General features: G+C 43.9%; 2 protein-coding genes across 8 annotated transcripts; one reads left to right on the top strand and one right to left on the bottom strand.

Annotated features, from left to right (window-relative positions):
- The first annotated feature begins 31,520 nt into the window (after positions 1–31,520).
- LOC110509488 (protein SET) lies at positions 31,521–35,351 on the top strand. The gene is made up of 8 exons (XM_021590381.2): positions 31,521–31,807; positions 32,735–32,792; positions 32,886–33,028; positions 33,223–33,326; positions 33,415–33,528; positions 33,673–33,843; positions 34,149–34,274; positions 34,439–35,351. The coding sequence occupies exons 1-8, from the start codon at positions 31,738–31,740 to the stop codon at positions 34,457–34,459; spliced, it is 807 nt and encodes a 268-aa protein (XP_021446056.1). The 5' UTR covers positions 31,521–31,737; the 3' UTR covers positions 34,460–35,351.
- An 18,536-nt stretch (positions 35,352–53,887) lies between these two features.
- On the bottom strand, positions 53,888–121,636 carry LOC110509489 (spectrin alpha chain, non-erythrocytic 1). 7 transcript variants are annotated; one of them, XM_036967741.1, is made up of 49 exons: positions 121,525–121,636; positions 89,706–89,945; positions 89,258–89,383; positions 88,456–88,596; positions 87,930–88,210; positions 87,493–87,792; positions 86,784–86,919; positions 86,551–86,652; positions 86,293–86,430; positions 86,057–86,167; positions 85,889–85,966; positions 85,577–85,732; positions 85,159–85,363; positions 83,850–84,031; positions 82,472–82,838; positions 76,938–77,248; positions 76,536–76,670; positions 76,075–76,223; positions 75,578–75,634; positions 75,179–75,377; positions 73,026–73,130; positions 72,793–72,825; positions 72,644–72,679; positions 70,990–71,037; positions 69,967–70,058; positions 69,590–69,734; positions 69,089–69,370; positions 68,727–68,924; positions 67,919–68,169; positions 67,521–67,683; positions 65,712–65,726; positions 62,285–62,416; positions 61,885–62,022; positions 61,314–61,418; positions 60,730–60,938; positions 60,346–60,588; positions 59,863–60,094; positions 59,524–59,683; positions 59,293–59,369; positions 58,950–59,159; positions 58,557–58,853; positions 58,248–58,360; positions 57,582–57,599; positions 55,669–55,723; positions 55,380–55,576; positions 55,170–55,223; positions 54,867–55,013; positions 54,484–54,631; positions 53,888–54,262 (listed from the first exon to the last, which is right to left on the bottom strand). In XM_036967741.1, the coding sequence occupies exons 2-49, from the start codon at positions 89,940–89,942 to the stop codon at positions 54,137–54,139; spliced, it is 7,440 nt and encodes a 2,479-aa protein (XP_036823636.1). In that variant the 5' UTR covers positions 89,943–89,945; positions 121,525–121,636; the 3' UTR covers positions 53,888–54,136. The 7 variants fall into 7 exon arrangements, with proteins under 7 accessions (XP_036823636.1, XP_036823632.1, XP_036823634.1 ...); XM_036967737.1 differs by lacking the exon at positions 121,525–121,636 and adding an exon at positions 113,951–114,172; XM_036967739.1 differs by lacking the exons at positions 57,582–57,599; positions 121,525–121,636 and adding an exon at positions 113,951–114,173.
- Positions 121,637–138,221: the final 16,585 nt, after the last annotated feature.

Below are 138,221 nucleotides of genomic sequence, written 5' to 3' on the forward strand. Positions count from 1 at the left end.
GTCAGAAAGATATCAGTTTGTCTCTGTGGATAGTTTGTCCTCTGACAAATCATTTGTACATTTCATCATTCCTCAAGGTTCCATTTTAGGACCACCTATTGTTTTCACTATATATTTTACCTCTCGGGGATGTCATTTGAAAACATAATGTTAACTTTCACTGCTATGCGGATGACACACAGCTGTACATTTCGATGAAACATGGTGAAGCCCCAAAATTGCGTACCCTGGAAGCCTGTGTTTCAGACATAAGGAAGTGGATGGCGGTTAAATGTTTTTCTTTTATACTTGGACAAAACAGAGATGCTAGTTCTAGGTCCCAAGAAACAAAGATCTGCTGTTGGATCTGACAATTCATCTTAACAGTTGTACAGTCATCTCAAATAAAACGGTGAAGGGCCCTGATATCTCTTTTGACAAACATATCAAGAATATCTTAAGGACAGCTTTTTTCCATCGTCATAAAACATTACAAAAATCTGAAACTTTTTGTCAATAAATGATCCAAAAAGCAAATTCATGCTTTAGTCACTTCTAGATTAGACTACTGCAGCGCTCTACTCTCCAACTATCCGGACAAAGCAGTAAATTAACTTAGAAGCTTAACACAGTTGCTAGAATCATGACTAGAACCAAAAAAATATATAATATTACTCCAGTGCTAGCCTCTCTACATTGGCTTCCTGTTAAGGCTAGGGCTGATTTCAAGGTTTTACTGCTAACCTACAAAGCATCACATTGGCTTGCTCCTACCCATCTCTCTGATTTGGTCCTGCCGTACATACCTATACATATGCTACGGTCACAAGACGCAGGCCTCCTAATTGTCCCTAGAATTTCTAAGCAAACAGCTAGAGGCAGGGCTTTCTCCTATAGAGCTCCATTTTTATGGAATGAGCTGCCTATCCATGTGTGAGACGCAAACTTGGTCTCGACCGTTAAGTCCTTACTGAAGACTCATCTCTTCAGTAGGTCCTATGATTAAGTGTAGTCTGGCCCAGGGGTGTGAATGTGAACGGCAAGTCACTGGAGCGACAAACCATCCTTGCTGCCTGGCTCCCCTCTCTCCACTGGGATGCTCTGCCTCTGACCCCTCTGACCCTGAGTCGCTGGCTTACTGGTGCTCTTCCATGCCGTCCCTAGGAGGGATGCGTCACTTGAGTGGGTTGAGTCACAGACGTGATCTGCCTGTCCGGTTTTGTGCCCTTTCGGTCTTGTGCGGTGGAGGAGATCTTCATGGGTTATACTCAACCTTGTCTCAGGGTAGTAAGTTGGTGGTCTGTTGATATCAAATCAAATTGTATTTGTCACATGCGCAGAATACAACAGGTTTTGACCTTACAGTGGAATGCTTACTTACAAGCCCTTAACCAACAATGCAGTTAAGAAAAATAAGTGCTCAGTTTTTAAATAATAATAATTAAAGAGCAGCAGTATGTCACGCCCTGACCTTAGTATTCTTTGTTTTCTTTATTATTTTGGTTAGGTCAGGGTGTGACATGGGTGATGTATGCGTTTTTGTACTGTCTATGGGTTTTGTATGTTTATGGGGGTGTATACTATCTAGGTGTTTATGTATGTCTATGGTTGCCTAGATTGGTTCTCAATTAGAGGCAGCTGTTTGTCGTTGTCTCTGATTGGGAACCATATTTAGGCACCTGTCCCTGGGATTGGGCTGGCCAACACAATTCGTTTTGCATGGAAGGAAAAGGAGATGGAGCCTTTAGGACGGGAAACATTTGGAAGGACCATCTTGATGGGGATCCTAAAGCTGATGGTGAAGGACATGTTTTGCTTCCAAGGCAACTCATTGGAGGGAGCATACGACGTGGCACTACACACAGAGGAGAAACACGATGAGATCCTGAGAAGGGCAAGAGCAGTGGGAGGTGAGAGGCCGATGTGTCACTATGAAGTAACCAGCTTGGCGAGGAACAACTTTAGGGTTGTGACTGTAAACATTTACAACCCATACGTTAAGGACGAGGAGGTGAGGTCCTTTCTGAGGAGATACATGGATAACATCTCCTCAGCAAGGCACCTCAAAGACTCCCTTGGGTTTTGGAATGGGAGGAGAGGCTTCCAGGCCCTCCTCAGGGAGGACCCAAAGGGACATGGTGGCTACCTCCATCCTCCTGCTATGTTCTCCCTGGGGGCTGACAGGGGGATTTTTTTTTTTGCAAGTCAGCTCCCATTTTGCAGGCGCTGTATGCCACATCCTCGCCTCGTGCAGCACAGGAAAGTGCAGATTTTGTGGATCAGGGGAGCACGAGGCGAAGGATTGTGACGAGCCTAAGGCGTGCCACGGGTGTGGCTTGTCAGCACACCTGTGGCGCAATATGCATCAGTCGAAGCTGGTGACTTGAACAATTTAGGAGGATGGGAGAACCACGGTACAGGCACGGAACAAGCAGACCACAAAGTGTGTTTCAAAAAGAATGAGGGCTACTTACAGTGTTGGAAATCACAGCAGTGATTGAATGAGGCATGAGTTGGTGTTCAGAGGCTTGACCAGTGCAGGACATGATTTTACTGGGAAGACAAAAAAAACAAGACACTACACAGTTAGACAAAAGAGCTAAGAATGAGTTAGTCCAAGCAGGGAGTAAAATCTTTGATGTGTAATAATGTGATTGACTACGTACAGTAATTATAGAAAATTGATAGGGGTACTCACAGTACTTGGAAGGGAAACATTCAATGTGCCAGTGGATGAGCGGGCACATGAGACCTGGCTTCAGTTCATGTCAGGAGAAAGTTGACAATGGTAGTGGAGTAGTCATCACCTCTTAATCAGGGAACATGAGGGGACTTTGCTGTAAATACAAATAGCAGATACATTCCATTACAGCTGCACCATCGTAGGTTTGGACAATGAGTTTCTCTATGTCGTCAAACTCAGACATCTCAAAATTCATAAAGTCAAACACAAACTGCGCATCTTGCCAACTTGACACATAAAAGGTCCTGAATAAAGCGCTGATCATCCACATACCTGACGATAGCTGACAACTGCAAGCAGACAGGTAGCACCATAGGTCCCAGAGCGGTGGGGCAATTTTTACCCCCTGGGGCCTAGAGTTTTTCCTTATATGTTAACCTAACTAGGAAAACTCTGGACCTTATAAAGTATGACAGTGATTAATGAGTTGTAAGAAGGCTTTATATGGGCCATGATGGGACCAGTTTTTCATAATCAAGTCACATGGTTTTCACAAACCTCCTGAAAAAAACTCCTGGCACTGGGGGGGGGTGAACCTGTTCAAACTGCAGCTACCTTATATTTGTTAATATAAATTATATTTAGACTAGATTAGGAGGGGGATTTCCTCTACCCAGACACATAGACAACAACTGATAGACAATAGAACTCACAAGGCTGAGCTTGCTTTATGCATGTTTGCATCATGCAGGCCTATGCAACTGTCTCACATTTGCCATCACAATGACTCACATCTGCCATGTTGACTGATTCATTCCAGGTAATACATTTGGATTAAAAACGTATAGGCAGCCTAGCCATCCCAATGTTGAATATAATCCAAATTTGTTCTGAATTTTCTCCTGACACACAAATGGACTATAAATACATAACGTTACCAAATAGTTACCCTGACCAGATGGACAGGCAGCATGTCAGATTTCAGACTGAAAAATAGTCTTGTTTTCATCCCATGCAACATGTCAGATTTCTAATGTTTAGGTGTAGTCTAGGCTGCTGCAACATTTATGTCATGACTTTTTGTCTGTCCGGAGTGATTGTGTTATCTTTGCTAATTAAATACAGGAGGAAAGTGCAAAGCCTACTTGAGCGCACGTGAAAAAATGTGCTGCATCAACCTCTCTTTAACTTTTAATGGATGATGCAATGGAAGCTATCAATCATTTGGAATTGTTTTCGACATCCCAGAAAAGATGTTCAGCATGTAAAGAATCTTATAGGCGGCTTGATGATAAGCTCCCTGTTAACCAGCTATACATTTGATACCAGTTGAACGCCCTCACCTTATGATCCTTCTTCATGAAACTGATCTCAGGCAGATGTTGACCCTCGCTTTTAATTCACCCATTTTCCGTGTACCCTCCTAGCAGGATGGCGCCGACAGAGATGGTCGCCTCTCTTCGAGTTCTTTAGAAACTACACAGTATTTTTTTACATTTATTATTTCTTACATTGCCTAGAAAATCTTAAGTGTTATTAAATACAGCTGGGAAGAACTATTGGATATAAGAGCGACATCAACTTACCAACATTACGACCAGGAATACGACTTTCCCGAAGCAGATCCTTTGTTCGGACCACCACCCAGAACATTGGATCTAATCCCAGAGGCCGACCCAAAACAACAAGGTTGGCAAAATTAGGGCAAGGGTTGCCTTCAAGAGAGACATTGTAACATTCTCTGTTTCAAGGAAACATGGCTCTCTTGGGATATGTTGTTGGAATTAGTATAGCCACCGGGTTTCTTCATGTGTCGCGCTGACAGAAATAATCATCTCTTTGGGAAGAAGAAGGGTGGGGGTGTATGCTTCATGATTAATGACTCATGGTGTAATCATAACATACAGGAACTCAAATCCTTTTGTTCACCTGACCTAGAATTCCTTACAATCAAATGCCAACCATATTATAGCCCCCCTCAAGCAGATACCACGACGGCCCTCAAGGGACTTTACTGGACTCTATGTAAACTGGAAAACATTTGACACAACATGTCTAAATACATGTATCATTACAGTTTTATGACCATATTATGAAAGGTTATGACAAGTTATGTCAGCTGTTATGACATTGTGACAGAATTCTGACGATGTTATGACCATCCTAAATTACCTAAAACAGGGAATTTTTACTCGGATTAAATGTCAGGAATTGTGAAAAACTGAGTTTAAATGTCTTTGGCTAAGGTGTATGTAAACATCCGACTTCAACTGTACATACCACAACCAGGAGCCATGGGTTACAGGCAACATTCGCACTGAGCTAAAGGGTAGAGCTGCCGCTTTCAAGGAGCAGAACTCTAACCCGGAAGCTTTTCAGAAATCCCACTATGCCCTCCGACAAACCATCAAACAGTCAAAGCGTCAATAGAGGACTAAGATCAAATCGTACTACACCGGCTCTGATGCTTGTAGGATGTGTCAGGGCTTGCAAGTTATTAGAGACTACAAAGGGAAGCCCAGCCGAAAGCTGCCAAGTGACACGAGCCTACCAGACGAGATAAAAAACTTCTATGCTCGCTTCGAGGCATGTAACAGAGAAAAATGCATGAGAGCATCAGCTATTCCGGACGACTGTGTGAACACGCTCTCCACAGCCGTTGTGAGTAAGACCTTTAACCTCTAGCATCGAGCAATCCCGTATCTGGGAGCGTAATCATAGCCTCAAGCTCATTATCATAACGCAACGTTTCCTATTCATGAAAATCGCAAATGAAATGAAATAAATATATTGAAACACAAGCTTAGCCTTTTGTTAACAACACTGTCATCTCAGAATTTCAAAATATGCTTTTCAACCAAAGCTACACAAGCATTTGTGTAAGAGTATTGATAGCCTAGCATAGCATTAAGCCTAGCATTCAGCAGGCAACATTTTCACAAAAAACAAGAAAAGCATTCAAATAAAATAATTTATCTTTGAAGAACTTTGGATGTTTTCAATGACGAGACTCTTAGTTAGCAAATGTTCATTTTTTTCCAAAAAGATTATTTGTGTAGATGAAATAGCTCCGTTTTGTTCATCACGTTTGGCTAAGAAAAACACCGGAAAATGCAGTCACTTACAACGCCAAACTTTTTTCCAAATTGGCTCCATAATATCGACAGAAACATGGCAAACGTTGTTTAGAATCAATCCTCAAGGTGTTTTTCACATATCTATTCGATAATCTATCTGTGGTGGCAGTTGCCTTCTCATCAGAAGAAAACGGAAAAATACTGCAGCTGGAGATTACGCAATAATTGCGACGGAGGACACCAAGCGTTCACCTGGTAGATGTAGTCTCTTATGGTCAATTTTCCAATGATATGCCTACAAATACGTCACAATGCTACAGACACCTTGGGGAAAACGTGGAAAACATAAGCTGACATAAGGAGTCATTGCCATGAGTCGGTTTCAAAAAATGCGGCACTTCCTGATTGGATTTTTATCTGGGTTTTTTCTGTAACATCAGTTCTGTGGCACTCACAGACTATCTTTGCAGTTTTGGAAACGTCAGTGTTTTCTTTCCAAAGCTGTCAATTATATGCATAGTCGAGCATCTTTTTGTGACAAAATATCTTGTTTAAAACGGGAACGTTTTTCATCCAAAAATTTAAATAGCGCCACCTATATCCAAGAAGTTAAACAGGTCAACATTCACATGGCGGCAGGGCCAGACGGATTACCAGGACGTGTACTCCGAGCATGCACTTACCAACTGGCAAGTGTCTTCAATGTCATTTTTAACCTCTCCCTGTCTGAGTCTGTAACACCAACATGTTTCAAGCAGACCACCATAGTCCGTGTGCCCAAGAACACTAAGGTAACCTGCCTAAATGACTGCCGACCCGTAGTACTCACATCTGTAGCCAAGAAATGCTTTGAAAGGCTGGTAAGGGCTCACATCAACACCATTATCCCATAAACCCTCGACCCACTCCGATTTGCATACCGCCCCAACAGATCCACAGATGATGCAATCTCTATTGCACTCCACACACTGCCCTTTTCCACCTGGACAATAGGAACACTTATGTGAGAATGCTATTCATTGACTACAGCTCAGCGTTTAACACCATAGCGCCCTCAATCACTAAGCTCAGGATCCTGGGACTAAACACCTCCCTCTGCAACTGGATCCTGGACTTCCTGACAGGCCGCCCCCAGGTGGTAAGGGTAGATAACAACACATCCGCCATGCTGATCCTCAACACGGGGGCCCCTCAGGGGTGTGTGCTCAGCCCCCTCCTGTACTCCCTGTTCACTCATGACTGCACGGCCAGGCACAACTCCAACACCATCATTAAGTTTGCCGATGACACAACAGTGGTAGGCATGATCACCGACAACAATGAGACATCCTATTGGGAGGAGGTCAGAGACCTGACCGTGTAGTGCAAGGACAACAACCTCTCCCTAAATGTGATCAAGACAAAGTAGATGATTGTGGACTACAGGAAAAGGAGGACCGAGTATGCCCACATTCTCATCGACAGGGCTGTAGTGGAGCAGGTTGAGAGCTTCAAGTTCCTTAGCATCCACATCACCAACAAATGAACATGGTCCAAGCACACCAAGACAGTCGTGAAGAGGGCACGACAAAACCTATTCCCCCTCAGGAGACTGAAAATATTTTTCATGGGTCCTCAGATCCTCAAAAGGTTTTTCAGCTGCACCATCGACAGCATCCTGATGGCTTGCATCACTGCCTGTTATGGCAACTGCTCGGCCTCCAACACCGAGGCACTACAGAGTGTAGTGAGAATGGTCCAGTACAACACCGGGGCCAAGCTTTCTGCCATCGAGGACCTCTATACCGGGCGGTGTCCGAGGAAGGCCCTAAAAATTGTAAAAAGACTCCAGCCACCCTAGTCATAGACTGTTCTCTCTGCTACCGCACGGCAAGCGGTACCAGAGTGCCAAAAGTCTTGGTTCAAGAGGCTTCTAAACAGCTTTTACCCCCAAGCCATAAGACTCCTGAACATCTAATCAAATGGCTACCCAAACTTGTTGCATCCCCCCCCCCCCCCCCTATCTACGCTGCTGCTACTCTCTGTTATTATCTACGCATTGTCACTTTAATAACTCTACCCACATGTACATATTACCTCAATTTACTTGACACCAGTGCCCCCGCACATTGACTCTGTACCGGTACTCCCTGTATATAGCCCCGCTATTGTTATTTTACTGCTGCTCTTTAATTATTTGTTATTTTTTATCTCTTACTTGTTTTAGGTGTTTTCGTAAAACTGCATTTTTGGTGTATCCCTCTGGTGCTATGTTTGGACGTTAGCCAACAGCCAGTGAAATTGCAGGGCACCAAATTCAAAACAGAAATCTCATAATTAAAGTTCCTCAAACATACAAGTATTATACACCATTTTAAAGATACACTTCTCGTTAATCCAGCCACAGTGTCTGATTTCAAAAAGGCTTCACGGAGAAAGCACATCTTGTATGTTAGGTCAGCGCCTAGTCACAGAAAAACATACAGCCATATTCCAAAGAAGGAAAGGTGTCACAAAACTCAGAAATAGCGTTATAAATATTCACTTACCTTTGATGATCTTCATCGGAATGCACTCCCACAATAAATGTTTGTTTTGTTCGATAAAGTCCATAATTTATGTCCAAATACCTCCTTTTTGTTTGCGCGTTTAGCCCAGTAATCCAAATGCACAATGTGCGAGCAATTAGTTCAGACTAAAAGTAAAAAAAAGTTACATTACAATTCGTAGAAACATGTCAAACAATGTATAGAATCAATCTTTAGGATGTTTTTATCATACATTTTCAATATTGTTTCAACCGGACAATTCCTTTGTCTTTAGAAATTAAAAGGAATGCAGCTCGCTCTCACAGCCGCGCTTAGTCAAACAGCTCTTATTTGCTCCCCCTTCACAGTCGAAGCCTGAAACAAGGTTCTAAAGACTGTTGACATTTAGTGGAAGCCTCTGGAAGTGCAATATGACCCCTTAGACACTGTATCTTGGATAGGCAAAGACTTGAAAACCAACAAACCTCAGATTTCCCACTTCCTGGTTGGACTTCTTCTCAGGTTTTCACCTGCCATATGAGTTCTGTTATACTCAGACATCATTCAAACAGTTTTAGAAACTAGAGTGTTTTCTATCCAATACTACTAATAACATGCATATTTTAGCATCTGGTGCAGAGTAGCAGGCAGTTTACTCTGGGCACCTTATTCATCCAAGTTACTCAATACTGCCCCCCAGTCCCAGAGAAGGGTTTTTAAGTAAGCATTCACTGTAAGGTTGTATTGTATTCGGCGCATGTGGCAAATACAATTTTATTTGATTTTATATCTAGGAAAACCAACTTTCCAAAGAATGGACCTAAAATAGTGTATAAGCAATCATACAAGAGGTATTGCAATGATTCTGATGTTGAAGATGTGAAAAATATTTGTTGGTCTGATGTGTGTAATGAGGAACATTCTGACGCTGCACTGAAAACATTTATGAAATTGCTACTTCTGGTTACTGACAGGCATGTACCCATAAAGAAACTGACTGTTAAGACTGCTATCCCTGTGGATAGAAGATTCATTGAAAAACTGTATGGCTGAGAAGGACGATGTTAAGGGAATGGCAAACAAGTCTGGTAACACAGCAGATTGGCAAACATCTACTCAAATTCAGCCACACAAATCAATGCCGATAATCTCTTTCTGTTTTAACGTTCGACAGTCCTCCATTCACAGCAATGTCTGAATAGTGGAAGGGATTCCATCAACAGCTTGTCATTTCCGGTCACAACTTGTAGACTTGTTTACGTGCTGCTGTGTGTTTTGTTGCTAACCGTACTTTGCTACCTGCCAACTTTATGGTTTTTACTTTTTAATTACTGTTTATATTTTTAGTTTTTCCCTCGCTCTACTTTTTTCATTAAACTTTTTCACTCCGGACGCTTTATCTGGACGTGGTTTGTCAGGACCTCCACCGGCCGAAGCTTAGTAGTAACATTAACATGATGCCTTCTAATTGCAGTCGTTGTACTCATTATATACAGGAGAATGATCACCTTACGGCAAGGGTAGCTGTGCTGCAAGCCCAGCTTCAGACGCAATCATTAGGCAAGGGTAATTTAAGTGTAGGAAAGGATGAAACAGCATCTGTGCCACCAGTAAGTACAGATAGTAGTATAAATCCCCTTGCACAGTCCCCGCAGCCGGACAACTTTCTCAAATTTCTCATGGCTTCTGTCGCTCATTCAGCCGACCAGAAACTTTAAACCGGTACTCCCCATTAAGCAGCGAGTTGGAGTCAGAGGCAAAGCCTTCTATGGTCTCTACATCTCCTGTTACGGGATCTGAAACGCTGAAGTCTCCCACCATTAGCTCTGACAAATTGAAAACCATAGTCATTGGCAACTCCATTACGCGCAGTATTGGACTTAAAACGAATCATTCAGCAATCATACACTGTTTACCAGGGGGCAGGGCTACCGACGTAAAGATCAAACTGGTGAGTGTAGAGAGTATAGGGATATTGTTATCCACGTCGGCACCAACAATGTTAGGATGAAACAGTGAGAGGTCACCAAGCGCAACATAGCTTCAGCGTGTAAACCAACTAGAAAGATGTGTCGGCATCGAGTAATTGTCTCTGGCCCCCTCCCAGGTAGGGGGAGTGATGAGCTCTACAGCAGTCTCACAACTCAATAGCTGGTTGAAAACTGTTTTCTGCCCCTCCCAAAAGAATTTGTAGATAATTGGCCCTCTTTCTGGGACTCACCCACAAACAGGACCAAGCCTGGCCTGTTGCGGAGTGACGGACTCCATCCTAGCTGGAGGGGTGCTCTCATCTTATCTACGAACATAGACAGTGCTCTAACTCCCCTAGCTCCACAAAGAGATAGGGTGCAGGCCAGGCAGCAGACCGTTAGCCAGCCTGCCAGTTTAGTGGAGTCTGCCACTAGCACAGTCAATGTAGTCAGCTCAGCTATCCCCATTGAGACCGTGTCTGTGCCTTGACCTAGGTTGGGCAAAACTAAACATGGCGGTGTTCACCTTAGCAATCTCACTGGAATAAAGACCTCCTCCATTCCTGCCATTATTGAAAGAGATTGTGATACCTCATATCTCATAATAGGGCTACGTAATGTTAGATCCCTCACTTCCAAGGCAGTTATAGTCAATGAACTAATCACTGATCATAATCTTGATGTGATTGGCCTGACTGAAACATGGCTTAAGCCTGATGAATTTACTGTGTTAAATGAGGCCTCACCTCCTGGTTACACTAGTGACCATATTCCCTGCGCATCCCGCAAAGGCGGAAGTGTTGCTAACATTTATGGGGGAAAAAAACAAAGTTTTCGTCTTTTGAGGTTTTAGTTATGAAATCTATGCAGCCCACTCAATCACTTTTAACAGCTACTGTTTACAGGCCTGGGCCATTTACAGCGTTCCCTGAATTCCTATCGGACCTTGTAGTCATGGCAGATGATATTCAAATTTTTGGTGACTTTAATATTCACATGGAAAAGTCCACAGACCTACTCCAAAAGGCTTTTGGAGCCTAATCCTGGACTATCGGACCACCATTTTATTACGTTTGCAATCGCAACAAATAATCTGCTGACCCCAACCAAGGATCATCAAAAGTCGTGCTATAAATTCTCAGACAACCCAAAGGTTCCTTGATGCCCTTCCAGACTCCCTCTGCCTACCCAAGGAAGTCAGACGACAAAAATCAGTTTACCACCTAACTGAGGAACTCAATTTAACCTTGCACAATACCCTAGATGCAGTCGCACCCCTAAAAACAAAAAAACATTTGTCATAAGAAACTAACTCCCTGGTATACAGAAAATACCCGAGCTCTGAAGCAAGCTTCCAGAAAATTGGAACGGAAATGGCGCCACACCAAACAGGAAGTCTTCCGACTAGCTTGGAAAGACAGTACCATGCAGTATCGAAGAGCCCTCACTGCTGCTCGATCATCCTATTTTTTCCAACTTAATTGAGGAAAACAATCCAAAATGTATTTTTGATACTCTCGCAAAGCTAACTAAAAAGCAGCATTCCCCACGAGAGGATGGCTTTCACTTCAGCAGTGATAAATTCATGAACTTCTTTGAGGAAAAGATCATTTTCAGAAGAAAGGAAGTTACGGACTCCTCTTTAAATCTGCATATTCCTCCAAAGCTCAGTTGTCCTGAGTCTGCACAACTCTGCCAGGACATAGAATCAAGGGAGGCACTCAAGTTTTTAGTACTAAATCTCTTGACACATTGATGAAAATAATCATGGCCTCTAAACCTTCAAGCTGCATACTGGACCCTATTCCAACTGAACTACTGAAAGAGCTGCTTCCTGTGCTTGGCCCTCCTATGTTGAACATAATAAACGGCTCTCTATCCACCGGATGTGTACCAAACTCACTAAAAGTGACAGTAATAAAGCCTCTCTTGAAAAAGCCAAACCTTGACCCGGAAAATATAAAAAACTATCGGCCTACATCGAATCTCCCATTCCTCTCAAAAATGTTGGAGAGATTGGGAACCCAAATTGGTCTACGCGGACAAGTTCTGGCCTCGTATAGATCTTATCTGTTGGAAAGATTATCAGTTTGTCTCTGTGGATGGTTTGTCCTCTGACAAATCAACTGTACATTTCGGTGTTCCTCAAGGTTCCGTTTCAGGACCACTATTGTTTTCACTATATATTTTACCTCTTGGGGATGTCATTCGGAAACATAATGTTAACTTTCACTGCTATGCGGATGACACACAGCTGTACATTTCGATGAAACATGGTGAAGCCCCAACATTGCCCTTCCTGGAAGCCTGTGTTTCAGACATAAGGAAGTGGATGGCTGCAAATGTTCTACTTTTAAACTCAGACAAAACAGAGATGCTTGTTCTAGGTCCCAAGAAACAAAGATATCTTCTGTTGAATCTGACAATTAATCTTGATAGTTGAACAGTCGTCTCAAATAAAACTGTGAAGGACATCGGCTTTACTCTGTACCCTGATCTCTCTTTTGACGAACATATCAAGACTTTCAAGGACAGCTTTTTTCCATCTACGTAACATTGCAAAAATCAGAAATTTCTGTTCAAAAATGATGCAAAAAAATGTTTCCATGCTTTTGTTATTTCTAGGTTAGACGACTGTAATGCTCTACTTTCCGGCAGGCCTCCTTACTTTCCCTAGAATTTCTAAGCATACAGCTGGAGGTAGGGCTTTCTCCTATAGAGCACCATTTTTATGGAATGGTCTGCCTACCCATGTGAGAGACGCAGACTCGGTCTCAACCAAGTCTTTATTGAAGACTCATCTCTTCAGTAGGTCCTATGATTGAGTGTAGCCCAGGAGTGTGAAGGTGAACAGAAAGGCACTGGAGTAACGAACCGCCCTTGCTGTCTCTGCCTGGCCGGTTTTCTTCTCTCCACTGGGATTCTCTGCCTCTAACCATATTACAGGGGCTGAGTCACTGGGCCTAGGAGGGGTGCATCACTTGAGTGGGTTGAGTCACTGATGTGTTCTTCCTGTCCGGGTTGGCGGCCCCCCTTGGGTTGTGCCGTGGCGGAGATCTTTGTGGGCTATACTCTGCCTCGTCTCAGGATGGTAAGTTGGTGGTTGAAGATATCCTTCTAGTGGTGTGGGGGCTGTGCTTTGGCAAAGTGGGTGGGGTTATATCCTGCCTGTTTGGCCCTGTCCGGGGGTATCGTCGGACAGGGCCACAGTGTCTCCCGACCCCTCCTGTCTCAGCCTCCAGCATTTATGCTGCAGTAGATTATGTGTTGGGGGGCTAGGGTCAGTCTGTTATATCTGGAGTATTTCTCCTGTCTTATCCAGTGTCCTGTGTGAATTTAAGTATGCTCGCTTTAATTCTCTCTTCCTTTCCTCCTTCTCTTTTCTTTCTTTCTCTCCCTCGGATAACCTGAGCCCTAGGACCATGCCTCAGGACTACCTGGCCTGATGACTCCTTGCTGTCCCCAGTCCACCTGGCTGTGCTGCTGCTCCAGTTTCAACTGTTCTGCCTGCGTCTATGGATCCCTGACCTGTTCACCGGACGTGCCACCTGTTCCAGGCCTGCTGTTTTCAACTCTCTAGAGACAACAGGAGCGGTAGAGATACTCTGAATGATCGGCTATGAAAAGCCAACTGACATTTACTCCTGAGGTGATGACCTGTTGTATCCTCGACAACCACTGTGATTATTATTAGTTGCTGACCCTGCTGGCCTTGCTGTTCATCTATGAACATTTGAACATCTTGGCCATGTTCTGTTATAATCTCCACCCAGCACAGCCAGAAGAGGATTGGCACCCCTCATAGCCTGGTTCCTCTCTAGGTTTTTTGTCAAGGATACCTGTTGTTAATGCACTAGCTGTGGGTCGCTCTGGATGGCTAAATTGTAATGTAAATGTAGTGTTATGTATTTTTATTGAACCTTCATTTAAAAGTCAGTTAAGAACAAATTCTTATTTACAATGACGGCCAAGCCCTAACCCGGACAGCGCTGGGCCAGTTGTGCGCAACCCTATGGGACTCCCAATCACGGCCGGTTGTGATACAGCCTGGAATCAAACCAGGGTCTGTAGTGATGCCTCTAGCACTGAGATGCAGTGCCTTAGACAGCTGCACCACCTGGGAGCCCGAGTGTATGTATGTGTATTTATGTATATTATGTATTTAATTTATTTGATTGTTTCCTGTTTGGACCCCAGGAGGAGTACCCGTTGCCTCTGCAGCAGCTGATTCGGGATCCTAATAAAAATGAAATATTAAATACGTCACGATGAACGTGGGTTTCAAAGTGCAAGGACTGTCTGGCATCCACGTGGTGGGTTTATACACGGAACAAAAATATGAATGCAACATGTAAAGTGTTGGTCCCATGTTTCATGAGCTGAAATAAAAGATCCCAGAAATGTTCCATACTCACAAAAACTTATTTCTCTATAATGTTCTGCTCAAATTTGTTTACATCCCTGTTAGTGAGAATTTCTCCTTTGTCAAGATCCTCCAGTCACCTGACAAGTGTGGCATATCAAGAAGCTGATTAAACAGCATGATCATTACACATGTGCACCTTGTGCTGGGGACAATAACAGGCCACTCTAAAATATGCAGTTTTGTCAGACAACACAACGCCACAGATGTCTCAAGTTTTGAGGGAGCATGCAATTGGCATGCCTTTTTTTAATAAGGTATATGTGACCAACAGATGCATATCTATATTCCCAGTCATGTGAAATGGATAGATTAGGGCCTAATTTATTTATTTCAAATTACTGATTTCCTTATGAACTGTAACTCAGTAAATTGAAATTTTTGCAAGATGCGTTTATATTTTTGATCACTATAGTTAGTTTACAACTGCACATTCATATTAGTACAGCATTTTGCTTTATTTGAACCAACAATAGATAGCTACCAAGCGGCTGGACCAGTTTTCCCCAAAGTGACTGATGTGTAACGTAAAGTTTTGCTTACTAGCCAGCAAATAACATCAATGCCTGTATCAGGCCAATACTACTAAGTTTACTTTAATGAAATATATGAAAATTATCATGACTAGATTTAATCTCATTTCCATGTCATTGGTTAGTCAGCATGCAAAATACCTGTATTGTCACCATAGAGAGGCTTTTATTCTCTATTTTGGTTAGGCCAGGGTGTGACTAGGGTGGGCATTCTAGTTTTTTTATTTCTATGTTTTGGCCGGGTACGGTTCTCAATCAGGGACAGCAGAAAGCACTGAGCTAGGCTGAAACACATTATGAGTTTAATACAACCTAGCTTATGAAAGAAAGTTTACAACGTAGGTGCACCGGCTGAGAGAAATTTGAGTAATCATGGTGACAGACATTGAAACATTCAATACCTTCTTGCACACTCTTACCTGCATCTAGTTGATCTAGGCTGTAATCATTAGTCCAACAGTTGCAAACGAGTTTCTATTGGACAAATTCAGGTATGTTTATCCCCATTTCATTCCGTTTGCTTCCATTTAAGAAAAGTTTTTCAACAGAATCGGCGGAATGAATACACCCCTGATCACAAGAAAACACAGTTCACTTTCATAACAGTCACATACTAACAACATGATCCCTTTGATCGTTGTATAATTACTTCTCGTATCTACACGCTCTCCTCCTTTTCCCTCCTTTTCCCTTAGCTTGTGGACTTCAGTGCACAACGCATCAGCTGTCTGTGACCAGGCAAAAAAAACTTTCCAAGCCAAACAATCATATCATAACCACTAACGGCTACACACAGCCTACATCGTTGCCACCATGTCAATGTCATAGTCAACATACTACTACAACTAACGCATTAGTAAACCCGCTACAATCATGCAGTACAGTGTACAGCAAGCAGTTTAGCAGTTACACTGGCGGGCACCAGTGGCAATAAATTAATAAAACCAAAAGCTTACCTTGACTAAGAAGAGTTCCCGTGTTGGCCATAGCCAGCTAGCTAACATAGAATCCCTCTCTGTTGAGCAGGGTATTTGAGTAGCTAAACTACCTGTCTGCATTCGCTAGCTAAGAATGTGAAAATGAAAAAAATACAGCTAAATATAAATAAAATTAAAGCTCTCGCTTGCTTCTCCTTCATTTTTTAAGAAATGTATTTGTTCAAAACTGTTCAACTATTGTCTTTCTCTCTTTGAGTTAGCTACTCTTTGAGTCAGCTACTACCTTTTACTACAGTGCTAGCTAGCTGTAGCTTATGCTTTCAGTACAAGATTCATTCTCTGATCCTTTGATTGGGTGGACAACATGTCAGTTCATGCTGCAAGAGCTCTGATAAGTTGGAGGACATCCTCCGGAAGTTGTCATAATTAATGTGTAAGTCTATGGAAGGGGGTGAGAACCGCGAGCCTCCTACGTTTTGTATTGAAGTCAAGGTACCCAGAGGAGGACGGAAACTAGCTGTCCTCCAGCTAAACCATGGTGCTACCTTACAAAGTGCTGTTGAGGATACTGTAGACCTTCATTGCAAAACACACCCATTGTCATTACTTTACGTGAATTGATATTACAGAATTTTTAAACAATGTAAAATTTGAATACAAAATCATTGGTTTAGCTTCTATCTATTCTGTGGCTGCATGAAATAGCAAACATAACGTGAATTCAGTGAAGACATCACCTCATCTTTGTGGCTCCCTGATGAAACGGTAACATCCATGACTGTAGTTAGGCCACAGATAGACAATGAATTAGTTAATGGGTTAGTTATAAAAAATATTGAGTAAGTGTTTGGCTCCTTCTCGACGCTGTGTGCACATACACACGCTGAAATCTGCGCCCATTGTGACGTATGGCACCGCCCGTGACAAGAGTATGTCCCTTGCCACTAGCCTAGCCGAGCAAGGAGTTTTTGTATGGAGGTCAATGAGAGAGTGTCGAATTGTATCAACAAAAAAATGGATGGCTTATCTGCTATGTGAGGTTTATTTGGTCGAATAGAAGTTTCGTAATGCTTAATTAAGTTGTTAGGAGTGCACTGATATAAGTAGGACATGTGACATCCTGGCAACTTTGAGAAAAATTGTTTATATCGGGGCCGCCTCAATATTCATGGCATGAGGCTAGTAGCATAGCATCTCTATCTATTGAATACAGGCGGTTGACGTCAACAACCCTCATCAAATATTCAAACAAATTATTACAATAATGAGATGTATCCACCAATCCAAAGAAAAGATAGGTGGGAGCAGCCCGCCGTGCCGCTTTGTGGACAACATATCCCATTGTTAGGGCGTAGAGACATGCATCCTGTCAGTATATACATAATACTTGGCCAAGAGGATAATAGGAATTTACTAAGTGGGAACCTGAGGTGGGAACTGTGGGAACCAACAAATCACAGCTTGTGAGATATTAACGTCATGGCAGCAACGTTACTGTCCTGGCAGAAACATCAAGACTTCCGGTTTTCAGATTTTACCATCAAAATAAAAGTCTGTGGTAAAACACTATGTGTATGATACGAAATCAATAATTTTTTCAGCTTTGTCCATAATGCATAATGTTAAAATAATGTTACAAAAAATCTAAACCAAAGATAATTACTACTTAATATAAGATAAATCATATTATAAGGTGGAGCACATTGATAAATGGTTGAATGTAAAGAACATAATACTCTACAGACCCTATTGACATAGCACTAGTGTCTACAGTGCCTTCGGAAAGTACTCAGAACCCTTCACTTTTTCCATATTTTGTTAGGTTACAGCCTTATTCTAAAATGGATTAAATCGTTTTGTTTTCACACAATACCTCATAATGACAAAGCAGAAACAGGTTTTTAGAAATCGTTGCTAATTTATAGTAAAAAAAATAACGCAAATATCACATTTATATAACTATTCAGCCCCTTTAATCAGTATTTCTTGAAGCACCTTTGGTAGCAATTACAACCTTGGGTATTCTTGGGTGTGATGCCACAAGCTTGGCACAACTGTATTTGCGGAGTTTCTCCCATTCTTCTCTGAAGATCCTCTCAAGCTCTGAAGGTTTGGATGGGGAGCATCGCTGCAAAGCTATTTTCAGGTCTCTCCAGAGATGTTCGATCGTGTTCTGTCTGCAGCATTGTCTGCAGCATTGAAGGTCAGGGAGGTGAGTTCCTCTGTGGAGATGGGAGAACCTTCCAAAAGTACAACCATTTCTGCAGCACTCTACCAATCAGGCCTTTATGGTAGAGTGGCCAGACGGAAGCCACTCCTCAGTAAAAGGCACATGACAGCATGCTTGGAGTTTGCCAAAAGGCACCTAAAGGACCCTCAGACCATGAGAAACAAGATTATTTGGTCTGATGAAAACAAGATTGAACTCTTTGGCCTGAATGCCAAGCGTTACTGGAGGAAACCTGGCACCATCCCTACGGTGAAGCATGGTGGTGGCAGCATCAGGCTGTGGGGATGTTTTTCAGCGGCATGGACTGGGAGACAGGATCGAGGGAGTGTTATAGTGTTATACCCAAGAAAACTTGAGGCTGTAATAGCTGCCAAAGGTGCTTCAACAAAGTACTGAGCAAAGGGTCTGAATAGTTATATAAATGTGATATTTGCATTTTTTTTATTTTAGTAAATTAAACTTATAAAAACCTGTTTTTGCTTCGTCGTTATGGGTATTGTGTGTAGATTGGTGAGGGGGAAAAATTATTGAATCCACTTAAGAATAAGGCTGTGACGTAACAAAATGTGGAAGAATTGAAGGGGTCTGAATACTTTCCGAATGCACTGTATCTCAACATGACTTTGTCAGATAAAGACCCTGCTTCAAAACTCAAAAGGAATAACAGTGTCTGCTCAGTTTTACCACGCTCGCCACCGGGTCTGTATATCACCAAACAGTGGGCGTCTTAGGGAATCTTTCATTTCCTTTGCGTCACCTCAACGCCCCCCCATTAATCACTCCTTTCGAAGGCGCCCTTCTCCGTAGAGCAAAGCATATCACAGGACTTGTCGTGACGAGCAACCCCCTCGCTTTAGGCAGAGGTAACACAGAAAATCTTCACAAGTCCATTTGAAGCTACCTTCACCTATTTAACAGTACCCGCATTTTTTTTGTTTTAGCATTATTTAACTAGGCAAGTCAGTTAAGAACAAATTCTTATTTACAATGACGACCTAGGAACAGTGGGTTAAATTACGAGCCTAGTTGGTTTAGCCACAGATTAGCCATGATTGGCTGAGACATGCCGAGAGATGAGTTTGGATTGGTGCCATATCGCATGCTTCTGTCTATTTGAGCTGGTCAGTATGTGTAGGTAATCCTGTCTAATGCAGCTTTAAAAATAAAAAAAATCGTAGTAAAACTGCAGAAGCGCTGCTCTCCACTTTCTGGAGTACTGAGTTTTGAAATCAGTAGAATTCGAGTGATAGCTAAGGAGATGGGAAAAAAAACCTGTCTCCAGATTAAGTCTTCAAACTAAGGGCAACCATGGCAGACGGATCCATCTATGATGTATACGGGTAAGATATTTTAAGATATTATGCGTTTCTAATTTTGAGTGTACTGTTAGCTAGCTAACGTTAGCGGGCTGGCTCGCTAGCTAATGTTACTTGTATGATCTTATTATTCGTATCTCAGAGCCATTTGCTTGGCTAGTTATAGCCTAATGTTAGCTCGCTAACATTGAATTTGGTTGGTTAGCTACCTGCAGATTCATGCAGGGTAGTAACGTCATGAGTTGGGATTATGGTTCATTATTTAGCTAGCTGCATGTAACTATGCAAGTAATAATCCGGGTGAGTTTGTCAATTAAGTCTGACCATCTACTCCGATTTCAGAGCACACTCGACCAAGTGTGCCAGAGCACAGAATAACTAACGAATTTACGGACGCTCAACAAACATTGAATATGGCCGGTGTCAGTAAACGTCAGCAAAAAAGTGTAAATAAATTGTTGCCAGCAGCACAGTTAGTAACCAACGCTCTGGATAACATGAAAACAGTCTAACCAGCTCTGCTAGTGCGAGTAGAGTGGTCAGAGTTTGGATGGGGGCTAAAGCTTAAGAGGGTGTGAACGATGATGAATGGGTGTAGAAGAAAAGCTCTCCAGTAGGTACCAACACATTCTAAGGCCATTTTCTCAAAAGTGAGGTTACAAGTTTATCAACTTTCAAAGTAGAATTACTTTTCCATTGTTCCTCAAATGCAGTGTATGATATACCACTTTGTAGCTCTGTGTTTCTGCTTTTATCCAATGTAAAAAACACAATTTCAAATGTTGCTACATAAGACTGAATCAAGGAGGTCAGTAGGTCACATATGCAATATAGCAGACACCTTTATCCAAACCGACTTAGTCATGCATGCGTACATTTTACGTTTGGGTGGTCCGGGAATCAAACTCACTACCCTTGCGTTACAAGTAGAGGTCGACCGATTAATCAGAATGGCCGAGTTAATTAGGTTTTCATAACAATCAGAAATCTGTATTTTTATTTTTTTTTACACCTGTTTTACACCTGTCCGGGGGTGTCCTCGGAAAGTGGGTGGTGTTATATCCTTCCTGTTTGGCCCTGTCCGGGGGTGTCCTCGGATAGGGCCACAGTGTCTCCTGACCCCTCCTGTCTCAGCCTCCAGTATTTATGCTGCAGTAGTTTATGTGTCGGGGGGCTAGGGTCAGTTTGTTATATCTGGAGTACTTCTCCTGTCCTATTCGGTGTCCTGTGTGAATCTAAGTGTGTGTTCTCTAATTCTCTCCTTCTCTCTTTCTCTCTCTCGGAGGACCTGAGCCCTAGGACCATGCCCCAGGACTACCTGACATGATGACTCCTTGCTGTCCCCAGTCCACCTGGCCGTGCTGCTGCTCCAGTTTCAACTGTTCTGTCTTATTATTATTCGACCATGCTGGTCATTTATGAACATTTGAACATCTTGGCCATGTTCTGTTATAATCTCCACCCGGCACAGCCAGAAGAGGACTGGCCATCCCACATATGCTCTCTCTAATTCTCTCTTTCTTTCTCTCTCTCGGAGGACCTGAGCCCTAGGACCATGCCCCAGGAATACCTGACATGATGACTCCTTGCTGTCCCCAGTCCACCTGACTGTGCTGCTGCTCCAGTTTCAACTGTTCTGCCTTATTATTATTCGACCAGGCTGGTCATTTATGAACATTTGAACATCTTGGCCATGTTCTGTTATAATCTCCACCCGGCACAGCCAGAAGAGGACTGGCCACCCCACATAGCCTGGTTCCTCTCTAGGTTTCTTCCTAGGTTTTGGCCTTTCTAGGGAGTTTTTCCTAGCCACCGTGCTTCTACACCTGCATTGCTTGCTGTTTGGGGTTTTAGGCTGGGTTTCTGTACAGCACTTTGAGATATCAACTGATGTACGAAGGGCTATATAAATACATTTGATTTGATTTACTTAACTAGGCAAATAAGAACACATTCTTATTTTCAATGACGGCCTAGGAACGGTGGGTTTACTGCCTTGTTCAGGGGCAGAACGACAGATTTTCACCTTGTCAGCTCGGGGGATCCAATCTTGCAACCTTACAGTTAACTAGTCCAACGCAATAACGTTCTGCCTGTCTCTCGTTGCACTCCACAAGGAGTGCAGTAAGCCAAGGTAAATTGCTAGCTAGCATTAAACTTATCTTACAAAAAACAATCAATCATAATCACTAGTTAACTACACATGGTTGATGATATTACTAGATATTATCTAGCGTGTCCTGCGTTGCATATAATCTGACTGAGCATACAAGCATACAAGTATCTAAGTATCTGACTGAGTGGTGGTAGGCAGACGCAAGCGCGTAAACATTCATTCAAACAGCACTTTCGTGCATTTTGCCAGTGGCTCTTCGGTGTGTGTCAAGCATTGCGCTGTTTATGACTTCAAGCCTATCAACTCCCGAGATGAGGCTGGTGTAACCGAAGTGAAATGGCTAGCTAGTTAGCGTGTGCTAATAGTGTTTCAAACATCACTCGCTCTGAGCCTTCAAGTAGTTGTTCCCCTGGCTCTGCATGGGTAACGCTGCTTCGATGGTGGCTGTTGCCATTGTGTTTCTGGTTCGAGCCTAGGGAGGAGCGAGGAGCGAGGAGAGGGACGGAAGCTATACTGTTACACTGGCAATACTAAAGTGCCTATAAGAACATCCAATAGTCAAAGGTTAATGAAATACAAATGGTATAGAGGGAAATAGTCCTATAATTCCTATAATAACTACAACCTAAAACTTCTTACCTGGGAATATTGAAGACTCATGTTAAAAGGAACCACCAGCTTTCATATGTTCTCATGTTCTGAGCAAGGAACTGAAACGTTAGCTTTCTTACATAGCACATATTGCACTTTTACTTTCTTCTCCAACACTTTGTTTTTGCATTATTTAAATCAAAATGAACATGTTTCATTATTTACTTGAGACTAAATTGATTTTATTGATGTATTATATTAAGTTAAAATAAGTGTTCATTCAGTATTGTTGTAATTGTCATTATTTCAAATACATTTTTAAAAATCGTCCGATTAACCTGTATCGGCTTTTTTGGTCCTCCAATAATCCGTATCGGTGTTGAAAAATCATAATCGGTCGACCTCTAGTTACAAGCATCATGCTCTACTAACTGAGCTACAAAGGACCTCAAAGGAGAGGGTGCCCAGTCTATGTGTATTCAGTGTTTAGCTGTGTTTATGTTTATGATGTAATTTCAAACCAAACGTAACAGAAAACTAGGAGGCACAACATCAATTTAGTTTCTTTGCCTTTGCCAATCTTTTGATTGACACGATGAACCCTGTGCCCTCAGGGTCATTTGGTCTCTTCCTTGTGTTTTGACTGCCTCGGCTCTTCCATTACAGTTAACTGCCTTGTTCAGGGGCAGAACGACAGATTTTTACCTTGTCAGCTCAGGGATTCCATCTAGCAACATTTCAGTTACTTGCCCAATGCTCTAACCACTAGGATACCTGTCAGCCAAAAGGCAGGGATACAATTTCTCCAAAAATGTCACTCCCACTGGTCCAGAATCATCCTTTGCATGACCAGGTAATTCGTCATCACTCTCGTCGGGTTCAATTTCTTAGCCATCAGAGACAGCAGAGTAAAGTTTATACTTGGTGCCATTTTTCCTCAGCACACATATTTCCTCTGCACTCTGCACTTCTTCTTCCACACTGTCCATAACCACATCTATCAGTTCACCATGCTATTGCCCCGCATTCTTCCGCTATATTGGTTGCAGAACACGCACTGATGGCCTTTCTCCAATACTGTTCCTTAGCCCAATTTACTGGTCTGGCTATCTCCTGCCTCTACATACTTGTAAAAAGTGGGATACTCTTTATCTGAGATCAGTGTCCTCATCTTGATATATCAAAGTTTGCTGACGTTTTTTGAAGAATCCCGCCATCTGAGATTTCTAAACAACACTTCCACTCTGGCCAGGTGTTAAGGGAATTTTTTATCAATAATGACTAATTATGTATACATTTCAATCAGGACTGACTAATCAGAATACTATTATGTTACTGTATATGTACTAATCAGAATACTATTACGTTACTGTATATGTATGAATTTTCTTTCTTAATCCTAGTACTGAATATAATGTGTGTAAATATAATCAAGAATTAGAACAATGACTGTCTGTTCCTTGGTAGAAATGAATGAACTATATCTTCAGATTGGCTAGAATGCTTATCGACACAAGAAGACCTTGTCTCGGGCATAAATTATATTAAATTGTTAGGGAGACGATGTGGGAAGGCTTGAGATACTGCCTTCTGTTCCAGGGTGGGAGAAGAGACGGGTTGGTACTGGAACTAATGACGTCATTTTCAGTTTATAACCTGTGGTAAACTGTATCGTGTTCAGTACTCTCGTGAATAAAAGCTGCTATTTGACTTTAAGACTGGGCTCTGTCCATTTTTATAAAATAAGGGTCATACAAATCCTTAGGAATTGACAGAGTGTTTAATTTTAATTGGGTGTTAAAACATAGAGGAATTAAATTCCTGTAACACCAGGTCCACAAGTTGAATTACAGCAGTGCAGACACCAAGTTGGACACCCAGCAACAAAGTAATGTAGCGATCCGCACAGACAGCTGTATGTTATGTGTTAGGCCATTCGTTGGTTGTGTTGTACTTACCAGTACCCAGTGTTCGCGGCGTCCGACATGCCAATCAACCTGCCGGGCATCCTGGTGGTTGGCGGAGTGGCGTGGAGGGGGGATGGGCAGGGGGATGGAGCATTGGAAGTTAAGACAAGGTTTAGCCATTGTTCTTTCTCTTACATCTGGGTTTCACAAGAGAAGGTCACAGGTTGGTTTGTAGGGTATCTTTCATTTATTTGGCGTTGTCTACGGCCAAACAGTAGCCTGTATAAAGTTGGGTTAATAAACCGTCAATTCATAAGCTCAATCCTCTGTCTGGACAATTGTTCCTTTATGATCTAGTAAGGTCATTACATTGGTGTCAGAAGTAAAAATGTTGATAAAAGTTAGCCAGCTAGCTAGCTGACTTCTGTGGCTAGCTACCGTAGGTCAGAACGGGGGTTGAAAATGCTTCGAGAGGAATCCAAAAGTGAAGGTGGAGGTAGGGGATGATTATGGCAAAGGAGGCTCGTGTGCATGGACGTCGGAGGATCTGGCTGAGGAGATCGTCAAGGCGTCGGAGCCCAGAGGTCGCTTGAGGGAGGACATTAGAGTGATGGCAGCTGAAGCAGGCATGAGTGCTTCTTCGACTGTGCTTCACGCGGATTCTGGTGGGCGGACCGAAGGGGTGATGTCGACACGGCGGGATGGGGAATCTGGGGCTCAGGATGTAAACAAACATGGCGGAGCCCAGTTCCCGGCTGCGTATTCCAGTGAGGCGGATTGGGAAGCTTTTCATGCTCAGTTTGAACTGTTAGCTCATTTTAGGGGGTGGTCGGATGAAGAAAGGGCACTGCAGTTGGCTTTATGCCTCACGGATGATGCTCTGGCCTGTTTGATATTGATTAGCCCCGAGGACAGACATGATTATGGTGCTTTAGTGGGAGCGCTGAGGAGGCGCTATGGACAGTGTGTACAGCCCGGGCTGCTGCACTCCGAACTAGGTAATAGACGCAGGCAGCCTCGAGAGCCTCTACGGGTGCTAGCTAATGACATTGAGAGCCTCTCTCGGCGGGCATATGCTCACAGGCCCCCCTCTGTGCAGAGTGAGCTAGCACGGGACCAGTTCATACAGGCTCTCTCTCCTACGGAGCTGCGCATACAGACCCAGCTGGCTCATCCTGAGTCATTACAGATAACCTTGGAGATGGCTTTGGAGAGGGAGCTGGTGTGGGCTTGGGCTTCAGCTGGGGATTTGGTGGGGGTGAAGGGAGACAGACCCTCTGTGTGGGCTGGGGGGCAGAGCAGCCGAGCCGGAAAAGCCTGCATGGGTGGATGAAATGACAGAATTAATTTGTGCTGTGTCGCTTCAGGCGGCACGAAACACACGCCCTGGTCCCAGGGTCTGCTGGGGTTGTGGCCAGCCAGGCCATCTGCGCCGGGATTGCCCCATGTCCCCCAGAGCTCAGGGAAACGGCTCAGGGTCCTCATAGACCGGGTAGTGCGGACCCCTGGCTTTCTTTCCCAACCACCATCATCTTCAGGAGGAGCCCACCGGCACAGATGGGGAAGCAAGGCTCCACTTCCCCCACAAGCTGATGGAGCCTTTTGTTGTGGTGGGCCGGACCTGTGTTGGGGACTTTTGTAATCTCCCTGTCACTGTGGAGGGGGTGCCCTGATCTGCCCTGGTGGACACTGGGTCCACAGTAACCCTGGTGAGGCCGGATATTGTGCCAGGTTGGACTGAAGTGCCAGGTGAGCTGGCACCCATGAAAGGGAAGGGAATAAGGACTCTGGCAGTAGGGGGCAGGTCTATGCGTCATCCTGTGTGGGTGGCGGCTGTGCAGGACCCTTGTATCCTGGGGTTGGACTTTCTTTTTTTCTTTTTTAAATTTTACCCCTTTTTCTCCCCAATTTCATGGTATCCAATTGTTTTAGTAGCTACTATCTTGTCTCATCACTACAACTCCCGTACGGGCTCGGGAGAGACGAAGGTTGAAAGTCATGCGTCCTCCGATACACAACCCAACCAAGCCGCACTGCTTCTTAACACAGCGTGCATCCAACCCGGAAGCCAGCCGCACCAATGTGTCGGAGGAAACACCGTGCACCTGGCAACCTTGGTTAGCGCGCACTGCGCCCGGCCCGCCACAGGAGTCGCTGGTGCGCGATGAGACTTGGATATCCCTACCGGCCCTAGGCCAATTGTGCGTCGCCCCACGGACCTCCCGGTCGCGGCCGGTTACGAAAGAGCCTGGGCACGAACCCAGAGTCTCTGGTGGCACAGCTGGCGCTGCAGTACAGCGCCCTTAACCACTGCGCCACCCGGGAGGCCCTAGGGTTGGACTTTCTTAGGAGCACAGGCTGCCAGTTAGACCTAAATGGGGGCACACTGAGCTTCCAGGGAGGGCCGGCAGTCACCATGGCCCCCCCTAATGTCACATTCACTCAACCCAACAAACCCTTCACTCCAACAGTTAAAGCAGCAGAGACTCATGGCTGCCCCCCCACCCCCCCTCCCCCACATCTGTCTGTGCCTTTTCCCCAGCCCCTCTGTCACCTAGGGCTGTGTGTTACATTCCCCCAGCTACCTCCACGACACAGCCCTCTGTGAGCCCGGGCCGCACCCCCCCAGCCCAGCTACCCCAGATGGGAGAGGACAGGACACTGTCTGCAGTGAGGGAGATATGGGGGAGGAACTGTGTTGGTCTTGACCCCGAGCAGCAGGAACGGTTGTGGCAGTTGCTGTTTGAATTCAGAGACAGCTTTGCGCTGAGTGAGGAAGAGGTGGGTCAGACTCATCTGGTGCAGCATGAGATCGACACAGGTGATGACCCATCAAGATGCGCCCCCGCCGTATCCCACTGGCACGCCAGGAGGCGGCAGACAAGGCTGTGTTGGAGATGCAGCGGGCAGAGTTCATCGAGCCCTCAGACAGTCCCTGGGCGGCACCAGTCGTCATGGTTCCTAAGAAGGGGGCAAGCTGAGGTTCTGTGTGGACTACAGGAGGCTGAATGAGGTAACCAGGAAGGACTCATACCCCATACTACGTATCGATGAGTCGCTGGACCTGGTTAGAGGGTCCTCCTGGTTCTCCTCACTAGACCTCCGCAGTGGCTACTGGCAGGTTCCCCTCTCCCCAGAGGCCAGAGCCAAAACTGCGTTCTCCACTAACAGAGGACACTGGCAGTTCAAGGTCCTGTGCTTCGGCCTGTGCAACACTCCAGCTACTTTTGAGCGTTTGATGGAGAGGGTGCTGGATGGCATCCCCCGACAGCAGTGTCTGGTATACCTCGATGACATCCTGGCCCATGGCAGTGTCGTGACGTTGTATTAGTTAATGTGACGACTGTTGTTCATTGAATAATCAAAAGTTTCCAATTGCATGATTAACTGAATCAAGCAATTATTAACTCATTAACCTGGGGCACCATGGGAAAACTAGTTTTTATTGAGTTTCTATTTCCCAAATTAACTCAAAGAATATCAGAATAGCGATTTTACAACAGCCGCTAATTAACCAGTTACCTCTACAATCTCGTTCTGAACGTCGTATAGCCCGTGAATCTGCACGGACCCGGGTCTCACCAATGAGTTCCTACCACACCAATCTTAGTTGAATATTTAAGGTGGTCTTCTCTATAAATTCTTTACTCACAGTTTTATACCCTTGGGTCAGAAGCGGGCGTAACCGCCTTTAGGGCAATTCTCTGGGCGTACCAAGGTAAGAGCAAGGTCTAGGTTTTTCTCAAATCCAATTTTAGACAACTAACTTCACATTTCATCTTTACCAAAACATTCCCTTTGATTTGGACATTTTCCACACAACGTACAATGTATAAACATCAAACATATACTAGGAAAACTGTTGATGTTACAATGTTTTCGTAATAACGTCATCTATTAACCTTTAATAACAAAACAAAAATGACATACATTTTCATATTCCATCTATCGTCATTGTTCCTTTTTTTCATGTTTAATTAATGTTCTGAGGCTGGTTCTCCATAGTAACAGGACAAAGGAATTTGTCTGTAGCCTGAGATTTACCAGGGGCATGAGGGGTTATAAAACCCCCACATCTTCAGACCCCTATTTCTTTCCTCCTCTGTTGGGTTTGAGAGATAATCTGTAGGGTTGTGGTCTCCTGTAACCTGACCTGATCAGGACAGTCATGACAGCAGCTCCTTCCAGTCAGCCCTGGTGGCGCTAGGACATGAGCTGGAGCGGGTGGCTGCTGCAGGTCTGAAGCTCCACCCCGAGTGCCACTTCATGAGGAGAGAGGTGTCCTTCTTGGGCCACCGAGTGGGGAAGGAGGGGATCACCCACACCGACCAGCGTCAGCTGAAGAGCTTCCTGGGCCTGGCCTCGTACTACAGGAGGTTTGTACGGGGCTTCTCAAGCGTCGCTGCTCTCCTGAACCGCCTGCTGCCAAAGGACAAGGCCTTCACTTGGACAGTGGAGTGTGACGAGGCCTTCAACACCCTCAAACGTGCACTGATCGAGGCCCCCGTGCTCGCCCCCCCTGACCTCACCTTGCCCTTTATCCTGGACACAGATGCGAGCAATGTGGCCATGGGTGGGGTTCAGGCCCAGATGGGGCCAGAGGGGGAGAGAGTGGTGGCGTGCTTCAGCAAAACATTTGACAAACATGAGCGCCACTACTTTGTCACCTGGCGGGAGCTCCTGGCTGTTGTGGCTTCCCTCAAACACTTCAAGTACTACCTGGGTGGCCTGCCCTTTACTGTACGGACTGACCACTATGCTTTCCAGTGGCTCATGTCTTTCAGAGAGCCAGAGGGGCAGGTGGCTCACTGGTTGGAGGAGCTTCAGCCGTAGGACTTCACAGTGGTGCACAGGGCAGGGGCACACCCCTCCAACGCCGACGCCATGTCTCGTCGGCCCTGTACTGCAGACGGCTGCCGCCACTGTGAGCGGAGAGAGGGACGGGAGAGAGCGCCGTGTGCAGAGGAGGGGGTCTGTGCCACAGTGTGTCGGGCCAGCAGGCCCGTCTGCTGTGAGCTGCAGACTGTCGACGTGGCTGAATGGGGGCAGCAGCAGGGACGGGACACAGACCTTACAGCCAGTGCTAGAGTGGGTAGAGGCGCAGGTGAGGCCATCATGGGAAGAGGTGACAGCGCTCTCACTTGCAACCAAAGTGTTGTGTTCAAAGTTTGAGAGACTGCGGCTGGCTGATGGCGTGCTACAGAGGGCATGGAAGGAGTCAGCTACGGGAGAGGAGATGTGGCAGGTGGTGGTCCCAAAAGCATTGCGGGAGGCTGTGCTCCAGAGTACTCATGGGGGGGTGGGGACTGGACACTTTGGGGTCACAAAAACACTCCGCCGCCTCCGCCAAGGCTTTTACTGGGGGCAGCACAAGAGGGATGTGGAGGACTTTTGCCGCCGCTGTGACAACTGCACAGTGAGAAAGGGCCCACCAGGCCGCTCTCATGCTCAGCTCCAACAGTTCCCAGTGGGGGCTCCCATGGAGAGGGTGGGAGTGGATGTAGTTGGGCCATTCCCCACCACAGACAGTGGAAACCGCTGGGTGCTCACGGCCATGGACTATTTCACAAAATGGCCCAAGGCCTATACTCTGCTTGACCAGGAGGCAGAGACCATTGTCGACACCCTGACAGCGGGGATGTTCAGCAGGTTTGGAGCTGCAGAGTCCATCCACAGCGACCAAGGCAGAAACTTTGAGTCCCGTGTGTTCGCCACCATGTGTGAGAGGCTGTGTATGCACAAGACCCGCACTACTCCTCTCCATCCTCAAAGTGATGGCCTTGTGGAGCTCTTCAACAAAACGCTTGGACAGCAGCTGGCCATCGTCTCTTCCAAACACCAGCGTGACTGGGACAAGCACCTGCCTATGGTCCTCATGGCATGCAGCTCCGCTGTCCAAGACTACACCTCCTGCACGCCTGCCCTCCTCATGCTGGGGAGAGAGATTCGCACCCCTGCAAAGATGGCGTTTGGTCGGCCCCTGGATAGCCCTCATGTTCCTCCAGGGCCGGACTATGCCCGGAGACTCCAGGACCGCCTGGAGAAAGCCCACAGCTGGTGAATGCAGGTGTGAGGCAGAAGAGGAACTATGACGTGCACACCCGGGGAAGGCACTTTGTGGCTGGGGAGCTGGTCAGGGTCTACAGCCAGCCCACAAAGGAAAAAAGGCAGATGCACCAACTTGGACAGTCACTGGGTGGGACCCTGCAGTGTCCTGGAGAGGGTAGGGGAGGTTGTTAACCGGGTGCAGCTTCCTCCCAGGGGGAGAAGGGTGGCACTGCACCGGGACAGGTTAGCCCCATACAGAGGGGCCTCTTCTCCCCAAACCCCAGGGACCCCCACAATTCCCCTCTCTGGCAATGACATTCTCTAGGCACCCACCCCCAGGTGCCGCAGACAAAGCTCCAGACAGCCCACTTCCCCTGTCTCCCTCCCTGTGTCACCGCATGGTTCCCCTGAGCCACAGACTGTATTCCCCGTTCCCGCTTCCTTGTCCCCCATATCCCTGACTTCATCCCCTGGGTCCCAGAGGGGCAGCCCCCTGCCACGGATGAAGCCCCCTGTTTCACATCTGGACACTGCGACCATCACGGCCATGCAGGCAAAGGAGACCTCTGGGTCGCTTCAGAGACTTTGTTTGTTCCCTTGGGGATGAGGGACTTTGTGGTGGGGGGGCTGTGTATGGACCCGCACAGACTGCTGTGTGTTATGTGTTAGGCTATTAGTTGGTTGTGTTGTACTTACCAGTACCCAGTGTTCAACATGCCAATCAACCTGCTATCTGCCAATCACGGGAATGCCTGGAATGTTCTGATGCCGGGCATCCTGGTGGTTGGCAGAGTGGTGTGGAGGGGGGTTGGGCAGGGGGATGGAGCGTTAGAAGTTAAGACCAGGTTTAGCCATTGTTCTTCCTCTTACGTCTGGGTTTCACAAGAGAAGGCCAGGGTTGGTTTGTGGGGTATCTTTAATTTATTTGGCGTGGGCTACAGCCAAACAGTAGCCTGTGTAAAGTTGGGTTAATAAACCGTCAATTCGTAAACTAAATTATTTGGACAATTGTTCCTTTGTGATCTAGTCCGGTCATTACAGTAATAAACCCAGTCTAACCTTAACCTCACTTCTAACCTTACACCTAACCCTACATTTTTGTTTTCATACATTTTATGATCTAGACCAATTTGGCTGTTGTAACTAGTGGAAACCGGTAAACACCTCCTCGAGTGGAAATTATGCGATTAGTTGTTCTGTCTGGGGCGGAGTTTTTTCCTACTTTTGGAAGGCGCGTTCTGGCGAGCGCGTTCTGGCGACCTTGTGTGTGCATGAGCAAAGCCTCTCTTGTTCACCACACGCGCGTTATTCGCACTCTCCACCGTTGAAGGTGGAACGTAACTTTTCTCTTCCCCGAGGAGACATCTGAACAACTGGGAATATATATTCTGTCTCAAACATCTAAGGTGTTCGAAAATCATGTCAGCCTCGGCGGCGAAAGTCGGTAGAAAGGAGAACTCGAATCATGATGGAGCGGACGAGACCTCCGGTAAGAAATGGCGGCCTCCTGTAATGTTACAACGCCATTTTCAGTTGTTTTTACCTGGCAATAGCCATGGCGTATTCATTTGTTTTTAGCTATCACCCGTTTAGTTAGCCTGCCACGAAATGCTTCTTGATGTAGGTTTTAGCCAAATAATTTGTATTGCTCGCACAGTGAGAATGGATCTGCGACCTAACGTTAGCTTACTGACTAGCACGCTATGCTAACGTTACAACGTTGGAGGCCATGTTGTGCTTTGCACAAGCTCATTGTGCCACGCATGTTTGGGAGGGATTCGCGTTTACTTACAAATGAAAGTAACTAACTTGTGCAATGTAGTTAACCTTAACAAGTTACATTGTTTTACACGTTTTTTGTTATCTAACGTTAGTTGTTTACGAACTAGCCAGTTAGTAAACTAACATGCGCTAACTAGATAACATTTGTTTTCGTGAGGCCCAACATTCATTGTTGCTCCGCCATTGCGATTTGCACACGAATGGAAATAACTCAAGAAATTGCAGTATTAGAACTAGCACGGAATGAAAGATAACAGCTAAATATTGCGTTCGTAAGATACTAGTATCATCCGCCAGAATGTAACAGGCATGTCGGTGAGGGGCGAAAACAGTCCCAAGCGTGCGGCCCCCCTTCATTCAAACCACGCGGCCTTGAAACTGCAGGAAGCTGCATCAGTGCTTTGGCTACCTTAGCTAGCGAGCTAACTTCTTGATAGCTCAAGATACTACGAAATATGTTGGAATGCATAGCTACTTATCCCATGGGTACCTCATGCTGAAGTGTTTATGTACCGGACAGAGAGCGTTTTTACACTGTTTATTTACAGCCAGCAATATTTTCTGCATAGAAATGCACATCCAATTTCGTCATTGTCTTTTAACAAAATTAAGACCGTGTTTAATCTCTCTTCAGAAAAAGAGCAACAGGAAGCTATTGAACACATTGACGAAGTACAGAATGAAATTGACAGGTGAGTTAATTATCCTCACACATTTTCAAGACTGCCCATGTACCTTATGACTATGATCTAATAATATTTTTTGCATGATTTTCTCCCCTTTAGATTGAACGAACAGGCCAGCGAGGAGATTTTAAAAGTAGAGCAGAAGTACAATAAATTACGCCAGCCATTCTTCCAGAAGCGGTCAGAACTCATAGCAAAAATCCCCAACTTCTGGGTCACAACATTTGTTAACCATCCACAAGGTAAATGCAGATATTATGCTCTTCTACTACTCTTCATGTTCTTGATGAATGAAGACTTATTGTACATGGTCGGATTCTGCACATATATTTTTGTATATATACCAACCACCATTATCACAGTCTGATGGTTAAGCTGTTGGTATACAAACTGCTGCTGTCCATTGACAAATCTATGGTTGTATTTGTGTTGTCAGTTTCAGCCCTTCTTGGTGAGGAGGATGAGGAGGCACTTCATTACCTTACCAGGGTGGAGGTGACTGAGTTTGAGGACATCAAGTCGGGTTACAGAATAGATTTTGTGAGTTTTTTAATCTTTGTAGGAATTGTGCACGTTATATAATCAGAAACAGTGCATTAGTTAACCAGATTCTTGCTTTATTTCTCAGTACTTCGATGAGAACCCGTACTTTGAGAACAAAATTCTCTCCAAAGAGTTTCACTTGAATGAAAGTGGGGACCCATCTTCAAAGTCAACTGAAATCAAATGGAAGGCTGGAAAGGTATGTTTACACATCTACAACTTAAAGTAAATGGTCTATAAAAAAAAATTGAATTTCAATTGCCGTCTGTCATGCTGCAGGAAATCAAAGCAAAATGTATGGTCTTACTGCTTGTGATTATTTTGTATTTTCCTTTGATCTCAGGACTTGACAAAGCGTGCCAGCCAAACGCCAAACAAAGCGGGTAAGAAGAGGCAACACGAAGAACCAGAGAGCTTCTTTACCTGGTTCACAGATCACTCCGACGCAGGGGCAGACGAACTAGGAGAGGTCGTCAAGGATGACATCTGGCCCAACCCGTTACAGTATTACCTGGTATGATTCCATGCTATTGTCTATAGTTTTTTGACTCCCATGGTGTCTTGCTCTGGTAGGCCAGGTAAAGTATTCGCTGTATTTCTTAGTTATCCAAAATCTATTTGCATTGGGGCCATGGCATTAGACCAAGGGGTCATCTGTAATAGGGTTCTAATGAACATGACTGACAACCATATCCAGCCACCTAGACAACTCAACTGGATGCCTCAATTTCAAACCGAAGATCAGCTCATGCCTACATCGTTGTGTTAGTTTGTGTTGTGTTTGGGACTCATTAATATATCATCTCTCAACTCTACCAGGTCCCTGACATGGACGATGAGGAAGGGGAAGGTGACGACGATGATGACGACGAAGAGGGCTTGGAAGACATCGATGAGGAAGGAGACGAGGATGAAGGCGAGGAAGATGACGAAGAGGATGGAGAGGTAACTCCCATTAAGCATTTTTTCCCACTATTGTAAAACTGTCCCTGCCTTTTTTATAAATGTTTATGTAGTGGAAGACTGTCACTTGTAATGTAAGGTGTCTGTCACTTGTCTGGAATGTTAGTCTTTATAGGCATGCGGGTAAATGTGTATCTCTTCTACAGGAGGACGGCGAGGATGATTAAGGTTGAAAGGAACATTCCAACCTACACCTTTCCCTGTTCTTTCCTTTCAATCATCCTTCAACCCTTGGGAGCAAGAATATTTGTTTTCATTTTATTTTTGTATTTTGTGCTCTCTCCTGTTCTACAAGTGTCCGCCTGTCCATACCATGTCTATAGATGCGTTAATTTCCAGGCCATGCCCATATCAGAAAGCTAGTGGCAATCTGTCATAAAACTACTACACGTGTCCCCGAAGACCAATAAAATTTAAGTACTGGCATTCTGCACGTCATCGTATAGACCAATAATTTTGAATAGCGATTTATATATGTATGATATATAAATAAGGTTTCTGTTAAAGTTGTGAGTTGAATAAAGAGGAGTCATGGTGCAGTGATAATAGCATCTCTAGACACCTTTAAAAAAAAATATATATATATATATACATTTTCTTTAACGCAGCGTTTGGGGGGGCCTCCTGGAGTTGACAGCTTTTTTTCTTCATGTGTTGTGCTAATGGAAAGCATCAGCTTCTTCCTGTCAACTGTTGTAAATGTTTTGGGGTCGATATCTTGGTATGACACAGTTATTGTAGACCGTTAAATGGGGTTTGGTGGGTCGAGTGGGCATTTGGTGCATTTGGGTTTGTTGATTGACTTTTCATTGTAATGTTTTACAGACACCCATGAGGTTTGAAAAATTAAATTTTTAATAAAAACAAAACAACATTTCCTCTTGTAATTTTGAGCTTGGCTAATTAACAGGTTATTTATAGAGAAAATAAAGACCATGTATAATCTCATATGGAATCTACACTGGTGTTCTTCTCCACCTTTTCTACTGGAAAACTGTTCCATGTTCACATTTAAGTGTACCAGTTGCTTTGTAACGATAAATAAATGTAATACATTCATGTGTAGGGTAGTGTCTGAGTGTATTGACAGTGTTGTGTTGTGTAGGAGTAAATATCCACTTTATGCTGATCGGGAAAGAATTGGGCGGTAGGTAGCCTAGCGGCTAAGAACGTTGGACCTGTGGTTTAAAGTTGACCGGTTTGAATCCCGGGCCAGGCGTAATTGATCTGGCAACTAGAGGGCTGCTAGGTTCACTTAGGACATTCACCTACCGTTTGGGCCCTTGAGCCAGGTCCTTAAATGGGAAGTTCACTATTACAGCCTGATGTTGGATGTTCCTCACCCAGTTTTCTTTAAAATGCCATTATAAACTCCATCTAACATTAGCTACCACTAGCAAAAAAATGTATGGAGGTGATGTGAGCATGTATAAAATAAAACGTTTAAATCAACTTCATATTTGGTTTGTTCATCTGGCCATTTTAACCAAAAATTATAAATATGCTCACATGCCCCCATCACTTCTAGCGGAGTTTGTAATGGCCGTTAAAATAACTACTATGGATTACAGTTTTTCATGGCTCAAGACTATTTTCAAGGTGAAGAACCATCTAATATCAAATTGTGACATGGTGAACTTTAATAACCCCACAACATATTCTCCATACAGGGGCAGCTTGTCTCAACAAATGTGTTGTATTATGTGACTGACTGTCTACCTTCTACTGATAATCATATATTTTCAAGATCATTCTAACCATGAAGATGCAATTTCAAGCATTATTATATAGTTAAAAGACAGCCAGTTTGTCCACTTTAAAGGGTACCTTTTAATACTGGGTTTGAATGGGGGATTCATTCATTTTCAATAGGATCTTTGTCTACTAAAAAATATTTACTGGGGGGGTCCAGAATAGAGGGTTGTCAAACTTATTTTATTTATTTTTTGCTTTGGGGGGACCCTTATTGCGTTTTTTCCCTGGTTTACATTTGTTCTTCTGCTCATATTTCCCCTATAAACAATGGCTTGACGTTTTATATTACCCTAATAAAGTTTAGAAAAGTTTGTGAGGTTATGGTGTGGCTATTATTAAGCTTTAGCTAATGCAGCCTATGATATGAAGGCATTGTGCCCCGGTGCTCCAACTGACTCCAACAGTTGAGTTTGAGGTGAGGAAGTCTGTTTCTAGCCTACCAGAGTTACTCCTATAATCTAATAATATTATGCTTATCTTTATCCAAAATATTCAGCTAGAAAATGTATGAATTTACCCTCCTGTACGTCTATATTTGTATAGCAGACGCAGTAGCCATCTGACAAAGAAATGCATGTTGGAGTCATAGCATGCCACTGGCATATATCTATCTCTGGGGTTAGGCCTAAGCTTCTCTCCCTGTAAATAGGCTATATGTACTGAACTAAAATGTAAACACAACATGCAACAATTATATTGAGTTACAGTTCATGAACAGTCAACTGTGTTTATTTACACTTAACGTGTAAATATTTGTATGAACATAAGATTCGACAACTGAGACAACCTGTACAAGTTCCACAGACGTGACCAACAGAAATGTAATAATGTGTCCCTGAACAAAGGGGGGGGGGGGGGGGGGGGGGGGGGGTCAAAATCAAAAGTATCATAAGTACTGCAGTGCATCTCCTCCTCATGGACTGCACCAGATTTGCCAGTTCTTGCTGTGAGTTGTTACCCCACTCTTCCACCAAGGCACCTGCAAGTTCCCTTTCATTTCTGGCCGATCCAACAGGTCCCAGACGTGCTCAATGGGATTGAGATCCGGGCTCTTCGCTGACCATGGCAGAACACTGACATTCCTGTCTTGCAGGAAATTACGCACAGAATGAGCAGTATGGCTAGTGGCATTGTCATGCTGGAGGGTCATGTCAGGATGAGCCTGCAGGAAGGGTACCACATGAGGGAGGAGGATATCTTCCCTGTAAAGCACAGCGTTGAGATTGCCTGCATAGACAACAAGCTCAGTCTGATGATACTGTGACACACCACCACAGACCATGACAGACCCTCCACCTCCAAATCGATCCCGTTTCAGAGTACAGGCCTCGGTGTAACGCTCATTCCTTTGACGATAAACGTGAATCCGTCCATCACCCCTGGTGAGACAAAACTGTGACTCGTCAGTGAAGAGCACTTTTTGCCAGTCCTGTCTGGTCCAGCGAAGGTGGGTTTGTGCCCATAGGCGACTTTGTTACCAGTAATTTTTGGTGAGGACCTGCATTACAACAGGCCTACAAGCCCTCAGTCCAGCCTCTCTCAGCCTATTGCGGACAGTCTGAGCACTGATGGAGGGATTGTGCGTTCCTGGTGTATCTCGGACAGTTGTTGTTGCCATCCTGTACCTGTCCCGCAGGGGTGATCATTAATTGTTTATGGTTCATTGAACAAGCATGGGAAACAGTGTTTTACCCCTTTACAAAGAAGATCTGTGAAGTTATTTAGATTTTTACGAATTGTCTTTGAAAGACAGGCTCCTGAAAAAGGGATGTTTTGCTGAGTTTATAAAGAAATCAGTCAATTGACATGAATTCATCAGGCCCCAATCTATGTATTTCACATGACTGGGCAGAGGCGCAGCCATATCAGAATGAGTTTTTCCCCACAAAGGGGCTTTATTACAGACAGAAATACTCCTCAGTTTCATCAGCTGGTCAGGTGAAGAAGCCTGATGTGGAGATCCTGGGCTGGAGTGGTTACACGTGGTCTGCGGTTGTGTACTGCCAAATTCTCTAAAACGCTGTTGGCCTCCAGCTTATGGTAGAGAAATGAACATGAAATTATCTAGCAACAGCTCTGGTGAACAGGAGAAATGCTCACTAATGGGGGTGTAAACAAATTTGTGCACAAAATGGAACATTTCTGGGATCTTTTCTTTCAGCTCAAGAATCGTGGTACCAACACTTTATATGTTGCGTTTATATTTTTGTTCAGTGTATATATATATATATATATATATATATATATATATATATATATATATATATATATATATATATATATATATATATATATATATATATATATATATATATATATATATATATATATATATATATATATATATATACACACTGAACAAAAATATAAACGCAACATATAAAGTGTTGGTACCACGATTCTTGATATATATACAGTGCCTTGCGAAAGTATTCGCCCCCCTTGAACTTTGTGACCTTTTGCCACATTTCAGGCTTCAAACATAAAGATATAAAACTGTATTTTTTTGTGAAGAATCAACAACAAGTGGGACACAATCATGAAGTGGAACGACATTTATTGGATATTTCAAACTTTTTTAACAAATCAAAAACTGAAAAATTAACATTGCCCGCGAAAGGAAGTTAGGCTAGCGAGCAAGCATTTTAGCCATGTAGCCTAGGGAAAGGTACGAAGACACGCGAGCACACACACACACACACAGATAAATCCAAACCATGGACAGCCACATCATATTTAGCTTACGTTGATTGGACTAAGTTGTTTTTGGTATCTTTTAGTTGCCACTGTATTAGACTAAGCCTAGGTGATTTGATGATGTTGAAATGTTGAAGTTGAAATAGTGCTGAAACAGTGGAGGCAGCAACAGGTTTTTTTTTGCGACTTGGGTTCCATGGTTTTAAAAGTTGTTTGGTAGTCCGAAATGTCGGAAACCTTAACTTGCTTGACCATGCTGTAGGTCATGTAACTGTTTGTTACATGCAATATGCTTTGTGGACTTCACCGGACAGAGGTTACTCTCTGGTTTTGTGAATAAACAAAGGTGTGGTTGAATTTATTCTGCCACTGTGTCTTCTTATTGTCTCGGCCTTAGGCCAATATATCACAGTCGCAAGGCATATGAACTAACAAGTTATAGAGCAAACAACACAATTATCACAACACATTGCTACTGTACATTTGGCAGAAGCAATCAGGCCTGGGTAGGGTAGGGCCTGAATGTCGCAGGCATATCAGCTAGCTTAGTAGCCCAATGACTGGCAGATGTCACTATTGAGTCGTTTCAATATCGCCATCTGTCGGCCTATGGGCTATTAGCTACGGTTTTAACTCCAGTGTCAATATTCATGTTTACATTTCATAAACATAACATGGACACTGGAGTTAAATGCTTAGCTTACAGATCAGCAAGGTATCACCCTATTGCTCTCACCAATACAACCAAATCCTATCAGTGATTACTTCAAGGAAGGGAAGAATGAAGGGTGCATTGTAAAAGTATTCGAACAGGGCCAACACGACAACTCTGGACCAATGAAAGGGTAATGCACATGGCGCTTAGAAGGGAACAGATTAATTTAATCAGTTTCAATTTAGGACTTTTATTTTGAAGGTTAACCGCTGATTCCACTATTGTTGCTCACACTACTGTTCACTACACATTGGTGCGATACCGTGATAAACGGAAGTCCACCTCTAAACATGGCTGTCTGTCAATACTTTGGGGGAAAATGGCGGAAGCAGGTGTTCTGTTTGAATCAGATGAAGTGTTGAGAGGAGATGAGAAGAATTGGATTACAGTGGCGAATGCAAAAGGAAATAAGAGAAGTAAAGTGGTAGTGGAAACTAGTAAATCCAAACCTAGTTCTGATTCTTTTTTGGTTGGAATATGGGTTTTGGATCGATTAGGTTACCTGGGAGATCAGTTTGAAATCTCTGTTGAAATTGCGGATGCATTTGGATGAGGTGGTGTCGATGAGAATAATGAGAAGTGGGCAAAACATTTTTTTTCTGTGTTTCTATGGAACAGAAGGAGTGTGCTCTGTGCCCCAAGAAGATCTTCGAAGCAGGGCGCCTATCAAGGTTGTTACCTCTGGGGTGGCGCTAGAAGTAAATGCAAAGGATATACGTGAAGAATTGGATGAAGCAGTTTGGATCAAACGATTGACCCGAATAGTAGGTGGAGTGCCGAAGCCCACTCCACCCATTCTATTGTTTTTTGATGAAGAGTCTCTCCCTATTTTGTATTTGGGCTATATGCGATTCCCTGTCAGAGCCTTCATGCCCAAACCCATGCAGTGTTATAAATGTACATTATTTGGTCATGTGTCAAGTGTATGTAGACAGGGAGTGTTATATGCCAGCTGAATCTAAATGCTGCAATTGCGGTGGTGAACGTGCACCCGAATTTCTAAAGTGTCCTGTTAGGGTGAAGAAGACGGAGGTGGTAAGAATAAGGGCTGTCCAGAACGTTTCCTATCTGGAGGCGTTGAGAAGAGTGGAAGAAAGGAGTGAAGTTAAAGAAGCAATGGCAGTAGTAGCGACACCAGAGAATATTCCTTTTCAATTGAGGGATCCTGATCCTGTTGCATGTCAAGAAGGTGGACTTTGTAGCGGTTATTACTTTGATTATCAACAGCACAGCGCAAACGGAGAAGAAATCTGACCAAATAGGCATCGTCGAGCGCCTGAGCGTTTTTTTGGACAAGGAGATTTTTCTACAGAGGCATTACAAGGAATCCTCTCGATGAATGCTCAGTCCTCATAAATCATTTTGTTTCAATAACCCATAAAGTAGGTGGCGCAAAACACACATAGGTGTAGTTTGCCATAACACTTTAACACTAAAGAAGAAGAAGAACATGGCTAACATACAATTAAGGTCATTGATATTTAGCTAATGTCGTAGCGGAGATTATTAGTGTGCTCCTATTTAGACAACTATGTCAATGTGTTACTGTAACTTAATTATTCCAATATGTTTTCATTAATTTAATTCCTTTAATCTATTTTATGAGAATTTGTAAGATTCTTGTTTGCATAAAATAGACGGAGACCAGCCATTTCAATAATAGATCAAATAATTTATTCTCGGAGCGTTACCATGAGCAACAGTTTATATACAATAACATGATGTCATTTCATTGCTTCTAAAATGAATCTCCTCCTCTCGACTGAGACAAAGGGAACTTTAAAAGTTCATTCAAAGTTCATTCTGACCCACTAGCACATACACAGGACACACAACACAACTAAATTAACTTTTGAACGCTCATCATTATCGATCACCACTTAGCTGACAGTTCTAATTAACAGAAAACCTAGGAATGCACTCACTGCCTTATCTAAAACACCCAGAGCTCAGTTTCGTCGGTTCAACAATAGGTTAACGACCCTATCTGCTTACTTAACCCACTCCTCTCCAGACTAGTTTTGGAATGGTGTTCGTTATATTTAATTACTCCTTGTCCGTGTCACACAATCCCTTCTGATGAACTCATATTGTTAACCTGTTCATTTTTTGGAAAAATAACGTTCCCAAAGTAAATGGGATATTTTGTCAGGACAAGATGCTAGAATATGCATATAATTGACAGCCTAGGATAGAAAACACTCTAAAGTTTCAAAACTGTAAAAACATTGTCTGTGAGTATAACAGAACTGATATTGCAGGTGAAAGTCTGAGAAAAATCCAATCCGGAAGTGACTCATGTTTTGAAAGCGCTGCATTCCAATGAGTCCCTATTGAGCAGTGAATGGGATATCAACCAGATTACTTTTTCTACGTATTCCCCAAGGTGTCTACAGCATTGTGAAGTAGTGTTACGCCTTTATGTTTAAGAATACCCGTAAGCGGTTACATTGTGTAAGTGGTCACCTGATGGCAGCCATTTTTCCTTTCGCTCCTACTGAAAAACCAATTGTCCCGGTGGATATATTATCGAATAGATATTTGAAAACCACCTTGAGGATTGATGATAAACAACTTTTGCTATGTTTCTGTCGATATTATGGAGCTAATTTGAAATATTTTTCGGCGTTTTCGTGACCGCAATTTCCGGTTGATTTCTCAGCCAAACGTGAAGAACAAACGGAGCTATTTCGCCTGCAAAAAGAATCTAACTGGGAGTCTCGTGAGTGAAAACATACGAAGCTTATCAAAGGAAAACAATTTAATTTAATTGCTTTTCTGATTTTCGTGACCAAGTTACCTGCTGCTAGCTGGACATAATGCTATGCTTGGCTATCGATAAACTTACACAAATGCTTGTCTTGCTTTGGCTGTAAAGCATATTTTGAAAATCCGAGAGGACAGGGTGATTAACAAAAGGCTAAGCTGTTTCAATATATTTCACTTGTGATTTTCATGAATAGGAATATTTTCTAGTAATATTTATGTCCGTTGCGTTATGCTAATTAGTGTCAGTCGATGATTACGCTCCCGGATCCGGGATGGGTAGTATCAAGAATTAACAACCTAGCTAGAGGTTTTGCTGTGGCTTCTTAGTAGATTGCACCCCTTGGCTGCAACCCTTCTAATTTAGTGTACTCTGCGCGCACAACCTATGTGGAATTCTGGATCTCTAGCAGCATTTGGAACTGCGGATCTGCGGTCAAGAATGTCAAGTTCATCTTCAGTCCCTTGACTTTTTTGCCCTGACGGTGACATGGATCACCCCAGAGAACACTGCTAATCCAGCTGCTCTTTCTTCATCTGACTACGTTTTATTTCATTGCCCAAGAGCATCTGGTCGTCACGGTGGTGGAAAACATCTACTCATTTGTCCTAAGTAGATATTTTCTAATTTCTCTCTCTCTCAGTTGTAAAATCTCCTCATTTGAATTCCATGCTGTCACTGTCACTTGCACACTCAAGCTTAACATTATTGTTATCTATCGCCCACCAGGTGCCCTCGGAGAGTTCCTCAGTGAGCTTGACACCTTAATAAGCTAATTTCCTGACGATGGCTCACTGCTCTTCGTATCTGGCAACTTCCACCTCCCAATGTCTGTCTTCGATTAATTTCTTTCCAACTCTCTCTTTCCCAGCCTTGCCTTTTTTGACCTCACCTTTTCCTAATCCCCTTCAACTCACAAGGCTGACAATTTGCTTGATCTCATCTTTACTACAGGCTCTTTGCCTACTAATCTCACTGCAACCACCCTCCGGGTCTCTGATCACTATTTTGTTTCCTTTTCTGTCTCCCTTTCCTCCAACCCTAACCACTCAGCCCCTATCCAGATGGTCATGCGTCGTCACAATCTTCGCTCTCTCTCTCCCAGTACTCTTTTCCTCTTCTATCCTATTATCTCCCCCGTTTGCTAAATCCTTCTCCCTCCTGTCTCCTGATTCTGCATCTTCAACCCTACTCTCCTCCCTTTCCGCGTCCAATGACTCGCACTGTGCCCTTTCCTAACGGCCGGCTCGGCCCTCCCCTCCTGCTCCATAGTTCAGTGACTCATTGCGAGCTTACAGAACAGGGCTGCGGGCAGCTGAGCAAAATGGAGGAAACTAAACTTCCAGAGGACCTATCATCCTTTCACTCCCTCCTCTCTACCTCCTCTTCACCTGTATCCGCTGCTAAAGCCACTTTCTACCACTCTAAATTTCAAGATTCTGCCTCTAACCCTAGGAAACTCTTTTCCACCTCCCCCCACCCTTAATCCTCCACCTCCTCCCCTCCCTCACTCCTGTCTGCGGACGACTTTGTCAGCCACTTTGAAAAGAAGGTTGACGACATCCACTAATCATTCACTCAGCCTATTGAGTCCACTGGTCTCACTCACATAGAACTATCCTACGCCTTGACCCCTTTCTTCCCTCTCTCTCCAGATGAAATCCTATGACTAGTGAGGTCTGGCCGCCCGACAACCTGCCCACTCGACCCCATCCCCTCACCCCGATCACTGGCTGCGTCCCTTCTGACTTCAAAATGGCCCTAGTCGCTCCCCTCCTCAAGAAACCAACACTTGACTCCTCTGACGTCAAAAACTATAGACCTGTATCCCTTCTTTCCAAAACACTTGAGTGTGCTGTCTGTGATCAACTTTCTTGTTATCTCTCTCAGAACGATCTTCTTGACTCTAACCATTTGGCTCCGTCATAACCTCATATGGTCTTTCCTATCATTGCTATGCGGATGACACTCAACTACTTTTCTCCTTCTGACACACAGCTGGCGACACGCAATTATGCGTGCCTGGCAGATATCTCAACTTCGATATCGGTCCCACCACCGCAAACTCAACCTTGACAAGACAGAGCTGCTCTTTCTCCCGGGGAAGGCCTGTCCACTCAAAGACCACTCCAACTCCACAGTGTCTCCATCCCAGAGTGCAAAAAAACCTTGTCTTGACCCTGGACAACAGCCTGTCATTTCAGCATTGATATGAAGCCCGACACATTTCAAAACATACTGAGACCCTTGGGTTAACTGTTGTCAAACATTTGTGCAATGGAAAATTCAGAGTATCATCTTGACTGACATTTTCAACCTGTCCGTGATTGAGTCTGTAATCCCTGTGCCCAAGGGCTTGTAAGTAAGCATTTCACTGTTTTATTCGGCACGTGACAAATACAATTTGATATGATTTGATTTGACTAGCTACAGATAATATGATATGATATGACATATCCAAAGATTTGTTTGTGTCCTTTACTGGGCTTTAGAGGAAGCCCCATACAAACCGCCACCATAGATTTTTCAACTAACCTGTTCTTGGGGATACTTTCTTTTCTCTCGATTTGGTGAAATAAGTAGAAATGTCAGTTTCCAGTTGCAGGAGGTTCTAAAAAAAACAAGAAAGATATTAAACCCATGTTTTATATTGAGTGAGATATGCCTCTTGCATGTGTGTAGATCTTTGATAGGTCACACACAGTAGGGTAGCCAAAGATTCGTTAGTGGGTGGGCCAGCAGAAATTTGGGTGGAAAAACTGCTAACTTCCTGCCAAGGTTGGCTAGGTTACTTTCTAAATGTAATCCATTACAGTTACTAGTTAACTGTACAAAATTGTAATCAGTAACGTAACTTTTGGTTACCCAAACTCAGTAACGTAATCTGATTACATTGTTACTTTTAGATTACTTTCCCCTTAAGAGACATTAGAAGAAGACAAAAATGTGATTTATCAAACATAGTTGTCTCTGACTTGTGGTCAGACTCGCTCAGGTGGAAAAAAATTATATGCTAATTTGAACGTGAAAAAATCACTTTCTGAATTTAAAAGTAATCCTCAAAGTAATCATCTAGTTTTTCAAAAGTATCTGTAATCTGATTACAGAAAAAGTTGCAGTTTCATAGCTGATAGCTGATGCTTTCGTACCTGATAAAACTGATGACCGGGAAGGCACTCGCCTGGGCTACTGCGGTGTGGGAGCAACAATCCACAGTTTGCCTCAGTCTGGTTCCTGACGTCTCTGCATTTGTCGCCGCCTGCACTGTGTGTACACAGAATAAGACTGGCCTCCTTCAACCACTCCCTGTTCCTCACCATCCCTGGTTTCATATATTCCTGGACTTTGTCACTGGTCTCCCTCCGTTAGATGGCAACACCGCTATCCTTACGGTGGTGGATAGGTTTTCTGCCAAGGAGACGGCCCATCTCATGGTGCAACACATCTTCCAGATCCATGGACTTCCGGTCAACATAGTCTCCGATCGCGGTCCTCAATTCTCGTCCCGGAAGGCGTTCTGCACCTTCATTGGGTCTGTTTCCAGGCCTGCCCTCGACATGCCTTTTGCCTGCCCCTTTGTTATATACAGTTGAAGTCAGAAATTTACATACACTTAGGTTGGAGTCATTAAAACTCATTTTTCAACCAGGCCACAAATTCCTTGTTAACAAACTATAGTTTTGGCAAGACGGTTAGAACATCTACTTCATGCATGACACAAGTAATTTTTCCAACACTTGTTTACAGATTCCTTCCATTTCAATATTATCGCTTGACAGTGCTCCTTGGGATGTTTAAAGCTTGGGAAATCTTTTTGTATCCAAATCCGGCTTTAAACTTCTTCACAACAGTATCTCGGACCTGCCTGGTGTGTTCCTTGTTCTTCATGATGCTCTCTGCGCTTTTAACGGACCTCTGAGACTATCACAGTGCAGGTGCATTTATACGGAGACTTGATTACACACAGGTGGATTGTATTTATCCTCATAAGTCATTTAGGTCAACATTGGATCATTCAGAGATCCTCACTGAACTTCTGGAGAGTTTGCTGCACTGAAAGTAAGGGGGCTGAATAATTTTGCACGCCCAATTTTTCAGTTTTTGATTTGTTAAATAAGTTTGAAATATCCAATAAATGTCGTTCCACTTCATGATTGTGTCCCACTTGTTGTTGATTCTTCACAAAAAAATACAGTTTTATATCTTTATGTTTGAAGCCTGAAATGTGGCAAAAGGTCGCAAAGTTCAAGGGGGCCGAATACTTTCGCAAGGCACTGTATACATATATATATATAATACATTTTTTTTGAATATACCTTCCTTTATATTTTGGTTTTTAGTCCTGGCCTTCCTATATTTCTGATGTCCATCCAGTTTGATATCTATTTGCCATACATTTGTAATTGAGCTATTTCACAAAAGTTCTGCACCTATATACATTTTACAGACCCTGTATGTTTTACATTAGTTATCTTGTTGTTATTAGTCCCACCCTTCAACTCCATTCAACCCCTCCCATCTATCTCTTAACAACCATCCATATTGGATTTCTATTTGCCATATATTTTTCAACTGCGCTGTGATGCTTCACAAAAGTACTGAACCTTTCTATTCTCATAGTTTCTACAGATTGTAAATGAAAGATAAACAGCTTTGCTAAAATAATTATATTATTGATCGATTGACTATATCTTTTCAAATCACCCAGTATTGCTATCTGCAGCGTTAGTTCTAGGTAAATGTTGCAATTCTTCAGCCATTCCTGGACCTGTGACCAAAAACGAGCTACATATGGACAGTAACAAAATAAATGATTTAATGACTCTGCCTCCTCACAGCAAAATCTGCAGAGCTGGGAAGAGTGTATATATATAACATTCTATTGGTTGCAAGAATTTTGTATAATTAAAATGTAAAAAAAGTTTTGAATCCGGCGTCGTTTTGCGTGTCAATTCTTAAATAAGAATTTAATAATTGGCTCCCTCTGCTGGGAATACGGGAGCTGGGCACCCTGCCACTAAGTGGAGGTAATTAGAGGAAAGGGCCAACCAGTGATGCCAATTTTGTTGCTAGATTTAGAAACTTTTTTCCCCAAACAGCACCTAGCAACAAATTTAGCTACTTAAAAAATGTATTTAGAACTTTCATCAACTTTTGAAAAGTGACTCAAATACTAAAATGCGTGCATTTTCCCTCTAAATGACACAAACACAATTTTCTCTGTCACACACTCAGTCACAACACACGTGTCTGGTTGCAATAATACATTGTGAGTGACGTCAGCAGCAGGCGCTCAGCTCGTGCACAGGCAGCAGAAGGCCTGTAGCAGAAGGCCAGCAGCAATTTCAGCAAATTATTGCTGGTTGACGGCAGCAGCAGTAGTAAGGGTTCGACTTGCCAAACCCAATGAATATAGTTGGTCACGAATGCTTGAACTTACAACATCAATCAACATGTTTCAATTAAAATTGTACAGCCAGAAGTACAGAAAATAATCAGAGTCTGTACCTGAACAAATGTCAAATCATATTTTTTGCCGAGATGGCCAGTCAATTTGAGTAACGTTATTGTGTATATCACGCAATGACATCACAACGTCATTTAGCAACTTTTAGCAACAAATCAACCTGCCTCTAGCAATTTACTCTGAAAATATGTTGGCAAAACTGGTGCCAACCACCCGTGGAGGCCAAATAAAATGAGCAAGGTGGCACACCGCAGGAGAGACCGACACCAAGCCACAGCAGAGAAGAAGGACGGAGCTAAACCTAAGTGATTTTCTTTGTCATGTTTATTTTCTGTCTTGGTAAAGTTGTTTTTGCGGACCAAAACCTCCCCGTCTCTGCACGCTCAACCCAACACCCCACGGTTTAAGGACGTCCCTGTTGTCGGATGCTACAGACCGCACCCGGGTTCGGGAGATGCACTTAACTCGCTGATGTCCTGCGCAAGCTAAATTACCTTCATTTAATTTGTTCAGGAGATTAGGAGTCAAATGGCATCTTAAATGCACTTGATTAAAAGCAGCATTGTGCTGCTCTATTTGTTGACCATGAATGGTTGCTAGCTAGACTTAGTAACATTGGTCTCAGTGAAGGGGCAGTAAATTGGTTTAGGAACTATCTTTCTGACAGAACACTGTGTATATGGCTGACAATCGTAAATCTAGCTTTCTTGAGATTAATAGAGGTGTGCCCCAGGGTTCCATTTTAGCTCCTGTGTTGTTCTCAATTTTTATTACGGAAATGGGATACAACCGTCAAAGTTGCATCTATATACAGATGGTATTCGTATTCTCCTTCTCTGGTTCAGGCTGCTGAAGAGCTCCAGACTGCTTTTCAGTCACTGCAGGCCTCTCTTTATGGTCTCAAACTGGTCTTAAATGTACAAAAAAACTAAAATTCATGACCTTTACCAGAGCTAGAACTCTGCCAGAGAAGGTTAGTATTGCCACATCTGGTGGCTTATCCATTGAAAAAATGTAATCCTATAAATACCTAGGTATATGGTTGGATGACAAGTTGTCCTTGAAAGTTCATATGGATAATCTTGTAAGGAAGCTTAAATTGAAATTGGGTTTTTATTTTTGTAATAAGGCTTGCTTCCCACTTATGACTAGGAAGCTTGTTCGGGCCACTTTTCTCTCTAATTGAATATGGTGATTTGTTGTATATGCAACCTCCTCCGTCTTACAGAGGCTGGACTGTTTATCATGCATCCTCCTCCGTCTTACAGAGGCTGGACTGTTTATCATGCATCCTCCTCCGTCTTACAGAGGCTGGACTGTTTATCATGCAACCTCCTCCGTCTTACAGAGGCTGGACTGTTTATCATGCATCCTCCTCCGTCTTACAGAGGCTGGACTGTTTATCATGCATCCTCCTCCGTCTTACAGAGGCTGGACTGTTTATCATGCATCCTCCTCCGTCTTACAGAGGCTGGACTGTTTATCATGCATCCTCCTCCGTCTTACAGAGGCTGGACTGTTTATCATGCATCCTCCTCCGTCTTACAGAGGCTGGACTGTTTATCATGCATCCTCCTCCGTCTTACAGAGGCTGGACTGTTTATCATGCAACCTCCTCCGTCTTACAGAGGCTGGACTGTTTATCATGCATCCTCCTCCGTCTTACAGAGGCTGGACTGTTTATCATGCATCCTCCTCCGTCTTACAGAGGCTGGACTGTTTATCATGCAACCTCCTCCGTCTTACAGAGGCTGGACTGTTTATCATGCATCCTCCTCCGTCTTACAGAGGCTGGACTGTTTATCATGCATCCTCCTCCGTCTTACAGAGGCTGGACTGTTTATCATGCATCCTCCTCCGTCTTACAGAGGCTGGACTGTTTATCATGCATCCTCCTCCGTCTTACAGAGGCTGGACTGTTTATCATGCATCCTCCTCCGTCTTACAGAGGCTGGACTGTTTATCATGCATCCTCCTCCGTCTTACAGAGGCTGGACTGTTTATCATGCAACCTCCTCCGTCTTACAGAGGCTGGACTGTTTATCATGCATCCTCCTCCGTCTTACAGAGGCTGGACTGTTTATCATGCATCCTCCTCCGTCTTACAGAGGCTGGACTGTTTATCATGCATCCTCCTCCGTCTTACAGAGGCTGGACTGTTTATCATGCATCCTCCTCCGTCTTACAGAGGCTGGACTGTTTATCATGCATCCTCCTCCGTCTTACAGAGGCTGGACTGTTTATCATGCATCCTCCTCCGTCTTACAGAGGCTGGACTGTTTATCATGCATCCTCCTCCGTCTTACAGAGGCTGGACTGTTTATCATGCATCCTCCTCCGTCTTACAGAGGCTGGACTGTTTATCATGCATCCTCCTCCGTCTTACAGAGGCTGGACTGTTTATCATGCATCCTCCTCCGTCTTACAGAGGCTGGACTGTTTATCATGCATCCTCCTCCGTCTTACAGAGGCTGGACTGTTTATCATGCATCCTCCTCCGTCTTACAGAGGCTGGACTGTTTATCATGCATCCTCCTCCGTCTTACAGAGGCTGGACTGTTTATCATGCATCCTCCTCCGTCTTACAGAGGCTGGACTGTTTATCATGCAACCTCCTCCGTCTTACAGAGTCTGGACTGTTTATCATGCATCCTCCTCCGTCTTACAGAGGCTGGACTGTTTATCATGCATCCTCCTCCGTCTTACAGAGGCTGGACTGTTTATCATGCATCCTCCTCCGTCTTACAGAGGCTGGACTGTTTATCATGCAACCTCCTCCGTCTTACAGAGGCTGGACTGTTTATCATGCATCCTCCTCCGTCTTACAGAGGCTGGACTGTTTATCATGCATCCTCCTCCGTCTTACAGAGGCTGGACTGTTTATCATGCATCCTCCTCCGTCTTACAGAGGCTGGACTGTTTATCATGCATCCTCCTCCGTCTTACAGAGGCTGGACTGTTTATCATGCATCCTCCTCCGTCTTACAGAGGCTGGACTGTTTATCATGCATCCTCCTCCGTCTTACAGAGGCTGGACTGTTTATCATGCAACCTCCTCCGTCTTACAGAGGCTGGACTGTTTATCATGCATCCTCCTCCGTCTTACAGAGGCTGGACTGTTTATCATGCATCCTCCTCCGTCTTACAGAGGCTGGACTGTTTATCATGCAACCTCCTCCGTCTTACAGAGGCTGGACTGTTTATCATGCATCCTCCTCCGTCTTACAGAGGCTGGACTGTTTATCATGCATCCTCCTCCGTCTTACAGAGGCTGGACTGTTTATCATGCATCCTCCTCCGTCTTACAGAGGCTGGACTGTTTATCATGCATCCTCCTCCGTCTTACAGAGGCTGGACTGTTTATCATGCATCCTCCTCCGTCTTACAGAGGCTGGACTGTTTATCATGCATCCTCCTCCGTCTTACAGAGGCTGGACTGTTTATCATGCAACCTCCTCCGTCTTACAGAGGCTGGACTGTTTATCATGCATCCTCCTCCGTCTTACAGAGGCTGGACTGTTTATCATGCATCCTCCTCCGTCTTACAGAGGCTGGACTGTTTATCATGCATCCTCCTCCGTCTTACAGAGGCTGGACTGTTTATCATGCATCCTCCTCCGTCTTACAGAGGCTGGACTGTTTATCATGCATCCTCCTCCGTCTTACAGAGGCTGGACTGTTTATCATGCATCCTCCTCCGTCTTACAGAGGCTGGACTGTTTATCATGCATCCTCCTCCGTCTTACAGAGGCTGGACTGTTTATCATGCATCCTCCTCCGTCTTACAGAGGCTGGACTGTTTATCATGCATCCTCCTCCGTCTTACAGAGGCTGGACTGTTTATCATGCATCCTCCTCCGTCTTACAGAGGCTGGACTGTTTATCATGCATCCTCCTCCGTCTTACAGAGGCTGGACTGTTTATCATGCATCCTCCTCCGTCTTACAGAGGCTGGACTGTTTATCATGCATCCTCCTCCGTCTTACAGAGGCTGGACTGTTTATCATGCATCCTCCTCCGTCTTACAGAGGCTGGACTGTTTATCATGCAACCTCCTCCGTCTTACAGAGTCTGGACTGTTTATCATGCATCCTCCTCCGTCTTACAGAGGCTGGACTGTTTATCATGCATCCTCCTCCGTCTTACAGAGGCTGGACTGTTTATCATGCATCCTCCTCCGTCTTACAGAGGCTGGACTGTTTATCATGCAACCTCCTCCGTCTTACAGAGGCTGGACTGTTTATCATGCATCCTCCTCCGTCTTACAGAGGCTGGACTGTTTATCATGCATCCTCCTCCGTCTTACAGAGGCTGGACTGTTTATCATGCATCCTCCTCCGTCTTACAGAGGCTGGACTGTTTATCATGCATCCTCCTCCGTCTTACAGAGGCTGGACTGTTTATCATGCATCCTCCTCCGTCTTACAGAGGCTGGACTGTTTATCATGCATCCTCCTCCGTCTTACAGAGGCTGGACTGTTTATCATGCATCCTCCTCCGTCTTACAGAGGCTGGACTGTTTATCATGCATCCTCCTCCGTCTTACAGAGGCTGGACTGTTTATCATGCATCCTCCTCCGTCTTACAGAGGCTGGACTGTTTATCATGCATCCTCCTCCGTCTTACAGAGGCTGGACTGTTTATCATGCATCCTCCTCCGTCTTACAGAGGCTGGACTGTTTATCATGCATCCTCCTCCGTCTTACAGAGGCTGGACTGTTTATCATGCATCCTCCTCCGTCTTACAGAGGCTGGACTGTTTATCATGCATCCTCCTCCGTCTTACAGAGGCTGGACTGTTTATCATGCATCCTCCTCCGTCTTACAGAGGCTGGACTGTTTATCATGCATCCTCCTCCGTCTTACAGAGGCTGGACTGTTTATCATGCATCCTCCTCCGTCTTACAGAGGCTGGACTGTTTATCATGCATCCTCCTCCGTCTTACAGAGGCTGGACTGTTTATCATGCATCCTCCTCCGTCTTACAGAGGCTGGACTGTTTATCATGCATCCTCCTCCGTCTTACAGAGGCTGGACTGTTTATCATGCATCCTCCTCCGTCTTACAGAGGCTGGACTGTTTATCATGCATCCTCCTCCGTCTTACAGAGGCTGGACTGTTTATCATGCATCCTCCTCCGTCTTACAGAGGCTGGACTGTTTATCATGCATCCTCCTCCGTCTTACAGAGGCTGGACTGTTTATCATGCAACCTCCTCCGTCTTACAGAGGCTGGACTGTTTATCATGCATCCTCCTCCGTCTTACAGAGGCTGGACTGTTTATCATGCATCCTCCTCCGTCTTACAGAGGCTGGACTGTTTATCATGCATCCTCCTCCGTCTTACAGAGGCTGGACTGTTTATCATGCATCCTCCTCCGTCTTACAGAGGCTGGACTGTTTATCATGCATCCTCCTCCGTCTTACAGAGGCTGGACTGTTTATCATTTATCCTCCTCCGTCTTACAGAGGCTGGACTGTTTATCATGCATCCTCCTCCGTCTTACAGAGGCTGGACTGTTTATCATGCATCCTCCTCCGTCTTACAGAGGCTGGACTGTTTATCATGCATCCTTGCGCTTTATTACAAATGCCAAGTCACTCACCCACAATTGCACTTTGTACAAAATGGTGGGTTGGACTTCACTTTTTATGCTCAGAAAGCTACATTTGTACATGTTCATCTACAAAACCCTTTTGGGTAAACTCTCTCGATGGTCTGGTGTCCACCACCAGCAGTTACCATACCTGGTCTGCTAGCTGGTTGCTTATATTCCCCAGGACATTTACAGTATTAGGCAAGACTGCATTCTCGTCTTGTGCACCAGAGGCATGGAATAGTCTACAACTAGATATGTTAGTGCCACTGAATGAATACATTTTTTTGATGGAAAGCTGTTAAGAGTGTAAATGTTTTTTTTTAGGCTGGATCATGTTTAATTGTTTTCTAATATATTGATTTTTTTCTGCCTTCTTGGCCAGGTCTCCCTTGAAAAAGAGACTGGGTCTCAATGGGCTTTTCCTGGTTAAATATATACGAGTTTAAATGCTTTTGAGATGTTGAAACAGCAAATGTTATTTATTTATTACTCCATAGGCACTGAGTGGTTATTCAGACCTCCATTGGTTGTTCCTTTTTATACTGAACTGAAACAAAGGTGGATTCATGTTGTAATAGAAATGGTACAGAGAAGACCTGTCCAGTTCTAACCAGTAGCGTTTATTAAGTGCACAACAGTCCTTATTGTGATGTTACAGCAGATCGTCTCTGGGTTCTTAAATCCAGCAAAAGCACAAACATTCAAATGCAGACAGATTCACTAGGCAGTGAAGCACAAAGAGTGAGAGATATAGGTACAGACAACTATGGAGTATTCTAGTTTCAGACATGTATTTGTGTGTGTGCGGCAAATGCATCCCGATTGGTTACTGGCAGGCAAGGGATCAGTTGACGAAAAGCGAGCGGGTGAATTCAACAAAGTCGAAGGCAGATGGCATTTCCCGGCCCTTGCTGTCTAGGTAGGGCTTCATGTGCGAGATGCAGTAGTCTGCCTGTTCCTTGCTCAGGTTCTAAAAAAGGGGGAGAAACAAGAAGAGATTGTAAGTTAGGAGATGGGCAGTTATTTCTTCAGAGGTTTTATGCAAGTTTTGATGTTATTTCAGAGCCATTTATAAAATGCACAACTTTTATGGCTGCAGCTCATATAATATTCTGGTCCTATTCATTAGCCACTGTGACTGAGAAACAGTCGAGTCAGAATGTGGTGTAAGGAAGGTCGGCGTATAAGTACCTGGTAGAGCTCCTCCTTGGTGACGTAGGGCTTGGCATCGACGCTGAGGGCTCGGAAGGCGCTCTCAATCTCCTCGCTGGACTTTACGTTCTCTGTTTCGCGGCTGATCATGAAAGCCATGTACTCCTGCAAGGACACGTTGCCATCCCTGGAACACACAAAACCAGTTAGCCATAAGAAAGCAGCTAAAGGAAGCCAAAGAATGAAAGAAATATAAACATCAAAATATGAGGCAAACCACTAACACACCCATTCTGAATATAATAAAGTAACATTCTTGGGAAGGTTTAATCGTTTTTCAAATACTATTCCAACAAGTGATTGGCCAGATGAAAACCCCCAAGTAAAGTTGACTGAATCTGAATAGAGCTCGGGTTCCTGACCTGTTGGGATCGACAGTGTCGAGGATGGACTCAAACTCGGGGTCTGGTTCTCCCTCCTCCACCATTGGCAGGTCGTAACCCAGCGAGCGCAGACACGACTTGAACTCCTGATGGTTTAAACGGCCAGACTTCTCTTTGTCAAAATGCCTGGGGAGTAAAGGGAAAATGGTTGAGGTTATTAAGTTCCTTCACCTAACTAAGCGCAAAGGGAGAGCTTCTTTGCATTTCGGCCTTGCAAGCTCGCTCGCTCCCTCCCTCCCTACCCCCCCATACTAAGGTACAGTGAAAATGGCCACCACTCACTTGAACATCATGCTGAACTCCTTCAGGGCATCCTCTGTCACTCCAGTGGTGTTCCTGCAGTGAACAGATATGACCAGATTAGGAGTGAAGGAACACTTTGACCAAAATAGGTTTACTGCTTGAATATCTATAAGGGCTATCAACATGGGAGTTTATAGTGTGTAAGAATGTTTGTGTGTGTGTGTGCGCACGCGTCTCCCTTTCTCTGACCTGGCCTGGATCTGCTGCTCCAGGTTGTGCTGCATCCTCATTCCTAGTTGGTCTAGCTGGTCCCACTGCTGGGCCAGGCCCACCGTGCTGTGTTCTGTGTACTTGTTGTCCAGGATCAGGGCTTCCTCCATGGCCGCTCCCAAGTCCTCTATCTTCTTCAGCTGGCTGCGCATGGCCCGGATCTCCTGGTGCTTACGCTACAGAGTGAGAGTGACACACAGGTAAGGCTATGCAATGAAATAGCCAAAATGGTTGTCTCCAGCATAAATGACAAGGGTTTCTTTCTTACCTTGGTTGCCTCAAGCTGTGATTCCAAGGTTCCGGACTCTTCTACCATACAGGACCTAGATGTATATACACAAGTGTCAGGGGAGAGGCGAATTCTAGGCTGATGAAATATTGGGATAAACAACATGCCATAGCCATCAAGATCAGGTGATCCAGTCAGTCACATACACACAGACAGACAAATGCACACGCACTAATTTGGTAGTAGGAACCAGTGGTGTAAAGTACTTGAGTAGTTATTTTGGGTATCTGTACTTTACTTTTTATATTTTTTTAAACTTTTACTTTACTACATTCCAAAATAAAAATAAATGTACATTTTCCCTGACACCCAAAAGTACTTTTTTTTTTTCCCACAGGAAAATGGTCCAATTCACAAGAGAACATCCCTGGTCATCCCTACTGCCGCTGATCTGGCAGACTCATTAAACAGAAATGCTTGGTTTGTAAATTATGTGTTGGAGTGTGCCCCTGGCTACTCGTCTTTTTTTTTGTTGTGTCATCTGGATTGCATAATATAAGGAATTTGAAATGGTTTATACTTTTGATACCTAAGTATATTTAGCAATTTAATTTTCTTCTGATACTTAAGTATATTCAACTTACTTGAGTCATTTTCTATAAAAAAAATATCTTTACTTTTACTCAAGTATGACAATTGAGTACTTTTTCCACCACTGGTAGGAACCCTTGTTTTCTTAACCACAGATCCAACTTCATTCCTACTCTATGATTCATTCTCATTTTGAATATACCAGTGGCGTTTCAAGAGATTCCAAACAAATCTTGCAATTTACTAATTGAAACAAATAATCAATGATTTTTGTAAAGAAGCAAAGTAAATGTTTTTATGAAACCTCAAAAATAGCAAACCATCTTCAAATTTCAGAGAACATAAAGCTGGAAACATTTGGTACATTTTAAAAAGTAGGGAAACAGAAGTACAAAACAGTAGTAAAAAGAATAACTGTTTCCTTACACTCAAAATGTTCAAAGCCATCCATTTCCCTAGAAATGGCACTGGACTTACCTCAAATGGTGGAAAAAATGACTCAAAGTACGAAGAAAAACTACAAGAAATCCAAAAATACACTGGCCTTTGCACAAAGCCAATCAATCCATGCCAAAGAAGCTAACTGATAGCTGTGGTAATCTATACCATGGTTAGGACTACAGTGCACAGCGTTGGAAACTACATTTTACTCTGAATCTGTTGCGAATGAATGAACAAATTCAGCTCTCCTTTAAAACAGTGCTCAATGTAGTCAGACTTGAAAAAAGTATGCAGACCAATCACGAGGTTGTTCTTAGTTTCTTAGTGCGCTACATTGCAGTAAAGTTAGTAGAGATGAAACTGAGCACACCGAGCCCAAATGGTTGGTTTTAAAAGAGCATGAAGACACGCAACCCAGAGGGTATGATGGAAGTAATGATAGGAGAAAAAGGAGAAAGGAAAAGACCTTCCGGAAAGATCATCACTGACTTCATACTGAAAGACACGGACAACCCTTCGATAAGCTATGCTATTCAGAGGAGGATATAAAAAGAGAGTAAATAAGAAAAGTAAAGGGAGCACCATTCACAAGGAAATTATACAAAGATGAAAACATTTGTCAAAAAAAAGGACAAGGCATACAGAAACACAAAATATAGATTCCCTAAAGTGAAAGTGGTCCAGTTTTACCTTCAATTTCTTCACGTGGAGACAGTTACCTGGTGGTTCTATGTAAACAACATGTATGATGCAACATTTTACCACAGACTTGATACCAAACCTGCAGTGGCTCAACAAAGCGCCATCACTCCAATCTACCCATCTTTCAGATCACAGACCTTGATTTCATCATCTTCGCATTATGTTGATTTGACCCCACTCACACACAAACACACAAGACAGTAAAATGTGATATTAACCCATCCAGAAGATATGTCCTGATAAGCAAAGTGATTCCCAAGCATCAGCGAGGTAGCAGCAAGAGAGGGAAAAAGTGGGAAAGGGGTGTGGGGGGGAGAGAAAGAGACAATGGTTAGAAACACTAGGCAGGGGCACAATGGTCATTGCGTGATTGCCCTCTGACAAACACAGAAATACAGTGTGAGCACAGGTACATCCGCAGTATGATCCGTTTTCAGTTTGAAACATTCACAGATCACTTGTGTGGTTGTGTAGAAGTTGTAACAGTGCTCCCCATCCACCCACAACCCTATTCAGTGAGGAAAAACATTCAGAGCATTGCAGACACAAGTGTGTTGTGTACAATTGACAAGAAAACGGTCTCTGGTGGAGTCGAGCATCATGTCAGTTTCATACAAATCTATCTGCAACTGTTCACTCGTTGCTCCGATGAATAGCACCATGTTTCCTTATGGCCAGAGAACAACAAAGTGGCAGAGAAAGACAGGACATATATTTCTGAGCAGCATGCATGTTCAGGTAGCTCCATTGATTTCTTATTGGGTAAGGTGATGCATGTACATTTATTTGGGTTTTAAAATGGAACGGTATTAACATTCTCCCATCCTATTCCTAGAATATACCTCCATATCAAATAGCAAGTGCACAGCAGGTCCAGACCCTACCTGGTCTCCTGCAGCCACTGGTGGAATGCGTTGGCATGCTGAGCAAACTCCTGCCGCAGCTTGTCGTTCTCCTCCTGCCTTCTCTGCTCCTTCTGCAACTCTAGCTCTCGTTCCTATATGGATGGATGGATGGATGAAGTGCTTTCCAGACAAAATGCAGATTCCCCCCTGTATTAAAATAAATGTTTCCCAAATGCTCTGTGTGATCACCCGCCAACGTGGCTACTGAAAATCTACCCACATTTGGCAAGTGTTAATTTCCCACCCTGTTGGAGATACAGCACAAACAGATCTCCCACCCCTCTTCACCTTGATGATCTTCTGCAGGTTACTCCAGGTCTCCTCCAGGGCCTCCATGGTGAACCAGGTGTAGGGGTTGGACACCACCTGGTAACTCTTAATCTGCCGGTCCAGCTCAGCTAGCTGGTTGAAGTCGGCCTGCGCCGAGCTCAGCGACGAGCGGAAGGCCTCGTGGGCATCGCGCAGAGCCCGGATCTCCTCCAGCGAGTTGCAGCGCACCGGGTCCGTCAGGTCCTCCTCTGCATTCTCAAACCAGCTATTGAAGGCCGATGCCTTCTTGGCAAAGGTCAGGAACAGGTCTTCCACCTGGGGGGGGGGGGCTCGATTCAGTGATGTTTGACAGACTATAATATGAACACCAATGATAATAATCTATGAATTGTAGTCATTAAGATATCCTACCTTCCTGAAGTGATCCTGGGCCTCCAGCAGCTTCTTCTTGCGAGCCTGTGAGTTGTCTAGCAGCTTGTTCCAGCGCTTCATGAGGGCGGCGTGGCGGGCCTCAATGGCCTTGGACTGGACGTGCTTTGCCGCCAGCAGCTGGTCCTTGAGGGCCGTGATGTTGGTTATGCCCTCCTGCTGGAAGGCCTGAAGACCAGCGTCAAACGTCTCCTGTAGACCCGCGGAGGGAAGAAGGAACATGAGGCATGGGAGAATGTGTCTAGCTGATGTGAGGTGAGATTTCTGGCAGAAAATGGCGGCAGTGGCATCCCTCATTTGGGAGATAGACATTGCTACAGCGTACCTGCTTAGTGAGCAACGTCTGCACAGAGGAGAGATCTCGTCCGTAGTCATCAGTCTTCAGGCTGTTCTCCTTCTCACCTGCACAAACAACCGGACAGATTGAATAATGCACTCAAATACACATCCTTTCATCTTTTGTGAAAACTTCAAGTTAGTTAACCCTCAAGAAAGTGAAGAGCTTAAAGACTGAACACAACAGTAACAGTATTATTGAGAAGCCCCTCTCGCATACCGATCCAGGACTCCACCACGTCGGCCTTCCAGTTGAACTGCAGGAAGGCAGAGTTCTCGTCCAGCTTGGCTTTCCTCATGGCAGCGGCCCTCTCCAGCTCAGACACCTTGCCCCGCAGGGACGTCATCTTGGCTGAGATGCTGTCCACGTGGTGGTTGTTCTAATTGAAGGACAGGGACACAGACACACAAAATATGCATTTAAAATCAGTCTGGGACTACAGCAAGTCTAGTGAAAGTCTAAATTGTAAAAAATAAAATAAGTCAACACGTTCAGTTGGTACCTGGTCTCTTAATCATAACATATAATTTGTGCGGTCAGTGTTTGGCTGAGACGTACCTTGTTGATGAGCTCGTCTCCGTTGGAACACACATCATTCACTCTGTCCCTGTGCACGGTGAAGTCAGTCTCAAAAGCCTCATGCTTCTTCAACAGGCCCTGCACGGCGGCCAGGGTATCCCCATAGTCTTCACTTCCCACCAGGTTCAGCTTCTCGTTAATCCAGGCTTCCTCCTCTTCAACATTCGCAACAAACTGCTGGTACTCCAGCGACTCCTCCAGCCTCTGTCCCCTGATCACACATACACAAAAAAATAACATTATCAATGAATGCCCAAGATAATGGGGTTCCACCGGTGTGTGGTGTGCATGTTCATTTGTTTTTGTATCAGATTGGGCTGGGACGATATCAGCATTGCGATAGTATCAGAATGTGTGTGTCAGAATGTGTGTGTCAGAATGTGTGCGTGTAAGTGTATGTGTATCAAAATGTACCTGTGTGTGTGTGTGTGTGTGTGTGTGTGTGTGTGTGTCCAGTCGCACCTTGCTGCAGCCAGGTCCTTCAGCTCCGTCCAGTGCTCCTCAAACTGGCCCAGCCTCTGCTCAATCTCCTCCTGGCCGATGGTGTTGTCATCAGACAGCTTCTTCCCAGTGTCCTGCACAGACTGGATGGCTGGCTCGTGGGCCCCCAGCTCAGCCTCCAGCCTCTTGTGTTTCTTCCTTAGATTCTGCACTCCTGTCAAATCACGTCCATAGTCTTCCGAACTCACCAGCAATTTCTTTTCTCTGAATGGAGATTAAAGAGACGGAGAGAAAGAAAAAAAGAGAGCGAGTGTGTTAGTAATTGACCTCAATGTCTCAACACCAACAACCCTCCAAGACAGTGTCTTGCATCCATTCCTCCACAACTCCAGGGGCCGCTCTTACTTTATCCAAGACTCCTCATCGTCCAGGTCCCTGAAGAACTGGTGCAGGCGGTGAGATTCGTTGAGCTTGGCGCGGCGGCCGGCAGCCATGCTCTTGATCTTGGCGAAGCGTCCGTTGACGGCGTTGCGCTTGTCCTTGACCTGGGTGGGGTCGAAGGCTGTGCTGGCCGTCAGGCTGTCGGCCTGGCCGTTCAGGTCCTTCAGGCGATCCTGTAGACACACGGAAAGACATTCAACGCAAAGCACAAACCTGTACTGGTGGATATCTTTAGTGATTTGTACAAAAAAACATTAAAAGACAGACGTTATGTAAGAATTATAAGTTCAACCAGCGGTTTCAATGTCGTACCAAACTGAGGCAGTGTCACCTTTCAGCCAGTTATCATTTAACACGGACATGTACAGATAACGGATTTCACATATAGCATTTCTCACATTAAGTACATCAAGGACCCCAGCTGAGGCCAGACTATCATTCAGCCATTTTCAGACGAGGTCTTCCCCTGATCCAACTGAAGAAGCTCAGTCCCATGATGGTGGTGGCTGTAGTTTAACAGTGGGATATGTGGACGTAGGATACATTACCTCATGAGCAGAGATGTCGGCTTCCAGAAGCTGGTGTTTCTTCAGCAGGTTGTTGACGGAGGCCAGGTCTTTGCCATAGTCCTCAGAGGCAAGAAGGGCCTCGACCTGCAGAGAAAAACAAGAGAGAAAACAAAAATTATTTTGTGAACGGTAGTTCCTCATTGTCTTTGTTTTCAGAGAGCATTTTCCCCAAAAGTATTTCTCAGCATCTTTTATTTTTTACTATAGCACAGGTAGGTGAACGAGTTAACGCGTCAAATCAAACTATTTTAAGCCCATTTAAAATCTGTCTAACATTAACTAAATTGCTGGAAACAAACTCAGAGGTGATGTCTTTTTGGCTGTCTGTTCAGCAAATCAAACCTCTCCTTTTCTAATCTTACTGACTGTCTGTGCAGGTCTCAGATAAATCATATTAAACATCAGGGTTTTCAGTACATGATTTCTCATGATAAACCTAATATCAGCATCTTTAACTTTGAGAATTGTGTGGTGGATGGGAACCTTTCACGAAAGTGATCTAATTTTTACATCTAGATTTTTTTAGTATTTTATTGTCATTTGTTTTTACCTCAGATAGCCAGAAGTCAAAGTCCTTGATGCCAGTGTTGAAGTTCTGCTGCTTGTTGGCTTCCTTGAGCTTCTGGCTCTTCTCTGCTGACTTGTTCACCAGGAACTGCCACTGCTCATCCAGGGCACCGAGACGCGACTAAAGAACACATGCACAGGTTAGATACCCAGTTTTGGACTACTGACAAAAACAGTAGATGTTGAACTAGGCAAGAATCCGTTCACGTTGCTTGAATTGCATAGAAAGAGAATGTATTTAACATTTGTTTGCAATGTGATCACCATGTTTTTCTCAAAGGCTTTTGTCATGAAGTGGATTTGTATGTAAATAACATTTTTATACTTACAATTATAAGGTGTGTGTATAGGACAAGTTAGATGTTTAAAAACTGTGTGTGTACCTGAACTGCGTCCTCACTGCCGGCGCAGGCCCCTCTCTGGATGAGGGCGTTTCCTGTGTCGATGACCCCACGGATGCGGTCTGCGTTGGCGTGCAGCTCCGCCTCGAAGGCCTGGTGCTTCTGGTGCTTACTCTGTGAGAGCAGGCAGGGGAAGGAGGGAAGAGACAGGGGAGAGAGAGGGAGTGAGAACCATGGAGTATAGAGAGCTAGTGGGTTGGTGCTGGATGGGTGACATCTTCCCTTGGATTGTGTGAAAACACAATCCGGTAGGCTACTTAGATACGTGTTGGTAAGGGTTGATGTACAATTGAAAAGGTTAGCAGATGCTCTTCTATAGAATAAGTGCATTCAAATAAGGAGGCAAAGTATACAGTGAATTTGGAAAGTATTCAGACACCTTGACTTTTTCCACTTTGTTACGTTACGGCCTTAATCTACAATGGATTCAATTGTTTTTTCCCCCTGCTCAATCTACACACAACACCCCATAATGACAAAGCAAAAATAGTTTAGACATTTTTATTTATATAAAAATAAACATTGACATAAGTATTCAGACCCTTTACTCAGTACTTTGATGAAGCACCTTTGGCAGCAATTACAACCTTGAGTCTTCTTGGGTATGACACCACAAGCTTGGCACACCTGTATTTGGGGATATTCTCCCATTCTTCTCTGCAGATCCTCTCAAGCTCTGTCAGGTTGGATGGGGAGCGTTACTGCACAGCTATTTTCAGGTCTCTCCAGAGATGTTTGATCGGGTTCAAGTCCAGGCTCTGGCTGGGCCACTCAAGGACATTGAGACTTGTCCCGAAGCCACTCCTGCATTGTCTTGGATGTGTGCTTAGGGTCGTTGTCCTGTTGGAAGGTGAACTTTCGCCCCAGTTTGAGGTCCTGAGCACTCTGGAGCAGGTTATCATCAAGGATCTCTCTGTACTTTGTTCCGTTCACCTTTGCCTCGATCCCGACTAGTCTCACAGTCCTTGCCGCTGAAAAACATCTCCACACCATGATGCTGCCACCATGCTTCGCCGTAGGGATGGGGCCAGGTTTCCTCCAAAAGTGACATTTGGCATTCAGGCTTGGTTTCATCAGACCAGAGAATCTTGTTTCTCATGGCCTGAGAGTCTTTAGGTGCCTTTTGGCAAACTCCAAGCAGGCTGTAAAGGGCCTTTTACTTAAGAGTGGCTTCTGTCTGGCTACTGTACCATAAAGGCCTGATTGGTGGAGTGCTGCAGAGATGGTTGTCCTTCTGGAAGTTTCTCCCATCGCCACAGAGGAACTCTAGACCTATGTAAGTGGCCATCGGGTTCCTGGTCACCTCCCTGACCAAGGCCCTTCTCCCCCGATTGCTCAGTTTGGCCGGGCAGCCAGCTCTAGGAAGAGTCTTGGTGGTTCCAAACTTCTTCCATTTAAGAATGATTAAGGCCACTGTGTTCTTGGGGACCTTCGATGCTGCAGAAATGCTTTGGTACCCTTCCCCAGATCTGTGCCTCGACACAATCCTGTCTCCGTGCTCTACGGACAATTCCTTTGAATTGGTTTTTGCTCTGACAACTGTGGGACCCTTATATAGACAGGTGTGTGCCTTTCCAAATCATGTCCAATCAATTTAATTTACCACAGGTGGACTCAAATCAAGTTGCAGAAACATCAAGGATACTTGCACCAGAGTTCAATTTTGAGTTTCATAGCCGAGGGTCTGAATACAGGGCCAGTTTTATTTTAGTTGCAAACATTTCTAAAAACATATTTCACTTCATCATTATGGGATATTGTGTGTAGATTGCTGAGGATTATTATTTTTTAAATCCATTTTATAATAAGGCTGTAAAGTAACAATGTGGAAAAAGTCAAGGGGTCTGAATACTTTCCGAAGGCACTGTATATATTAGAAAGGCACTTTTTACAATACGCTTCATAAGTGTCAGTCCTTTTTGACACGTTTATGTTTGTGGAGAGTGAATATCTCCTATTTGGGGCTCATGATTATGCAGGGCTTGACATTAATGCTTGTCCGCTTGCCTGGGGCAAGTAAAATAAAATGTTGGACTAGCAGATTATAGATTTCAGTTTGAACAAGTATAAAAATAAAATACAGAAAAAAAAGATTTAAAAAATTTTACAATATCAAACAATTAGGCTACTCCGATCATAACTGGATGCGATGTTTTGCTCACTGTCTTCCCAATCTCTGCAGATCGCATTGGAGTATATTTATTGTAGGCCTGCATTGACAGGCACGAGTAGTCTTTCAATCATGCATTCACGAGATATGTTTTGGAGATCAAAGCGAGCTTAGCTGCATTTGCACATTTGTTGATAATAATAGCTAGTGAGTTATTTGCCCAGTTATAGATCATTTTTGGTCAGCAATGAAAATCATGAAAAAGTAATGGTGTGTGCCAGTGGGCCGTTGCCACGGGAGAGAAAAAGCTCGCTAGAGAGTAAAACAGACTAACTAGATAACCAGCCAAAACTACACTGTTTTTTGAATTCTCTTTCGTTAGTTAACTATTAGCATGCATTAATGTCATTGTCATGTCTGAAGTCCTAAAGTAACTTTCCACTGGCAAATGGCCAAAACGCAGTTGATATGTGTATGCAGTTGATGAAACCAATGCTACATTTTCCAGTTGTAAAAGTCTCTCAAGGACTCAAAATTGGCTATGATTCTCCTCTATTCAATACTGGCCATGTAATTCTGACAAGGTAAAAAAAAAGTTCAAACACCACCACATGAGGACAGACGATGTGTTGAACTGACTTCTACAGGACAAGACACACCAAGGTGACAAACAAAATGGAGATGGAACGGACCCACAACGGGGCCGCGACAAAATATATTTTGGAAGATACCTACAAGATGAGAGGGTCTTTTAAAAACTGATTTCACACTTTGTTTTTACATAACCAGAGATTTGAGAGAGGTAGAGAGCAGACAAACACTTATTCGAGGTGTCGGCGCTATCCTTGATGTTACTGTGTTTGCGGCTAAAGTGTGGTTTTTGGTTACAACCATGAATGCAGCTCGCTTGCAAAAAGGCAAGGCACATCAATCTCATGTTTAAATACATTTGGCAAGATTTATAGGACTACTTTCTACAACAAAAAAAGCAACAATATGTGGAGCAAGTTTGAAGACTACCTAACTGCAGACAAACAAAAAATATATATATATAGAAGCCACAACCAGCAACAAAATGGAAACAACTGCAGTCATATACAAACATGTGCATTGATGGCACAAGACGGGGGGAAATTAACACATGTATGAAACTCATACAACAACAAAAAAAGCGGCCACTTGCGAGTGCAGATGAACACGTAAAATACGGGATGGCATTCTACACACGTGTCTACAACAGACAAGGCGACAGAAAACCTACGTTGGGTGTTAGTTTAGCAGACACACTACTCAACTTACCAGCAGCTTGGACAACTATAAACGAGATAAAAACAGAGGAGAGATTCAGTCCCATATAGACACACATGGGGGTTGGTTCAGTAGGTACAGGTAAGGGGGCATTGTAGTCATTAACAGGGAGCAACAATACATTTACACAGTATTAAACTGCAGTATTGAAACCACTGACAAGTTAGATGTAATTTAAATTAACAAAACACTCACCCACCCTCCCCCAAAATGGGTTTACCCTCTTTTGAAACCAAATTAAAATGCCTTGTAGGCCAGGTTGTGGAGGAATTAGTGGGGTTGCCAACATTTTTAACTTCTTCGAGATAGGGGGCGCTCTTTTAATTTTTGGATGAAAAACGTTCCCGTTTTAAACAAGATATTTTGTCACGAAAAGATGCTCGACTATACATGTAATTGACAGCTTTGGAAAGAAAAAAAACTCTTGACGTTTCCAAAACTGCAAAGATATTATCTGTGAGTGCCCCAGAACTAATGCTACAGGCGAAACCAAGATGAAGTTTCATACAGGAAATGCCCCAGATTCTGAAGGCGCTGTGTTCCAATGTCTCCTTATATGGCTGTGAATGCGCCAGGATTGAGCCTGCCCTTTCTGTCGTTTCTCCAAGGTGTCTGCAACATTGTGACGTATTTGTAGGCATATCATTGGAAGATTGACCATAAGAGACTACATTTACCAGGTGTCCGCCCGGTGACCTGTGTCAAAATTATTGCGTAATCTCTAGGTCCATGCGCGTTCCATTTCTTCAGAAGAGAAAGTCAACTGCCACGAAGGATTTATCATCGATAGATATGTGAAAAACACCTTGAGGAATGATTCTAAACATCGTTTGCCATGTTTCTGTCGATATTATGGAGGTAATTTGGAAAAAAGTTCGCGTTTTAATGACTTAATTTTTTCTCTTTTTTTCTTACCCAAACGTGATGAAGAAAACGGAGCGATTTGTCAACACAAATAATATTTTTGTAAAAACTGAACATTTGCTATCTAACTGAGAGTCTCCTCATTGAAAACATCTGAAGTTCTTCAAAGGTAAATGATTTTATTTGAATGCTTTTCTGGTTTTTGTGAAAATGTTGCCTGCTGAATGCTAACGCTAAATGCTACGCTAAATGCTTGTTTTGCTATGGTTGAGAAGCATATTTTGAAAATCTGAGATGACAGTGTTGTTAACAAAAGGCTAAGCTTGAGAGCTAGAATATTGATTTCATTTCATTTGCGATTTTCATGAATAGTTAACGTTGCGTTATGGTAATGAGCTTGAGGCTGTAGTCACGATCCCGGATCCGGGATGGCTCGACGCAAGAAGTTAAAGAAATACATGTCTAAAAAAAAAAATGACAGTACAGAATTAGGGCAACATACACATGTTTGAGACAGATCATTTGAAAAAAAAACATGTTAGAGTAAATGTATTTATTGGTTTTAATATGAATTGAAGGTTATTTGTTGATGTAAAAATCGACATTTATCAATTTTAAGGTTAAACCGTTAGATTTGGGGTGGGGTCACCAGAAATTCTGAAAAAAGGGTGTTTCAAGTCATTATTTGATCATGATCTTTTGATCAAGTCAAAGTATTTCAGATATTTGTCATCCTACTAATGGTTATGGGGTAAGGTAAACTGACCCTAGATCAGTGGTTAGGGGAAGCCCATAGAGATGCTGAAAGCCCTCTATGGCGCTACCGATTGCTATCAGTCTTTTGTGGCAAGTGTGCCCACAATCCATCTCTATGGTTCAGCCTTGAAACTCCAAGGATGGAACCTGTCATTGTGATATTCTTAGCCAATCCTGTACCTGGATGTTGGTGGGGTCCTTGTAGGACTCGTCGGTGGCCGTCTGCAGCTTCTCGCTGATCCAGGCCTCAATCTCATCCACATCACGGCTGAACTGCTGCAGGGTCTGGGACTCGCCCAGCTTGGAACGCTTCTCAATCATCTGGGCCTTCAGACGGCGCCACCTACAGACCGGGAGGACAAACGCAGGCAGGCACAGTTACACTATGGCAATTCCATGGTAATGGGATTACGCTGAGACTTTAAAAAGTATGCCAAACAAAAAACATTGATTTCAAAGTTTAACAAACCATATATTTTAAAGTCTCAGTGGCCAATTCCATGGTAACGGTATAATGCTAACAGATACGCACATGCAAAGTTGCACAGACGGTCATCTAAAGAGAAAGCTAGAGTGACCTGTCCAGGACTTCGTTGCGACGTTTGGAGATCTCAGGCTTGGCGTAGTGGTCAGCGCCGACCAGCTGGTCAGCAAAGGACTGCAGGGCAGCGATCTTCTCCTCCTGCACATTGATGGCCTTGTCAAAGTCCTCGTGTTTCTTGATGAGGGCCTCCACGCTGTCCAGGGAGTCGCCCTTGTCGTCGCTGGCCAGGAAGGCCTCGCGCGCTGCCATCCAGTTCTCAGCCTGCTCACAGTCACGGTTGAACAGCTGAGGGAGGAGTGGAGAGCGATTACTCACTAGGATAAGTTGTATACTGGCTAGGCTAGTAATTGACTTAGTCTGGAGGTTGTGTGTAGTATAATTATTACATTTGTTATTCCATGGGTTGGCAGCACACAAACTAGATTAGGCCTAGTTCATCAAAGGCACACTGTCAAGTCTGGAGCAAAGGAACCTAAACTAACATAGACACACCAACATGTCCTTAAGTTTAAATAACCAAAAGCCACTGAGACGAGGTGTTTGTTTTTGCAAGGCTTAAGGAATGATCTGCCACCCTTTCGTGCCCCAGAAGGTAAGCAACAGGGGGGTTTCTAAGACTGCATCATTTAAAAAATATATTTATGTTGTTTTATGCTGTGTAATTTCATTTACTTAAATTAAGTTATAGTTAAATTACGGTCAAACATTGCCAATTTGCGAGCTTGGTGTGTGTGCTGTGTCCCTGTATGGAGGCAAGCTCCGTTTCATAGTTTGTTCTACAGTGTTAATGATTGAATGAACGTGTCTGTCGGTGTCTGTGTGCGCGCATGCGTGTCTCCCACCTGGAGCTCCAGGCACTGGTCGAGCATCATGCGTCTCTGGACCCAGGCCTTCTCCAGGTCGGCCCTCTCGTGGTCCAGGGCCTCCAGCTTCTGCTGGATCTCCGGACTGGCATAGTGGCCGCGTGCCAACAGCTGCTGGCCAAACTGCTCAAAGGCCTGGAAGGTCCCCGCACGGGCGTCGATCTCAGTACGGTGCTCCTGGAAAGAGGGAGAGAGGATGGTAAGATTACAGGTGTATATTGGATGGACTAGATGTTTGTGTATGTCCATATGTGGAATCTGGTTCACCTGGTATGTCCACAAGATACAGGGGATGGATGGTACAAGTGCTTGTGTGTGCATCTATGTGTATATACCAGTACCTGGTGTCTCTCCAGCAGGGCCTCAGCCCCGGTCACATCTTTGGCCAGTTCCTCTGAGGAGACCAAGCTTCGGATGCCGTTAATCCAGGACATCAGGTCCTTGAAGTCGGAGAGGAAGCGCTGCAGGTCGTGGGAGTTGCCCAGCTTGTCCTTGCGCTGGTCGGCACGCGCCACTAGGCTGCTCCAGGCCGTGTTGAGCTCTGTGCACTTCTCCTGGATGTCGTCCACAGCCTCCGGGTGGGACTGGATCAGACGCTCCGCCGTCTCCCCCAGAGACTTCACCTGGAACAGGAAGGCAAAGATCCGCTAAGGATTATTACATTCTTCAACCTTTTTTTAGTCCCTGTGTGTTTGGCTGGTCCTGCTCTTACTGAGACGTAGTATCGACACAGTAGATAAATGCATGGGTTTCTGCTCACCTCATCTTCAAGACTTTGATCAATACTGACCATCCGCTGATCTAAATGGCAAGTGAAAGTGTGTGTGTGTGTTTCCGCTCACCTTGTCTCCCAAGGCGGCCAGGTCTCTCTCAAAGCCCTCATGTTTGCGCTGCAGAGCCTGAACGCTAGCCAGGTCGTGGCCGTAGTTGTCGGTGTTCAGGGCCTGGTTCTTCTCCTCGATCCACTCCTTGGTCTCATCCGCATCCCTGAGGAAAACAAGCAGCCATTTTGTTCAGTGTGTTAAAATATTAATGTCCACCAACTTTCTCCTTGAGGTGATCTTGGTCTTCATTAGGAACCTACATGGGCTAATACATGTGTCACCTTAAACACAGATGTCTGTGTGCAGACTTTAATATGCAGGTTTCTTCTGCATCTGTTTGAACATAGTGTGTATGTGCACTTCATATGCCTTCTGTGGATGTGTGCTGTGTGTACCTGTGGAACCTCTGCACCTCATGGGCACTCCCCAGCATGTTGCTCCTCTCCTCAGCCAGCTGCTGCAGGGACCTCCAGCGGTTGTTCAGCTCCTACAAACACACCCCCGGACACCGTTATCACCCAATCACAGAGCTAGAAAGAGCTTCTCCAGGATCCAATAACTCCCATGAGGCCTTTGCCAAGGTTTCTTGAACCCAGTGCTCCAATTTAGCCGATTTAAATTGAGTGAATGTTTTAATGAATTGATTAATGACTTATTTTCAGGATATTATTTGATATATAGACTCTTGGTTGCATATCCTTCCAGGTTGGGATAAATTCCATTTCAACTCAATGAATCAAAACAAAATGACTTAATTTTTTAGATGAACTTGAACACTTCTCTGAATTGACTGAGTTATAATGGAGTCCAGTGGAATGGAGCCCAATACTGGTAATCTTGAGCAATGAGGGTCTTAAACTGATATCAGTTGTGAATCAGTAAAGTGCTCATTGATTCAGGTTGTGCTCCATGTGTGTTTGACAGACAGACTGGTGGTAAAGGAGGCTGTTGGATAAAAGGGGTTGGTAACGAGGAACATGGAAAGTCAGACTGGGAGATGGATGAATGTCAATGACGATACACAGGATGGAGAAACAATGGAGAAAGAAATGACTAAACGCTAGGATAACAAAATATGGTGTTGAGGCATATTTCAATGCCTTTTGTACCAGCCATCCTTCATTTAGAAAACAAATAACAATGGTTAAAGGAGATGAGACAAATGAAAACAGGAATGAGGGACAAGGCCATTCAATGACATGATGAGAACAAAAATACAACGTAAGGACTGTAGACACGGACAGAGTCCAGACCGATGATGGACAAGACAATGGAACCACAGGATGGCCACGTTGATGGAGGGGTTAGTCTCCAGAACGAACAGGAGGCAGGTATGAGGCCAGCCAGGAGGACATAAATGCGAGGGAGGAGGGGGGCGGGATTTGGGGGGGGGGGGGGCTAGTCTTTAAAAACCTTACCTTGATAGTATTAAAGTTAGCCGTCGTTTGAACAGCCAAGCGTACATTCTACAATCAAAGGTGGAAAAAAATCAGAGCAGAAAGAAGGGAGGATAAGAAAGGGGGGGGGGGGGGGGGGGGGGTTGGGACAAAAACACCACACCAGTCAAAAGAGGAACCATATTAGCACCGCAGGGGGTAAAGACAGACCATGTCTTTACACTGTTGCCCAAAAGACAGCCAGCACCATCAACATGGCGATAGAAGACCAGCAGGCTCCAAACCACCACCATTACCATACATGCAGTGGAGACGGAGACTTAAGCGCTGACTAAGTTACTACAGCTCAAGGCAAAAGTTAATATTGGGTTTATGTGTAGGCTGCGTCAACAAAGATGCATATAATACCGTCTTCTAGCTAAATCCATCTATGGGTGTGTCAACATGTGTCTGCTATGTGTTTTCACCTGTTTTAGCTGTAATGAGAAAGTTTTTAAATAGGTCAAAATTACCATAACACATTTTTGTTTACCCAAAGAAATGAATACCTTATAAACAGGTAGCTAGTGTAAACAAGTAAACAGGTTCACTAGAGTAGCTAGTGAACAGCAGAGTACTTCTAAATATTAGAATAGAATAGAATAGAGAGTAGAATATATTGAATGGTGAGTGGTAAGTGCCAGGTCTACCATTTGTAACAGGGTTATATTGGTGATTCCCCTTGCCACTTTATTGTTAAGCCAATGGGTTTTTGGTTTGAGTTTGTTTTGCCTTCACCTACTCAACATGGCATCTTACTGGCTGGTTTGCGTAGCTTGCTTACGAGGGGGGATGTTCCAGTTAGAATCGTCCCAGTGAACAAGCACCAAACCAGCGGTAAGTTGTTGGTTGCAAAGCACTGTACATCAAAAGTGATTTTTATACTCTCAAGTGATGATTTAAATGTAAAATTTATATCAAATTGTTTGTAAATGTTATTCGAACATCACACATAAGATGCAGCGGTTTTTGGAGAATATTTGTTGTGCATTTTGTTGTAAAGAATTCCCGCCAGTACTAGCTAGCAACTTACTGTGTCTGGTGGGGGGGGGGGGTTCATATATTTTGTACAGTGCGTGAGTGCAGAGTTGGATGGTGAGACGTGCATTGCATGACGTGCAATTTTGTGCCGTTCCTAACAGGTACATTGTTAAATATTTTATATTGTATATTGTAATTGTATTATTTTGGTAACTAGCCCAGTGAACAAGCACCAAACCAGCGTGCGTGAGTGCAGAGTTGGATGGTGAGACGTGCATTGCATGACGTGCAATTTTGTGCCGTTCCTAACAGAATAAATCTACATGACTGGTGCTACATGTTGGAGTTCCGTGTCGATGACTGATTGTACACAACGCAAGACGAGTACTGTTACACATTCATTTCTTTATCTCTGGTTTGTTAACAAGTACTTCTTACATCAACTGATACAAGGTCCTATGTACAAGGCTGAATTACTGGGCATGAATCCAAGATTCAGGTTCATTTAAATACTTTTGACAGACAACATGCTGTCCAATCTTTTATGGAGGGGAAAAAAAAAAGACATGGTCACACTAAAAGGATATAGTTTGGGAGACAAAATGCTTTGTTTGGATATCCATGAGACTAAGTTGATTGGTCAAGACTTTCTTACCTTCCATGGTGAAGCATTTTTGGAATCGGTATCATCCTGTTAGAACAAAGAGGGGAATTTGAGTTACATATGTGACAGAAATAAACATTCTAGATACATTATACTGTTAATGAAATCAAAATGTATTGAAACTCAGGAGTCGTCTTTACCTTGCCAGGAACGGAACCCACCATTACTTGTTCCTGGAGTAGAAAAGAAAAGTAAAGTTAAGAATGTTTTACACTGGCATCCCTGGAAAGTGAATACCGGTAGAGAGTCAATGCTATATTTCAAACCATGTAAAATACTTCACACAAATACTCACGTAAAAACAATTGCTTCACAGGCTTTCATCTTTGACAAATGAAACATGACATAGCTCTGCATTAGCGGGCTACATTACCTGAGCTTGGACCATGTGTGCCTCCTCTGCCATTAGGCCCTCAGACTCCAGCTCAGATGCCACCTTGTTGATGTCCCTCAGACGAGACTCGTTGGCCTTCAGGTCCTGGTGGACACACAAGGAGAAGAAAGACCGTGACTACACAACTCACACACATTTTATTCACCAAGGTACTGGTCGAGATGGGTATGGTATAAACGAAGAAGGACTGCAGTGCACGTCACATTCCCACGTGTTCTAGCATGCACACATTATTAATGGCTCTGCAACCGGAATATGGAAGCTAATTGGAGTCAAATCAAATTGTATTTGTCACGTGGCCCGAATACAACAGGTAGACCTTACAGTGAAATGCTTACTGGCACGCCCTTAACACTTATTCTTCTTAAAACTGCATTGTTGGTTAAGAAAGTATTTACTCAAATAAACAAAATATTAAAGAGCAACAATAAAATAACAATAGCGAGGCTCAATACAGGGGGTACCGGTAGAGAGTCAATGTGCGGGGGCACAGGCTAGTCGAGGTAATTTAGGTAATATGTACACTACCGTTCAAAAGTTTGGGATCACTTAGAAATGTCCTTGTTTTTGAAAGAAAAGCAACTTTTTTGTCAATTAAAATAACATCAAATTGATCAGAAATACAATGTTCATTGTTAATGTTGTAAATGACTATTGTAGCTGGAAACAGCTAATCCAAGTTTATCATTTTAAAAAAGGCTAATTGATCATAAGAAAACACTTTTGCAATTATGTTAGCACAGCTGAAAACTGTTGTCATGATTAAAGAAGCAATAAAAACTGGCCTTCCTCAGACTATTTGAGTATCTGGAGCATCAGCATTTGTGGGTTTGATTACAGGCTCAAAATGGCCAGTAACAAAGACCTTTCTTCTGAAGCTCAGTCTATTCTTGTTCTGAGAAATGAAGGCTATTCCATGCGAGAAAATTCCAATAAACTGAAGATCCCGTACAACGCTGTGTACTACTCCCTTCACAGAACAGCGCAAACTGGCCCTAACCAGAATAGAAAGAGTGGAAGGCCTCGGGGCACAACTGAGCAAGAGGACAAGTACATTAGTGTCTAGTTTGAGAAACAGATGCCTCACAAATTCTGAACTGGCAGCTTCATTAAATAGTACCCGTGGAGTGAACTTCCGACCTCAACTTTAGGTACCGATACGTATTGTGATTCTGTATGTATCACGATTTATCACAATTCTATATTTATTGTGATTTCGATACTACTACAGAGGGAAAAGAGCCATGAGACAACGAGTTGATCAGTCATAATGAAAACATGTTGGCTCACCAAGATTGAGGCCAAGCCACAGAAATACCCGAGTTTTGACAGCCGACTAGCGCAAGCTGATATTACCTATCTAGCAGAGAATCGATACTTAGAATATATCGTCAAAAATATTATTGCGGGGGCGTCCCGGGTGGTGCTGTGGTCTAGGGCTGTGGTGCTGTGGTCTAGGGCTGTGGTCTAGGGCTGTGGTCTAGGGCTGTGGTGCTGTGGTCTAGGGCTGTGGTCTAGGGCTGTGGTGCTGTGGTCTAGGGCTGTGGTGCTGTGGTCTAAGGCTGTGGTGCTGTGGTCTAGGGCTGTGCCACCAGAGACTCTGGGTTCGAGCCCAGGCTCTGTCGCAGCCGGGAGGTCCATGGGGCGACGCACAATTGGCATAGCGTCGTCCGGGTTAGGGAGGGCTTGGCCGGTAGGGAAATCCTTGTCTCATCGCGCACTAGCGACTCCTGTGGCGGGCCAGGCGCAGTGCAGGCTAACCAGGTCGCCACGTGCACAGTGTTTCCTCCGACACATTGGTGCGGCTGGCTTCCGGGTTGGATGCGCGCTGTGTTAAGAAGCAGTGCGGCTTGGTTGGGTTACGTTTCGGAGGACGCATGACTTTCAACCTTCGTCTCTCCCGAGCCCGTACGGGAGTTGTAGCGATGAGACAAGATAGTAACTACTAACAATTGGATACCACCAAATTGGGGAGAAAAAGGGGGTAAAACCTATATTATTGCGATACTCTACTGTATTGATTTTCCCCCTCATCACTACTAAAGCCTAAAAGGATGAAGGATGAAGTAAGTACAGTAAGTCAGCTAGTGCCCTCTCCTACTCCCGGCAGCCACCGTGTGTGTGCGGGGTACCTTCTGGAAGTCGTCAAACTTCTTCTGCAGCACCTCCACCTGCTCCAGGTCAGAGCCCACCTCCTCGTTGGTGAGGGCTCCCTCCTTCTCGTTGATCCACTGCTGCAGTTCGTTAGCCTCGCGGAACAGCATGAACTTCTTGCAGCTCTTTTCTAGCATGTCCTTGCGTTTCTCGCCCAGCTCCAGGAGAGTGCCGTACCTAAAATTACAGGATGGAGATTTTAGAATCCTCTTTGTGTAGAGCGAGAGAGCGAGCACTGGAACCAGTCACAAGGACCACAACATTGAAATGGGTATTGATTGAGGGACTGGCAGGAATGGCAATGGCTGCGTTGCTCGTGGGAATGCGTGGTGGCTTCACAAACATGACACCTAGAGGGACACTCTGGTCCTACTCACAGTTCCTCCACCTGCTTCATGCGTACAGACACACTGCACGCCTCCTTTGCGCCCGGCCTACTCAGTCACAAACATGACATGCGCAGGCAGGCATTAGCAGTTAGGGAGGGAAACAGAGAAACAGACAGAGAGAAAGGCAAGGCCGTTAGTGACAGAAAAGTTTAAGTGCTACTGGCTCACTGGACTGTAATGATAAGGAAGAGACTAAAGGGAGACTAAGAAAAACAGACTGAAAATTTGAGGGAGGGGGAGAGAGAGAGACTGGGACATTAAAGAGGTTCATTGTTAATTAGCTAGGCTAAGATAGGAACGTACATTTGTTAAAAACAGTTAATTAAACCAGTCAACAGGTTACGTTCTAAGTTAGAGGTAAAAAGGTGGTAAAGAACCACAGGAGTGGACTGAAGATGAGGACTGAGGCATGTAAGAGCAGAAGTCAGAAATTACAGTGGGAAAGGGATGGTAATTTGGAAGTGGGTAAGGTAGGAGGCCCTTACTGGTTCTCGATCTGGTCCTGGCGGAGGCCGATGCTGCCCTGCTCGTCCAGCAGGTTCTCCCTGGAGGAGGACTGGGTGGGGTCTAGCTTCTTGACGTAGGCTGCTGGCACAAAGCCCTGGCGGTCGTTCACCTCCACCTTCCACCAGTCCTTAAGCAGGCGAGAGAGGTCAGGAGAGAAGACACGCATGTTATTTTTGTCCCCCATAAGGGATGAACATGCATCCCATTCAGTTCATACTATCTTGCTTATAAACCTATGAAATTATTTCCGTTCTACATCAAGTGCCTGATCATGGGTATGGGCTAGCAGCAGTTATTTGTGGACATGGCCCTGCTTGGAGCAAGACTTTTGTTCATCTCGCTAAGATGGTAACTTTCTTTTATTATACAAGTTGTGTGTGCACACACACACACACACACACACACACACACACACACACACACACACACACACACACACCTTGTTGGTACTGTTGAGCAGGGTGAGGATGTCTCCCTTCTTCATGGTGACCTCACGGGGGCTCTTCTCCTGGTAGTCATAGAGGGCCAGCACCAGCTCCTTGCCAGTCTCATCATCGGTGGGCGCAACTTGTTGCTGCAGGTGGAAAGGAAACAAGTGTTAAAGGTGCAATCTAGACAATAGCAACATGAAAATATCAGTTTGTGTCTATAACAGACCAGGAGTAGTAAAGAAATTATTGATTTGTTGGTACTCTGGTTCTCAGATGTTTGCAAAGACGGAAAAATAGTTGAAATGTTCATAGAATGTTAGCTAGCTAGTTTAGGCATTAATAAAAGTTGTAAAATGGTGCACATTCATTTCACGATAAGACTAAAGATGCAATGTGGGTTCCAGACTTACCCTGCAGGATTGGGCCTGCTCCTTCAAAGCCTGGATGCTGGTGCCATAAGCACTCAGGTCAGACATCAGGGCTTCGTGCTTCTTCAGCAGGGCCTCAGCCGAATCCTCATCCTTGCCGTAGTCGGGACTGCCCACGATGGGCTCTTTCTCCCTCATCCAGGACTCTGCCTCGTTGGCGTCGGCGAAGTACTGCTGTGCCTGCAATGAGTCCTCCAGGTCCTGCCTGCGCTGCCCGGCCTTGCCTTTCAGGGTGTCCCAGCGGCCGTTCAGCTCCCCCAGCTTCACCTTAACCTCCTCCCCAGCAAAGTGGCCTGGTGGGGGACCACAGGGAGAGGGGGGTTGTTTATTTGCAGCGCCTTCAGAAAGTATTCACACCCCACATTTTGTTACAAAGTGGGATTAAAATGGATTGATCATTTTTTGTCAACGACTACACAAAAGACTCTCAAAGTGCAAGAAAAATTTGAACATTTGTCAAACATTTATGAAAAATAAAACATTTATTAGATAAGTATTCAATAGTAGTCAATACCTTTGGCAGCGATTACAGCTGTGAGTCTTTCTGGGTACATTTCTAAAAGAGCTTAACACACCTGGATTGTACAATATTTGCCCATTAATCTTTTCAAAATTCTTCAAGCTCTGTTAAATTGGTTGTTGATCATTGTTAGACAACCCTTTTCAGGTCTTGCCATTTGTGGCAACCCACTTGTTTTGAGCCCCACCTGTTTAGCAAACAAATAATAATCATCTTTGAGTCAATAAAGCTGCATACAAACATGGTCTCTTTTTTGCTATCTTGAGGTATGTAAGGGTTTGGTAATGTTCTCTAGTTGTGCCAATCATGAGGACACTACATCACCACAAAATCTACTGGGAGAGCTTGAAAATTCAAGCCCCTTGGGTGCTGCCTGCCATCAATTTACATTAGAAGTGCCCATCCAAGAAGGCTTAAGGTCATTGGCCAGATCAAATGGACGTCAAATCATGTTATATCTACAGTAGTTTTGATTGGACTGATCATGTTAACATCATACTTTCAAAATCTTAGCTAGCTGGCTAGACACACAGTCATCATGAATCAAATCTGGCAAATTATTTTGAATCCCTGTCATATGAAGAGAAATATTACAAAAAACGAATCGGTGCTCATCAGCCATTACACAATAAGTTGGAAATCACAAATTCAACAGTGAGAGGTTTGGAAGGAATCAGTGGCCAACTGGAAGCATTGCAAAGCAATCACTAGCCTGCTATTCCGTGGATTGGGTCTGTGGTCCAATTCTGGGTTTAAGGGTATCTATTCCAAGCTTAAAAAGGATAAACATTCACACGCATGGGCCAGAAACAGTCAAATACATTGTCCATGCTGTCAATTCAGCATGACTTCTGCCGTGGTCAAAACAACTGGAAACTCGGAGCTCCGACTGGGGAAGAAAACAAAAGTTTCATCCAACTCGAAGTCGGGAACTCGGGCCTCTTTCCAGAGCTCCGACCTGAAGATCACTGACGTCATGATTCAACCTTGTTTTTCCCTGAGTTCCCAGTTGTCTTGAAAGCAACATAAATCCAGAGAACGGCAGACCATGATGACAAAATGTGAAGGACCACCACGCCACCTTCCTGTTCAAGTGGGTACAGCACAACAAGGGGAGTCCAAAAATGTACTGTATGGTGCAGCATAAATGATGTAATATGCCAGGGAGATATGTATATTGTAGCTGAGAAAGTAATACTAAGCGTACGTTGTGCAGTAAGCTGTTAGTTGCCCATGCGCCTCACTATTCGTGTTTTGTCCCTTTCCCCCTCAAAACTTAGCCTACTTTTCTGACTTGGTGGTGCACATATAGCCTATAGCCTGTCTTAGAGAAATCATTGAATATTGTAAGAGCTTTCATTGTCTGGTTATATGGCCCCTTTATTTATCCTACGGTTGTACGGGAGAATACTGCAAGAAACGCCCATGTTCTAAATTCTGTCGCTGTACATTTCAAAAGTGCTAAACAAATACAGTACCAGTCAAAAGTTGACACAGCTACTCATTCAAGGGTTTTTCTTTATTTGTACTATTTACTACATTGTATAATAATAGTGAAGACATCAACACTATGAAATACCACATATGGGATCATGTAGTAACCAAAACAGTGTTAAATAAATCAAAATATATTTTAGGTTCTCAAAGTAGCCACCCTTTGCCTTGATGACAGCTTTGCACACTCTTGGCATTCTCTCAACCAGCTTCACCTGGAATGCTTTTCCAACAGTCTTGAAGGAGTTCCCACATATGCTGAGCACTTGTTGGCTACTTTTCCTTCACTCTGCGGTCCAACTCATCCCAAACCATCTCAATTGGGTTGAAGTCAGGGGTGATTGTGGATGCCATGCCATCTGATGCAGCACTCCATCACTCTCCTTCTTGGTCAAATAGCCCTTACACAGCTTGGAGGTGTGTTGGGTCATTGTCATGTTGAAAAACAAATGATAGTCCCACTAAGCCCAAACCAGACGGGATGACGTATCGCTGAAGAATGCTGTGGTAGTCATGCTCGTTAAGTGTGCCTTGAATTCTAAATAAAACTCTAACAGTGTCACCAGCAAAGCACCCCCACACCACCTCCTCCATGCTTCACGGTGGTAACCACACATGCGGAGATAATCTGTTCACCTTTTCTGCGTCTCGCAAAGACACAGCGGCTGGAACCAAAAATCTCAACATTTGTTCTCATCAGACCAAAAGGACAGATTTCCACTGGTCTAATGTCTACTGCTCGTGTTTCTTGGCCCAAGCAAGTCTCTTCTTGCTGGTGTCCTTTAGTAGTGGTCTCTTTGCAGCAATTCGACCATGAAGGCCTGATTCACGCAGTCTCCTCTGAACAGTTAATGTTGAGATGTGTCTGTTACTTGAACTCTGAAGCATTTATTTGGCCTACAATTTCTGAGGCTGGCAACTCTAATAAACGTATCCTCTGCAGCAGAAGTAACTCTGGGTCTTCCTTTCCTGTGGCGGTCTTCATGAGAGCCAGTTTCATCATAGCACTTGATGCTTTTTGCAGCTGCACTTGAAGAAACTTTCAAAGTTCTTGACATTTTCCAGATTAAGACATGAAGGTCAGTCAAAGTATTGGACTGTCGTTTCTGCTTATTTGAGCTGTTCTTGCCATAATATGGACTTAGTATTTTACCAAAAAGGGCTATATTCTGTATACCACCCCTACCTTGTCACAACACAACTGATGGGCTCAAACGCATTAACCTTTTGCGTGTAGGGGGCAGTATAAAAAACAGACCCATTTGAAACTGCCCATTTCTCAGCCCCAGAAACTAGAATATGCATATAAATTGTCAGATTAGGATAGAAAACTCTAAAGTTTCCAAAGCTGTAAAAATATTGTCTGAGTATAAGAGAACTGATATTGCAGGCGAAAACCTGAGGAAAATCCAATTAGGAAGTGCCTCTCTGTTCCTATGCAAGCCTATCCTCCATTTAAAGGGATATCAAACAGATTCCTTTTTCTATGGCTTCCCTAGAGTGTCAGTCTTCAGACATAGTTTCAGGCTTTTATTTTGAAAAATGAGCGTGAAGGATCACATTGCGTAAGTGGATAGGTGAGGGCTCTCAGAGTGAGTTTTTGCACAACTGAGTAAAGCCGCCATTGTTCCTCCCGCTGTTATTGAAAAAGCTACACACTCAGTTGATATATTATCGAATATATATTTTAAAAACAACATGATTATAAAAACGTTTGACATGTTTCTGTGGACATTATGGATATTATTTGGAATATATGTCTGCGTTGTCGTGACCTCTCTTTCCTGTGGATTTCTGAACATAACTAGACAAACAAACGTTGGTATTTTGGGAATAAAAATAATCTTTATGGAACAAAAGGAACATTTGTTGTGTAACTGGGAGTCTCGTCAGTGAAAACATCCGAAGATCAAAGGTAAACGATTAAGCTATGCTATTGATAAACTTACACAAAGGCTTGGATTGCTTTCGCTGTAAAGCATAATTTCAAAATCTGAGACGACAGGTGGATTAACAAAAGGCTAAGCTGTGTTTTGCAATATTGCACTTGTGAGTTCATGAATATGAATATGTTTTAGTAATATTATCTGACTGTTGCGCTATGCTATTCAGCGGTTGCTGACGAAAATGATCCCGCTAACGGGATGGGTAGCGCCAAGAATTAAGGAAAGAAATATCAAATTAATTTTAACAAGGCACAACTGTTAATTGAAAGGCATTCCAGTTGACTACCTCAGGATTGAGAGAATGCCAAGAGTGAGCAAAGCTGTCGTCATTAAAAATCCTACAATGTGATTTTCTGGATTTTTTTTCTCATTTTGTCTGTCTTAGTTGAAGTGTACCTATGATGAAAATTACAAGCCTCTCATCTTTTTAGGTGGGAGAACTTGCACAATTGGTGGCTGACTAAATACTTTTTTGCCCCACTGTATATAGACTGTTTGTCCTAGCACGCTCATTTATATGTCTTAATCGAAATTAGGGACTCCCTCTTATCTGCTCATTGTCCCGTTATGCCATAGCTTGTACATCTCAATTGTCAGTAGAAACCACATTTGTTTAAGTAAGTCAGGAATAAGCTATGTTTTTTTTAAAGGCAATAAATGAAGTTGAATGAAAGGCTCTGCTGATAGCCAGGTGTAGCAGTGGTAATGATTCACTCCATGGTGCTGGAAAGAAAGCTCTGCTGTTGGGACAGCTTTATGTAGGCCCTAACAGTTTGTGGGCACCGTTTGTCACCGTTATAGTGCCATTAATGTATTGTTTAGTGGCTTTGCTGGCATGCATCTAAAAAAAAACATTTTTGTTTGCCAGACCAACATTTACATGGTAAAATCGCCACTGCTTGCCATAGATTTTCAAGCCGATTTAAGTCAAAACTGTAACTCGGCCACTCAGGAACATTCACTGTCTTCTTGGTAAGCAACTCCAGTGTACATTTGCCCTTGTGTTTTAGGTTTTTGTCCTGCTAAAAGGCAAATTCATCTCCCAGTGTCTCCATGAAAGCAGACTGCACCAGGTTCTCCTCCAGGACTTTGCTGGTGCTTTGTTCTGCTCAGTTTCTTTTTTATCCTGAAAAACTCCTCAGTCCTTACCAATTACAAGCATACCCATAACATTATACTGCCACCACTATGCTTAAAAAATATAAAAAGTGGTACTCAGTAATGTTTTGTATTGGATTTTCCCCAAACCTAACAAATGTTTGGCTGTAACTTTAGTGCTTTGTTGCAAACAGGATACTTTTTTTCTGTACAGGCTTCCTTCTTTTCATTTAGGTTAGTATTGTGGAGTAACTACAATGTTGTTGATCCATCCTGTTTTCTCCTGTCACAGCCATTAAACTAACTATTTTAAAGTCACCATTGGCCTCATGGTGAAAGGGTTTCATTTCAATTCAGGAATTAAACTATAATTAACTGAATTGAAATTGACCCAAACCTGCTAGATAGTGAAAAAAGGTGACACTAGGGCCTATGCACGTTTGTATGAAACAACTCACCTTCCTCCACCATAGCCTCTCCTTTCTGGGTGACGGCCTTGATGCGGGGCTCATGGCCAGCGATCTCCGCCTGCAGGGCCTGGTGCTTCTTCAGCAAGTTCTGGACGCCGATCAGGTCTTTTCCCCGGTTGGTGGAGGCGGCGATGGGCTCCTTCTCCCGGACCCAGGTTTCCTCGTCCTCCACGTCCCTGAAGAGCTGCTGCAGCCGCAGGGAGTCTGACAGCTTCTGCTTGCGGGCGGCCATGGGGTCGCGGAGGGCATCGTAGCGCGCCACCAGCGCCTCCTGCTTGCGCTTGATGTTGTCGCCGTCAAAGTGACCGGCTTCCTGGAACTGACGCGCCTGAATGGTGATGCCATCGATGCGGTCCTGGAGAGAGAGGGAAAATCAGTCAGCCAACTAACTACCTGGTGGCAGTAAAGGCTTCCGATCTGAAACAGTTCATGCATATATTAATGACTTTTTTGTTCGTTTTGGTCTTCGGCAAGGGTTTTCTCAGCTGTTCTTGCACACTACATTTTTTTCTTGAGGGATGCCGAAGTATGTAGCAGAAGTCTACATCCCATCGTCGGGGATTGGTCAACAGTAGGGATACTTCAATGAAGTGTGTTGACATTCAACGATAGACTAATCGTTCTCATGCAAATGTTTTCAATTGAGAAATACTTTACCATCATGGCTGTAAAATTGTGCGACAAAGATCTCCTCTCCAAAAACGTAAATGAATGAGACGCTGTGGCGTCTCAAGACGAAGACACAGTACTATTGACGCTCTTTCTCGTTTTTAAAGGGAAGGTCATTTTAAGGGAGTTTGCAAGCACAGTCCACCTAGGTGTCAGCCGAACCAAATCATGCCGACACCTTAAGTCAGTCAGCCAGTCTTACCTTGTGCGCAGCCAGACTACATAAGTCGCACTACTATTTGAATGCCTGAATATTATAGACCATGATGATGTCACTGCAACCAGGCTATGGAGGCTACTTGGAGTGGCAGCTCTCATGCATAGAATCTGAGTTTATTTGTGTCTGTCAATCAAAGACACCACCAGGCATGGATGGGATTCTTATGAGGAGATACACTGTCTAGCAGCTGGTCCCAGAGGTAAATGCAACAGTGTCTAAGTAGTTAACTTTTTGGGTCTGAAAACATCTGAGCTGGAGGCTACTGGTGATGTTCTCCAGTTACCTGGTAGCTGTCAGTCAGTTATCTTGTGGTGATATGGATGTCACTGAGCGCGTTCGAGCAGATCAAAACCGTGGTGCATTGTGGGTAAATTGTGACTTACTGACCTACAAATGATAATAAGTAGTTATATATGACTTGTAGATCAGTCAGCTGTTGCCTGCACTGTCGACTGCAATGTCAAACAAGCCCTGTACCTGGTGGGCAGCCACGTCAGCCTCCAGCAGGGCGTGCTTCTTCTGCAGGTTCTGGACGCTGGTCAGATCCTTGCCGTAGTCATCTGAAGCCAGGTGGCCCTCAACCTCATACAGCCACAGCTCAATGTCCTCCACGTTTCTGTTGAACTGCTGCTGCTGGTTGGCCTCGCGCAGCTTGATGCCTGGGGGAGAGGAGAGCATGGTGAGGAGAGGTTTAGGAGTGGTTGAAATTAAGATTGAACTTTTTTTAAGGAGGAAGGGTATTTCTGAGGTTTGGTTTCAAATCTTGGGGCGCCAAAATGACCTTGTCTAGTAACTAACAGCTAGTCACATTATAAGATAACAAAAGCACCTTCACTTTGAAATGTTACTCTCCAATAGATGCGGTAGAAGTCAATGACACTCGTCCAAAATAATGTAAATCCCATGGAAATGGGTGTGGGAAAGATCCCAAATCTCCTCATTGCCCCCCAGAAAAATTAGCCTACATATAGGCTATTGTTAGGCATAGGCATATGTGTATTTCACACTATGAGATAACAAATCGGAGTATAATGCTTGTATGGATGTCAACCCCAATACATGTTCATGTCATCGTCACCAATCAACTGCATTAGTTAAAAGCGACTTACCACCACCGTTTTCTCTAAGATAGCTATGGGAAAGAGGGATGCCTAGTCAGTTGCACAACAATGCATTCAACCAAAAATGGGTCTTCTGCATCTAACCCAACCACTCTGAATCAGAGAGGTGCGGGGGGCTGCCTTAAATCGACATCCACGTCACCGGCACCCAGGGAGCAGTTGTTAATGGAGGTTAACTGCCTTGCTCAAGTGAAGAATGGCAGATTTTTCCACCTTGCCAGCTCGGGGATTCAAACCAGCAAACTTCTGGTTACTGGCCGAACACTTAAGAGCTTAGCTACCTATGCTACCAGCTATACGAACGAGTGTTAGCATTTAGCAGGCACTTCTTCTAAACCTGAAAAGTGACTAGTTCTAAAATGTTATGCAGAAAACCCAGCCAAATATATCCAAACCAGATTTTAGAAACCACATTGTGGGCATGTTACAAGGCATCAATCACGACGGATTTGACGAATAACCACTTTGTTAGATCAGACTTGTTGAATGTGCACCAATCTGGCGCCCTTCATATATCCTCCATGATCTGCATTCCATTGATCTTTTTACCGCATTTATTCACTAGCATTGCCGCCATTTTGTACTACTTCCACTTGCTATAATAATATAATAATAGCCACACACTTCATCTGAACTTCACCTCTCCTCCACTCTCGTCGTCTCACCTTTGAGTTCAGTGGCCTCCAGCAGCTTCTTCCACTGGGAGCTGACCTCGTCCATGCGTACAGACACCTCGTCTGCGGCGTAGTGCTTCCCGTCTAGGAGCTCCTGGCCAGACTTCTGCAGAGCATCGATGCGGCTCTGGTTGGCTGACAGCTCCGCCTCGAAGGCCTGGTGCTTCTGGACCTTGCCCTGCAGGTTGGACGGGTCCTGGGGACAACAGAGAGAGCAGGGAGATGGTGTAAGGAACGTGTTGCTATTAAGCCAGAGTACTGTGAATAATAATCTGTGTGGTTCACGGTGGTTCTGCATCCTAATGGGATCTCGTAGCAGTCTAGGAGAAAGCCATGTTGAGCATTGAAACTCCATTATAAAGTACCTAGCTAAAGTATACCACTATAAAGTAGCTGGTTCCAACCGTACCTTGTAGGCTTCGTCGGTGGCCGTCTTCATCTTCTCATTGATCCAGCTCTTGAGTTCGTCCGAGTCACGGAAGAACTGCTGCAGGTGGAAGGAGTCCTCCAGAGCGGCGCGGCGGGACTGAGCACGCTCGTGCAGGGCGTTGCGGCGGCTCAGCAGCTACAGGGGGAAACACAGATGTGTATAAAATGTCATCCCTAACACCCAGAATATGATATAAACAGATAGAGAGTTCAAAGTGCTGCAAACATAGGACACATTCCGGTTCTTATCGTATTCATGTGTATGTGCAGAATGTTTCCTCTCTGTACTTACAGCATCTCTACGAGTAGCAACATCCTCCTTGGCATAGTGGTTGTTCTGGATCAGTTTGGTGGCAAATTCATCCAGGGCCTAAAGAGAAAGAGGTCAGTGGTTAAGTTTAAGATTTGAGGAATGAAAGCGGATTCTAGATCTATGGTTATGGCTAGGACAGGTACTCACAGTGATCTTCTCCTCCTGGGCGCTGAGGGACTTCTCAAAGTCCTCGTGTTTCTTAAGCAAGGCCTCCACGCTGTCCAGAGAGTCACCAAGGTCCTCGTTCAGAAGGAAAGCCTGGACATACACAAAAAAAGCATACTTACTTAATTACTTACTAGGATCACACACACCCCACCATTTTGGAGAATCATTTTTGGGTGAGTATATTGTTTATTATTATTGTGTGTGGATGGATATACCTCTTGCTTGCTCATCCAGTTGTCAACCTGCTCTGTGTCCCTGTAGAAGAGCTGCAGGTCCATGCACTGCTCGTACTGCTGCCTGCGCACCTCCCACAGCTCCAGCAGAGACTCCTTCTCTTCAGTCAGGACACCCAGCTACACATAAAAATAAACAAGGTAAAATTAGGTTCAATGAATCTGTGTGGAAATCCATGTTAAAAGTATGACGCCAAAACCAAGGACAGAAACAACGGGAGACAGAAAGACCAGTCCTACCTTCTCCTTGACCTCCTCTAAGGCGTAGTGTCCGGTGTTGAGCAAGGCCTGACCGGCTTCGTCCGTGGCTTTGAAGCTGTCTTCATGGGCATCAATCTCACCCTAAGGACCCCACACACACAGTAAACATCAGCAACATTGGAGGAAAAACGAGTATCACTGATTGAAGATCTGAGAAAATGTACTTTTCAACTGCTAAAATAAAGTTCATTAATTTTTGTGCGTTTCTGTACCTTGTGCTCCTGGTGGCGGTCGAGAAGAGCCTCGGCTCCGGCCACGTCGTTGGCCAGCTCGTCAGCGTTGATCAGGGCCTTCATCTCCGTCACCCAGCTGGTCAGGTCACGGAAGTCTGCAGTGTAGCGCTGCAGCCTGCAGGGGGCCAAACACAGTCAGAGAGGGTTCTACATACTTTCAACTAAACTGGGCCCAAATGGCTGATATAGGAGTTTTTGACCATGCTATTGTTGGGTGGTCGCTGTGTTGAGCACAGTGGTGTTACAGTAACGCTACAGTGTCGACACAGTAACGCTACGGTGTCGACACAGTAACGCTACGGTGTCGACACAGTAACGCTACGGTGTCGACACAGTAACGCTACGGTGTCGACACAGTAACGCTACGGTGTCGACACAGTAAAGCTACGGTGTCGACACAGTAAAGCTACGGTGTCGACACAGTAAAGCTACGGTGTCGACACAGTAAAGCTACGGTGTCGACACAGTAAAGCTACGGTGTCGACACAGTAACGCTACGGTGTCGACACAGTAAAGCTACGGTGTCGACACAGTAAAGCTACGGTGTCGACACAGTAAAGCTACGGTGTCGACACAGTAACGCTACGGTGTCGACACAGTAAAGCTACAGTGTCGACACAGTAAAGCTACAGTGTCGACACAGTAAAGCTACAGTGTTCGCTGTTAGGGCAGCCAGAGTGGTACCAACCTGTAGGAGTCATTGAGGTGGGCGTGGCGCTCGGCGGCCAGCGTGCGGATCTGTTCCCAGTTGGTGATGAGCTCGTCCCTCTTCAGGTGGATCTGGGAAGCGTTCTGGGGGTGGGTCTGCTGCAGACGTTCAGCCTCTCCGCCCAGAGTGTTGACCTTGTCCTCCAGGGCAGCCAGGTCTCTCTCCAGGCCCTCGTGCTTGCGCAGCAGGGCCTGAACGCTGGCCAGGTCCCGGCCAAAGTCATCGGACGCCATGAGTTGCTCCTTCTCCTTGATCCAGCTGATGGTCTCGTCCACATCCCTGGAGGCCACATAACACATACACCCAGTCAGAAATGAACATTTCTTGATTCACTCAGGTCTTTTGTGGCTTCTCTATCACAGACACCCACACTCCAAAAAACTCACACCCAAACATACAGTCCGTCCTGGACATACCTGTTGAAGCGCTGCACCTCGGCGGCTCCGAACAGCCTGCCCTGCCTCTGCTGTGCCAGGCCCTTGAGCCTCTGCCAGGCGGCGTTCACCTCCTCCTGCTTGCGGACGATGAGCTCCGCCTCGGGGTGGGACTCCTGGCTCAGCTTGCCCGCCAGCTGGTTCACCTCGTTCACACGCTCCTCGTGAGCCGCCAGGTCCGTCTGGAACTCCTCAAACTTCTTCTGGAGCACCTCCACATGCTCCAAGTCCTGGCCCAGCTCCTCCGAGGTGGCCATGGCCTCCTGTTAAACACAGCTTTGGATTAGGATAGGTTATCTAGCAGGATCCTGTACACATGGTTAAGGGAGGCTAATGTTTAGGATAGGTTGTCTTTCAGGTCCTATGACAATGGTCTCCTGTTGGACATGATTTAGGGTAAGGCAATGTTGTCTATTAGGGTCCTGTAGACATGGTTTAGGCCATGGCCTCCAGTAGATATGTGTGTGTGTGTGTGTGTGTGTGTGTGACTACAGGTTGAGACACTGACCTTGTCACTAATCCAGTCCAGGGCATCCTCACACTCGCGCAGGTACTGCACCAGCTTCTGGGCCTGCAGCAGACGAACACCTTTCTCCTTGGTCTTCTGCAGCAGCAGGTCCCAAAGACGATGCAGCTCCTCCAGACGAGTCTGTTGGACAGAATGGGAGACCATTTGCACCACGGAATGGAAGCTGATCCAAGACCAATAATCAGCCTCTCAGAGTAGGCGTGCTGATCTAGGATCAGGTCCCCTCTGTCAATATAACCTTACTCATTATGGGAAATCAGGGCCTGTATTCATAACGCATCTCACGGAAGGAGTGCTGACCTAGGATCAGGCCGCCCTGTCAAAGTGATCTTGTTCAATATGATCCAAAAGTTCAAACTGATCCTAAATCAGCACTCCTACTCGAGACGCTTTATGAATATGGGCCCAGTACTTGCTGAGGTTGTAGTTTGAGACCAAGATAAGTGCTTATCAATGGAACAAAATGTTCCTTTTAGTCACACAAATCATGCACTTTTCATGAAGTATTCTTAAATATGGCATAACCACACAACAAACAGAACAGTGGATATGCCAGAAGTGGAGTGGAACCTAAAAATGAGAGAAACAGAAGAGCCAGGAGGTCGACAGCACTCAAGCACCTACTTTTATATACGCCGCCATATTGAAACTATGGGTCTCTGGAAAGTCCGGTAGGGCGTGAAGGACTGAACCAGACATGATTGGGTTAAAAGGGGTAAATTGTGTAGTTCCATCTTGGTTAAGCATATTGCTCAGCGGACTGTGTGTATGTGTGTCTTACGCGGATGGTTTCAGAGGCAAAGTGACCCTCTGAGGTCATGAGGTTGCCAGTCTCATCAAGCTTGATGATGGCTCCAGCGTTGGCCTGCACCTCCGCCTCGAAGGCCTGGTGTTTCTGGAGCTTGCCCTGTGGGGGAGGAGGCATGTTAGCGTGGCACAAAGACTAGTGGATAGGACAGACATACCTGGCCAAGGGTCACAGTAAAGAGGGTTTTATGACATACTGATAATTCTGTGTGTGTGGTTTTATGGGCACGCTCTTTTGTTTTGAATGGCCACTGGCAAGCCTTAAAGCCAGTAAATTCACAACAAGTGGCTTGTGCGTCATAAAGGCCAATCAAATCAGGATCTTTACTTCAGTATTCACTTTCTATGCCCTGCTTACAGCTCCACCCAAGTCATCATTTATTTTATTAGCCTCAACTGGCTTCCTATCCATCTGCACTGACCTGGAGGTTGGTGGGGTCCTTGTAGTTCTCATCGGAGGCGATCTGCAGCTTCTCCTGGATCCACTTCTCCAGCTCATCGGCATCGCGGCGGAAGAACTGGAAACGGTAGGAGTCCTCCAGCTTCTGCCTGCGCACACCCGACAGCTCCTTGAAGCGCCGGTAGCGATCCAACACCTGCTGCCGGCGCTCCTGGATGTCATCGGCAGACTCCAGCACTTTCACCCCACTGGTATCCATTCTCTGATGACAGAAATACAGGGGTAAATTAGGATTTAGAAAGTTTTATAATATTACAGGAGTAGCCCATTGTTATCCATAGAAAATAGAATTACTGATGGGCTTTGACTGTTCTAGTAATTATATTTCCGTTGTAGGCCAATCATTATTACTACTTTCTATTTGCAACAATGTTTCAGCTGGAACCTTTGTTTTCTAGTTGTCAACATTAATAGTTCCTACAATTGGGATGAGTGGATGAGAATGTTAAGATGGCTGCTGGCAAATGCATGAGTGTATGAACAAGATGGCTGCTACCATTTGTCCATCTCTTTGAATAGAACAAAAATAAAAATGGTCCAACTGAGACTGCCATGGTTACGCTAGCATGATCACATTGAGTATTACTTATTTTAATTTACCCCTTTTTCACCCCAATTTCGTGGTATCAAATTGGTAGTTACAGTCTTGTCCCATCTCTGCAACTCCCGCACGGACTCAGGAGAGGCGAAGGTCGAAAGCCATGCGTCCTCAGAAACTCAACCCAGCCTGCTTCTTGACACAATGCCCGCTTAACCCGGAAGCCAGCCGCACCAACGTGTCGGAGGAAACACTGGCGACCGTGTCAGCATGCACTGTGCCCGGGCCACCACAGGAGTTACTAGAGCGCGATGGGACAGGAACATCCCTGCCAGCCAAACTCTCCCCTAACCCGGACGACGCTGGGCCAATTGTGCGCTGCCCCATGGGTCTCCCGATCGCGGCCGGCTACAACAGAGCCTGGACCCGAACCAGGATCTCTAGTGGCACAGCTAGCACTGCGCCACTCAGGAGGCCCACATTGAGTATTTCTACTTGCCCATCATCCGATTTCTTTCATCATTAGGCTTTTAAAAACACAAGAGCTCGTAGACACACAATACATGTGGAGACCTTCCAAAAGGGGTTCCAAATATTACACAGGGCAGTTCATTCTTTTCTCTTTCCCTGGGGACAATTGAACACAGTGCAGCACATTATGGATCGCTACTCACCACACAAGAACGGATCTAGAGGATATACCATGTAACTTTGTGGAAGAGAACCAGACAAGGCTAACTATGCTATGAATTAACAAAAACTCCCCAGTGAAGTAGCCAGCTCCTCTCAAGCAGCTAAGACGACAAGAATGTCATGGGGGGAGGGGAAATAGGCAGAAATTCCACACAGCTCTGAACAAACAGAGACCAGGCTCCCATGCACAATAGGACTGCTGCTGTCAGCCCACACAGTGGCCCTCACACCCTGCCTATACACCCCAAACCCAACCCATCCAACCATACACCAGGGGAGAGTGGAGGCCTGTAGGGAGATGAGTAGGGTGAGGTCAACAGACAGGGTCAGTGTCACCCACCCTGTATTCTTGTCCCCCAGCCTGGATAGCAAAGAGGGGCTGTTAGAGGACCACACTCTGGGTGGCTGTTACTCAGTTGCTGCAAGGCAGGCATACCCCAAATGCTTCCTCTCACACATGAATGAGAATGTGGGGGGTGGGCTACACATATGGTCCTATTTAAGGAGTGTGTGTGTGTGTGTGTGTGTGTGTGTGTGTGTGTGTGTGTGTGTGTGTGTAACACCACAAATTCCTGAATTACCATCCAACGATTTAGGCCTTTGTGGCTGATGTAACAGTGAACTGTATTATCTACATTGCATTCAAAATGGCGAGTTGGACCATTTTCCATCACTGAATATTTTAAATAGACAACATTTTGCACGTGAGGCCTCCAACCATGAGAACGACTAAGATTTTCACACAAAACTATAAAGTACCAGTCAAAAGTTGACACACCTTCTCATTCAAGGTATTTTTTAAAACTATTTTCTACATTGTAGAATAATAGCGAAGACATCAAAACTATGAAATAACACATGGAATCATGTAGTAAACAAAAAAAAAGTTATTTAAAGTAGCCACCCTTTGACTTGATGACAGCTTTGCACATTCTTGGCATTCTCTCAACCAGCTTCATGACAGTCACCTGGAAGGCTTTTCCAACAGTCTTGAAGAAGTTCCCACACATGCTGAGCATTTGCATCTGCTATTCCTTCACTCCGCGGTTCAACTCATTCAACCCATCTCAAATTGGGTTGAGGTCAGGTGATTGTGGAGGCCATGCCATCTGATGCAGCACTCCATCACTCTCCTTCTTGGTCAAATAGCCCTTACACAGCCTGGGGGTGTGTTGGGTCAATGTCTTGTTGAAAAATAAATGATAGTGGGACTAAGCCCAAACCAGACGGGATGGCGTATCGCTACAGAATGCTGTGGTAGCCATGCTGGTTAAGTGTGCCTTGAATTAAAAAATAATAATAATAATCGCTGACAGTGTGACCAGCAAAGCACCCCCACACCTCCTCCATGCTTCAGTGGGAACCACACATGCGGAGATAATCCGTTCACCTACTCTGCGTCTCACAAAGACACGGCGGTTGGAACCGAAAATCTTACATTTGGACCAAAAGGACAGATTTCCATTGGTCTAATGTCCATTGCTCGTGTTTCTTGGCCCAAGCAAGTCTCTTCTTCTTATTGATGTCCTTTAGTAGTGGCGTCTTTGCAGAAATTCGACCATGAAAGCCTGATTCATGCAGTCTCCTCTGAACAGTTTACGTTGAGTTGTGTATGTTACTTGAACTCTGCGAAACATTTATTTGGGCTGGCAACTCTAATGAAGTTATCCTCTGCAGCAGAAATAACTCTGGGTCTTCCTTTCCTGTGGCGGTCCTCATGAGAGCCAGTTTCATCATAGTGTTTGATGGTTTTTGCAACTGCACTTGAAGAAACTTTCAAAGTTCTTGACATTTTCCGGATTGTCTGACCTTCGCATCTTAAAGTAATGATGGACTGTCGCATAATATGGACTTGGTCTTTTACCAAATAGGGCTATCTTCTGTATACCAAACCTACCTTGTCACAACACAACTGAATCAAACGCATTAAGAAGGAAAAAAATACACAAATTAACTTAAGGCACACCTGTTAATTGAAATGCATCTCAGGTGACTATGTCATGAAGCTGGTTGAGAGAATGCCAAGAGTGTTCAAAGCTGTTATCAAGGCAAAGAGTGGCTACTTAGAAGAATACCAAATATATATATATTTTTTTTACTTCTAATGGATAGGGGGCAGTATTTTCACATCCGGATGAAAAGCATCCGGTTACTCAGGCCGAGAAGCTAGGATATGCATATTATTGGTAGATTTGGATAGAAAACACTCTGAAGTTTCTGAAACTGTTAAAATAATGTCTGAGTATAACATAACGGATTTGGCAGGCGAAACTCCACAAACCATCCAGGGGAGAAAAAAAAATTGGAGGTCATAGTATTTCCCAATGGTTTTCTATGGGAAGCCCTATTTAATAGGAACCTGTTGCAGTTCCTATGGCTTCCACTAGATGTCAACAGTCTTTAGTAATTGGTAGATGTTTTTCTTTTGAGAAATGAAGAGGCTGTTCTTTGTAAGTGTCACTCCATGTGGACTCTACTGTTTGGTGACTGTGAACTGGAACGCGCTTCACGTTGTTTTTATCCGGTATTGGAAACAGTTTATCCCATCTTAAATTTTAGCGATTATCTTTGTTTTAGGATACCCGAGGTTGGATTAGGAACATTGTTTGAAATGTTTGGACCAAGTTTACAGGTAACTTAGATACTTTGTAGTCATGTTGGGCGAGTTGGAACCGGTGTATTTCTGAATCAAACGCGTCAAATAAAATGAACATTTTGGGGATATAAAGAAGGACATTATCAAACGAAAGGACCATTTGTGATGTGTCTGGGACATTTTGGAATGCCTTACCTTTGAAGATCTTCAAAGGTAAGGCATTTATTATATTGTTATTTCTGACTTTTGTGTCGCCACCTGCCTGGTTGAAAATTATTTGTGTTTTTATGCGGGGCGCTGTCCTCAGATAATCGCATGGTCTGCTTTCACCGTAAAGCCTTTTTGAAATTTGACACAGCGGCTGAATTAACAAGAAGTTAAGCTTTATTTTGATGTATTACACTTGTATTTTCATGAATCTTGAATATTGATTTAGTTTGAATTTGGCGCTCTGCAATTTCACTGGATGTTGTCAAATCAATCCCGCTAAAGGGATTGGCGCACGAAGGGATCACTAACAGATTAACACTTTTTTGTTATTTCCATCACTATTATTCTACAATGTACACATTTTTACTATTTAAGAAAAACCCTTGAATGAGTAGGTGTCTCAACTTTTGACTGGTACTGTAAATTCAAATTAACTCTATGTCACCCCAGCCCTAAATCTGGAGTCTTTCTCAGGGCAGCGTTACCTACACTGTGGCTTATCAGGTCACTGTGACCTCTGATACACCCTGACCAGGCCATGGTGGAGGGAGGCCAGTCCAGCTGAACACCATAGCTAGAAAACTCACAGCCCCTTCATCTCAGGTCAGGAATGTGTGTGCATGAGTCTCTCACCCAGTTCCAACAGACCATCTCATACCGCTTTCATACACTGGCTTAAGACATTGTCAAAATAAATTGTCTTAACCATTTTACTTCCAACTTGTTCAAGTGCTTCCATAATTAAATATACAGACATGGTGTCTCACAACAGACATGGATAAGACAATGTGATATGATGAAAATGAACAGAATTCAGTGAAACGTGAATCCTAATTACTTTCAGTAAGGAGGGACAGAACATTGATCTGTCAGTGAACACCATGAGCAAAGGGAAACACACACAGAGAGACAGAAACAAAATATCACTGACAGTCAATCAGTCAAATGGGGACAGGGGACTGCTAGACCAGATGAGAGGCCCACTGTTAGAGTACAGCTCCCATTCAGACTGAGAGAAAGAGGGATGAGAAAGAGATGGAAGGTGAAAGAGTGAAATGGTCCCTATCTGACAGTAGGATTAGTGGTGTCAGCAGTATGGTGGCTTTCCATTCAGACAGAGAGAAAAAGGGATGAGAAAGAGATGGAAGGTGAAAGAGTGAAATGGTCCCTATCTGACAGTAGGATTAGTGGTGTCAGCAGTATGGTGGCATTCCATTCAGCAGATCCAGGAGACACTGCCTGGTCTGGTCCACAAAGGGGCTTCTGGGCTGGCTGGCTCTCCTCAACACGCAACAGACCAGGCCTGATTCCATTTCTCCCAAAACAACCTCCATCCTTCACACCATTAAGCTAACCCACGGAGGAGACACCACCAGCGCTAACATAGGAAACTGGTGAGTGTTCTGAATAGCTCTTGGGAGTACATGGCCACTGCCATCGAAACAAAAACAGCTACATAGAGATAGAAATGGCAGAAATAACGGACTAGATTGTGAAAAACAACACGAGTCAGGCTGTCTGACTAAGCTGATTACTAGCCTCTCTACATTGGCCCAAAAAGCAACCGACTATTTGATATCCCCCCCACATCCCCTAACACCAGTCCCAATTCACCGACGGCTTAAATCATCCCAGAATTTAGCTAACCGAGACACGTTCTGCTCTGATATCTGCCTGAGTATAAATGCACACACTTTCTTGACTAGTCTGCTACCTGGGCTGGGGGACAGCTCTCTGGACCAATGAGAAAACAGTCTTTGGAACATATGTCTTTGGGGCACCGGCCTCTCCTGGGAGAGACTGTGCTGCTCTTTGACACAATGCGCCAAAGTTATTGTAGAAGGAGTGACAACAACATCTGTAAAATTTGCTGCTTTGGTGTAAACTTGAAATCACACAACCTGCAAAGAGTTTGGCCTCTTTGACGAGTGGCTTAAAAGTCAATTTAATCTGTGTGCAGTTCCAAGTGTCAAGTAAATGGCTACATTACAGACCAAAATACATTTGGTAGTATTTATCAAATTACATTAATTAACTTGTGGTTGTACAGGTTGTATCTTCGACCGCCAGAAGGGCCTCTAGCACAGTGCTTCTGCAATAGCAGATAGCACTCGACTCCGAATGGTGTGAATGGTAGATAACACCAACCTCCTCCATCTACCACCTCCCTCTCTATGACACTTTCCCTCCTTCACCTCCCACACACACACACACACACACACACACACACACACACACACACACACCACTACTAAACAGCAGAGCGGAAGACTTCCTAGAAGCTCACTGTTTATGTAACCCTTGCTCTCTCTCCAACAAGCACATTCAATTTTAGTGTTAAGAGGAGACTGAGAAACACCACAAATTCCATCCGCAAGGCGATAGGTCAGTCAAAGTCCAACCACCTGATTTCTAAACAGTGCAAGCAGCAATAAAAATAAAAACCGCTCCATGGTGGTTAACTCCTAACAGTGTTTAGGACTGGCCTACTGTACACATACAGAGGTTGTTTCTTGAGGTAGTGGACCCACATCCTGTTGTGGTGAGGCCACTAAACACACTGTACTAGACCACATGAAGGATGGATCGTCTTGCTAACTATAGGCCTTGATAGCAGGTGAGATGTATGGGTTAAATACTGACCCTGGTAGCTGGCTAAATTGCCACTTCAGTACCAAGTTCATAGGACATCTTTTGAAAAACAAAGACATTATGTCAGTACTCAAGCACAGGCCGGCACACTTGAAGCGTTATGTAATCTTAGCTGTTTCAAGGTTCTCTAGAAGACTCATCGTTCCCTCACGTCCCCCCCTTCAGTCATTTTAGCAGAGGTGCATTCAACTTCTGTGTTTTTCAATGCAAATCTAATTTTATTTGTCACATGCGCCAAATACAACAGGTGTAGGTAGACCTTAGAGTGAAATGCTTACAAGCCCTTAACCAACAATGCAGTTAAGAAAAGTGAAAATATTCACTAAATGAACTAAAGTTAAAATAATAACGAGGCTATATACAGGGGGTACCGGTACCGAGTCAATGTGCAGGGGGACAGGTTAGTCGAGGTAATTTGTTCATGTAGGTAGGGGTAAAGTGACTGTGCATAGATAATAAACAGTGAGAAGCAGCAGTGTTCATGTAGGTAGGGGTAAAGTGACTATGCATAGATATTAAACAGTGAGTAGCAGCAGTGTACATGTAGGTAGGGGTAAAGTGACTATGCATAGATATTAAACAGTGAGAAGCAGCAGTGTACATGTAGGTAGGGGTAAAGTGACTATGCATAGATATTAAACAGTGAGAAGCAGCAGTGTTCATGTAGGTAGGGGTAAAGTGACTATGCATAGATAATAAACAGTGAGAAGCAGCAGTGTACATGTAGGTAGGGGTAAAGTGACTATGCATAGATAATAAACAGTGAGAAGTAGCAGTGTTCATGTAGGTAGGGGTAAAGTGACTATGCATAGATATTAAACAGTGAGAAGCAGCAGTGTACATGTAGGTAGGGGTAAAGTGACTATGCATAGATATTAAACAGTGAGAAGCAGCAGTGTACATGTAGGTAGGGGTAAAGTGACTATGCATAGATATTAAACAGTGAGAAGCAGCAGTGTTCATGTAGGTAGGGGTAAAGTGACTATGCATAGATAATAAACAGTGAGAAGCAGCAGTGTTCATGTAGGTAGGGGTAAAGTGACTATGCATAGATATTAAACAGTGAGTAGCAGCAGTGTACATGTAGGTAGGGGTAAAGTGACTATGCATAGATAATAAACAGTGAGAAGCAGCAGTGTTCATGTAGGTAGGGATAAAGTGACTATGCATAGATATTAAACAGTGAGAAGCAGCAGTGTACATGTAGGTAGGGGTAAAGTGACTATGCATAGATAATAAACAGTGAGTAGCAGCAGTGTTCATGTAGGTAGGGGTAAAGTGACTATGCATAGATATTAAACAGTGAGAAGCAGCAGTGTACATGTAGGTAGGGGTAAAGTGACTATACATAGATAATAAACAGTGAGTAGCAGCAGTGTACATGTAGGTAGGGGTAAAGTGACTATGCATAGATAATAAACAGTGAGTAGCAGCAGTGTACATGTAGGTAGGGGTAAAGTGACTATGCATAGATATTAAACAGTGAGTAGCAGCAGTGTACATGTAGGTAGGGGTAAAGTGACTATGCATAGATATTAAACAGTGAGAAGCAGCAGTGTACATGTAGGTAGGGGTAAAGTGACTATGCATAGATATTAAACAGTGAGAAGCAGCAGTGTTCATGTAGGTAGGGGTAAAGTGACTATGCATAGATAATAAACAGTGAGAAGCAGCAGTGTTCATGTAGGTAGGGGTAAAGTGACTATGCATAGATATTAAACAGTGAGAAGCAGCAGTGTACATGTAGGTAGGGGTAAAGTGACTATGCATAGATAATAAACAGTGAGAAGCAGCAGTGTACATGTAGGTAGGGGTAAAGTGACTATGCATAGATAATAAACAGTGAGAAGCAGCAGTGTACATGTAGGTAGGGGTAAAGTGACTATGCATAGATAATAAACAGTGAGAAGCAGCAGTGTACATGTAGGTAGGGGTAAAGTGACTATGCATAGATAATAAACAGTGAGAAGCAGCAGTGTTCATGTAGGTAGGGGTAAAGTGACTATGCATAGATAATAAACAGTGAGAAGCAGCAGTGTTCATGTAGGTAGGGGTAAAGTGACTATGCATAGATATTAAACAGTGAGTAGCAGCAGTGTTCATGTAGGTAGGGGTAAAGTGACTATGCATAGATATTAAACAGTGAGAAGCAGCAGTGTACATGTAGGTAGGGGTAAAGTGACTATGCATAGATATTAAACAGTGAGAAGCAGCAGTGTTCATGTAGGTAGGGGTAAAGTGACTATGCATAGATAATAAACAGTGAGAAGCAGCAGTGTTCATGTAGGTAGGGGTAAAGTGACTATGCATAGATAATAAACAGTGAGAAGCAGCAGTGTACATGTAGGTAGGGGTAAAGTGACTATGCATAGATATTAAACAGTGAGAAGCAGCAGTGTTCATGTAGGTAGGGGTAAAGTGACTATGCATAGATATTAAACAGTGAGAAGCAGCAGTGTTCATGTAGGTAGGGGTAAAGTGACTATGCATAGATATTAAACAGTGAGTAGCAGCAGTGTACATGTAGGTAGGGGTAAAGTGACTATGCATAGATAATAAACAGTGAGAAGCAGCAGTGTTCATGTAGGTAGGGGTAAAGTGACTATGCATAGATAATAAACAGTGAGAAGCAGCAGTGTTCATGTAGGTAGGGGTAAAGTGACTATGCATAGATAATAAACAGTGAGAAGCAGCAGTGTTCATGTAGGTAGGGGTAAAGTGACTATGCATAGATAATAAACAGTGAGAAGCAGCAGTGTTCATGTAGGTAGGGGTAAAGTGACTATGCATAGATAATAAACAGTGAGAAGCAGCAGTGTACATGTAGGTAGGGGTAAAGTGACTGTGCATAGATAATAAACAGTGAGTAGCAGCAGTGTACATGTAGGTAGGGGTAAAGTGACTATGCATAGATATTAAACAGTGAGAAGCAGCAGTGTACATGTAGGTAGGGGTAAAGTGACTATGCATAGATAATAAACAGTGAGAAGCAGCAGTGTACATGTAGGTAGGGGTAAAGTGACTATGCATAGATATTAAACAGTGAGTAGCAGCAGTGTTCATGTAGGTAGGGGTAAAGTGACTATGCATAGATATTAAACAGTGAGAAGCAGCAGTGTTCATGTAGGTAGGGGTAAAGTGACTATGCATAGATATTAAACAGTGAGAAGCAGCAGTGTTCATGTAGGTAGGGGTAAAGTGACTATGCATAGATATTAAACAGTGAGAAGCAGCAGTGTTCATGTAGGTAGGGGTAAAGTGACTATGCATAGATATTAAACAGTGAGAAGCAGCAGTGTACATGTAGGTAGGGGTAAAGTGACTATGCATAGATATTAAACAGTGAGAAGCAGCAGTGTACATGTAGGTAGGGGTAAAGTGACTATGCATAGATATTAAACAGTGAGAAGCAGCAGTGTACATGTAGGTAGGGGTAAAGTGACTATGCATAGATAATAAACAGTGAGAAGCAGCAGTGTTCATGTAGGTAGGGGTAAAGTGACTATGCATAGATAATAAACAGTGAGAAGCAGCAGTGTACATGTAGGTAGGGGTAAAGTGACTATGCATAGATAATAAACAGTGAGTAGCAGCAGTGTACATGTAGGTAGGGGTAAAGTGACTATGCATAGATAATAAACAGTGAGAAGCAGCAGTGTTCATGTAGGTAGGGGTAAAGTGACTATGCATAGATAATAAACAGTGAGAAGCAGCAGTGTTCATGTAGGTAGGGGTAAAGTGACTATGCATATATATTAAACAGTGAGAAGCAGCAGTGTACATGTAGGTAGGGGTAAAGTGACTATGCATAGATATTAAACAGTGAGAAGCAGCAGTGTTCATGTAGGTAGGGGTAAAGTGACTATGCATAGATATTAAACAGTGAGAAGCAGCAGTGTTCATGTAGGTAGGGGTAAAGTGACTATGCATAGATATTAAACAGTGAGAAGCAGCAGTGTACATGTAGGTAGGGGTAAAGTGACTATGCATAGATATTAAACAGTGAGAAGCAGCAGTGTACATGTAGGTAGGGGTAAAGTGACTATGCATAGATATTAAACAGTGAGAAGCAGCAGTGTTCATGTAGGTAGGGGTAAAGTGACTATGCATAGATATTAAACAGTGAGAAGCAGCAGTGTTCATGTAGGTAGGGGTAAAGTGACTATGCATAGATATTAAACAGTGAGAAGCAGCAGTGTTCATGTAGGTAGGGGTAAAGTGACTATGCATAGATAATAAACAGTGAGAAGCAGCAGTGTTCATGTAGGTAGGGGTAAAGTGACTATGCATAGATATTAAACAGTGAGAAGCAGCAGTGTTCATGTAGGTAGGGGTAAAGTGACTATGCATAGATATTAAACAGTGAGAAGCAGCAGTGTTCATGTAGGTAGGGGTAAAGTGACTATGCATAGATAATAAACAGTGAGAAGCAGCAGTGTACATGTAGGTAGGGGTAAAGTGACTATGCATAGATATTAAACAGTGAGAAGCAGCAGTGTACATGTAGGTAGGGGTAAAGTGACTATGCATAGATATTAAACAGTGAGAAGCAGCAGTGTTCATGTAGGTAGGGGTAAAGTGACTATGCATAGATAATAAACAGTGAGAAGCAGCAGTGTACATGTAGGTAGGGGTAAAGTGACTATGCATAGATATTAAACAGTGAGAAGCAGCAGTGTACATGTAGGTAGGGGTAAAGTGACTATGCATAGATAATAAACAGTGAGAAGCAGCAGTGTACATGTAGGTAGGGGTAAAGTGACTATGCATAGATATTAAACAGTGAGAAGCAGCAGTGTTCATGTAGGTAGGGGTAAAGTGACTATGCATAGATATTAAACAGTGAGAAGCAGCAGTGTACATGTAGGTAGGGGTAAAGTGACTATGCATAGATAATAAACAGTGAGTAGCAGCAGTGTACATGTAGGTAGGGGTAAAGTGACTATGCATAGATATTAAACAGTGAGAAGCAGCAGTGTTCATGTAGGTAGGGGTAAAGTGACTATGCATAGATATTAAACAGTGAGAAGCAGCAGTGTACATGTAGGTAGGGGTAAAGTGACTATGCATAGATAATAAACAGTGAGAAGCAGCAGTGTACATGTAGGTAGGGGTAAAGTGACTATGCATAGATATTAAACAGTGAGAAGCAGCAGTGTACATGTAGGTAGGGGTAAAGTGACTATGCATAGATAATAAACAGTGAGAAGCAGCAGTGTTCATGTAGGTAGGGGTAAAGTGACTATGCATAGATATTAAACAGTGAGAAGCAGCAGTGTTCATGTAGGTAGGGGTAAAGTGACTATGCATAGATATTAAACAGTGAGAAGCAGCAGTGTACATGTAGGTAGGGGTAAAGTGACTATGCATAGATAATAAACAGTGAGAAGCAGCAGTGTTCATGTAGGTAGGGGTAAAGTGACTATGCATAGATATTAAACAGTGAGAAGCAGCAGTGTTCATGTAGGTAGGGGTAAAGTGACTATGCATAGATATTAAACAGTGAGAAGCAGCAGTGTACATGTAGGTAGGGGTAAAGTGACTATGCATAGATAATAAACAGTGAGAAGCAGCAGTGTTCATGTAGGTAGGGGTAAAGTGACTATGCATAGATAATAAACAGTGAGAAGCAGCAGTGTACATGTAGGTAGGGGTAAAGTGACTATGCATAGATATTAAACAGTGAGAAGCAGCAGTGTACATGTAGGTAGGGGTAAAGTGACTATGCATAGATAATAAACAGTGAGAAGCAGCAGTGTTCATGTAGGTAGGGGTAAAGTGACTATGCATAGATAATAAACAGTGAGAAGCAGCAGTGTTCATGTAGGTAGGGGTAAAGTGACTATGCATAGATAATAAACAGTGAGAAGCAGCAGTGTACATGTAGGTAGGGGTAAAGTGACTATGCATAGATATTAAACAGTGAGTAGCAGCAGTGTACATGTAGGTAGGGGTAAAGTGACTATGCATAGATATTAAACAGTGAGTAGCAGCAGTGTACATGTAGGTAGGGGTAAAGTGACTATGCATAGATATTAAACAGTGAGAAGCAGCAGTGTACATGTAGGTAGGGGTAAAGTGACTATGCATAGATATTAAACAGTGAGAAGCAGCAGTGTTCATGTAGGTAGGGGTAAAGTGACTATGCATAGATAATAAACAGTGAGAAGCAGCAGTGTTCATGTAGGTAGGGGTAAAGTGACTATGCATAGATATTAAACAGTGAGAAGCAGCAGTGTACATGTAGGTAGGGGTAAAGTGACTATGCATAGATAATAAACAGTGAGAAGCAGCAGTGTACATGTAGGTAGGGGTAAAGTGACTATGCATAGATAATAAACAGTGAGAAGCAGCAGTGTACATGTAGGTAGGGGTAAAGTGACTATGCATAGATAATAAACAGTGAGAAGCAGCAGTGTACATGTAGGTAGGGGTAAAGTGACTATGCATAGATAATAAACAGTGAGAAGCAGCAGTGTTCATGTAGGTAGGGGTAAAGTGACTATGCATAGATAATAAACAGTGAGAAGCAGCAGTGTTCATGTAGGTAGGGGTAAAGTGACTATGCATAGATATTAAACAGTGAGTAGCAGCAGTGTTCATGTAGGTAGGGGTAAAGTGACTATGCATAGATATTAAACAGTGAGAAGCAGCAGTGTACATGTAGGTAGGGGTAAAGTGACTATGCATAGATATTAAACAGTGAGAAGCAGCAGTGTTCATGTAGGTAGGGGTAAAGTGACTATGCATAGATAATAAACAGTGAGAAGCAGCAGTGTTCATGTAGGTAGGGGTAAAGTGACTATGCATAGATAATAAACAGTGAGAAGCAGCAGTGTACATGTAGGTAGGGGTAAAGTGACTATGCATAGATATTAAACAGTGAGAAGCAGCAGTGTTCATGTAGGTAGGGGTAAAGTGACTATGCATAGATATTAAACAGTGAGAAGCAGCAGTGTTCATGTAGGTAGGGGTAAAGTGACTATGCATAGATATTAAACAGTGAGTAGCAGCAGTGTACATGTAGGTAGGGGTAAAGTGACTATGCATAGATAATAAACAGTGAGAAGCAGCAGTGTTCATGTAGGTAGGGGTAAAGTGACTATGCATAGATAATAAACAGTGAGAAGCAGCAGTGTTCATGTAGGTAGGGGTAAAGTGACTATGCATAGATAATAAACAGTGAGAAGCAGCAGTGTTCATGTAGGTAGGGGTAAAGTGACTATGCATAGATAATAAACAGTGAGAAGCAGCAGTGTTCATGTAGGTAGGGGTAAAGTGACTATGCATAGATAATAAACAGTGAGAAGCAGCAGTGTACATGTAGGTAGGGGTAAAGTGACTGTGCATAGATAATAAACAGTGAGTAGCAGCAGTGTACATGTAGGTAGGGGTAAAGTGACTATGCATAGATATTAAACAGTGAGAAGCAGCAGTGTACATGTAGGTAGGGGTAAAGTGACTATGCATAGATAATAAACAGTGAGAAGCAGCAGTGTACATGTAGGTAGGGGTAAAGTGACTATGCATAGATATTAAACAGTGAGTAGCAGCAGTGTTCATGTAGGTAGGGGTAAAGTGACTATGCATAGATATTAAACAGTGAGAAGCAGCAGTGTTCATGTAGGTAGGGGTAAAGTGACTATGCATAGATATTAAACAGTGAGAAGCAGCAGTGTTCATGTAGGTAGGGGTAAAGTGACTATGCATAGATATTAAACAGTGAGAAGCAGCAGTGTTCATGTAGGTAGGGGTAAAGTGACTATGCATAGATATTAAACAGTGAGAAGCAGCAGTGTACATGTAGGTAGGGGTAAAGTGACTATGCATAGATATTAAACAGTGAGAAGCAGCAGTGTACATGTAGGTAGGGGTAAAGTGACTATGCATAGATATTAAACAGTGAGAAGCAGCAGTGTACATGTAGGTAGGGGTAAAGTGACTATGCATAGATAATAAACAGTGAGAAGCAGCAGTGTTCATGTAGGTAGGGGTAAAGTGACTATGCATAGATAATAAACAGTGAGAAGCAGCAGTGTACATGTAGGTAGGGGTAAAGTGACTATGCATAGATAATAAACAGTGAGTAGCAGCAGTGTACATGTAGGTAGGGGTAAAGTGACTATGCATAGATAATAAACAGTGAGAAGCAGCAGTGTTCATGTAGGTAGGGGTAAAGTGACTATGCATAGATAATAAACAGTGAGAAGCAGCAGTGTTCATGTAGGTAGGGGTAAAGTGACTATGCATATATATTAAACAGTGAGAAGCAGCAGTGTACATGTAGGTAGGGGTAAAGTGACTATGCATAGATATTAAACAGTGAGAAGCAGCAGTGTTCATGTAGGTAGGGGTAAAGTGACTATGCATAGATATTAAACAGTGAGAAGCAGCAGTGTTCATGTAGGTAGGGGTAAAGTGACTATGCATAGATATTAAACAGTGAGAAGCAGCAGTGTACATGTAGGTAGGGGTAAAGTGACTATGCATAGATATTAAACAGTGAGAAGCAGCAGTGTTCATGTAGGTAGGGGTAAAGTGACTATGCATAGATATTAAACAGTGAGAAGCAGCAGTGTTCATGTAGGTAGGGGTAAAGTGACTATGCATAGATAATAAACAGTGAGAAGCAGCAGTGTTCATGTAGGTAGGGGTAAAGTGACTATGCATAGATATTAAACAGTGAGAAGCAGCAGTGTTCATGTAGGTAGGGGTAAAGTGACTATGCATAGATATTAAACAGTGAGAAGCAGCAGTGTTCATGTAGGTAGGGGTAAAGTGACTATGCATAGATATTAAACAGTGAGAAGCAGCAGTGTTCATGTAGGTAGGGGTAAAGTGACTATGCATAGATAATAAACAGTGAGAAGCAGCAGTGTTCATGTAGGTAGGGGTAAAGTGACTATGCATAGATATTAAACAGTGAGAAGCAGCAGTGTTCATGTAGGTAGGGGTAAAGTGACTATGCATAGATATTAAACAGTGAGAAGCAGCAGTGTTCATGTAGGTAGGGGTAAAGTGACTATGCATAGATAATAAACAGTGAGAAGCAGCAGTGTACATGTAGGTAGGGGTAAAGTGACTATGCATAGATATTAAACAGTGAGAAGCAGCAGTGTACATGTAGGTAGGGGTAAAGTGACTATGCATAGATATTAAACAGTGAGAAGCAGCAGTGTTCATGTAGGTAGGGGTAAAGTGACTATGCATAGATAATAAACAGTGAGAAGCAGCAGTGTACATGTAGGTAGGGGTAAAGTGACTATGCATAGATATTAAACAGTGAGAAGCAGCAGTGTACATGTAGGTAGGGGTAAAGTGACTATGCATAGATAATAAACAGTGAGAAGCAGCAGTGTACATGTAGGTAGGGGTAAAGTGACTATGCATAGATATTAAACAGTGAGAAGCAGCAGTGTTCATGTAGGTAGGGGTAAAGTGACTATGCATAGATATTAAACAGTGAGAAGCAGCAGTGTACATGTAGGTAGGGGTAAAGTGACTATGCATAGATAATAAACAGTGAGTAGCAGCAGTGTACATGTAGGTAGGGGTAAAGTGACTATGCATAGATATTAAACAGTGAGAAGCAGCAGTGTTCATGTAGGTAGGGGTAAAGTGACTATGCATAGATATTAAACAGTGAGAAGCAGCAGTGTACATGTAGGTAGGGGTAAAGTGACTATGCATAGATAATAAACAGTGAGAAGCAGCAGTGTACATGTAGGTAGGGGTAAAGTGACTATGCATAGATATTAAACAGTGAGAAGCAGCAGTGTACATGTAGGTAGGGGTAAAGTGACTATGCATAGATAATAAACAGTGAGAAGCAGCAGTGTTCATGTAGGTAGGGGTAAAGTGACTATGCATAGATATTAAACAGTGAGAAGCAGCAGTGTTCATGTAGGTAGGGGTAAAGTGACTATGCATAGATATTAAACAGTGAGAAGCAGCAGTGTACATGTAGGTAGGGGTAAAGTGACTATGCATAGATAATAAACAGTGAGAAGCAGCAGTGTTCATGTAGGTAGGGGTAAAGTGACTATGCATAGATATTAAACAGTGAGAAGCAGCAGTGTTCATGTAGGTAGGGGTAAAGTGACTATGCATAGATATTAAACAGTGAGAAGCAGCAGTGTACATGTAGGTAGGGGTAAAGTGACTATGCATAGATAATAAACAGTGAGAAGCAGCAGTGTTCATGTAGGTAGGGGTAAAGTGACTATGCATAGATAATAAACAGTGAGAAGCAGCAGTGTACATGTAGGTAGGGGTAAAGTGACTATGCATAGATATTAAACAGTGAGAAGCAGCAGTGTACATGTAGGTAGGGGTAAAGTGACTATGCATAGATAATAAACAGTGAGAAGCAGCAGTGTTCATGTAGGTAGGGGTAAAGTGACTATGCATAGATAATAAACAGTGAGAAGCAGCAGTGTTCATGTAGGTAGGGGTAAAGTGACTATGCATAGATAATAAACAGTGAGAAGCAGCAGTGTTCATGTAGGTAGGGGTAAAGTGACTATGCATAGATAATAAACAGTGAGAAGCAGCAGTGTACATGTAGGTAGGGGTAAAGTGACTATGCATAGATATTAAACAGTGAGAAGCAGCAGTGTACATGTAGGTAGGGGTAAAGTGACTATGCATAGATATTAAACAGTGAGAAGCAGCAGTGTACATGTAGGTAGGGGTAAAGTGACTATGCATAGATAATAAACAGTGAGAAGCAGCAGTGTACATGTAGGTAGGGGTAAAGTGACTATGCATAGATATTAAACAGTGAGAAGCAGCAGTGTTCATGTAGGTAGGGGTAAAGTGACTATGCATAGATATTAAACAGTGAGAAGCAGCAGTGTAAAAACAATGCAAATACTTCAGATGGCCATTTGATTCATTGTTCAGCAGTCTTATGACTTGGGGGGGGTAGAAGCTGTTAAGGAGCCTTTTGGACCGAGACTTGGTGCTCCGGTACCACATGCCGAGCGGTAGCAGAGAGAATAGTCTGACTTGGGTGACTGGAGTCTTTGACAATTTTTTGGGGCCTTCCTCTGACACCTCCTAGTATAGAGATCTTACTGGGAGGAAGCTTAGCCCCAGCGATGTACTGGGCTGTACACACTACCCTACGCAGCGCCTTACGGTCGGATGCCAAAGAGTTGCCATACCAGGAGGTGATGCAACCAGTCAGAATGCTCTTGATGGTGCAGCTGTAGCACTTTGAGGATCTTGGGACCCATGCCAAATATTTTCCGTCTCCTCGTGCCCTCTAAAGGACGGTCTTGGTGTGTTTGGACTAGAGGTCGACCGATTATGATTTTTTTTTTCAACGCCAATACCGATTATTGGAGGACCAAAAAAGGCCGATACCGATTAATCTGCCATTTTTTTACAAATGTATTTGTAATAATGACAAGTACAACAATACTGAATGAACACTTATTTTAACTTAATATAATACATAAATAAAATCTATTTAGCCTCAAGTAAATAATGAAACATGGTCAATTTCGTTTAAATAATGCAAAAACAAAGTGTTGGAGAAGAAAGTAAAAGTGCAATATGTGCTATGTAAGAAAGATAACGTTTCAGTTCCTTGCTCAGAACATGAGAACATATGAAAGCTAGTGGTTCCTTTTAACATGAGTCTTCAATATTAACTAGTGATTATGATTGATTGTTTTTTTATAAGATAAATTTAATGCTAGCTAGCAACTTACCTTGGCTTACTGCATTCGCGTCTCCTTGTGGAGCGCAACGAGAGAGGCAGGTCGTTATTGCGTTATTGACTAGTTAACTGTAAGGTTGCAAGATTGGATCCCCGAGCTGACACGGTGAAAATCTGTCGTTCTGCCCCTGAACAAGGCAGTTAAGCCACCGTTCCTAGGCCATCATTGAAAATAAGAATGTGTTCTTAACTGACTTGCCTAGTTAAATATAGGTATAAAAAAATAAAAATTGCCAAATCGCCGCCCAAAAATACCGATTTACGATTGTTATGAAAACTTGAAATCGGCCCTAATTAAATCAGCCATTCCGATTAAATCGGTCGACCTCTAGTTTGGACCATGATAGTTTGTTGGACACCAAGGAACTTGAAACTCTCGACCCGCTCCACTACAGCCCCGTCAATGTGAGTGGGGGCGTGTTCGGCCCTACTTTTCCTGTAGTTCACGATCAACTTCTTCGTCTTGCTCACATTGAGGGAGAGGTTGTTGTCCTGGCACCGCACTGCCAGGTCTCTGACCTCCTTCCCTATAGGCTGTCTTATCGTTGTCGGTGATCAGGCCTACCACCGTTGTGTCGTCAGCAAACTTGACAGTTTTGGAGTCGTGCTTGATCACGCAGTCATGGGTGAACAGGGAGTACAGGGCACTCGTGTCACTGGGCAGCTCCTTGCTGGTTTTCCCTTTGTAGTCAGTAATAGTTTGCAAGGCCTGCCACATCCGACGAGCACCAGAGCCAGTGTAGTAGGATTCAATCTTAGTTCTGTATTGACGCTTTCCCTGTTTGGCGGTTAATTTGAGGGCATAGCGGGATTTCTTATAAGTGTCCGGATTAGTCCCCCACTCCTTGAAAGAGACAGCTCTAGCCTTTAGCTCAGTACGGATGTTGCCTGTAATCCATGGCTTCTGGTTGGGATGTGTACATTTGGTCACTGTGGGGACGACATCGTCAATGTACTTCTTGATGAAGCCGGTGACTGAGGTGGTATACTCCTCAAAGCAATTGGATGAATCCTGGAACATATTCCAGTCTGTGCAAGCAAAACAGTTCTGTAACGTAGCATCCGCGTCATCTGACCACTTCCGTATTGAGGGAGTCACTGGTACGTCCTGCTTTAGTTTTTGCTTGTAAGCAGGAATCAAGAGGATATAATTATGGTCAGATATGCCAAATGGAGGGCGAGGGAGAGCTTTGTACGCGTCTGTGTGTGGAATAAGCATGTTGCGGCCCCTGTATCTCAGTCTATTCTTAATGCAAATGACGGGGATTTGGGCCTGGTCCGGAAGCAACAGTATATCCTTCACGTCAGACTCATTAAAGAAAGAAATCTTTGTCCAGTTCGAGGTGAGTAATCGCTGTTCTGATATCCAGAAGCTATTTTCAGTCATAAGAGACAGTAGCAGAAACACAAAATAAGTGTAAAGAATACAGAATACAGTTAAGATACAGAAAAAATATATTAAAAAATAGCACAATTGGTTAGGAGCCCCTGAAACGGCAGCCATTCACTCCGACGCCTGAATGAAGGGAATCAACATTATCCTAAACGAATAGACTATTATTTTGCTATTCCTGACAATATTTACTCAAAAGCAAATATTTTCACATAGTTACTGTCTGCCATAGCTCTTCGTCACTGAAGTAACCACTTGTAATCACCACACACACTACCTTTTCAGACATAGCTAATGTTATGAAGGCATATTATATAAAATATATGATCGGCAGGCTTAAACAGCTTGCTGAATAGCGGTTAGGGTAAGGACAAGATGGTGGAATGGGCTATATCTGGTCTAGAGTGATATGATATTTCTCCTAGTAATGGAGGACAGGAGACAAGGAAGGAGCAAGTCTCCAAATGAGGTTTGGCTATTATCTCTGTATTATAGAGATGTCTGGGCCTCTCGAGTGGCGCAGCAGTCTAATGCAGTGCTAGAGGAGTCACTACAGACCCGGGTTTGATCCCAGGCTTTGTCACAGTCGGGCGCGGCCAGGAGACACATGAGGCAGCACACAATTGGCCCAGCATCGTTCGGGTCCGGGGAGGGTTTGGCCTGTCCGGGATGTCCTTGTCCCATCGCGCACTAGCAAATCCTTGTGGCGGGCCGGGCGCATGCCCACTAACTTCGGTCGCCAGATGTACGGTTCTTCCGAGACATTGGTGCGGCTGGCTTCCGGGTTAAGCGAGCAATGTGTCAAGAAGCAGTGTTTCGGATGATGCATGACTCTCAACCTTCGCCTCTCCTGAATCTGTACGAGAGTTGCAGCGATGAGACAAGTCTAACTACTAATTGGATATCACAAAATTGGGGAGAAAAGGGGTAAAAAATTATAATAATAAAAAAAATTAAGAGTCTCATATTCCCACCACGGCAGCGATGCTTTGACAATACAGTATCTATTCCCACCCTCTCACAATTTTAAAATCAGGTCTTTCTCATAAAGATATGCCACAGATTCCATTCAAGGAGGGCAGAGATATTTTTAGAGCCCTGTGTGGCTCCCATCGCTGCCCAAGTGTGCAGAGAGAAATCGCTCTACGGAGAGAGAATGCAAAATGTGGGTGGGTGGGAGTGAATGAGAAGGAGGGGAGGCGAGGGGTATCAATTTGCTCCATTAGAATTACTGCCACGCATAGTACCACGACCTAGATAATTAATTTTAGCGCTGCGAAGTCCTCGCTTGCTTCCTGGCATAAATTAATTAAGATTTGATGGAGAACAAATAAGGATTCTACCGAGGAGGAAAAAAAGTTGTTTTCACAGTTTCACTTTGACATCCCTACCTTATATGTTCAAATTTCCACAGGCAAGTGAGAAAAACTTGAGTACCAGCTTATGGAAAAGCTTTTTTTATTTTTATTCTTGACCATGTATGACTGACTTGTCCAAATGATTAGGCTACAGAATGAGATAAAATAAATAAAAAAGAGAATGAGGAATGAAGTTAAGCTTGGGTGTAACCTTGAGAATAAACAGTCCAACACAAGAACCCTTGCCAAATGAACTCCATTCGGTAGAGTACTCTATCCTAAAGGCCTAGTCTCATTCCCAAAGGGAGTCCTGAGAGACAGTGGAAAACCGATGAAGTCACATAACAGCCCCTTCCTGGTTCCCATGGAAACATAGCTTCTCACTAACATATGCCATACTGGGAGGATGCTGGCCGGAAGTATTTATAAGGAAACGGCAGGGCGCTCCCACAGTACAGGCAGAGTTTCTAAACCCAAAGGCGCAACTTCGCGAGCTGTCCAAGAATGCTTGCAAAGCAGACTCGGCAGACTTGGGGTTTTGCAAGCCAATGGGTGAAGTGAAAAATGTGTCCTTAGTTAACTTTCTCAACATCTAAATACAAAACCTAAAAATTGGTAGCTGAAACCGTCATTACTACAACCTTGTGAAAGTGACCAACACGTTTTCATTAAAAACAACTTTACATCAAAAGGAGTGCCTTTGATTTGAAGGCTTTCAAAAGCACAGTTCAGCATGACACGATCGTTAGATCTGATAACATGTTTCTGCGAATGAGCTAACATTGCCATGACATCACTTACAAGCATGATCAGGAATTTCTATCGGAGAAGGAGATTCTGCCCATCTTCATACTGTATCATCTTTGGTACATTCCATATGATTTCAATCACTTTGACTACACCCATCTTAAATCTGAACGAAACCTTCCATACAAGTTTGCCCATGTTAGAAGTGGTCAGAAAGGGACTTTTTGGACCTGGATGCCAAAACAAGGTGCTCAAAGTAAACCCATTTTGCATTCCACACCCTAACACGAGACAGCCATGTCTTCATCACTGAAAAATATAAACGGTTTAGTGTAATGTCATTTGAAAGCTTACAAAGGTTGTCAAACTGATTTATTGAGAAAACTGTTTGCTTTAAAAATGTGTTTTTTGCTTAGACTCTATTTTACATTATCTGAGGTGTTTGTGCCTGCCATCGGTTGAGACACAGCACACTTCAATACAGGGTGTCGTGTTTTGGCTGATAAATATTTACATTTTAGTCATTCAGCAATGCTCTTATCCAGAGCGACTTACAATTAGTGCATTTATCCTAAGATATGATTGTGACGTTGTCTCACCTAGCTATGTACATTTTATTTCATCGCCCATGAGAGTTATTTAAGTTACTAATCAAATCGGTAAGGTTTCAGACGTTTTCGAAAGATGGGCAGGGACTCCACTGTCCCGACTAACTTTAAGGGGAAAGTTTGTTCCACCATTGTACTAAAACGTGAATAAAGTTGACATTTCAACTTTCAAATGGTACCACAAAGATGGTTGCAGGTCCACACAAACAATTTTGACTTGAGTGGGAATATCCACTGTTAAATGGAACTGTCAATCTTCCATAGGAAACCTATTGAATCATAGAAATACAGATAATAGAATAGACATACCCATTCAAGTTGACATTCGACGGTGGGTGGACCGGCAGCCATTTTACTGGTAGTAATTGCATGTTGAAGATTCAACTAAATGTAAATGTCAAAATGGTGTAACCAGCTACATTGCAGGGTTCTGAAGGGTTAAGTCCATTCTATGATTTAAATGACACCCTGCATTTTTAGATAGACATTAACCTAAAAACCTAATGTAAATTTCTTCATTACATTTTCGAGAAATTATAGAATAGTTTGACAACCATGTTTGTAAGCTTTCAAATGATATCAAACTCAACCGTTTATCTTTTTCAGTGATGAACACATTGGAAGTATCATGGAAGGGTGGGGTACGCAAAATTGGTCAACTTTGAGCACCTCTATCTCCTGAATGCATCATGAATTGTAACTTCATTACCACTTTTACTATGGGCAAATATGGCAAATCAAAAGGGGTGCGGTCAGAAAGTTGAAATCATATAGAACGATACACAGTCCAGACGCATGTGCAAAGAGGAAAAGCAGCGCAGCAGAAAGGAAAAGGATATGGGCCCAACAATGCTTCAGTTCCCTTCCCTCGAGTGAACCTTGACCTCTTACAGCTCGCTCAGAGTCCTGGCCAATCGACACCATGCCCAGGGGGGATTCAAATTCATTCGCAAACCCACCATCCACTGTTAAAACTATCTACAAGACTGAGATTAGGCTACATGACAAAATATTGAGCTCTATTGTTAATCTTTCTTCCACAAATCATCACAAAAACAGTCATACAAGTCCCAAATAATACTCTGGAACATTACCAAGACAATCATGTCTGGATTAGGCTAAATCAAAATGGCTGTCATCCAGTCAATGACACATTGGAAAGCCTGTGTCAAAACATTTGACATCTGTGGAGGTTTACCATGCCAAATGCAAACCTGACTCTCTTGCATGTATTATTTTTCATAAATAATGGTCAGTGCCATTAATTTCATCCAGCTTAGTTCAAGTAACACAAACCCTCGGTTTCATGAACACAACCACACACAAATCTAGTCGCACAACGCATGCAGTACACAGGCCTGAATTCAGTGATTCAATTACCATGGAGTCCAGTTAAAACCAATCAAATTTACCAAAGAACCCAGTCCTTCAAGACAAAAAATAAATGTCTTACACACAAACAACGCATGCCGGAATTCAGTGACTAATTACCATGAAAATAAACTTAAATTAGATTAACAGTCCACCATATCCAGCTACTCAATTGAAATTCTCAAAATGAGAAGACATAGGCTAACCAGCAAACTGAAACCCAACGTTAGTTATAATCAGTGAGTCAAGGTGTTCTAGGCTCCTTATCCAGAGCCTTGTCTGTCCAACTGTCTTTGCTATGTCCTATCAGTACCTGAGGAGAGGTGGTGGCCAAAGTCTCCCTAGGCAGACGACTTGTCTCCCGCTGTTGCCCTAGGTCTTGGATTTCAATGGTGGCCATGAAGCCAGCAGCAGTCACTCCGGTCTCGGCTCCCGATACAAATCTCAACTGATAAAGGAAGAATGAGAAACTAAACGCCTCTTATTCTCTCTCTCTCTCACTCTTCCGCTCTCTGCAGAGCAGACAGACGCATTGCCCCTGCAGTGGCTCGGCCGTGTCGGGAGCAAGCCAAGATAACGCCCAGCCCTTGCGTCTTTCCCTCTCCCTCCCGCCCTCTCTCCTCATGGCGCCTCCTTTCTCTCAAACAGTCCGCCTGACTACTCTCAGCATTCTAGAAACTTCGATGAACACCCCAGCACACCCTTCTGATAGGAAAACAAACAGCAATGCACACACCGCGCAGACACACATAGTAGTGACACACGTTAACTTCAGTTTTGTTTTAATAAACTGGGACATGATGACAGGTGTCTGTGCTGGCTAAAGTCAACAACAGTGAGCACACGCCACAGTTTCACGTCAGATCAATGGGTTATTTTCAATCATTCAAAAATAGATCATTCAATTAACATAACTTGACATTATGACAAAGACAATTGTGATGCATTAGAATAATATGAATTCAGTCACATGACAAAGTGTCCGTTATTTGCTTTGTGTCGAGTGTGCATGCCCAAAGTGTAGGGTGAGTTAGGACAGCCAGCAGCCTGACAGGACAGAGGCCAGGGTAACAGCATTGTCATGACAACCAGAAAAGGGAGTCTCCTCAGTGTGTGGAGTATGGGGGGGATAATTAGATAGGCTTAAAGGGGAAGGCAACCTGAGACCAGTTCATATGCCGTTAGGCTACACAAAATTGACAAACTGAACAGAACATAGACTGCTGACAGTATAACTAAGTAAGAGTGGAATGTATTGTCATGCAAAAGACTGCCGGTCTCATGGTAATTGACCGTTAATTAACATCTCCAGGCCTCCATGCATACAAGCCACTGATGCGCACCTTTGGAAAATCTACATTTAACAAAGTCTAATAAGTCAATTTAATATACATCCATTATTTATTTTAGTCCGGTCTAAAGAAACATGATATGAAGAAAATGTATTTCCGAATAACAGAATGTGTTGGCCTACCGTATGTTATCTGGCTATGTTCCATGGATCATTTACTATATTTAAAGAGTTATTTGGCAACTTTAGTTGCGAATGATACAAACCTTATAATGTCTTAGAAATCAAAACATATCATGGGCTAAATGATGCGACTACAGGCAATTGATGAGTTGAGAAAGTCGCAATAAAAGCTTGCCTCAGGCTGCACAGCTGTTCTCTCAAGTGATCATATTTTCACGCATCAGACCATTCTCAATTTAATCTCGTCTTTACTAATATGTCAAATTTGTTTAGATTTAGAATGGCCCATTATCAAATGGTCAGTAAGAGCGGCAGGGAAAAAAGACGTCATCTGTATGCACTCGAATAGAGAATGGTTGCTGCCCGACGGTCCGTTTTTTAACGATGCCTGGTAGGATACTTTGGTTTTATAGCGGAGCTGTGCTTAATATGAGCACCTGAGAACTAAAATATGAATACACTTATTACACTCCATGCATCAACCACTGTTTGAGGAGCATGCTCTCGCTGCACGACAGGTGATATACCGCCCTAACTCCATATGCCATGAGCTCTCCAACCCTGTTCCTGGAGCTACCCAGTGGTTCATTTTGGAAACCAAATTAAATCTGGTCGGGAACGTTGATAGTAACATGTTTTCGCAATGAAAAATATCACTAAACTGTTGACAGCCCCTCTGCACACTCGAGAAAGGAATAAAGGAGAGAGAGGAGATGGAAACGCATGGTGGTGAGACATTATGTTTAGCTAAAAGGTAAATTGCCACCTAATTAATTATGAAAATATATTTTTTCAATCCCTATTACTATGCAACTCAAAATCAAATTTACTATAATTGTAGGCTACCTGTAAGCCTCCAATCACAATCAATGAACCAACAGCATCACCTAGGGATATAGGTTCTCTCCTAGATATACATTTTGGAGCATAGCATAAGGTAACCAGTCCATCCAGTATGCGTAATACAGTCCACACTGAAAAAGGTGTTTACTCAAATTTGTAAAAATGTTAGAGTATAGGCTAAACCAATTATGTACCAAAGATATCGAAAATCAGTTTCATGTTTTTCTGCCATGTGTGATATGCGGTAGGATATGTACAGTCGTGGCCAAAAGTTTTGAGAATGACACAAATATTAATTCAAAGTCTGCTGCCTCAGTTTGTATGAATACAATTTGCATATACTCCAGAATGTTATGAAGAGTGATCAGATGAATTGCAATTAATTGCAAAGTCCCTCCTTGCCATGCAAATTAACTGAATCCCCAAAAAATCATTTCCACTGCATTTCAGCCCTGCCACAAAAGGACCAGCTGACATCATGTCAGTGATTCTCTCGTTAACACAGGTGTGAGTGTTGATGAGGACAAGGCTGGAGATCACTCTGTCATGCTGATTGAGTTTGAATAACAGACTGGAAGCTTCAAAAGGAGGGTGGTGCTTGCAATCATTGTTCTTCCTCTGTCAATCATGATTAACTGCAAGGAAACACGTGCAGTCATCATTGCTTTGCACAAAAAGGGCTTCACAGGTAAGGATATTGTTGCCAGTAAGATTTGACCTAAATCAACCATTTATCAGATCATCAAGAACTTCAAGGAGAGCAGTTCAATTGTTGTAAAGGTTTCAGGGTGCCCAAGAAAGTCCAGCAAGCGCCAGGACCGTCTCCTAAAGTTGATTCAGCTGCAGGATCGGGGCACCACCAGTACAGAGCTTGCTCAGGAATAGCAGCAGGTGGGTGTGAGTGCATCTGCACGCACAGTGAGACTAAGACTTTTGGATGATGGCCTGGTGTCAAGAAGGGCAGCAAATAAGCCACCTCTCTATAGGAAAAACATCAGGGACAGACTGATATTCTGCAAAAGGTACAGGGATTGGACTGCTGAGGACTGGGGTAAAGTCATTTTCTATGATGAATCGCATTTCCGATTTGTTTGGGGCATCCGGAAAAAAGCTTGTCCGGAGAAGACAAGGTGAGCGCTACCATCAGTCCTGTGTCATGCCAACAGTAAAGCATCCTGAGACCATTCATGTGTGGGGTTGCTTCTCAACCAAGGGAGTGGGCTCACTCACAAACTTGCCTGAGAACACAGCCATGAATAAAGAATGGTACCAACACATCCTCCAAGAGCAACTTCTCCCAACCATCCAGGAACAGTTTGGTGATGAATAATGCCTTTTCCAGCATGATGGAGCCCATTGCCCTAAGGCAAAAGTGATAACTAAGTGGCTCTGGGAACAAAACATCAATATTTTAGGTCCATGACCAGGAAACTCCCCAGACCTTAATACCATTGAGAACTTGTGGTCAATCCTCAAGAGTTAGGTGGACAAACAAAAACCAAATTCTGAAACTCCAAGCATTGATTATGCAAGAATGGGCTGCCATCAGTCAGGATGTGGCCCAGAAGTTAATTGACAGCATGCCAGGGCGGATTGCAGAGGTCTTGAAAAAGAAGGGTCCACACTGCAAATATTGACTCTTTGCATCAACTTCATGTAGTTGTCAATAAAAGCCTTTGACACTTTATGAAATGCTTGTAATTATACGTCAGTATTCCACAGTAACATCTGACAAATATCTAAAGACACTGAAGCAGCAAACTTTGTGGAAATTAATATTTGTGTCATTCTCAAAACTTTTGGTCACGACTGTATTGTAAAAGGCATAGTCATAATTACGTTTTTATCCCCCCCAGGCTTAGGCTCATAAGCCTATGCATTAGCTCTGTGTATGGTGTTTTGAATGAATCACCACATTAGAAATCGCTGTCTGTTGTGTTAGGCTTTGAAACATCCACAACCATGTTTTACACTCAGTTTCAACCTGCTGTTGAACTTTTCAAATTGATCACCACATTGTGAGTTTTAAAAGCAGGATACTGTTTTGATAATTGTTTCATGTAGTTATCGATTTAATTTGCATTGATGTTAGAGTGGTTAGAGGGATAGAGCCCTGAGTACCAGGCCATTAGGACCTGATGGTCATTAGCAAGTTGAGTACTACCAAAGTATGTCCAGAGTGCATAAAAGGGAGATTACTATGACTCAACGGTCACGTGGAGTTTTACTGCGGTCATGACTCATGACTGCCGATGTGGTGGTAATACAGTCACTGCAACAGCCCTACTCATTCCCTCTGGTGACACCAGTGATGACCTCAACCTTGTTTTTGATCCCATCAAGAATGCAAAACAAAAACACACACACCAGCAAGAATGTAAAACACAGACATGCCAGGAGGAACTTCAGTGTTTAAAAGTCTTATGGTTGGAGCAGTTTAATGTCAAGCCACACCCAAACTGTCAACCTTCAATAGAAACACAATGTGCATCAGCTATGAAGGGAAGTGGGTGGTGGTGGGTCGATGGGCTTAGAAAATACCCATTTCTGTTTATTAAAGCCCAACCAGTGACCGATGGTTGGGCTTTTTTTCTTTCACTGAAAGAATAAATGTTTTGTTTTCGAAATGATAGTTTCCAGATTTGACCATATTAATGACCAAATGCTTGTATTTCTGTGTTTATTATATTATAATTAAGTCTTTGATTTGATATTTGATAGAGCAGTCTGACTGAGCGGTGGGTGGTAGGCAGGAGCACGCTCGTAAGCATTCATTCAAACAGCAATTTACTGCGTTTTCCAGCAGCTCTTAACAATGCTTGATGCACAGCTCTGTTTATGACTTCAAGCCTATCAACTCCCGAGATTAGGCTGGAAATACTAAAGTGCCTATAAGAACATCCAATAGTCAAAGGTATATGAAATACAAATGGTATAGTGAGAAATAGTCCTATAATAACTACAACCTAAAACTTCTTAACTGGGAATATTGAAGAACTGGGAATACTGAACCACCAGCTTTCATATATTCTCATGTTCTGAGCAAGGAACTTAAATTTGGCTTTTTTTACATGGCACATATTGCACTTTTACTTTCTTCTCCAATACTGTGTTTTTGCATTATTTAAACCAAATTGAACATGTGTCATTATTTATTTGAGACTAAATAGATCTAATTTATGTATTATATCAAGTTAAAATCATAATCGGTGCTTGGTTCCCAAGTTTCTAAACCATCTTTGGTATAGTGTCGCCATAATATTTGAATTGAAAATGTGTGATCATAACCTTTAGGATATGTTAGCGATCTGCAGTAGACGTCCTAAATGCCCCCAAGCCTTCAGATGTGAGATAAACAGTGCACTTGCACTGCATTTCTAGGCTATGGATGTGAACTTTATCATTTCCAAACGTTTGTCTGTTTTATGCTGCTTTGCGATCTATTAACATCAAGGGTTACATTAAATAGCCATAATATTTTTTACTGGTGCATTTGGCAATATTCAATTCATACACACAAAACATTTGAACAAAAGCATTCACTGTGTACGTTAATACACGTAGGCCCTTCATATATAGGCTATGTGTAGCACTTCATTCAATTTATCAAATCAGTTATTGTTCTCTTGCTCAAACCATGAGCAACACCTGCCAAACTCAGACATTTCTCTGAAAACACAGGGATGTCGATTCACATGGGACGAGTATTATCAGAGGACCTTGGAGTTCACCAAACAGTAGGTTACTCTGGCTGGAACTGTTACTCTCCTGCCATGTACAAATTACTGACATGGCTGATTCGGACGGGAATAAAATTACAGATGTGGCGTTTTGTGCATATAATTGCATTATCCGACGACCCCCAGAAAAACAAATTCCGTCCAAATAGGGTTTAAGGCAAGGGCGGTTTCCTTGTCTCTGCTGCCACTACATCCGCCGCATTGTTCTCAATCCCAATATGCTGGCTAATTTTGCTATTATGCACATTGCAACATAGGGAAAGGCGCCAATTCTATGGCGCACCGAAGATTGTTTCAGAACCATGGACAGCAACAATATCCAACGCGGGAGAAAGCACATGTTATAAAATAATATTCGATTTATTAGTGTTGCACAATTATTTTCCCATAATATAACCAAAAACAATTTCAGTATCACATGTCTTAGAGTGATGGACTGTGCCATCCCCGTGGCCTACACAATGGATTATTAGTCCACTGAGACTGTCGCAAAACAGACAGGTGTCTTGTACACCATGAAAAATAAATAAATATGGCTGCTCAACTAAACAAATCTCGGCCGACCAACAGCCTATCGACCAAACAATCGACCAGTTGACTAAATGGAGTCAGCCCTAAACATGATCTAGTCTAATTGTGGCACGTTTCAACAATTTTTTCCATTAGCATCAGTTTCAATGGGGACTTTTATTTTGAAGGCGACCCACCATTCCACTATTGTTGCTAATATTATTCACAACACACCGGTAATTTGTTCAATGGCATTCCACCAAATATATTTAAGTAATAAAGCCCGAGATGGCTAAGGGCTGTTCTTATGCACGAAGCAACTCGAAATGCCTGGACACAGCCCTTAGCCGTGGTATTTGGCCATATATCACAAACCCTGGGGTGGCTTATTGCTATTATAAACTGGTTACCAATGTAATTAGAGCCGTAAAAATAAATGGTTTGGCATACCCATGGTATATGGTCTGATATTGGCATACCCATGGTATATGGTCTGATATACCACGGCTGTCAGCCAATCAGCATTCAGGGCTCGACCCTCCCAGTTTATAATGGTGGTTCGAGCCCTGAATGCTGATTGACTGACAGATGTGATATATCACGGGTATGACAAAACATGTATTTTTACTGCTCTAATTAAGTTGGTATCCAGTTTATAATATCAATATGGGACCTGGGAGGAGTAAATGGCCAATATACTCACCGTTGCCTCGTGCTTAAGAAAAGCCGTTAGCCGTGGTTTATTGGCCATATACCACACCCCCTCGGGGGGCCTTACTGATTCAATAACTAACCCTTCTTACCAGTTCTGTCTGTGATGCCACTATCATATTGCGGTGATGCCGGGCGGGTCCTTCGGCTATGGCCGACAACAGAATATTTAATGTACCATGTTTTAAAATGGGCCATTAATTTATAAAGATTTAATAGGTGCACATTTTGCTGTTGAATGGGTGGTGTGACCTCACGCTGTCAAAGTCAGCGCAAGGAAGCTTGTTGACTTAGCCAGAGATGGTTTACGACTCAGCTAATGTAGCTAGTTAACTAGCCTCCTCCAATAATAAGGTTTTTGCTCAATAAGATAAGCAAGCTTGTTTTCAACCGAGGAGGAGATGGCGGTGCCCTGACAGTTATGTTGTCGGGCCTGCATCTTCTCTAAGAAAACGATGCAAGTAGCTTGGTGAGGCTAGCTGTGAGTGACGAAATGCTAGCTAGTAGAGCCTACACAAGTTACTTTATAAGTAGAAAGTGCAAGTAAGTAAAGCCGTTTTTATTCAAAGCTACCATGTGCAAAATAACTGTTCTAAATAGCACGCTTACCTCTACTGTGCAGTGAGCTTGGGTAGCCTTCTAGAACTGGATCGAAAACGGGGCCAAACTCCCGGAATGAAATAGCTGTCGCGCTTTTTGAACCACCGTCTCGTCAGCAACACTAAGACAGAGCACGGAATTTCGAAAATGTTAAAAATAAAAGTTTCCCAAGTCATAGTAGAAGTATCATTACCTGTATTTATTCATGATATGGAAAATTGTGTAAACATGAACAACGATTCATATTTGTTCATATTTAATTGACATTTACATTAAATGTGGGTTTTAAAACACGTTCCAAGGTAAAATACTGTATATGTCCCCAATACAATACACTCTATATGAAAAACACTGGATTTACCAAACACCTTCACAATATTGAGTTGCTCTATGCTTCCAACAGCTGTGTCAAGTTGGTTGGATGTCCTTGGGGTAATGGATCATTGAAATACAATTTTATTTGATTCACCACGGACTAGCAGAATCGTTTTTCTTCTTTCACGACTCTGACGAGCCTGCCGTGGATGATATACGGCTCCATTGGGAACAGGCACCGACTGTTTGAATGTTAAATGACGAGACAGAGGCATTGATGCGAGTAACCAGTCTTGTTCAGTACATGACAACACCTCCGGGTATCTCAAGCACCCCGGTAAAACACAAGAGTTGCAGTAATTAACATTTACCAACAGATGGCATCACTGTGCCATCTTACACCCATAACATCTTCCATTTAATAAAATAGGACAGGAGGTGTCAATTCACTAACAAAACAAACCTAGTAATAATTTCCAACATGAACAGTTTAGTTTATTTAAAAAAAACATTTTTCAGGTAACAACAACACATTTTGATATTCTCTTCACTTTTATCTCTGTCAACAATCCCTGATGGGAAACCTACAGATTAAGTATTTTTGGTGGCTGGGACAGACGCCCGCAGCGTGAAAAGACAGGGGGCTTGTCTGCGGGTTCCCGCACAGGCGTGTCACCTGAATGTCTAAGGGGAGAATTGATGGGCGAGGGAGCGGCTGACCTGTGATCCCCTGGCTCTTCGCCCAGTGCCTCAGGCCCCATGTGACTTGCTGGGGTTCCGTCTTTTGTCATGCGACCCCTTTGGCCATCAGGGTTCTGAGTAGGTGCTGGCTCAGCAATCCGAAGGTCAACCCTGTTACGACGGTACAGTGATCCATTCACTTCGACCAAGTAGGAGCGTGGTGCCACTTTCTGTACACAGGATCCGAGTCTCCAGAGGCCCGTCCGGTCCCCTGGTAGTGGCTTCATTCGCACCGTTTCACCCACCCTGAGCTCAGGTAAGTCTTTTGCTGATTTGTCGTAGATGAACTTGGAGACCTGTCTTCTGTGACGTAGCTTCACCAGCACGTCTGTCACCACACATGGCTCCAGGAGAGTGCTGGCTACTGGCAGAGCTGCTTTTAAGCGCCGTGCCATGAGGCGCTGTGCCGGGCTGCTGTCCATGCCTTCTGTCGGGGTATTGCGCCACTGCAGGATTGCTTTCCAGGCATCTTTGCCCTTTTTGCAGAGGTTCTTTGCGATTTTTACTGCGGACTCCGCCTTCCCATTAGCTTTTGGGTGTCGTGGTGATGAAGTGACGTGCTCGAATTCCCATCCTGCAGCAAATTTTCGGAACTCAACTCCAGAGAATTGGGGTCCATTGTCTGAAATTACCCTATCTGGCTGGCCATAGCGGGCAAACTGAGCCTTGCAGCGTTTGATCGTTGTCTCTGCTGAGAGGTCGGGGAGGAGGTCAATCTCCCAAAAGTCTGAGTAATGATCGACTACCAGCAGAAAGTCTTTGCCACTGTGCTGGAAGAGATCTAGACTTACTATCTGCCAGGGGCGCATCGGTAGCTCGTGGGACATCATCGTCTCTCTCTGTTGCTCAATGGCATATTCATTGCAGATTGTGCATTTACTGACATAGTCTTTGATTTCACTCTGCATTCCTGGCCAATACAGTGTGTCACGTGCTTGTCTGTAACAGGCCTTACCTCCTATGTGACTTGAGTACATGCGTGCCAACATCTCAGGGCGCAGAGACCGGGGAATAACAACTCTCTGACTCTTGAATATTATTCCGTTTTGAACACTGAGCTCCTCTTTGACTGGCCAATATTCTCTGACGGCTAAAGCAGTTTCTTCCCTGCAGTCGGGCCAGCCCATCAGAATCACAGACCTCAATGCCTGGAGTTGCCCGTCCCTGTCTGTGTGCTGTCTGATTTGTATAAGGCGCTTGTCCGTAACATTGAAGTAGTCAGCCTGGTTGATGTGTTCAACATCCACTTGCTCTGTTTGTATGTGTGAGTGCCTGATGCAGTAGCTCTGCTGAGCGTGTCACTCACATACATCTCTGGCCCTGGCTTATACACCACCTTGAGGTTGTAGTTTTGTAGGGCCAGTAGCATGCTCTGCAGTCGTTTTGGGGCATTCAGGAGAGGCTTGCTGAATATAGCAATAAGGGGCTTGTGATCTGTCTCTGCGGTAATATTGTCGCGCCCGTACAGGTAGTGGTGGAAGCGTTGGCATGCAAACACAATGCTGAGGCACTCCTTCTCTATCTGGGCATAGTTCTGCTCTGTTGGGGTGAGTGCCCTAGAGGTGAATGAAACAGGCTGGTCCTCCTGCATACAGGCTTGAGTCACTCTGAATCGTGACAGGTTTTTTCGTGACAGGTTTTGACACATTGTAGTATCGCAGTACAGGTGTCTGGGTGACCAGTTGTTTTATTTCCCTCACCGCTGCGTCATGTTTTGGGAGCCAATGCCAGATGGTGTCCTTGTCCATGAGCCTCCTCAGTGGCTCACACACTTCAGAATTTGGCCAGGTAGGTGACGAATCCGACGAAGCGCTGCACTCCCTTCACGTCAGATGGGTGGGGCATTTCCAAGACAGCCTTCACTTTTTCAGGATCCGCCTTCAATCCGGTGGAGGACAAGATGTGCCCATGAAAGCGGACTTCTGGCACTTTAAACTGAAGCTTTTATGCTTAGCCTTAGCTTGACCTGTCTGCATCTGACCATCAGGGCCAGCAGCTTGGCGTCATGGTCACATTCTGCCTCCTAATCACTGTCCCCACAGCCCACTACGAGGATGTCATTTGCTATGGGTTCCACGCCACTGAGTCCCATCAACAGCTCATGCTGTTTCCGCTGATACACCTCTGGAGCCACGGAGACACCAAACGGAAGCTTCAACCACCTCTTCCTGCCCCAGGGTGTCCAAAAGGTGGTCATGTAGCTGCTGGGCTCGTCAAGCTTGCACTGCAGGAAGGCATCTCTGGCATCCACGAGTGTGAAGACTCTGGCCTTTGGGAGCTTGTAAAGAACATCCTCCAACGTGGGCATAATGTAATGTGAACGTCGCAGAGCCTGGTTGAGGTGTTTAGGATCAATGCATATCCGTAGCTTGTCTGGTTTCTTGACGATAACCATATTACTTATCCAGTCCGTTGGCTCGGTGACGGATATGATGTGGCCATCTGCTTCGTATTTGTCAAGCTGAGCCTTCGTAGCTGCTTTCATGGCCACTGGTACATTGCGGGGTGCACACTGGACAGGCTGGATTGCTGCGTCCAACTCAAAGTGGACTTCTCCAGGAACTGACTCGACCGGTGCGTTAAAGACATCATGGTACTTGCTTAGGAGTGTCTCCTTGCTCAGGGGCCCAGCCTGGACTTTGTCTATAATGTTTAGATCAGCTGGGATGGTGAAGTTAATAAGTCCAAGGCGCTCGCATGTAGAACCTGACAGTAATGGCTGTTGACTAGCCTCAACTATTTCAAACTCACGGGTGTATTTCTGGCCACGTAAAACACACTCTGTCACAAACAGGCCTAAAGAGGTCATGAACTGGCCTGAATACAGTTTCAGCTTGGAGCTACTCTGTGTGAGTTTGTCTCTGGGCGCGAGCCTCCTTTTGTCTTTAAGGCTCATAACGTTGCATGTGGCCCCTGAATCTAGCTGGCATTGCTGTGGTTTATTATTAAGTAGCAGAGTGACAAACCACTTTTGTCCTTTTGCCCTCACTGCCCCTATGCACTCGCTAGCATATACATCCTCTGTAATGCTGTTCCCTTCATCTGTGTTTGTTTCCATGTAGTGCACTTTACCCTCCTTTCTCTTGCTTTTCATGCAGACCCTTGCAAAGTGATTAGCTGTACCACAGGATTTGCATATTTTTCCATAGGCTGGGCAGTGTTCTTTTCCTCGTCCATGAGAAATGCCACAATATCGGCATGTATTGGGGTTGTCTACGGCAGAGTTGGCTGTAGTATTAGCATTAGCTGTGGCAAAGGGGAATTTCTTTACTGGCTGCCTGAATGTAGCATTGACATTGTCCGTATGTTGCCTTTCTAGCTCCATGGACCTTATCCGTATATCAGTAAGCTCTGCTGCATGGCATGTCTCCACTGCCAAGGCCAGCGTCAGGTCACGTTCTCTCAGCAAACGTCTGCGGGTGCCCTCATCAGTTATGCCAAGCACAATCGTATCTCTGATCAGTTCATCTCTTAAAGCACCATGGTCACATGTAGCTGCCTTTTCCCTTAACCTAGTGACAAAGCTGTCAATGGACTCCCCGTCCTCCTGTTTGCAACGACAGAAAACATAACGCTCGTAGATGACGTTCTTTGCTGGCGTAAAGTAATGTTCAAGAGCATCAAGAACAGCTACAGCGTTACCTTGCTGAGCTGCTGTTAGGTTCAGGTTGTGTTTTTATACGTGTTGGCATTCAGTTCCCATTATAGTCCTCAAAGTGGCAGCCACTACCTCATCTTCCTTTTCCAGAGGTCCCGTTGCTAGCGCATAGTCCTCCCATTCACCTCTAAACGTATCCCAGTTCGTGCTCCAATCCCCGCTGAGCTTCATAACGGCTGGAGGGGGAATGTTCGCTGTCATGTCTAACCGGTGCTAACAACACTGAAGCTAACTAGCAAACTCACTCTAGCTTAAGGCCAATTCCGGGCAAAATTTTACACAAATAAGCATTTGTTTGTAAACCAGAGCAGGTGACTCTAATTTGCGGAAAGCATGGTTAGTTATCCGACTCTGACACCATGTTTGAATGTTAAATGACGAGACAGAGGCATTGATGCGAGTAAACCTTCTCGTCAGCAACACTAAGACAGAGCACGGAATTTCGAAAATGTTAAAAATAAAAGTTTCCCAAGTCATAGTAGAAGTATCATTACCTGTATTTATTCATGATATGGAAAATTGTGTAAACATGAACAACGATTCATATTTGTTCATATTTAATTGACATTTACATTAAATGTGGGTTTTAAAACACGTTCCAAGGTAAAATACTGTATATGCCCCCAATACAATACACTCTATATGAAAAACACTGGATTTACCAAACACCTTCATAATATTGAGTTGCTCTATGCTTCCAACAGCTGTGTCAAGTTGGTTGGATGTCCTTGGGGTAATGGATCATTGAAATACAATTTTATTTGATTCACCACGGACTAGCAGAATCGTTTTTCTTCTTTCACGACTCTGACAAGCCTGCCGTGGATGATATACGGCTCCATTGGGAACAGGCACCGACCCCAGTGATCTGCGTGAAGAGGAGGCAGAGAAAGAGACTCCGACAGGCAGGCTGCCTTCTGAGGAGTAGGAAGCGTTCGAATAAACCCACACTCGCCTCAATTCTGCTCTCAAACATGCAATCTTTAGACAATAAAATGGCCAAGTTATTGGGAAGATTAAACTACCAACGGGACATTAAAAACTGTAACATCTTATGCTTCATGGAGTTGTGGCTGAACGACGACAATATCAACATACAGCTGACTGGTTATACGATGTACCGCCAGGATAGAACAGCGGCGTCTGGTAAGACAAGGGTCTAAGTATTTTTATAAACAGCAGCTGGTGAACGATATCTAAGGAATATAAGGAATATGTTCCGGGATTCTTCCAATGGCATTGAGGAGTACACCACATTTGTCATTGGCTTCATCAATAAGTGCATCGATGACGTCGTCCCAACAGTGAAGGTACGTACATATCCCAACCAAAAACCATGGATAACAGGCAGCATCCGCACTGAGCTTAAGGCTAGAGCTGTCGCTTTGAAGAAACGGGACTCAAACCCGGAAGCTAATAAGAAGTCCTGCTATGCCCTCCGGTGAACCATCAAACAGGCAAAATGTCAATACAGGACTAAGATCGAGTCGCACTACACTGGCTCTGATGCTCGTCAGATGTGGCAGGGCCTACAAACCATTACAGACTACAAATGGAAGCACAGCCGAGAGCTGCCCAGTGACACGAGCCTACCGAATGAGCTAAACTACTTCTATGCTCGCTTCGAGGCAAATAACACTGAAACATGCATGAGAGCACCAGCTGTACTGGAAGACTGTGTGATCACGCTCTCCGCAGCCAATGTAAGTAAGACCTTGAGACAGGTCAACATTCACAAGTACGCAGGGCCAGACAGATTACCAGGACGTGTACTAAGTGCATGCTCTGACCAACTAGCAAGTGTCTTCACTGACATTTTTAACCTCTCCCTGTCCGAGTCTGTAATACCAACATGTTTTAAGCAAACCACCATAGTGACTGTGCCCGAGAACACTAAGGTAACCTGCCTAAATGACTACCGACCCGTAGAGCTCAGGTCCATAGTCATGAAGTGCTTTGAAAGGCTGGTCATGGCTCACATCAACACCATCTTCCCAGAAACCCTAGACCCACTCCAATTTGCATACCTCCCCAACAGATCCACAGATGATGCGGTCTCTATTGCATTTCACACTGCCCTTTCCCACCAGGACAAAAGGAACACCTATGTGAGAATGGTATTAATTGACTACAGCTCAGCGTTCAACACCATAATGCCCTCAAATCTCATCAATAAGCTCAGGACCCTGGGACTAAACACCTCCCTCTGCAACTGGATCCTGGACTTCCTGATGGGCCGCCCCCAGGTGGTAAGGATAGGTAACAACACATCCACCACACTGATCCTCAACACAGGGACCCCTCAGGGGTGCGTGCTCGGCCCCCTGCTGTACTCCCTGTTCACACATGACTGCACGGCCAGGCACAACTCCAACACCATCATTAAATTTGCCGATGACCCAACAGTGGTAGGCCTGGTCACCGACAATAACGAGACAGCCTATAGGGAGGAGGTCAGAGACGTGGCCATGTGGTGCCAGGACAACAACCTCTCCTTCAACGTGATCAAGACAAAGGAGATGATTGTGGACTACAGAAAAAGAGGACTGAGCACACCCCCATTCTCATCGGCGGGGCTGCAGTGGAGCAGGTTGAGAGCTTCAAGTTCCTTGGTGTCCACATCACCAACAAATTGACATGGTCCAAGCACAGAATGACAGTCGTGAAAAGGGCACGACCGGTCATAATGGAGGATGTTGCAGGCGGCAGAACGTTCTCCACGGCGTCTCCAGACTCTGTCACGTCTGCCACATGTGCTCAGTGTGAACCTGCTTTCATCTGTGAAGAGCACAGGGCGCCAGTGGCGATTTTGCCAATCTTGGTGTTCTCTGGCAAATGCCAAACGTCCTGCACGGTGTTGGGCTGTAAGCACAAGCCCCACCTGTGGACGTCGGGCCCTCATACCACCCTCATGGAGTCTGTTTCTGACCGTTTGAGCAGACACATGCACATTTGTGGCCTGCTGGAGGTCATTTTGCAGGGCTCTGGCAGTGCTTCTCCTGCTCCTCCTTGCACAAAGGCGGAGGTAGCGGTCCTGCTGCTGGGTTGTTGCCCTCCTCCACGTCTCCCGATGTACTGGCCTGTCTCCTGGTAGCGCCTCCATGCTCTGGACACTATGCTGACAGACACAGCAAACCTTCTTGCCACAGCTCGCATTGATGTGCCATCCTGGATGAGCTGTACTACCTGAGCCACTTGTGTGGGTTGTAGACTCCGTCTCATGCTACCACTAGAGTGAAAGCACCGCCAGCATTCAAAAGTGACCAAAACATCAGCCAGGAAGCATAGGAACTGAGAAGTGGTCTGTGGTCACCACCTGCAGAACCACTCCTTTATTGGGGGTATCTTGCTAATTGCCTATAATTTCCACCTGTTGTCTATTCCATTTGCACAACAGCATTTGAAATGTATTGTCAATCAGTGTTGCTTCCTAAGTGGACAGTTTGATTTCATAGAAGTGTGATTGACTTGGAGTTACATTGTGTTGTTTAAGTGTTCCCTTTATTTTTTTGAGCAGTGTATATATTTTTTTTTTGCCCCTCTTTAATTACTTGTTACTTTAATATCTTATTCTTATCTGTAATTTTTGAAACTGCACTGTCGATTAGGGGCTCGTAATTAAGATTTTCACTAAGGTCTGCCACCTGTTGTATTCGGCGCATGTGACTAATAAAATTTGATTTGATTTGATTTTGACATGCACTGACAAATGTTACCAGGTACTGGGCCGTACGCACTACCCTCTGTAGCACCTTGCGGTCAGATGCCAAGCAGTTGCCATACCTTGCCACCTTCTTGATACACACAGGAAACTGTTGAGCGTGAAAAACCCAGCAGCATTGGAGTTCTTGACACAAACCGGAGCCATAACCTGTTCAAAGGCTCTTAAATATTTTGTCTTGCCCTTTTACCTTTTGAATGGCACACAAACTATGTCTCAATTGTCTCAAGGCTTAAAAGTCCTTATTTAATGTCTCCTCCCCTTTATCTACACTGATTGAAGTGGATGTAACAAGTGACATCAATAAGGAATCATAGCTTTCACCTAGATTCACCTTGTTAGTCTGTATTTAAAGTTATGTAACATGCACATGTACAGTGAAATGCCTTTCTTGCTAACTCAAAGCCCAACAATGCAATAATCAATAACAATGTATTACTAGGAAAAAAATGAAAAATAAGAATAAGAAATATGAAATTCACAATAAAGTATTTACAGTAAGTAAGCATACTATATACAGCAAATATTGAAAAAGTCAGTTCCAAAACCATATGTACATGTGCAGGGATACTGGAGTGATGAAGGTAGATGTGTATAGGGGTAAAGTGACTAGGCAACAGGATATAAGATAAACAGGGTAGCAGCAGCTTGTATGTGAGTGGGTGTGTGGGTGTGTAGAGTCAGTGTAAATGTATGTGCATATTATGTGTGAGTGAGCAATTTATGGAGTGAGTGTGTGTTGGAGTGACAGTGTGTGTGTGAGTGTGCATAGAGACAGTGCAAATACTGAAATTAAAGATCAATAACGATGCAAGGTCAACTCAGTCCGTGTAGCAATGTCATGGAAAGAGCAGGTGTTCTTAATGTTTTGTATATTCAGTGTACATGTTGGTTTACAGAGAGAAAACTATTCTAGGTGTCAAAGTAAAAGTGGGGATGGGATCACTCACTACGGTCTGTAGAATCTATCTATATATGTTGTTATTTCATTACAGCCTATATAGTAATGATTTAACAACAATATAATGGAATCAAATAGAATCAATTAGGGAAGGGAGCTGGTCACAGAGGTCTGGTGTTGGTGGAGGGACTTGTAAAAGGTGGTCCTAGTGCTATGGTAGGAGTTGTCTGTGGTGATAGAATTAACTGGGGTGTTGACCTACTAATAAATGCATAGAACACAATAATTTGACCGCTGATAAATTAAAAATAATGCTGCTGAATAACCAAATCTGAAACATAAATTGGATGGGAGTGGCGGGAATGTTGGGGATAATCATGCTATTTTAATGACAATACATTCCGTTATGCAGCATAATGAACATTTTTATTTCCAATTTTGGGAGGAAGTTGACAAACTCTGCAATGGCCAGTTGGAAAACCCATTGTCACTAGACGCAGTGTCCAAAATCTTTGGAATATGAGGGACAAGAATAGAGATAACATTCAAAGTCTTGTTAATCAGCTTGAGGAACAGGTTGGGTTGACCAGCCCCTAACCCATATGCAATGGGATAGGAGATGAAGATGAGAGCACAAACTTAAATCAGTGCATCCCAGTCAATAAACAAATGTAAACAAATTCACCAATCAAAGACAGAGTGGGTAGGGGAAACGCAGTGAAACATAAATGGTGAGGAATGGGTCACACAGCCCAAGAAACCCGAAACACTGTTTTGTTTCTGTAAATGACCAAATAACATTGAACAAGTAATGCTAGCATGTGATATCTGTGCAAAATGTTATCACTTTGATTGTGTTGGCTTATCTACAGATAGTCAAAAGGATGTAGAATATGCTACGTTTCTATGCAACGCAGAATTATGTTGAGTTCAAGTGCAGACATTGCAAAACTGATTTAGTCTTAAAGGGGACTTTGACACATTGATGCAGTACATTCTACTGCTAGTGACAACATGGTTAAATTAAACAAAATGGTACAAACAGAGAATGTAAATGAGGCTCAGGTACAAAACCTGTGGAGTGTTTAAATGAGGGAATGTCAACTGCTCAGAGAAGACCTTCAGACTGCCAACTTAATTTGATAAACATACAAGCCTTTGAGGATAAAGAACCTGCTTCTGATCTTCATCCTGATGTAGCCAAGAGCTCAAATGATGGAGTGTCGGTGGTGCAGCCCAATCAAATCTCAGACACCCAAGATATTGGGAATGAATACTACTACTTAGAGACAGAAAGTTGTGGTAGAGGTTTATCAGATGAGGAATTCGTAATCTCTGTGAAAACTGAATCAGATGAACAGCATGTAACTGGAGAGGTTGACATCAAAATTCGCAAGGATACACTGAAGTGTGTTTAGTCAGATGAGGCAATTAGAGGGTCCATTCAGAAAGAGCTGGTAGATATGTAAAAAAGTTCTCTCTCAGGCCTATTTGCACCTCTGAGAAGCGGGGTCCAGAAAAGTTGGATCCACAGCCTCTACCTTTTAGAAAACAGGTAGCAGTTGTGGTGTTTATGTGTGCTTGTTCTCTGATGCAGTCTTTTAATTTTTATTTATCCTTTATTTAACCAGGTAGGCCAGTTGATAACAAGTTCTCATTTACAACTGCTTCCTGGCCAAGATAAAACAAAGCACTTCGACACATACAACAACACAGAGTTACACATGGGATAAAGAAACATACAGTCAATAATACAATAGGGGGGAAAAGTATTTATACAATGTGTGCAAATGAGGTCGGATTAGGGAGGTAAGGCCATAGTGGTGAAATAATTACAAATATAGCAATTAAACACTGGAGTGATAGATGTGCAGAAGATTAGTGTGCAAGTAGAGATACTGGGGTGCAAAGGAGCAAAATAAATCAAATAAATAACAGTATGGGGATGAGGTAGTTGGATGGGCTATTTACAGATGATCTATGTACAGGTGCAGTGATCTGTGAGCTGCTCTGACAGCTGGTGCTTAAAGCTAGTGAGGGAGATATGAGTCTCCAGCTTCAGTAATGTTTGCAGTTCGTTCCAGTCATTGGCAGCAGAGAACTGGAAGGAAAGGCGGCCAAAGGAGGAATTGACTTTGGCAGTGACCAGTAAAATATACCTACTGGAGCATGTGCTACAGGTGGGTGCTGCTATGGTGACCAGTGAGCTGAGATAAATCCAATCAAATGTATTTATATAGCCCTTCTTACATCAGCTCAAAGTGCTGTACAGAAACCCAGCCTAAAACCCCAAACAGCAAACAATGCAGATGTAGAAGCACGGTGGCTAGGAAAAACTCCCTAGAAAGGGCAAAACCAAGGAAGAAACCTAGAGAGGAACCAGTCTATGAGGGGTGGCCATAAAGCAGGGCTTTACCTAGCAAAGACTTACAGATGACCTGGTGGGTTTGGTGACGAATATGAAGCGAGGGCCAACCAACGAGAGCTTCAGGTCGCAGTGGTGGGTAGTATATGGGGTTTTTGTGACAAAACGGCGTGCACTGTGATAGACTGCATCCAATTTGCTCAGTAGAGTGTTGGAGGCTATTTTGTAAATGACATCGCCAAAGTCAAGGATCGGCAGGATAGTCAGTTTTACGAGGGTATGTTTGGCAGCATGAGTGAAGGATGCTTTGTTGCGAAATAGGAAGCCAATTCTAGATTTAATTTAGGATTGGAGATATTTAATGTGAGTCTTGAAGGAGAGTTTACAGTCTAACCAGACACCTAGGTATTTGTAGTTGTCCACATATTCTAAGTCAGAACCATCCAGAGTAGTGATGCTGGACGAGTGGGCAGGTGTGGGCAGCGATTGGTTGAAGAGCATGCATTTAGTTTTACGTGCATTTAAGAGCAGTTGGAGGCCACGGAAGGAGAGTTGTATGGCATTGAAGCTCGTCTGGAGTTTAGTTAACACAGTGTCCAAAGAAGGGCCAGAAGTATACAGAATGTTGTCGTCTGCATAGAGGTGGATCAGAGAATCACCAGCAGCAAGAGCGACATCATTGATGTATACAGAGAAAAGAGTCGGCCCGAGAATTGACCCCTGTGGCACCCCCATAGAGACTGCCAGAGGTCCAGACAACCGGCCCTCCGATTTGACACACTGAACTCTGAGAAGAATTCAGTGAACCAGGCGAGGCAGTCATTTGAGAAACCAAGGCTGTTGAGTCTGCCAATAAGAATGTTGTGATTGACAGAGTCGAAAGCCTTGGCAAGGTCGATGATTACAGCTGCACAGTACTGTCTCTTATCGATGGCAGTTATGATATTGTTTAGGACCTTGAGCGTGGCTGAGGTGCACCCATGACCAGCTTGGAAACCAGATTGCATAGCGGAGAAGGTACGGTGGGATTCTAAATGGTCGGTGATCTGTTTGTTGACTTGGCTTTCAAATACCTTAGAAAGGCATGGTAGGATAGATATAGGTCTGTAGCAGTTTGGGTCAAGAGTGTCTCCCCCTTTGAAGAGGGGGATGACCGCAGCAGCTTTTCAATCTTTGGGGATCTCAGACAATATGAAAGAGAGGTTGAACAGGCTAGTAATAGGGGTTGCAACAATTTTGGCTTATAATTTTAGAAAGAGAGGGTCCAGATTGTCTAGCCCGGGTGATTTGTAGGGGTCCAGATTTTGCAGTTCTTTCAGAACATCAGCTATCTGGATTTGGGTGAAGGAGAAATGGGGGAGGCTTGGGAAAGTTTCTGTGGGGGGTGCAGGGCTGTTGACCGGGGTAGGTGTAGCCAGGTCGCAAGCATGGCCAGCCGTAGAAAAATGCTTCTTGAAATTCTCAATTATCGCGGATTTATTGGTGGTGACAGTGTTTCCTAGCCTCAGTGCAGTGGGCAGCTGGGAGGAGGTGCTCTTATTCTCCATGGACTTTACAGTGTCCCAGAACTTTTTGGAGTTTGTGCTACAGGATGCAAATTTCTGTTGAAAAAGCTAGCCATTGCTTTCCTAACTGTCTGTGTAAATTGGTTCCTAACTTCCCTGAAAAGTTGCATATCGCGGGGGTTATTCAATGCTAATGCAGTACGCCACAGGATGTTTTTGTGCTGGTCAAGGGCAGTCAGGTCTGGAGTAAACAAAGGGCTACATCTGTTACTGGTTCTACATGTTTTGAATGGGGCGTGCTTATTTAAGATTGTGAGGAAAGCACTTTTAAAGAATAAACAGGCATCCTCTACTGACGAAATGAGGCCAATATCCTTCCAGGATACCCCGGCCAAGTCGAATAGAAAGGCCTGCTCGCTGAAGTATTTTAGGGAGCGTTTGACAGTAATGAGGGGTGGTCGTTTGACCGCAGACCCATTACGGATGCAGGCAGTGATCGCTGAGATCCTGGTTGAAGACAGCAGAGGTGTATTTGGAGGGCAGGTTGATTAGGATGATACCTATGAGGGTGCCAGTGTTTACGGATTTGGGGTTGTACCTGGTAGTTTCATTGATAATTTGTGTGAGATTGAGGGCATCAAGCTTAGATTGTTGGATGGCTGGGGTGTTAAGCATGTCCCAGTTTAGGTCACCTAGCAGCACAAGCACTGAAAATAGACGGGGGCAATCAGTTCACATATGCTGTCCAGGGCACAGATGGGGGCAGAAGGTGGTCTATAGCAAGCGGTAACGGTGAGAGACTTGTTTCTGGAAAGGTGGATTTTAAAAGTTGAAGCTCAAATTGTTTGGGCACAGACCTGAATAGTAAGACAGAACTCTGAAGGCTATCTCTGCAGTAGATTGCAACTCCGCCCACTTTGGCAGTTCTATCTTGTCGGAAAATGTTATAGTTAGGGATGGAAATTTCAGGGTTTTTGATGGTCTTCCTAAGCCAGGATTCAGACAAGGCTAGGACATCCGGGTTGGCAGAGTGTGCTAAGGCAGTGAATAAAACAAACTTGGGGAGGAGGCTTCTAATGTTAACATGCATGAAACCAAGGCTTTAACGGTTACAGAAGTCAACAAATGAGAGTGCCTGGGGAGTGGGAGTGGAGCTAGGCACTGCAGGGCCTGGATTAACCTCTACATCACCAGAGGAACAGAGGAGGAGTAGGATAAGGGTACTGCTAAAGGCTATAAGAACTGGTCATCTAGTACGTTCGGAACAGAGAGTAAAAGGAGCAGGTTTCTGGGCATTGTAGAATAGATTCAAGGCATAATGTACAAACAAAGGTATGGTAGGATGTGAATACAGTTGAGGAAAACCTATGCATTGAGTGACGATGAAAGAGATATTGTCTCTAGAAACATCACTTAAACCGGGTGAGGTCACTGCATGTGTGGGAGGTGGAATTAAAGGGTTATCTAAGACGTATTGAGCAGGGCTAGAGGCTCTACAGTGAAATAAGGCTGAGGTAGTTACTCAACAATATTACTCAACAAAACAGCAATGGACAAGGAATATTCACATTAGAGACAGGCATGCGTAGCCGAGTGATCATAAGGGTCCAGTGAGTGGCTCAGGCTGGTCAGGGAGATATGGCGATTCAGGTAGCTAGCGGGCCGGGGATAGCAAGCTAGCAGAAGGGCCTTAGAGGTACGTCGTGATGGAAGAAGTCAGTTGTAGCCCCCTCGTGCTGTAACGTCGGCAGACCAGTCGTCGTGGATCAGCAGGGCTCTGTGTGGTGAAAGGGTCCAGGCCAATTGGAAAAATAGATATAGTGGCCAAAGAATTTGTCCGATGGGCCTCTTAAGCTAACAGTCTGGTATGCTCTAGACAGCCAGCGGGTCGCGGTTAGCAGGCAAGCATTCAGGGGACGTCGTGACAGAGGAGCCAGTTGAAAAACCCCCTCGGTCGAATTACGTCGGTAGTCCAGTTGAAAGAGACTTAAGAGGAGCCTTAACCTATGTTTGAACCGACCCGGCTGTAATTTTGGGAAGATAAGATAAGACAGGGAGAGCCCCTCCATGTTTCTGGTATCTGGGGGAGACTGGAACTGTCAGCTGATTGGTAATAAACTGTGGTGAGATTTCATGAGAAAATCCTGATGTTGGTGTGTATGTATGTGTGTAGGTTAATTAAGAGAAAGATATAAAGGGAACATCTTTGTACATGCACAGGAGAGCTCTCGTAAATAAACATGCTGACTATTGTAAACTGGTCTCTGTCTGTTTCATTTCAATAAGAACCTTACAAATTCTTAGTAACAGACAGAGTAGTTTAAGTGAAGTTCAGTTTATGAACATTGAGAACAAAATTCTCATAACAATGGGTCGGTGGGGGGTCCAGGACAATTGGCAAAATAGGTATTGTAGCCCAAGGAGTGGCTGACGGACCTCTTCGGCTAGCCGGGAGATGGGCCCAGCAAAGGCTAGCTCCAGGCTAATTGGTTCTTGCTTCGGCACAGAGAGGTTAGCCAGGAATGGCCATTCGGATAGCAGCTAGCTAGCTGCAATGATCCAGGTGAAAAGGTTCAGAGGTTGCGGTAGGAATCCAGAGATATGGAGAAAAATCAGGCCGATTTGCTCTGGTTTGAGTCACGCTGTGCAGACTGGCGAGAGTTGTCCGGGCTAAAGGTAGCTGATGACCGCTAGCAGCGGCTAGCTGACTACTAGCTAGTTAGTAGTTAGCTGGCTAGCTTCTGTTTGGGGTTCCGGTTCAAAGTAAATAAAATAGCAGATCCATACCACATTGGGTGAGATGAATTGCAGGAGAGTATGTTGAACTTGAGGTTAAGAAAAATATTTTAAAAATATACACGAAGAAAAAAGATATATATACACAATTTATATAAGGGACACGACAAGACGAGGACAAAAAGCGTCTGACTGCTACGCCATCTTGGATCTAATGTGAGGGCAATGTCAATATGCTTTTTCACGATGGCATGCAAGGCTATGTTTTACATGAGGTATCAAAGAGGAAATTACTCAGTTGAAAGAAGTTAAGGTTTAAAGCTTCAATGATACAGCAGATTAGGCTATATGCTTAATAATTTAATTATATTTAAACACAGCTCCAGTCAAAATTTTGGACACACCAACTGATTCAGGGGTTTTTCTTTCTTTTTACTATTTTCTACATTGTAGAATTATAGTGAAGACATCAACACTATGAAATAACACATATGGAATCATGTAGTAACCAAAAAAGTGTTAACTTCTTCGATATAGGGGGCGCTCTTTTAATTTTTGGATGAAAAACGTTCCCGTTTTAAACAGGATATTTTGTCACGAAAAGATGCTCGACTATGCATATAATTGACAGCTTTGGAAAGAAAACACTCTGACGTTTCCAGATGTTGTCTGTGAGTGCCACAGAACTGATGTTACAGGCGAAACCCAGATAAAAATCCAATCATGAAGTGCCGCATTTTTTTGAAACCGCCTCATTCCAATGA

The sequence above is a fragment of the Oncorhynchus mykiss genome, chromosome Y (assembly GCF_013265735.2).
Source record: "Oncorhynchus mykiss isolate Arlee chromosome Y, USDA_OmykA_1.1, whole genome shotgun sequence".
NCBI lineage: Eukaryota > Metazoa > Chordata > Actinopteri > Salmoniformes > Salmonidae > Oncorhynchus > Oncorhynchus mykiss.

What these genes read in the sequence shown, in the direction of transcription:
- LOC110509489 (XM_036967737.1), bottom strand. Translation starts at nt 114,037, where the DNA reads ATGGCCACCATTGAAATCCAAGACCTAGGGCAACAGCGGGAGACAAGT. An exon ending in ATGAAGCAGGTGGAGGAACT is followed by an intron (nt 75,378 to 75,577) that starts GTGAGTAGGACC and finishes CTGTAATTTTAG; the next exon opens with GTACGGCACTCTCCTGGAGC. An exon ending in TGGGTTCCGTTCCTGGCAAG is followed by an intron (nt 72,680 to 72,792) that starts GTAAAGACGACT and finishes TTGTTCTAACAG; the next exon opens with GATGATACCGATTCCAAAAA.
- LOC110509488 (XM_021590381.2), top strand. Translation starts at nt 31,738, where the DNA reads ATGTCAGCCTCGGCGGCGAAAGTCGGTAGAAAGGAGAACTCGAATCAT. An exon ending in ATTTGTTAACCATCCACAAG is followed by an intron (nt 33,029 to 33,222) that starts GTAAATGCAGAT and finishes TTGTGTTGTCAG; the next exon opens with TTTCAGCCCTTCTTGGTGAG. An exon ending in ACCCGTTACAGTATTACCTG is followed by an intron (nt 33,844 to 34,148) that starts GTATGATTCCAT and finishes CAACTCTACCAG; the next exon opens with GTCCCTGACATGGACGATGA.